General features: G+C 39.6%; 2 protein-coding genes and 1 long non-coding RNA gene across 10 annotated transcripts in view; 2 read left to right on the forward strand and 1 right to left on the reverse strand.

Moving 5' to 3' along the window:
• The first annotated feature begins 26,982 nt into the window (after nt 1-26,982).
• Nucleotides 26,983-83,269, forward strand: LOC138723481 (uncharacterized). Its single transcript, XR_011337877.1, has 3 exons — nt 26,983-27,090; nt 82,705-82,793; nt 83,110-83,269. It is a non-coding gene; the product is annotated as an uncharacterized lncRNA (long non-coding RNA).
• ATP6V1G3 (ATPase H+ transporting V1 subunit G3) lies at nt 63,149-74,207 on the reverse strand. The gene is made up of 3 exons (XM_069862555.1): nt 73,883-74,207; nt 66,907-67,007; nt 63,149-63,679 (listed from the first exon to the last, which is right to left on the reverse strand). The coding sequence occupies exons 1-3, from the start codon at nt 73,962-73,964 to the stop codon at nt 63,506-63,508; spliced, it is 357 nt and encodes a 118-aa protein (XP_069718656.1). The 5' UTR covers nt 73,965-74,207; the 3' UTR covers nt 63,149-63,505.
• A 17,244-nt stretch (nt 83,270-100,513) lies between the features above and the next one.
• PTPRC (protein tyrosine phosphatase receptor type C) overlaps nt 100,514-144,179 on the forward strand; it is a 72,137-nt gene continuing 28,471 nt past the window's right edge. Inside the window, exons 1-7 of one of the 8 annotated variants that reach the window (XM_069862506.1) lie at nt 100,514-100,626; nt 100,712-100,829; nt 138,381-138,476; nt 139,270-139,350; nt 139,700-139,726; nt 140,180-140,317; nt 141,071-141,157. In XM_069862506.1, coding sequence (XP_069718607.1) covers nt 100,763-100,829; nt 138,381-138,476; nt 139,270-139,350; nt 139,700-139,726; nt 140,180-140,317; nt 141,071-141,157 — 496 coding nt within the window. In that variant the 5' untranslated portion in view covers nt 100,514-100,626; nt 100,712-100,762. The remainder of the gene's footprint in view (nt 100,627-100,711; nt 100,830-138,380; nt 138,477-139,269; nt 139,351-139,699; nt 139,727-140,179; nt 140,318-141,070; nt 141,158-144,179) is intronic. The other 7 variants (XM_069862507.1, XM_069862508.1, XM_069862509.1 and 4 more) reach the window with 7 other exon arrangements.

Here is a 144,179-nt window from a genome sequence, read left to right on the forward strand (position 1 = left end):
TTGTTTTCCTTCTGTTCAGTCAGAAACTCCTCAGTTACAAATTATCACTGTTGTTTGTTCTCCTGACACTCCTCCCAATGTTCTTTGTATTGCAAAAAAGGTAAGTGAAATATTGAAACAAGCAGAGAACACATGATGTTTTATTTTTCTGAAACTGTTGTTACGAACAAATAAATGTTTCTGTACTTCTGCATCCTGTAAGACATGTACACTTTATCCATTTACTACTTGAGTTTAAAATAAAATTTTTGGCAGTAAAACTTGATTTAGAAGTTCTGTGATCTTTATGGCCTGTGTGGTCTCTGTTACCTTTTAAATCTGCTAGATGTCTCCTGGCGGGGTATAATTCTGCACACCTTGTTAAGGCAGAGAAATAAGGGTCCTAAACATATCTTTGCACTTCTGTCTTCTGGAGCCTACCTTAAGGAAGGTAGCTTAGCACTGGGGATGGAATGTGAAGGAAGCTAACGTGCATTACATTAAATGGTGGTTATGTGAACTGTACTTTTAAACTCTCATGTACCGGGGGAAACTTATCAAATGAGATTTATCAAAACTGAGGTTTGAGGAGGAAAATGACTGGTGGGGGGAAGCAAGGAGACAGTTGTCAGAGCAGTAATAGGTTTTGGTACATTTTCTCATGGGTTAAATCAGAGCTCAAAATTTCAGACTTCTGACCACAAACTTCTTGGAAGTAAATAAAGAATATGATGAGTAAATTCAGTTCCAAATTCGACAGAAATTCAGTCTTGTCAGACAATTCCCATAAACCAAGAATAACTTCTTGATCTTATAAAAAAGCATTTAGCAGTTACTGGTCTGGCAATATGATGGTGGCTGTGCATAATTTTTGTACTGGAGCTTTTACAAGGCATGTGTTTCCCTTGGTGTCACAGCAGCCCGAGCTGTCTGGCAGCTGGAATCCTTTGCCTGCCTCATTCCACATTAGAGCAGCACAGGCAGCAGAGGGAACGTGGTGACAGTGTGTGCCTTGTGCAGATTTCACTTCCAAGCAGGTCCTGGCATGAGGTGGAGCTGCACATGCTGCTCCATTCTTGTGCTTCCCAGCACCAGCCATCTAGGTCAGACCCTCTGGTGCCGGGAAAAAAGAAAGTTAAAGATACTGTATAAACCCACATCTCTTATGTACATCAAGTCCACTGTGGCAGAACTTCTGATTTTCATTAATTTTAATGACTTAATATAATTCAAAAGTTTGAAGAAAAAGAGTTGCAAATGATTCAAAGCTTTTACTCTTGCAAGGTAATTTCATTTTGTAGGATTGAATATGCATTCTTAGCAATGATTTTTGTTACTTACTCAAAAAAAAAAATTATTTGGGTATGATTTCTCCATACTGTGATCTGTTAGGACTAAAATTCTTTCTGCTGTACTATTCCTCACTGGATAGGAGGAATTCAAAGCTTGTTTTCAGAAGCACAGGAAGAGCCAATGCAGTTGCACCAATTGCAACCCCCAAAGGAGGACTTGCGCTTGAGTACAGTGTGAGCAGATGTAATGCTTCCACTTGTAGCTGAGAGGGAATTCTTCCAAGGCAGAAGCTCTGCTATACAGTCACAGACAGCTTTCTGAGGACCATCTGAAAAAGTTTTAACGAGTTTGCAGGGAAGAAAGGGATCTTAAAGCATCATTATTATTATTATTACTATTATTATTATGGAGAATGTTTTTAATGCTGTGGCCTCCATGACAGGTTTTGGAAATATGGGGGTCTACAGCTGGAGTATGAACTAGGCTGAATCTAGAGGAAATAGTTTACCAAATCACAGAATCACTAGGTTGGAAAGGACCCACTGGATCATCAAGTCCAACCATTCCTATCAATCACTAAACCATGCCCCTCTGCACCTCATCCACCTGCCCCTTAAACACCTCCAGGGATGGTGACTCAACCACCTCCCTGGGCAGCCTGTTCCAGTGCCCAATGACCGTTTCTGTGAAGATTTTTTTCTGATGTCCAGCCTGGTGGAGCTTGAGGCCATTCCCCCTTGTTCCCCTGTCACTTGGGAGAACAGGCCAGCTCCCTCCTCTCTACAACCTCCTTCCAGGTAGTTGTAGAGAGCAATGAGGTCTCCCCTCAGCCTTCTCTTCTCTAGACTAAACAACCCCAGGTCTCTCAGCCGCTCCTCATAACACTTGTTCTCCAGCCCCTTCACCAGCTTTGTTGCTCAAAGGAAAGACTGTTTGTCTTTTCCCCATTAGCTGAGAGACCTGTGCTGTGTGTTTGGGGGCTAAGTCATTGCCTGGCTGAAAAATCCTGCCTCATGTGGGAGAGTCTCTAGATAGTTTGCATGGAATATCCAATAATAAAGTAAGTCAGTACTTTGAAGAAATATTTACAGACGTCTTGTTTCTGTAATTTAGTTGTTCCATAACAGAACTTGCATGGATATGAAGATTACTTCTACGACTCTGTCCTTGTATAACAGCAGAAGCAGGACAAGGGTTGCCCTGTATTGTTTTTGTATTTTGCTGTAGTGTGTTTTTGTTGTTGGTTGCTATTTTTTGATGGTTTTTGGTTTGTTTGCTAAAGATGTCTTACCTTTAAAAGTGTAATAATAAAATCCCATGTATATGAACAATAATCTTATATACATTTTAATATATATTAGCAAGGCATACAAAACACCGCATGCTGCTTTATAGGTAATGTTTGTAAACTGATCTGTGCTCATGCTGATGTACTTGCTACTAGCTGCCCTTAACCGTTGGATTGCACTGTTTTGAATGTGAATGTGTTTTCTTTGTTAAAATTTAAGGACTGATCCAATCAAAATAAAATGCAAGCTGTACACCTTTTTTTAAAAAAAAGATTCTGCATACTGCAAAATGAGGCAATTATTTGGTCTTTCCAGAACCCTGTTTCCTGTGTGTGGGTATCAGTGGTAAGTGTGGCCGTTAGCAAGGCTGGTGCTGGTTTGAGCATCATTAAATAGAAGCCTGCTGACACTGGCCATTGATCCAACAGCCAGCACAGGGCCTCTAGGCCACAGTATTTCCTCCCTCATCTCTTACTTCTCTCTGGGGATAACCAATTGGAAGAAATGACCCATTTGCCTGGAGTTTTATGAAGCAGTGGGCAATTCGATATGAATTGTTATCTCCGGCTAGAAGGGCAAAGGATCATGCAGTTGACCCTTATCTGTTGTTGGCGTTCTATTCCTGTAACACTTGCCATCCCTCACAATGTCACAAATCCCAGGAAGACCTTGTGAAACTTCACCAATGCAGTATTTGGGAAGCTGTCATTTCTTAAAGCTGTTACGATACAAAAGGGTGATGATTGTTCCAAGAGATAACACTTAAAAAAAAAAGTTCTACCTATTTAGGTAGAAATGTTGAATTTAGGTAGAAATGAAATGTTTATGATGCTAAGTAATCTGTTTATAAAACTATTTTAATTGAAAATTGCTTTATTTTCTATTCTCTGAGAATGCGTAAGTTGACAATGGTCTGAAATGGGCAGAAATGTATGACGTTCAGGTAATATACGCAAAATTAGGCATGCTACTCGTAGATAGCATATTCTTTTATTTGTTGGTGTTTTCAGTCTTGAATGTGTTCTTTAAGTGGCATTAGTAGTTCTCAAAATTGCCTCAAGCTTTTATATAGACAGCTAAGGTATTCTAATATGGTCTGCTATGAGAACTTTGCATATATTTTGTGATTAATGATTTATGTGTCTTTTCTGTAAGAACTTTAAATTAGACATAGTATGATTTTGTTATTAGAGCAGTACCCAAATGCCATAATCACTATTGGAATCCCATTGTAACTAACTGATGCATCTATTGGAGAATATGCCCTCTGTTGCATACGGTCTGTCATCTCATTAAATAAACTTTTGCAGTAAGTTGCCTCACAGGTTGGTTTGGAATGCTGGCAGTGATTTGCCTGCAGCAAAGTAACTTCCAAATGTATAAATTCTGCCTGCTTCATGGGGCTCCTGTTGGAGTTTAGCCTTTTTAGTGACTCCTGATTTTTAATTTTAGTCTTTGTATAGGACCATCAAGCTACGCAAAAAGAACTGTAGATCATAGTTGTAATTTATTTCACAGTAATTGAGCGTAAAACTCTATGCTTAACATGCAGTCCTAAATCAGAGCTTACTTTTATATCAGGTACTCTGTGATTCTGTCAAAATAAGGTCAGTGTTACATCTTTACATAACTTCCTAATTTTACGTAATGAAAACCTGAAATAGAATTCTTTTTGTTTGACTGCATAAAGAGCCTTAGAATTGAAATAGTGAAGAAATCGATTGTGTTCTTCAGACCTCTCCATAATTACCTTTATATTAATTCTTTAAGGTCCTAACTAAGTTGAAATACAATATTTCATTCCTGACATTTAATCCATGAAACTGTCCTTGGAGATGTATTATTCCCTTAAAATAATTTACGTGTACCCTACAATGAACACGTGCTGCTGGAGGAGTATCAGAATCATTTTTGCTTTGCTACACTACATAAACAGGAAACATATACATGCCTCATTTGAAATTGTCATGTGGCAAATATGTTGTCGTAGTTTTGGGGCTACTTTTTGTTAATGTATTTTTAAAAAAAGATACAGTATCAAACTAACAGATGATGATTACAGGAGCTAGCATTGCATCTTTGACTAGTCTGATTTGTGTAGTGTTTTGTTTAGATTGTAAATGAATAAAAGTGGTACTTTTGAACACAGTCTGTCCAGGTAAAGTGAGGTACAGTAGGCTTGTCCATCTGTACTTTCAGTGTTACCAGTTGCCTACAAGGATATTAACCTCTGAACGAGCCAGTCTGAGGGAGATTGTGGTATGAACTCACCCTCTGGCTGCTCGTGCAGCCATTTCATAGAATCTGGCCATTTCATAGAATCACCAGGTTGGAAGAGACCCACCGGATCACCGAGTCCAACCATTCCTATCAAACACTAAACCATGCCCCTCAGCACCTGTGCCTTAAACACCTACAGGGAAGGTGACTCAACTCAAATTTTTTTCCTAATGTTCAGCCTGAATCTCCCCTGCTGCAGCTTGAAGCCGTTCCCTCTCATCCTGTCTCCTGTCACTTGGGAGAAGAGGCCAGCACTCTCCTCTCCACAACCTCCTTTCAGGTAGTTATAGGGAGCAATGAGGTCTCCCCTCAGCCTCCTCTTCTCCAGGCCAAACAACCCCAGCTCTCTCAGCTGCTCCTCATAAGGCCTGTTCTCCAGCCCCCTCACCAGCTTTGTTGCTCTTCTCTGGACTCGTTCCAGAGCCTCAACATCCTTCTTGTGGTGAGGGGCCCAGAACTGAACACAGTATTCAAGGAGCAGTCTCACCAGTGCCAAGTACAGAGGGAGAATAACTGTTCTACTGTCCTCTAAGGATGTCCATCTTTGGACGCCACAAAGGGACTTTATTTACATGTACTGAGCATTTATTACGTAGATGCTTTTAAACTGGATATCTTTGCTATTAAAAACCCTGATCTCCTGCTTAGTACAGAGAAACATGGCACACTTTTTACCTTAATGACCCTGTGTACAGGTTGACCCTAATTATGAGTCTGTTTCCATTTTATTTTTCCATGCAACTTGCTCTATATGGGTTTCCATCATGTGCCAGAGAGATATTCCCAGGCAGAATAATTCATAGCAAATTGTGTAAGTGAGCAGGAGTCCTAGAGGAGTTCAGCAACTTTGGAGCAGCATGCAAACCTCACAACTTCTGCCCTCCTCTTGTATATTTGTACCTCTGGTTTCTGCTCTTTTTCTGAAGTATAGCGAGTTCCTACAGTGCTTCTGGCCTTTTTTTAGCATTCCCACTTTCTGTGGGATTCTGCATTTCACACCATGCTTAGCTCTCAGTTCTGCTTTTTACCTCTTAGCTCTGCTCCATTCTGTGATTTTCTTTGCTCTGAGAATCTTTCCTTTCAACGTTATGCCCTTTTCACAGCATCTCGCTTGGTAACCTTCTACTTCTCTTATTCTCCTAGTAATTTTGTGCTTGCCTTCTCATGTGCTTCTGCTGCGATTTGAGGATGAGAATGTTTTGTGGTTTTACCTTCTCCCTACCAGGACATTAAAATCCCTTTCCGTTCTGAGAATCTGGTAACATCACGAACTGCTTTGCTACAGCCTCAGTTACGCAGAAGTTGGACTAGGAGACTCTGAGCAGGCTTTGTGTTACTTCTGTGGATCACAAAGGATGCATTGCAAAACATAATTTGCACATGACAGCTATTGAGAAAATTAAGAGGCCACAGTATGCAGGATTTTGAGGGAAAACATTTGTCTGAGAGGAGATCTCACGTAGTGCTCTGTATAGTGCAGGTTTAGATCTTTAACAAATACTCTTCTTAAGAGTAGTTGTGCAGCATCACAAGCAACAAAACAATTACACAAAGTATAGCAGCTTTTGAAATGATTGCCGTAATTTGGCAAATACTGGTAAACTTGCTGTTTTCTCTGTCTGTATTGTGTCCATTAATATTCACTGCAGAGCAAAGGAAATAGTGATTTTTTTCCTTTTTTTTCTTTTTAAAAAAGCCAATTTTGTTGATAGATGTGGACTGTATAAAAATGAAGGAATTTCCTGTGACTGCATAACAAATAGACTTCTTTTTGATTCAGCACTAAACTTAAAGGACAAGTGATTTTTTTTTTAAAAAAAATCTTTTCAAGGGCAGTTGCTTCTGTTGTCGCCAGCAAAAAATAACTACATGTTTGATTATGTTCCATAACATTGTTTTTATTTAAAACTTTCAGTTGCTTTACCTTTTCTGTGATCACAAGATATGCTGCCCTTAAAGAAAAGTATGGAGAACAGCAGTGTTTTGCAGAATCATACTTGTTCTGAGATGGATGTTGTCTTCCACATAGCTCTTGATGCAGAAATACTGAAATGCCTTGAAATCCTTGAATCTAACTATGAGATTGATACCTACATTACTCATACTCACTTACTTTTGTAGTTCAATATTCTTGGTCTATTTGCTAATACAAAACAGCTTTCTATTTTTGGCTAAAATGTGTATTTTTTTTTCTTTTCCCAGTTTCTAGCAAATTGCTTCTTTTGATTTCTCAGGCTTGATGGGCCACTGGCATTGGCAGGTGGTGGAATGACACAATGCAATATGATATGCCAAAGTAGCTGGGCATCACTTGTCATCTTGTAGACAAGTGAGGCAGAGGAAATAGGAGAATACATGAGTCTCTCAAATATGCAGGCGCAAAAAATGACATTTTCCATAGGATAGAAATCTTTTCCTGTAACTGCCTCTTTCCATCTCATCCCCAGAGTGGTTCAGTTTCTCATGCTATTTTGTCTACACCATATTTAAAGGATTGTAAGCGAGTATGTGAAACGTTTTACCTGTAATAAATACCTCCATGTATAATTTCATGTCTTTTAAGATTCTTGCTTGCTTTCTGTAGGGCAAATATGAAGCCATTAAAGGTAGTAAAAATACAAATAATGATCTTTAGTGTTATGGCCTGTGCTAAATGCAAAGTATATAAGCATATATCTTGCTATAAAGTGTTGCTCAGTTCACTGTGACTTCCTAGTGATAGCTTGGGTTTTTTTTACCACAGAGGATTATTCTCTTTGTTTCAGGCAGCGGCATACCTCAATTTGTCAAATTGTGTGAGAGCACAAATGCTTTTTCATGGATTTAAGGGGGAAGCTATCTATGAACACATTTCTCAATTTTTGATCATGTTGACAAATAATTAGCAAATTTGCCCTTCAGATTATCTGTTTTTGCTGACATTTGGAATCTACCAAAGCTTTACTAAATCCTTTATGATATACAAAGAACGAGATAGTTGGAAGAACAGATTTCATTGCTTTTTTGCCTACCCCTGAAGGTGTGTGGTGGTGCTCTTCCTGTGTATGTATGCAACAAGGATGAGTAAAGAAGCAAACACAAGGTTAGTAAATCCTATGAAGTAATAGCATAGCTAATCCAGCTCATTCTGAAAACTTTCTGCAGATCCAAAGGACCTCTTCCCCATCTTGTGAGCTGCTCAGCTGTATAGCTCTTCTTTTGGATGCTCCAAAGACCTACAGCAGAGGATCCCTCCCTAGTTGTGAAGGGAGATTGTTAACTTCTCCGAGGTTAAGGAAAATACGGTTATGGTGTTGAAGGAAAGGAGTGTCCCAGTTTGGATGGGGAGTTTCCTTAAAATCCTTTGTGCTGCAAGCAGATAAACTTCCCAAGGATGATTTTGACAGTGAGCATTACAAAGGTTGCTCTAAAAGGTGGTATATAACTTTTTCTCCTAACTGCCTCACTTTCAGATTAAACACTCTAAGTTTGGTGTTTGAGTTTGATCAGGATCAATGTCTTCCAGATTGTCTCTGCATTGCTCAAGCTGCAATCTGGCTCTTTTATTTTGCATCTTTCCTTGTCTAATGCAGGAGTTTAATACTTTTAAAGATCTGTCTGCAGGTTTGTCTGCTTCTGTAGTTAATTTATAACAAATTTTAAGCCAAACTTAATTTAAAAGGACAAAAAAGATGCTTTCCGTTATTTTTACTATAGTGCATTATCTTGTGTTTGACCATAGTGAAAAATCATCAGCTATTTGTTTCCTTTTGGTAAATGAATTTTGCAGTTCTTCCTAGTTTTCTTCAGGCTTGAAAGTTCTTAATAAATCTGTAGTGTTGGCAAGTACTTCAGCCTATTTTAATTACAGCAATACTTGCACAAAAGCTTAGTATTCATTCCAGGTTTGCTGTTTGTTACATGCTATCTGATCATAGACTGAGGCAAGAATATTGTATTTTTGGTCACAGCAGGTTTGGATTGCATTTTTCTTATGATCCTATAGTTGCTTTATGCTTTGGAATAGCGCTAATTTAGAGAGAGGTAAATGCAGTGCCCACTGCCATTCCAGCTACTGGGTAGTCAGTAAGGCATCCTTGCCTAATTCCAGTTTTCTTTTCAAAAATAATTCCCAGAAGCAGTGGTTGTTAATTCCATGTACTGTGGACAACCATCATACAGCAATTTATGTATGTATAAGAGTGAGGCAATTTTTAAGAGATTTTTTTTTTGTGGTTTGTTTTTTTTCGCGAAGGTTGGTTACGAACAGTTTCTACAGCACAGGATGGGTGTGTGTTGGGTTGTTGTGGCTGAGTGACTCTTAATGCTGCTTGAATATTGACAAGGTTGGAGTTTCTTTACAGCTCATTTAGTATCAAATTATAAAACTTTGCTGGCTTCTTTCAACCTGAAGTTCAGTTTCCAATATAGCTTTAGCAGTAGTGTTAGGGCAGAAGGAATTGGGACATGATTGTTTCTAACTAGCTTTGTATCCTTGGCTCTCTTTTGCTTGCACTGGAGGGCAGAGCATCCCATACCATCAGCTGCCAGGCTCTCTCCTGCAGTGGCAGACAAGTGTGCAATTTTTAAATGTGTTTTGATAACCACAGAGTTTTCTCTGGTTTCCATGCTGGCCTTATTTTCTTCTTAGCTGCCTAATGTCTCATCTGTATCTAGCCACATTTATCCCTTTCTGATAAGGATATGGTAAGAGGCAACCTTGCTATATGTGCCTGCTGAAAATTAATGCTAAAAATACTCTGAAAAAATTATAAGCAAATGGAGGATTTCTAAAATATTCTTGAAGTAAACTATGAGTCAAGAATTAGAAAACCCTGTGGCCCAGTAAGAAATGTTTTTTGTGGTCTTTGTACTGTTAGAATTTCTTTTGTTAATGAACTCCCAAATACCATAGCATTTTACAAGTTTCAAGAAGATGAAAATGTTACCAGATGTTTAGTTCAAGGAGCAAGTTAACTACAGTTGTCAGACGCAACAGCTTTTGCTGTTGTGCTGTTGAGTTACTCCTCCTTAACTTCCATCCTTCTCTTCCCTTGCCCTCTTGGTTCACTTAGTCATGACTGCTACCAAATTGCCCATCCCTTCTGCAAATAAAACCATATTTCACTCATATGGGTGAAGGGAAAAGTCTGTGTTTGTACAGGGTTTGTAATGAAGTTGAGGGTTGACGGGGTGACTAAAGCCTTTTATTGAAATGATTATCAAACTAAACTGCTGTAGTTAAATATAGTTCACTATCAAATGCATATTCAATAAGTAGAAAAGTCAGTAAGAACTCTCTTCATCATGGCAAAAATCTGTTAAGGGCACATGAAGTCGATTGCTAATATCAGGCAGGCTCACCTCGTGCTGCTACAATGCTGCTATTTTTGCCATAATGTGCTTTTTCCGTGGTACAATTCAGCTATATAAAAGGTTTATGGATTTGAAGCACATCAGAAGTAATTTCCTCCTGTGACTCGCTAATCAGCTCTGATGCTTTCATATATATACAGCAGGAACTTGCAGACAAAGGTAAGATTAGTAGCTAACCAGACAAAGAGAAAATGGAGGAAAATAATAGTAGTAGTGAGTACATGCATCAAGTAAGTGTGGCCCAATATTTTTATGGCCTTTTTGATAGATTGCTTTGGATGCTTCTGGGCAACATTGAATGCAGCATTTTTTTATCTCTATCCCAGAAGGATTATTCCAATGGTTCACCTTAGATTCCGCACAGAATATTACTTTGATACTGTAATAGCTTTGGAAATGCTCTCCTTTGATGTCAAGAGCTGTATGGAACTGTTCTTTTGATTAAGAAACACTTACACACTTGAAAAACCTAATAATAGATTAAAAAAAAGGAAAGAAAAAAACGATCATCAATTGTGCTTTATTAAACTGGATCTGTGGGAGAGATGCAGAACGTGTGAGCATCTGTGTCTTCTGACTTGGTCTGTTATCTTTCTGTTGGAAACCCTCACAGTATGTCTGTCTCTGTCTTGAATAGCTCAGGAGCCTATTTCTTTTTTTCCCCCCCTCTTCATTCTAGGACTTCCTCTTTTCTTGTGCCATTGAATGCTTGCAGACTGAACAACCTGGCTGGCAGTTGGATTATTATATTTCCCACTTCTGTCATCCTTGATTGAATGTTGAAGTTTTATTGCATACAGTCTCAGTTTGAAACCTAGCCTAGTCCATACCAGGAATATTTCTTTTTACTAGCAAAGGGTAGGATTGAACTAGTGGCCAACAATTTAACTTTGTTTTCTCATTTGCAATCAGTGCAATTTTAGGGAACTAAATTGCATACAGTCATGTGAAGATGCTCAGCTGATGTCGGCTGTGTCTGCAGCTCAGGGTAAATGTCTGACACAGTTCAAGGCTTATAGGAAAACCCCTTCTACTTTGCTGCAGTACAGCTGTGTGATGTTGTGTCAATAGAGTAGTGGTTTTTAGGTCAAAGTCATTTTACACAAGAGTTTAGGAGGTACTAAGTTAATTTGGCTGATGAATGTGTGATGAAATTTGCTCTGAAAACATGGATTAAGGCTGTTTTAATGCTTTATGTTAATATATTTACTTGGAGTTTTGTAATGTCTTGGCCTCACATTTAGTCTTGGAATGTATTGCTCTATTTTTGCAAGTTGATATCTTAATTGCTTTGAGATAAACTTTTAAGAAAACTTACTGATCCTGCATTGGTGGTAAAGGAGGGAGACTGCTCCACTCTTAAGCAAGAAAACCTCCTTTTTAATTCTGTGCTCTGCAAGCAGGCTTTTGTTTGTGAGTTGTGTTTACATTAAATCAAGAGTCACTGCCTGAAGATGGTTGAGAAGTAACTGGGTGAACATTTGCATATTAGATGTAGGAACATACTGTATATCGAAGAGTGCACTTTTGATCATTTTAACTAAGGAAAAAAGAGCTGTATGGAAATAAATATATGCTCAAGCATATGAAGTTTTCTCAGCAGAGCAAAATTGAGATGGCAAATGTGGCAGTGGACATGGGACAATATGTTGACGTGAGCTACGGGTTAGGAAAAAACAGGATTTGGGCTTTTGCTGAGTGCAAATTGGAGAGGAAGAATAGAGAGGACTAGTGAAATAATTATATTTTATTTTCTATTTCAAACTTTACGTGCCTGTCAGAGACAGTTTCAGCCACTCAGGCTAAAACTGATGCTTTGCAGGCTGTTAGATCCCTGCTGCTTCTTGTGGAAAGCTTTGGATGAGAGGAGAAAAGTCAGAACATGGGTTTATATCTTCACAAGAGATGATGTGATTATTTGACTGCCTCTTCGTCCTTGTTCATGGGGCAAACCTCTCAGAGAGCCTTCACCATTCCCTTCGAGTCCTTTGTATCTAGCACAGATGCCTTTCCAGACTTTGAGGTGGATGTGCATCATTCACCCCAGTTTTGGAACTGTGAAGTGGACTGAATTCAGCCTTTCCCTGGTGGATAACTGTCGGGGATAATCAGATGCTATGTTCTCAAACACCCAAACTTGCTCTAAGCAGTGTCTGGGGCTTCACTGAACACTACACAGCAAAGCAGGATTACATATCTTGAGAGTCTGCTATCAGGAAATATATTTTGCAATGCTTTCTTTGCAGCATTTGGAGGAGTTTTTGATGAGGCATAGCTCGATAATTATTTTTGCAAAGATTTGCCTTCTGTGAAAAGAACAGCTTTAGATTAGAAACTATGTGGTTTTTCTTCCTGGTATGTAACGCATACTGGATATTTAATTTGGTTTCAATGTATTGGGTGGTTTTTGAGAACAGTATGATACAACATACCAGGGAAGAATTTGAAGAGGGTTTCCTATTCTGTTGGTACTTTACTTTTGCAGGCACTGTTAATTGTTCACATGGCTAAAAGAGCATCCTTTAAGTCTTCAGCTGGAGATTGCTTTTGCTCACAGTTGAGAAGAAGAAACAAAGTGAGAATTGAACAAAATTATTATGAAATAAGTATCAAGAAACTGTAAGATATTAATCCTGGCCTAAAGGAGGTGTAACATAAAGTGGAAGAATGATATGAAGCAGACCAGGAAAGGCATAAGGCTTTTGAAAGATCAAATTAGTTTGAACATAGTCTCAGGCCAAAAAGAATAATTTAGTAGCCTGTATTGATATATATGATAGGTGATCCCAAAATGGTCACCAAGAAATGAACCAGACAAAAGTCTAGATGATAAAGTATGAAAATATATTTGCTTAGGAGACATTTAGCCAATAGTTTGAAGGCTGACAAAATTAGAGGTAGGAACTGATTGGCTGCTTTATCTCTTTGGATTTTATACATACAAAGTATCAGGGATTTAAGATTTGTAGGTCTAAGAGATCACCTGTGTAGCCTCAAAGCACTGTCATGTTTGTTTAGCCTTGCCTGAAGATACTACTTTTTGCAGAAGTCATAATTTTGTAAAGAGTAGAGTGGGTGTTTACATACTCATATGCTGTCAAATGGAGATGGAAGTGGGATTGGCTCTGCTTTGGCTGCTCAGAAGTGGAGAAACATCATGTGAAGTGCTCCTGTCTCCAGGTTTATTGCAGTTTTATGTGCAAGACAATATGTGGCATTTTGCTGTTTGTGGTGTGTCTCCCTGCTGCCCCTGCTTCTAAACCTGGATGTGAACTCGCAGCATTTAAGAAATGCTTGATATTAAGAATGTGGTGGAAGACTTGTCAGCAGCTTTTATTTCAAATATAGATGTATGCTTCATCCTTCCTCCTTTGGCTGGTCCTGAGGCTTATCTGTCAAAACCTACTGTCACATCAACATTAATTAATATTCCATTTAGAATACTAATTTGGTACGTGTTTAAGTGGTACTTTTTAATCGCTAAATATTTTCTTCTTGCCAAAAGTGTATGTATCAGGCATCAGCCCTAAGCTTCCAGTAAGACAGAGATGAGTGAAGCCGAACTAGATCTGTGTCTGATGGGATGCGAATTAACCGGGACAAGGGCCCTGCCAGGAACCAAGTGTTTTGGGGGGAACAATGGAATTATCCTGATTTGGGTGCCAAAATTAGCAAATGAAGTTTGGTATGTTTTGGCTGTGTAGCCTTCCCAGAAAACAAGGTACGATACCCTCTTAAGGACATCAGTGGTGAGTAACAACCTCAAGTCCCCACTCCTGCTTACTGCAAGGTATTAGCTGTGGTGTCTTATCTAACTTTCTTTTCTATTTTCTCTGTGCATTCAGGATAACTCTTTTGTTCCATTTTCAGCCCACACGCTGACACAGCTCTCTCCCTCTCTCTCTTTCCCCTTACGCTGTTGTTTAAGCATGCTGTAAACTTATTCATTCCCTAAAGGCAAGAACAGCTATCTGAGCAACACTTTGTCAGCATAATACATTTACAGAATGCATATTTATGAACCTTTGAGCCTTTATTGTTCCAGAGGGCAAATAAAAAACATGAAAAGTAGCAATATAGTGTTTCAAAGGTCCCTCAAGGAAAACAAAAGTAGTTGGAAATAAATTTAGGGGAAAAAAAAGTTCTTCTCCAGAAGAGAACCTTGAATTAGCACATAGAAAATATGGGCTGGTTAAGACTATTCTTTTCGTCCACTTATCACAGACTCTCCTAATCCAAGTTTTAAGAAATTTTAAACTTGAAAAACAGTTTTAAGCTTTGCAAAATAGAATACGTAGCATAGATCAGACATACATAATAGCAAACTAGAGATATTTAATGCAGCATGTTTTTCTAGATCATAGTAAAGTAAATAGAGCTCTTAAATGGAAATGATCAGCTTCCTTGAAAACTGCCAGATCAGTGTAGTGTGAGGCACAGAATTCCTACAGATAAAAGGTAGCTGGAAGATGCTGAAAAATCAGTAAAATGCCCTGATTGTTATTTTAATTGACTCTAGATTCTTATTAACTTTATAGTGTATATGTTAACTTTTAAAATAAATGGGTTGCTACTCATTATTGCTGATAATAAACTAAAGCTAGTTATCCAGTGTTTGTGTTCTTAGATGTGTCCATTAGCTCAGTTACAATTAAAAAGTTATACCAGTTGTCCTAGATTATGCAGCCTAGAACTTAAAACTTGTAGTGTAATCTCCCTGCATTAACAGTCTCATATTTTAAAATGAGAGGTGTGAGTGTGGCTGCCTGTAGCTTTCATCCAAAGCAAAGACTGGAGCGTGTGCCCAACAACAGAGCTCACGGAAGTTCAGCTTAACCAGAGTCTGAGGTACTAAAAGAAGGTAAATGGCTTCAGCAAGCAGGAGAAAAGAGATTATAGTTCCAAATAGTCAAAAAATAAAATAAATTGGATTTTTATCTCATCAACAGTTATGGAACTAGAGGGATTTGTATGTTTTCCTTCTGGGATAAGAGTTGGTAATTGTGCTTTCTGCTGAAAGACAAGCACAATGGGACACTCGAGTGGGCTAGATCTCTATTACTTTTTGTTGGCCCAAATTAGGGAAGGACACCCATAGAACTCTCCATGGAATGAGGCAGAACCCTACTGACAGCAAAACCCAGCCCTTGGGGTGAGCCAGAAATCATAGCACCTCTGCCTTATGGTACCAGATGATTTGTGTGGAGGGACCTGGCAAGGGGAGAGGGAAGGTTTGTTTCCTGAATCTGTACAGTTTCACTAGGGGAAACTTTCTATCAAAAGGAGTGGTGATGAGTGGCCATAATGGCTCTCCCCAGTGCTCACAGGCACACTCTAGAAGGTTGGGTGGCTCTCATAAGTGAGGGGTCCTGCTATGTTTGCATGATGTGCTTTTTCTTTGAGCAGGAACTCTGATCTAGGCAGTTTCTGTTGAGTTTTTTTGGTTTTTTTCCAGAGGTAATGTCTCCTTTACAATGGCACACCAGAAAAAAAAGGGGAGGTGGTTCCCATGTGAAAATTCATTATTGCATAGAGGAGGCAACTTTAACTTTTATGTATGCATTTAGTTATTTTTCCATAGTCAAAATGCAATGGAATTCAGAAATCTCTCCAGTGCCTCCGAAGCTGTATTTTAAGCCATTATTTACAAATTACAGATTTTAATCCCTTCTTTCCTCAGAATGACTCTGTTCTGCTTTGTGTAATTCCTGGACACTGGGACACTCCAGAGCGAGTTTGCCCCTGAATATAATTTTCCAGTGAATTGGGGTAGCTGTTTGTAAAACATAACATGAGAATAGCTTGATATGTTAAGATCACTCAGGAGTAACTGCATGGGCAAATCCTCACCTACCACAGTGCAATGACTTTAGAAAGAAAAAAAATTGAATTGCTATTTAATTGATTTATCACATCTCAGGTGTCACTGACAATTTTTCTTTGCAGTAAGACATTGGAAATATCAAATGGTTATTTAAAAGATATGGAAGAAACCATAATTAACTTCTTCCGAGTTCTACAAACATGTTTGCCTCTGTCGCATTGCTTATGACATGGGGAGGATTCATGCTGCCCGGTTTCTCCTAGCCCTATACTCCTCTGTAAAGGACAATATCCTTTAAGGATGTGTAACCTCATTTATGAATGTGCTCTTAGCTGATGCTTGATATCCAAAGCGTAACTTCTCTTTTTGTCTTTTAACAAGCTAAGAAAAGCAGAGTGTGATGTTGTCTGCCCCAACACATGCCTGCCCCTCAGCAAACTGGGCTCATGCATCTGCCTTTGCAAAAGTCCTTGTGCAGGCCTGCCCTCTAAATATTTTAGTGGAAATAATTACATGTACATAATTTTCTGCAGAGTACAAATTAAAGTTTTGGAAAACAGTATGGATTGTGAGCCAAGGGAGGCAGAAGGAAGTGCAAGCAGAAGGAGCTGTCTGTGCAGATCATCATTATGTAGAGACTAGAATTAAGCGCCTCTAGCCCTGTGGTATTTGTCAGGCCCCCCTCCCATGGTGTGGAGGCCTGGATACCGTGTTCAGAATGGGCTTAGCAGCACCTACTGTCCCCAAAATCCATGCAGAGCAGCTCCATCAGAGAAGGTAGTAATGGGGAACAGAAGGAAAGCCTTCAGCAGACATGTATTGAAACAAGGTGTTATCAACTATCAGTGTTCCAAACATGGCTTAGCCTCAGTAGGGTTATGTGGCACAGAGAGGAAACTCAAGTGAGGTGAATACCCAGTTCCTGTTGTCACTCAGATTCCCATAGACCCCTTAAAAAAACCCAAACAAAAAGCCCCAGACCCATAGCCATCATGCTTTAGTTAACGGCAGGTCTGGGAACTTTCTACTCTGTCTCGCTGTTGTTCATCCCCAACATGACTGTATCTGATTTAGCAAAAGAGGAGGCTCCTAGAAAACAAATGCTGTGAGTTTACAAACCTTCCTACTATATTGAAAAAGCATCTGAAGTCATCAAGATTATTAAATAAAAAATAAGAGAGAAAACTTAGTTTTCTGTTTTCTAAGAGCTTTCAAAGCTCGCTTCACCAATGTGAAATCAAGCATAGATTATTTACATTCTCGACTTATTGTGTGAAAAAGACTGATATACAAAAAGATCCGCAAGCTGAAAACCCATACGTGACTATGCTGTCATCTTTAAATTCTTTATATATAACACAAGTGGCAGGATGCAAATATGAGGTATTCTAGATCAAAGCAGTAAAAAAATGAAGATATTATTATCCACAAAATATACAGTGAGTGATATTTACGATAAATATTTCAAATTCAGTGAAAGGAAATATCTATAGGAATCTGTCTGTTTCAGTAGGACTTGTGCAGTGTGTTTTCAGAGTTCCTGATTACACAAAGTTTTGTTATAATTAGAGGTCTCTGACACTGAAAAAATGGAAATAAAACATGTTACATTATTTCTAGGTACTAAAGAAAGAGAGAGATTGTCATCATCTTCATCGTTATGATTTCCTTTTCATAAAAGAATAGCAAAAGTATGCAAAAAGAGCCACATTGTCACTGCAAATCAGATTTGTACTAGTTTATTTTATTATAAAGAAATTTGCTGTCCTAGGATGTTTTCTTATGTACTGTTTGTAAAAGTTTGGGGTTGGGGGCAGGGTTAATATTTGTCTACCTTTCCAGGTCAGATTTTTCTTAAATAATTAAAGAAAATGAGATCTTGAATATTGTACTGGAAAGTGAGGGTTGAGTCCAAGCAGCAGAGGCCAAAAAGCAGAAATTGAGTTGGGATAAGTCAAGGCCTTCTAATTTTCCTAGTATTTCTTTTGTGGGCTGCTACATTATGACTATATTTAAAATCTTGTATTGTTAATATTGTACCACACTTGATAATTTAACTGATATCTTAAAGAAAAGCTTCTTAAACTTCTCTGATGTGATTGCTTGTAAAATTCTGGTTACCCTGAATGAGTGCCGAAGTCTGCCCCTAGTCCTGGTGTCGGGATCTTGAGTATGGCCCATGAGATCAGCGCTTTGCTCTCAGCCTGTCCTGAGCTGTGGTTCACGATGCTCTCCCATTTCCTAGTTCTGACTGTATGATTAAGCTGAAAACTGAACCTTTTCAAATGGTTGTTTCCTACATCCAGTCCCTGCCAAAAAGGCATATTCCCTTTTAAAAAGATAGTTTCTCTCTCTTCATGATTTGACTGTCTATCAGTGGCTCTGCTGTAAAAACAACTAAGTGAGAGATAGATGTGAGAGACCAAGTCCTAGTGCTGCCTACGTGTGCGTAAGTAACAAGTTAAAATATTATTTGTGAATGACACGTTCCTATCCGAGAGAGAGTTGTGTTTCGGAGACATAATATCTCCAGTTGCTGCTCTTCAGGCTGGGTCCTGCTTCGCTGCCCCCTTATTTAGAGCCATTTGGAAGAACGAAGATCTGGACTAGTATTAGCAAGGATTTGCTGGAGACTGTATGCCAAATTAAAGGGGAGAAATAAGAAGAAAATTAGTTTAGAGAGAACATGTTTATTTGAAAGAGACTGTAGTTTTTGTCTTTGCTGAGGACATGGTAATATGAATAGTAAGAGTCTAAGCTTTGAATAGGTTATGTGCCTGAGATATTAGAGTCTCTAAGTGCGTCCAGCCTTAAAAAATAATTTTCGTAGTGGAGCTGATACCAAGATAAATGACAGCTTTAAGTGCTTGTCAGCTCTGTGGGCTCTGTTCTCTGGAGTGCAGCTGGAACTGCCGCACTAGGAGGTTGATTATTGTCAATAGTCTCTGCTGTGCATCTTGGTTTTTTTGGTGATTGTTGCTTTTCTTCCCCCTGGTTAGGTCAGTGCCTGCCTTTTCATCCCCTTCCTTCTCTGTTCCTCATTTGTGCGCTGTAGGGATACATATTGAATGAACTGAGGAAAAACAAGGAAGAAAATCAGTAATCCTGACTAATATCCCCAGAGTATCACCAACAGGTTAGCCAACTTCCGTGTTAGGGGATCTTAGGGAGTTATTGTGAACTGGTTGCTTTTACATATCCTTTATTTTTTTTAAGTTGGATTAGATGTAAATTTGGAGATTAACATTCACTGGTTTTGTTTTGGGGAGGGTTCACCAATCTAGCTTCTTAGGAACAGAATGTGTTTGGTTAGAGGGTAGAAAGTCTTTTGTTGCAAGATTTCCATGAGCAGGTCAGTAATACTACCCATAGGCTAAACCAAAAGCATCATGCTACTTGGTTAATAATTAAATGAACTCCTCGTTTCAGTCACAGTATCTAACAGAAGCTAAATCCTGCGAGCCCACCAACTGTGTGCTTTCTCGTAGAAAGTTACTGCTATGATGTTGTACTGAATTTCTCCCAGTCATCCCAGTCTTATTAATGCCTTAGTGTGGCATAAAGCTTCATTCATTATTCATAATAATCCAGTCAGAGGGCACTCTGAGACCTGATAAATTCTCACCTAAATGACAACAGCTGACAGGGCCTAGGGTTTTATAGCCTTTCTCTTGCCATAGCAAGGTGCTGTGGGCAAAGGTCCAGAATGATCCTCTACTAATGACCAGTGTGATATACGAGCAGCTGCTGATTTTCTGACAAGAAGTCTACTCTGCTGAGCATCCAGCCCGCCAGCCGTGAGTAGTGGATGAATATCTGACAGGCAATATACTTCAAGAACAGGTCACAAAAAAAAAAAATCTGTCTCAGGTGGGAGGGAATAAAGGGTTAATCCTGTGCTGGAGCACTGCAACATCAACAACATAAGCATGCTGGGGGCAAAAAAAAAAAAAATAAATTCAGAGGTCTGTAAATTCTGGCCATGCTGATGTGCAAATAAGAATATGATTCCTACTTCTGAAAACTCTTCCTTTCTGGCACCCAGAGGGTAGAATAATCATAACTTTAGAAGCCTGTAAATTGCTTTGTAAAAATCAATAATCATCTGCTGAAGGATATTAATTGTGCTTTTTCACAAAGGAAAAAAGCTGCATAATTTTTTATTGGTTTTTAATGAGCTCTCTGATGCCACAGGAGGTAAGTGAAAAGCCTCTTTCTTTTGTTCAGGCACAGACTTAGCCTTTCAAAGGTATGTACCCATTTGAGTTTTAACTTCTCCCTTGTGTTGTGGGTTCAAATTAAAAGCAGGTGGAGTCCTCTTATTTAGCCCTTCTGTTTTACTTTCAACAGCGATTGATTCTCTACTCTATCATCTTACCTTTCCAAAGTTATGTTGATAAATGTGTTTTCCTGTTTCATTTCCATGCAAATTTAGGGGTTAATTCTGGAAGTTTGACTTTGAGATATAGCATAAAAATTATGCTCCAGGAGCTTTGAAACGATTCTGGACTAACAGGGTAGTCTGATATTTGTTGTTTCTTGAAACAAGTGTAGAGAGTACTCATTTTTCAGGGTATCCCATCCTTGGTTTGGGAGAATGAGCCTTTGAGGCTCTTCAGACGTGCCGGTATCGTGTTTTCCACATCCACAGCATGTTGGGTCTCTAGGCCAGGAGGACAAGCGGTTTGTTCTGCATACAGGCTTTGCTCACTACGAACTTTTGTCTGCTCCATTTAGCACCACTCAAGTGGCAACAACAGGTTTCCCTGGCCTGAAATCATAGACAGATGGAGATGAAAAGGTGGTCCTTGCATGACTAAAGTCAAAGGTTGGAAATTACATTTGTTCGACGCTGTGTTTTGACCCTATTCTTTGGAGTTTTTGTGTCACAGTAACAGAGAGATCTATGAGATCAATGAGAATGTTTTTCCCTCTTTCCTCCCACTGATGCCTTCTTGTTAAAGAAATTGATTCTGCCTGGTTCCCAAATTGAACCAGTAGATAGGGTACCACAAGGCAAAAGTGGAGATGGGTCACGTCCTCCACTGATTCTCATGCTTATGCTATGTATAATGCATTGTGGCTGTAGGAATAATTCAAGACTCAATCATTGGTGCTAATTCCATCATTCTAGTGCTGCAGCTCTGGGACTTGCTTTTGGGGCCTGACTTTCAAGGCCGAGGGCTGCAGAAATCCAATATCTACTGGAATTATGGGAAGACTTGATTTTCCTGACTGAGTAATTCTGACAGCCTTATTTGGATTTGTTTTGAGAACCAGTATTTCTGTTGAAAGTGACACAGACTATTTACAAATGAGGTGTGCCTGATCTATATGAAACCTAAACATATTCCAGACAAGTTTAGGCTTTGTTATGTGCAAGATGAGGCTGAAAGCATTCCTGGAATCTCCCATGGTTGCCAGAGCAACCTGCAACTGTAACCAAAACATTCGTCGCTCTTGCTGGGTTCCTCTGTTGGCCTCCTAGACTCTTCTTCCTTCTTTCCCATATTTTCCTGTAGAAATAAACAAAATATGACATTTGCTTAGAGTGACCCACACCACTCAGAATACTGACTTATTGAACACAGCCTGATGTGCAATCTGTCAGGCCAAGCTGCTCGATTTTGTAGTCATCTTCTATTGTCTCCACTGATGTCTTGGTTCCTCCTTCTTGTTGCTGCTCCCCTGGATGAACGCAGTTGGCCGATGAGTTCTTTGCTTTGAGCATTAGGAAGGTGATAAGAAAATGTTCTAATGGGTGTGGTAGATGAAGGAGGACTTTTTATTTTCATGGTTGAAGTAGACTAGAAAGATATATCATTAATACTCATGGACATGGTGAATCGCTTGTTTGATTTTTGTTGACTCTGCAGGTTAGGTTGCCTCTCTCACTTAAGTGTTCATCATTCAATACCTCCTAAGTTTCCAACAACACCACCTTTTGTCTGATTTACTATTACGATTTTTCAAATGTTTTTCTACTGGAGTGTGAAAATGGTGGTTTTCTTTGTGTTTTTGGTTTCAGGTTTTTATTGTTTAGTTTGGTGTTCTGCTTTTTGTAGAATGTTCCATTCCATCTGCTTGAAGGACCTGGAAGTCACTTTTGTTTGGTTAACTCAAAATTTCTCTCTTCTGTGAAAGCAAGAGTAGACAAAATATGGACCTGTTCTACAAAATACTCTAAAAACAAAACTAAAAAGTGTGGCAAAAATAACTTTAATAGAAGGTAAAGCTGGGTTTGTAAATCCATTAATTGTAGCCTGTCCCTGTGAAAATCAAGCTATGTATTTAAATGTGAGCGTTGTGTTCTATTGTTAAAAACTTTGTCCAAAGATCTTATGTTTTCATGTAAAGTAATTTAATAAAAATGAATGAAGGAAAGCAGAAAGGAATCTACACCCATCAAAGGTGTACTCGGAGGGAGAAGACAGTTCCATCTTTAGTGCTTCCTTCAGAGTGAAGATTTTAGTCCTGTCCTGCAGACATCTTGTATACCATGGTGCAGGAAATAACTGACTTTAATTCTCTTGTTTTTTAATTCCTGATTTATGGTAGGAGTCACTGCAGAGATTTAATGGCAAATATTTAACAAGACGACCTCCTCCTTTCTTTCTACTATCTCATGTTTTGTAAACTGATTAATTTAGCAAGGAAAATGTTTCCCTTTGGTTAAGGCCCTCAGTTCCTCACAAATGGGAGTTCTGTTCCTCAGCTGATTACCTGGCAGGGCTCTCCCAGTTGGCAGTGGAAGACAAACCATGTATTTGACAGGAAGTCTGTTTCACAACTAGTGCTCTTACAATTAAAGGGATAAAAAGGGCTACTTTAACATGCTGTAGACAATACTTTTAGCTTTGGTCAGTTGTCGAGCTCCTGCAAGACTACTCTGCCAACTAACACAGTTCTGTAACGCACCTGTGGAATTAACTCAGTGGTTCCCACCTTTACAAGCTGTCAGTAAACCCAAGTAAATACAATGCAGCACCTGATAGTGTTGCATCACTACTAATCTTCATATAAATTGAAACATTTGAGTGAGGCTGCCATGCTATGAGAGAAATCAAGTGTTTCTGGGATGTCCCTGGGAATCCTTTTCCCTGTACAGACTCCCCATGTGGATTTTTGTGTTGGAGGGGTGCAGTTAGGAGCTTCTAATGTGTGTTCCCAAACACACACTGCTGGGAAAGACATTGTTTTCATAGCTCCAGCTTTCTCATCCTGGTAGTTAAGAGCTGTAGCTAGTTAAGAGAACAGAGAAACTCTTGGCACTCATAGACTGCCTGTTGCCATTTAAAAAAGCACCTATGTTGGTGTGCATTTTTTTGTTGTTTTCTGAGAAGCCATTGCACAACCTTTATGCACAAACTCTGCTGAGCTGAGCATTTTAAGGACATGACAAACATGATGTTGTTTCCAGCTCGTTGTGGTGTACAAGCACTAGCCTGTACCCTCAGCCCATGTGGATCCATGTGTGCTGGTGGACAGAGAGCTTACCAGGCTAAGCTGAAGCTGCAACACCCATAAAAGAATTGATCACACATGGATGAAAGCATTGCTCACATATGGATGACACATACTTGGCAAATACCATATTCTTCTCTACCATATGGAAGAAAATATGGAACAAATACTCAGTTCAGTAGAATTGCTCTAGATTGAAACCTAGTCAGTCTGAATGGGTTCGTCCCTGGCTCTTGGTCATTAGCAGAGATGGAGTTGCTTAAAGTTAGGCTCTATGGTATCACAGAGTGCAACAAAGTATATTTTGCCTATTGGATATACCAGTGTCTCCCCTGGGTGCTTTTGGGGGGGGAGTTGCTTGTCTTGTTTTCTGTAGCATGGTACTGCACAGTACTGTGATTGCCAAGCTGTATTTTTTGTGCTGTGGGTGAATGGGGACTTTTCATTTTGAATTCAAGGTTCTGGGAGATAAAAAGGAGAGTGTTTTTTGACAGTTCTGTGGTTTGTCTCTAGGCACATTGGGTGCTGATTTTTATTCCAGTACATCAAGGCAACTGTCTGAACTACAATCCAAATATAAATTCCTTCAACAACAAACCACTAATATCACATGTAGTTCCAGTTGTTCACACTTTCTTGTGCTCTGTCTTTCCATGAAATCTCACTTCCCCAACCCACTGCCTTGGGCTAATAGTTTGTAACAAAGCTCAATCTCTAAAATGTCCTATATAAATGGAGAAGGGAAGATCATAAAAGAGAAAGATGAAAACATTTACCACTCCAGCTCCCACACTCTGAGTCTCTCTTGAGTTTCCTGATTCATCAGCTAGTTATGAGGGCATGCAGTCACCCATGCTGCCTGGCTGCTATTGCTCTCTCCGATGCTACTGGGTACCATTCATCACAGCCTGCTAGCTGAAGGATACAATGTCAATGCTGGCAATTGATCCAAGAAAACCTGCACATGTTATTGTACCTCACTAAGGGCCCTCTTCCTTGTCTGCTTTTTCCTGTAACTGAAAAATTAACCCATGAGGTTTTTTTCTGTTGAGGTTGGGACAGTGAAAATAATATCTATAGGAGAAGGAAACATTCTGTGTTCATTCCATCCCTATGTCCTAGTCTTTATTTGAGGTTGTAAATTAGGGCAAATAAAGAATATTTGCTCTCTTCTAGCGTATCTGATTCAGAAGAAAGGAGATCTGTGGGGATTATCAGCTTGTAACAGTTTGTATTCATATGATGAATCTGAATTACCCAGAAGACAAAAGAAACATTGGAGATACAGCATTCATCTTTTGTATCACCATGTGCATGTGTTACACCTTGGGGCAAATCCCAGGCAAGGGCTAGTTGGGGAGAGGGGAGGAAATCTTGCTTTTTCTAGATCAGCAATCCTAGATGTAATTATTGTTCGCAGTAACATGCTGTGCAGTAAGCCCACTCATTCAGACCCATAAGGTTATTCATGATGTAAAGTTCTATTAAACAGAGACTCGCACTTTGACCAGAGCTGTATTTGGAAATCCGTGAGAGAGAAAGGAAGGCTCCATTGGTAATTTGGACTCCCTTAGAGAGAGGATAGGAAATACGGAAGCAGACGGTCTATAAGGCACCAGTTTAAGTCCACTCCAAGTCAACCATATCAATGCACGTTTTGATGTCCATTGACTGAGGTATATGCTTACTTCCAAGTCATTTGCTGAATCAGGACTATAGGCAGTGTCCAGCCACTGATCCCATAAGGTACAATGTAAAAGCAGGAAGTTAGGCAATTTTGAGGGGTTTTCTTTATAGGAAACTTTATTTTTATAGGCCTTTTCATTTAAAAATCTCAGCAAGCTAAGCTACAGTGATTAATTAAATTTTATAGCTACCCCATGCACTAAGTAAACACCGCATTATTATTTTTTGCTTTAATAAGGAGCAAATACAGGATGCAGAAAGGAAAGGATTTTGAAGTGTGCCCAATCAGCTAGGGTGGCTCCTTCCCTCATTTGTAATCGCCCCTCTGACGCCTGCTAGGATCAGTACTGCTTTTTTTGATAACTAGGGTCAGATGGACAGTTTCATCTTCAATGTGCTGTACATCAGAGATAAATTCCAGGAAGACAATTGAAAACATGTATAAATCCAACCTAAAAAGTACCTTTGTAAATTTAAGGAGATTCTTAGTTTGACTTTTCTGCTCTGGTCTCCCTAAAATGAGATTTTGGAGTGCATGACTATTTGGCCCCAAGGATACGGACCTGTGTAGCAGATGCTGGGGAAGCCTTTGTGCCTTGCTGGACCTAGACTGTACCTAACTATAATCTTCCCTTGCTACTTGTTAAAAAGAACTGGGATATCCTTTCTTGCCTGCCTGAGTTCAGGGTATGAAAGGTGCATGAGACAGCTCCCACATAAAGCATGTCAGAAGGAGGGTAGACATGGGGCTTCTTTTTCTCAGCAGATTCTATGCATACAAGTCCTTGAATAGGGTATGTTCCTCCCATCTTGGAGAGAATACAGGAGAATTAAAAAAAATACAAAAGGACAATAGTGAACATTTCAGAAATAGAACTTTTGTAATAAGACAAGTGTACAAGGTAGGAAACCTGTTCTAGCTGTGGGAACAGTTCCTGTACTTTGTGCTTTTTTGTGTGATTCATCAGGAAAACAGCAGATACTCTAAATGAGCACCATGATTCTGGAATGGGTGGATATCTAGTGATGGGTATCAAAAATTTGCTTGGAGTTGGGGAGGGGCTGGACACAATGGTGGAAGAAAGCATCACTAAAGTCTATTGAAAGAAAGGGCACAAAGGATGCTTAAAGAAAAAGAGAGGTTGGCCCTTCATCTGACCAGATACGATTGTTCTTTGCATACATAGACAATATTCTGTACCTTGTAATGAACTCTGTAAAGACCTTGCTTCTTTGAAGAAAGAACTGTATTTTTAGTTTAATCATTGCAAGGAACAACTTGATCTGAACTTACATGACAGAGAGGGGCCAGTGTAGTGGAGCTTCTTTACTTTTTTATTTACTAGCTGCCATTCCCTCCTGCTGACTCTTTATGAGATGATGAAAACAGAAGAAAAGCAAGGATCTGCCCCAACATGTGCTCTTAACTCAGCTGCAGTGACCTTTTGATTGACTTTAGTCTTTGAGGAAGCAGGCGCCTAACTGGACATGATCAACCCTCATTTAGTCACTTTCTCCCTAGGTCTGTGCAGCAAATTGTCACCCCTAATGCTGTTTGTGGGACATTGGTGTTTTGCAGATGGCGTTTTCCTCTGTCAGCCAGAGGGAAACCTCTCCTGACTGAGCCAGCAGAGCTGTGTGAAGTGTGTCATAGCTGGACTGGAAGCTGTTCTTGGCATTATTTACATTTAGCTCATTGAAACAGCATACCTGTCATTGGGGGAGGTTTCTGTGAAACTCTTTATCATGTCTGTTCATAACCAGGCCAGCCTGGCCTCTCCAGATTGGCTCCTTTCTTCCACTGTGCCTACAGGGTTTTACCCCATTTGTTGGACTTCGATGTACTTCCAGAAAGCCCTATGTGCCATGCCAGAGAGGGACATGGAAAGATGCAAATGAATTTTACAGAGTATAAGAAAGGTAGGTCCTTTATCACTGTTGAATTCAGCTTTGTCAGTGCGTGGAAAGTTGGTTTTATTCAAAGTCTTGGCAACTCTTACGGTTGCATGTTAATTGAAGTAATGGAAATGTATAGGGTATGGCGGTGGTTCAACTGGAACTTGAAGCTGCAGTCGTCTTTTAGTCAGACTGGAGACAGAGGGGAGGGGGACACCTGCAGCTGGTTGTGAGACAGAGGCTTGCGGGCGTGACTGTGGGGTAGAGAGGCAACAAGGAGTAAAGATCTGGAGTCAGATCCTAGTTTCCATGGGGTGCAGGTGTGTGCAGGCTCCTGGTTCTGCTTGTTTTTTTCCAGCAGAAGTGAGGGGTTGGTGTGATCATGGGCACAGGGATGAGCATCCCCCAGCTGGCAAAGGACCAAATGATACTGCAAGTGGGAGCAGTTGGTAAAATCAAATTGGAGTTACAGTTCTCATTTGTCAGAGCCCTGTAATTGAACAGCTGGAATTTAGAATGACTGTAGAAATGCAGACTAAAATGTGAGAGAGGGTTGGAAATGCAAAGTCCAGCTGTTAGGTTTGACTATCAAGACTGCTTTCTGTGAGGGGAGGGAATTTTTCAAATTCACTGAGGTCATCCTGGCCATGATTTAGTATCTCGAATTTACCTAACTGAGATATTATTTTCCATTTTAGTTGATTATGCTCTTATTCATCCAGTGTCTTAATATAGGTTTTGAGGCTTAATTTTACTAATATGTGTCCCCAAGGTAACTGATGCTTAGAACCAAATAGAATGAGAGAGTCCTTTGCATTTTCAATAGGAAATGTGAGAGTCTTAATTACTTAAACCTAGAAAATGTCACAGAAATGCATATTAAAAATTGTGTATGAAATGAAAGATGATTCTCAAAGTACTGGTAGAATCTCTCTCCTGTTTGTCTTCAGTTCACGTGCTGCTTTGGGAATGTGACTGCCCATAAGTTTCACTGCTTGCGGGCACTGCAGGACTGAACCTGGAGGGATGCGTTCACTATCATGAGACCGTGGGACCTATGTGATTTTTGGATCCAGGTTTTCTGGGCAGCTTTTGGAATGCCACACCAAATTGCTTTACTTGTTTTGAATTGGCTTTGGTGGCTCGGAGCCTGGTATGTGGTGCCACCTGCCTGGCTTATTGAATGTGTGAAGGTGCATTAGCCTCTCTGGGAAAAATGGACATATGGAAAATGATAGTTGGTGTATCCCAAGAAAGAAAAGTCACGGGAAACCACCTAATTACTAAGGCTTAATAGCCAGTGAATCGGCAGTAAGGAGCTTGGTCCTGAGGTCCCGTGGCATAAATGTGTGATTACGTTAACGCCCCACTGCTACTGGGATACTTTTGTGTTTACCCAGCTTTCTCTGTTATTGCTAGAGGCCTTCAAATCCCAGATAGTCAAAATCTCTATTCAGTGCTGCCTGCTGAGCGTTTAACAAGGGTCCTTGTAACGGGACCCAGTACAAGTACAAACATGAATGAAGAGTGCAGGGGCCACCATAGCACCACAGGCTGCAAGGTAGCCAAATGGAGGCAGCCGCAGAAAAGCAGGAAAAAGTAGACAATGACCCTCGGCGCCTCAAGGCATTGCTTCAAAAGGTGTCAACACCAATTAAATTGTAAAGGCTCTGTCAGCTTCTGAAAAGTTATCTAGGCAGGGACAGAAAGTACAGAATCAAAGGGGCTGCAGTGCGGTTTTGTGTGTCTCGCAGCAGAGCGGGTGTACACATGCTCCTGACAGTGTGGGATCCGGCTGGGGGCCTCCTGAAGGCACAGAGCCTTGCTTGGAGTGGAAAAGAGGCAAGGCAGCTAGTGTGGGGTCTCCTGCGCCACCGGTTTTTATCAACAGCAGGGGGAGTGTTTATTAACACAGAGCCGGGGTTGGTTAAAGAAGAAGCTGAACGTTCCTCCCCCATCTCAGTCAGGGGTTAATAGATTTGAGAACTGGATACAATGTTTTCCCCAATACATTTACTTTCTGTGTGCTCTCAGCATTTTTAATTTCCTTGTAATAAATAGCAACTCTCAAATTTACTTAATTCATTGCTGTATAAAATTGCTCATTAGAAAAGGAAGTGGTGTTTTGGTTGCTAATTTCCTTTGTGGGATGTGTAACAATGACATTCTTGTGCTATCTTTTCCCTTTACTCCAGGGGCTGTGACAGAATCTCATCCCATTTTTTTGAGGAGATTAGAATGGTTGGAGGTTCAGGGGTACACATAGGCAGTTCTCTGTGCCTTATGGATGAGGCTGTTGTGATGCACGCAAATGAGTATCATGGTCTTTCTGATGCGAAGGTCAAGCTGTGGAGTCTGAACACAGAATAAAAGGCATTGAATGCTAAGTATGGTGCTCATATGTGGTGGGGGGGAGAAGCCTGTGTCTTGTGTAGTGCCTAAATTTCTGTGCAAAAAGGTAAACTGCTTCATATAAAATAGATCAAATGTTTCATACTAGAAGAAAGCTTCTAAATATAATATTTATTCTCCTCTGTTGCTCATTAAAAAGCTGCAAAAGGGAGTTTTTTCTTTTTTATTTAAAAAAAAAAGCTAATTAAAACAAGGAATTGAAATTGTTTCTTGTAGTCTTACAGTTTGCTCACAAAACATTATTATGGCAATTCAGATGACCGAGTGATGTTCATATGAAATCATCTTTTTGATTTGCTGTGCGTGCCTACAGAGGTCATTCATGGTTTTTGTACAATGAGACATAAATACCGTATTTTGCCAAATCTCCTTTGGTATTATAACAAATTACTTAATCAAAAATCAGCTTGGGTTGGGGAATCTGATTTAGAAGATTTGGGAAAGCTGTTTAAATTAAAAGATACAAAACTAATGATGTATTACTGCATTTTTAAAAGCCTTTTCCAGAAAAGTAGGCAATATAGTGGATGAATAGAACAATGGAAATTAATGGAATATGTTCAGTTATCTACAGATAAATTTTTCTCTGACTAAAATTTTGGTCAGTGTTTATTTTTCATTATCTGTTTATTAACATATATCTTTGAAATACATAATTTCTAAAACTCTGGATACCATTAGAAATCAAAAGATCACTTTGACAAAATTGAAAAACATATCAGAAATATTCTGAGTCTTTTTTCTTGAGAAGCAACTCAATCTAGCAAATGTAACATTCTGAAGCACTAGAGTAAAAGTACTTTAGTGGAGGGAAAAAAACCCCAAAAACTGGGCTGTGTGTGGTGGTAGAGCAAGGATGCTGAGCATCCTTTTCTGGCCTTGCCAAAGCCACATGCTTCCTGACATCTGAGAGGACAGTGTGTGTATCCTGTATCATCCATGAGGATGATTTCATGAATGTTTTTGGGCTGTCAGCTGTGCCCTGCAGCTGTCCTAGCTGTGCCAGTGGTGAGCAGCAGCCAGATGGCCCAGACGAGCAGACAGGTGGGCTTTGGCAGAAATACCCAGCTGATCTCTAGAAAATATCACTGAGCAGACCTGAGCGAGGGGAAGAGCCTATGTCTTTACTTGGTCTTAGGGAAGAGCAGGTATTTCCAGGCTATGCAGAGGAGTCAGGGCAAGATTTTGGGACTAGCACCACCGTGCACCTGAGGTAGTGCCCGATCCTGGAAGCAAAAGATATTGTCTAATACAATCCAGGTCAGTTGGAAGGCACACACAGTGAGCAAGAGTGTGAGTACACATATGTACAGCAAGGAGGTTGGGAGGAAAATAGAAGCATACTCAGAGAGCTGCTGATTAGTATTTCTCCACAGATGATGGTGAAAGACTGGACTGTGGCTGTGCTTTGTGTTGGGAGTGGAAAGGAGCAAATGTGCCAGAGCTGCCACATCTGCACTCATCAGAGGTGCTGCTGGTGAGATGCTCCCCACAGGTGTAACTCAATCAAAAGTGATAGAGAAGGGGGATAATCACGTGAGCTGCAGCTCACTACCAATTTCATCCTATGCATTTGTCAACTGTTGCTAGGTAGCTGCCTGGTGGGAGTGGAGAAGTGGGAATTTTTTTTCCCACCCTTAAAACAGCTTATTGCAAATTGCTGTCCTTCTGTGCAAATGGGGAGAATACCTCCTAGTGCTGCTCTGCTGCCAGCTGAAAGAAAGTGTGGCTATGAGCAAGGCTGTGCTCCTGTCGGCCTCTGTGCGTGGGAGACAGCACAGGTGCTGCAGCTCCTGTTCAAACAGCCCATAAACAACTCGTGGCAGGCTTCTCCAATTTACAGGGGAAAGGTGTGCAGAGAGCCACCTGATTATGGCAGAAGAGAAAAAATCAGCCAGGTTTTATTGTGGTTTGGGGCAGAGTTTCTCAATCTATTGCTGATTTGTTTTTTACCAATTCATTTTACATGTAGAACAAAAGAGCTCAGAAAAAAAAAAGATATAATTTCTATGTTATGTTTTACTCTACAAAGCAAAAGAATTGAAGAATTGTGAGTATAATTTCTGTGGGTAAATAATAACACAATCAGCAGTGCAATTCTTGCCCTTCTGTGTTCATCAAAACAAATTATGCTAATAGATCATGATTCTACTGCAAAGAAAAAATATTTTTTCTTCTTTAAAAGAATATTACAGTGCAGGTATTCCTCAAGACTGAGCAAAATTCACAGAGCTCTTTCTGTCCAGAGAGAGGAGAAACGTGACCATGTGTTTTCCTGCGACCTGCGAGTGGGTAGGGGCTCTTGGGTGTCTGAATGTTGCTTTGACTCTGCCCTGTCTTTGTGCGGGCGTACAACACAGAGGAGATTTTACATGGCTGAATGTATTGTAAACTCTGTCACTTCAGGGTATCACCCACTTAAACAACATCCTCATCATTTTTCTTAGGAAATGATCTGAGACAAAATATTGAATTATTTAGAGTACCACTGGGAGAGGGAATTGATTCCTTGCTGTATCAGAGAGAAATAGCTGCTCTTTTGAGGCTTGATCCAAAGCCTGGAGAAGTCAATGAGAATCTTTCCATTGATTTTAATAGGCTTTAGATCACACTCTTATTCACTCATCAACTATTTCTCTTTAGTTGGAACAAAACAATGCATCCTTTCATTGTATAATACTCAGTTTGCTGTACCTAAGAGAAATACATTCTGTCCCTTTCTACTGAATATAAAATCATTTATGGCCCACTGAAAAAAGTGGCAAACACCTTTTTAACATCACTGAAATTTAGATTTAGCCCCTATGCATTTGAAATTCTCATAGCATGTGTATAGCTACCTGCATACATACATTTTAAACTCAATTTATGAATTCAGGATACTATCTCCTTTCTTTGCAAGTAATCTTTGGAATAAAAAGATGCATCCTACTTCTTATCTTTCTCAGCTTTCAGATGTGCTCTTTGCTGCCAAATATAGTACACTTTCATTAATTACCAATTCCTATTCTGTTCCTGGAAAAGTCAAAGTGCAACATCTGTGTTGGATGTATATCGCATTTTGACACTGTGTCTGCAATGATAAGGCAAACTAGGCAGGGATTCTGCAACTGCTAGCAGCTTTTCCAACAATTTCTTTTAAAAAGAGATGTAAAAGTTATTTTCTTGAATGTCTGACTTATGTCTTCTCTTTCCTTGTGCCATGCACGTTTAAAGAAAATGTAGCCATATGTAAACAACATTACTCCTACGTGTACATTCACGGAGAAGCCTGAGAGCAGATCATTAATCCAGTCACAGCTTGCCAGCTTTATAAAATAACTCAAAAATGGACATAACACAAAATATAACAGGAAAACTAATAACAGCAAGTATTGCACTCAACTTTTGACCTCTTAGGTTGCATTTGTGTTAGGAGCAAGGCAAAGTCTTTCTTCAGCACCAAGAGCATAGATGTTTCTGAGCTCAGGCTGTAGGATACAACCAATGGCTCTTCAGAGTCCATGGAAATACAGTTTAGTGTAGTTTAGATTAAGAGAAGATTGCACTCCTGATACATGGCTCAGCATGGAGTGTGTAGGGATTACATATAGGTACCAGTTTTTAACGTTAATATGTTGTGGAGCAGCATCTGCCCATGATCTCCTAGGTGCCGTAGTCAGCTGCAAAGGCCAGCAGGCTGGCTGGAGACTGTGTTGTGCTGGAACTGCAGAGCGATCTGGCTTGCACATCTCCCTGGGGAATCCTTAACCCCAGAGAAGGAGTGACAACTCTGGCCAGTGTGGGCTTTGTAGCAAGACACATGTATTATAGAATTATATTTGTTGTATAATTTGGTGGTAAATTACAAACTTACCATGTAGCTTCCTGTCAGAGAGGGTTTTTTGTCATGCCCTGTTTGTCAGTAAGGCAATTTTTTCACTTTAATAATTTAATATTTTCAGTACATTTTGCTACTTATCCTGAAGGAAGTATTTTCAGCTAAATAATTATTCAGTCATCCAGAGGGACTTCTAAACAGCAAATTTATAGTAGTCTCAGTAATGTGATTCAGAAAATTGGTTGTTTCAAATTGTAAACATTTCAAAATGTTAGTAAATGATGAAAGCAAGATGAGATTATCACAGCAGGGACAGGGACAGCATGCTAAAGCGCCACCTGTGAAGACTCCTGCTTTTGTGAGCTATCTCCACAATCAAAGGCTGATAAAGAGTTATGGAACACTTAAAGAAAAAAAAATGAAATATTGTTTATATTGCCCTATGATGCCTATCTACAAGCAGACTAATGGAAAGACTGGACTGGATTGAGGTTATTTTTGTTTTTAAGATGACTGAGACAAGAGTTGAAAGAAGAGAAGCGGAGTGTGGTTTCAGAAAAACACCACTCTGTTTTCATAGCCAGTGTGTTTCTGTCTGGGAAAAGAAGAAATTATAGCTTATATAAAATTCTGAAATATTATAAATATCTATTAGTACCAAAATATGCACCAGAATCAATTACAGAATTGGTAACAGAAGCATATTTAAATCTTGATGTAACTTCTGCCAAAGGGAATCTGATTGCTTGCATTGATTTTGGGAAGGATGAGAGTGATCAAGATTTTGTCAAAGGTTTTGCAAAAGGAACCAAGAGATTCTGACTAGCAACCCTTCAGCTCCACAGTCACAGGGCAAGGTATGAAGACCATCATACCAGGAAACCCTGCTGAGAAATTCCAAGAGCCATTTTCTGGGGAATTTATCAGCTTCTTTTGCCAGTGAATTTAATCCCTCAGATTAGAGGTAGCAGAGAACTTGTTTCATATTTCAAATGGGATTTGGTGCTGCAAAGACTAGATTATAGCCTACTAGTAGGATATAAACATGTTGCTATCTTACCTGTCTACCAATATGAGCTGAAAGTGTTCTTGAGGCAAATGAATCATCTTTGGATAGAAGAATTAATCTTTGAAAGCCTAAAATAGCCAGGATGTGATTATTTAAGTGAATGAAGCAAGCAGGATATAAACTGTTAAATACCACGATAATGCTATGGAAGGTTTAATTCTCTATGTTATTAACTAAAATAACTCTGAACTAAACACCTCACTTTTTTTTTTTTTTAATTCTTTCATGTTTGGGAAGATTATTTCTAATCAAAGCTTTGCACACTTTGTGATAACTCTTCAAAATTTTGAAATTACTGACATGAATCCTTGTGGGTTTTGTAGCTGCTTAAATCTGCTTTCTGTTTAAGTAGGTAACAGTTTAGTGGATTTTAAAAGGCAGAGTTTCTTTCCATGAGCAAGGACAAGAACAGTTATTCCACACACTGGTGGGTTTATTTTCCTGCCCCATTCCTATGTAAGAAGTCTCTTTCCCCTTGCTTTCTCCCCTTGCATTTCAGTAGAGATTAAAGAAAGCAGAAAAGCTTTAAAATCAGGCTGAAGAACGTGATATCAAAAGCAGGCTGCCTTTATTCTGAGATTTATTTTCCACCAATCAATTGTCTTTTAGTAAGAATTTTCTGTCGATGCTGCTGACTAAAATTTACAGTATTTTTACATAGATGCATAAGTAGGCTGAGTTCAGAACAAAATAGTTCTAATTATCTTGATTTATTATTTCTTTGAAATATTAGGGTAAGAAGAAGACTACAAGACCTAAAAACCTGGAGATGTGCATGTATGTGTGTATAACTTGTAGGGAGTCAAACTGAATTTACTGGGAATCATCAGGTTGCGTGAGACTGAGTAAGTTTGGTGCTAGCAGCTCTGCTGAGATTTCCTCTTTGGATAAAAACTTGCAGGGCTGGGTTGTTAAGTGTCTTGATGGCACAAGGTCAGTTCCCTGATTTCTCTGCTTGTAAATTGTCTCCTTCCAAAACAAAAAGTTCAGAGCATTTGGGGGGGTTAAAAATCCATTAGTGATATTTCTGTAAATATGGGGAAAAAAGGTACTATAAGACTCAGAGATGCGTTTTGTCTTAAGTATTTTTCTTTGTCTGTATTATGAACTTTAGTAAAACTGTGATTAGCCCTGGCTAGTTGCCTGTTGTGACAACTATAGATAGATACCTTATTATCCATTAAAATATTTAATAAACGAGCTGAAAATTATATATTTATGTTATTAGTGACTATTATATATTTATAATTGGTAAGATAGAAAGCTATGAGTTGGGGTTTTTTTGCCCCTCCCCTTTTTTTTTTACTTGTATTTCTAGGAAAGTGTTCCTCCCTGTATTTACCAAAATTAATTTATTTGGTTACCATTCTGATTTTAAAAGGAAATAGTGGTACTCAATCCAATAGGAATTTTGATAGGGATGCCATTACCTTTAGTTCCTTCCTTCCCACAGAGAGTAAAATTTTACTAGCATGAATACTCTCTCAAAGTTGTAAATATTGTTTTGCATATAGAAAAGAAATGACACAGGGAAGATTTTAAAAAAAAATCCTCCTTGAATAGATATTTGATGCTTCATAATTAACAGCCATGATTTTACCTGTGAACAATGGTTAGAGTTCTGAATTGTGATTATTGTCATTCGAATATTTTTTGCTCAGTCGTTTCCCTTTATTGCTTTATATGCAGTCATTGCCATTGGAATCTAAAACCAGATAACGAGTGTGCTCAGTTGAGATTACAGTCTTGGAAAATATTTCATAATTACAAATAGGCAATATACAAATTCCCCCCATCTCTGGCAAGCTCAGCTTATAATTTTTCATCGTTATTTATTGATAAATAATATTCAGATTAGATTGGGTCAACACTGCTGATCTGGATCCACTGCAGTTTTCATAAATATGACTATGAAATTTTTGCTGCTGGAGTCCATTTCTAGAAACACAACTAGATCGTTAGCTGGCTTGAAATGGCATAGTTACATTGAAAAAAATTTTGCTAATTGATTATCTGGCTGATTCAATTTCCAATTTTGGCTCTCACTTGGACCAGATGTGATATTATCTCTCAAAATATAATGCATGGTTAAAGTTTACTGAAATGATATCCCTATGAAATGCCTATTTGTGCAAGAGATTTAGTATTTAACCCTCTATCTTATTAAAATCTAAAATAAATTGGGGCAATCCCATCCCACATTCAGGAAAGTGTCCTATTTTTGGTCTCCATGCCAACTCTCTGGAGAATTGTCTACTATTTTATACCATCATTACAAGTGCATTCTCTTGTTATGGATAATAAACCTGCTTTCTTTTCTATCGCCCTAGTCTACTTATTTAAAAATTGTTTCATTTTTACAACACTAATGTTATTCTCACCAGCTTGGCAACCCTGGGATAATAGCATAAATCAGCGAATCACTATTTTTGTTTAAGGCATTTCTAATTTTTAATTAAAAAGAAAAGTCAGACTCTTGCTGATCACCTACAGGATTGTGGCTCTCCATGGTTACCTGTCACTCAAAGAGATCTAGCTCCAAGGAATGCTAATTAGCACTGTTAAAGCACTGGTAATTGAACTGTGGAGACAGCCTGCAGAAGGAGGCTGTTTGCATCCAGCACTGCTTTGCCATTTAAATGGACTAGCACCATCATGAAGGTGCAATGGATAAAGGCAGAAAAATCACCCGGGCTGTAATTTTTAATTTTTACTGCATGATTGTTTACCAAAGTGTTCGCTGGAAATAAGTGCCTGTACCAAAAAAGTGTCATGCATTGCAACTTCACAGAATCACAGAATCACTAGATTGGAAAAGACCTACAGGATCATCAGGTCCAGCCATTCCTATCAAACCCTAAATCATGTCCCTCAGCACCTCATCCACCCATGCCTTAAACACCTCCAGGGAAGGGGACACAACCACCTCCCTGGGCAGCCTCTGCCAGTGCCCAATGACCCTTTCCATGAATTTTTTTTTTCTGATGTCAAGCCTGAACCTCCCCTGGTGGGGCTTGAGGCCATTGCCTTTCGTCCTGTCACTTGGGAGAAGAGGCCAGCTCCCTCCTCTCTACAGCCTCCTTTCAGGTAGTTGTAGAGAGCAATGAGGTCTCCCCTCAGCCTCCTCTTCTCCAGGCTAAACAACCCCAGCTCTCTCAGCTGTTCCTCATAAGGCCTGTTCTCCAGCCCCTTCACCAGCTTTGTTGCTCTTCTCTGGACTCGCTCCAGAGCCTCAACATCCTTCTTGTGGTGAGGGGCCCAGAAATGAGCACAGGATTCGAGGAGCGGTCTCACCAGTGGTGAGTACAGGGGCAGAATAACCTCCCTGGACCTGCTGGTCATGCCATTTCTGATACAAGCCAAGATGCCATTGGCCTTCTTGGCCACCTGGGCACACTGCTGGCTCGTGTTCATTTGGTTGTCAACCAACACACCCAGGTCCCTCTCCTCCAGGCAGCTTTCTAGACAGACTTCTCCTAGTCTGTAGCTGCACAGGGTTGTTGTGCCCCAAGTGCAGGACCCGGTATTTGGCCTTGTTGAACCTCATACCACTGGTCTCAGCCCAGTGGTCTAGCCTGTTCAGATCCCTTTGCAGAGCCTCCCTATCCTCCAGCAGATCCACGCTTCCACCCAGTTTGGTGTCATCTGCCGACTTGCTAAGGGTGCACTCGATGCCTTCATCCAGGTCATTGATAAAGACATTGAACAGGGCTGGACCCAGCACTGAGCCCTGGGGAACCCCACTTGTCACTGGCCTCCAGCTGGATTTCACACCATTTCCCACCACTCTCTGGGCCCGGCCATCCACCCAGTTTTCCACCCAGGAGAGTGTGCGCCTGTCCAGGCCAGAGGCTGACAGTTTCCGAAGCAGAATGCTGTGAGAAACTGTGTCAAAGACTTTACTGAAGTCCAGGAAGATACATCCACAGCCTTTCCTTCATCCAGTAGGTGGGTCACTTTGTCATAGAAGGAGATCAGGTTAGTTTGGCAAGACCTGCCTTTCATGAACCTGTATTGGCTGGGCCTGATCACCTGGTTCTTTTGCATGTTCCATGTTCCCTGACTTTCCCTGGCACTGAGGTCAGATTGACAGGCCTGTAGTTTCCTGAGTTCTCCCTCTGACTCTTCTTGTAGATGGGCACAACATCAGCCAGCTTCCAGTGAAGTGATTTTTTTCTCTGCACAGTCTCACTTCCTGCCTGTAGTCCACCCAAGACACCTGTCCCTTCTTCCAAAGTTCATAGATATTCCTCTTCATTTTGATGTCCCTCAAGATCTCCCTGCTCAACCAAGCTGTTTTTTTCCCCTGACAGCTCCTTTTCCGGAACATGGGGATGGCTTTCTCCTGAGCTGCTAGGATTTCCTTTTTGAAGAGCGCCCAGCCCTCGTGGGCTCCCTTGCCCTTAAGTACTGTCTCCCATGAGACTTTGCCAACCAGCCTTCTAAACAGTCCAAAGTCTGCCCTCTGGAAGTTTAAAGTGACTGTTCTGCTAATCCCCCTCCTCACCTCACCTAGAACTGAAAAACCTATCGCTTTGTCCCAGACGTCCTCCAACTGTCACATGCCCCACAAGGCCTTCTCTGTTGACAAACAGCAGGTCCAGGAGGGCACCTTCCCTTGTTGGCTCACTCAGTTGTGTGAGGAAGTTGTCTTCCACGTGCTCCAGGAACCTCCTAGACTTCTTCCTTTCTGCTGTACTGTACTTTCAGCAGGCATCCAGAAGACTGAAGTCTCCCACAAGGACAAGAGATAGTGATCTTGAGACTACTCCCAGTTGTTTATAGAAGAGCTCATCAGCTGCTTCTTCTTGGCTGGGTGGTCTATAACAGACTCCCATCACAATATCTGCCTTCTTGTGGGCTCCTCTGATTTTAACCCACAGGCACTTGATCCTGTCATCAACTTCACTGACAACCTACACCTAAAAAGTGCACAATGCCCTTCATCTCTTACTTTTCTTGTTGCCTGGAACACTCTTAGCAATGCAGTTTAAGATGCTGCCCTGGATGACCTACACCACTCCCTGTTCAGTGCTGGGGTACCAAGCATGAAATTAAAACTTGAAGGAAGCACCACATTTAAAACAAGCTGAAAGAAAGCCATAAAGAAAACTAGTGTTCTCACTGTGGTTCATTACTGTCTTCCAGATATTTATCTGATCCTGATGCTGTGAAATCCATGTGGCCTGCAATAAACCACCTTGCAATTTAGTATTTTACAGGTTTTCTGAGGTGAGGTAGAAAGTCTCTTGGCACAGTAGAAGTGAAATCCAAGACTTCTATCGTAAGGGCTGCCTTCTTATCTGGTGCCTTCAGATGGGCTTGAGTTTTTCTGAAGGTAAATATTCAGCATTTCCTGAAGAGCTAGTACTTTTCTTAAAAGTACCCCCAAAATGTGATAGCCATATCAGGCTGAACTAACATGTCTTTGTTATCTCTTTGACTGTGCAATCTCTTTTCCTAGTGTAGCTTAATTTCTCAAATTATTCCCCATGCCTTCAAAGGGTGGCATATTTGTTCAGTTTAGCTAATATGTGCAATCTTATTCCCAGCTATAGAGCTGAAGAGTTACCTTGGTCCTTAGATCATGATGTGATGCATACACGAGTCATACTTATATATACTCTGAAAATAATGAATGCTGATTTTAAAATATGTTCATCAGCCAACAGATGAAAAATGGATTTCTTTGCATTTGTCACATAAATATGTGCACATTTTAGTACCTGCAAGATCGTGAATTGATTATTGATTATATAAATGAAATATTTGCAGCACATGACACCCGTATTTTATTAAGCTGTCAATATCTGAGAGATGCTAACTTAAGCATTTTGGGATACTGTTGACTTTCTTGTTAAAACATGAAGATATTAAAATGCAGAAAGTGTCAAAGTGTTATCTTTATTGGTGACTTAAACTTGAAATCTCTTTTCTTATGTTTAAGGCTCCCACCTATTCTCAATGGATAAAACTCTAAATCTCAATGAGCCCAGGACTTCATGCGGACATTTCAGTGTGTAAGGCTAAGTTTTTCTTGAGTTACATGCAAGTGCTATCTTTATGTATATTCACTTTACTGTTTATTTAGCCAACATTGTTCTGATGTGAGATATTCCTGGGTTTTTTCATTCTCACTCTTTGTGAAGAACAGTATGGATAGAATTTTTCCATGTTATGAGAAAAAAAAAGGGTCAATAGTTTCATGTTCCTGAAAGATTATGATGACAGTTGAAATTTAACACTTTCCAGATCATATAATATCTGAAGAATGGTAAAGCTGACCTGAAGGATTGTGTGCTAGCATGTTTCCACCTTGCTTCATTCTTTCTAATGGGACACACTGACACGTTCATCACATTTCATTTCTCATGTGTGTTTTGCAGGGTGTATCATCTGTCTGAGCCTCCTGACCATGGCCAGTGCTGGAGAAGGACCCACGTGGCTTTCCACATGATTCACACTTTGTTATTCAAAAATACTAGGGGAAAATTTTATATCCCAAGGTGCTCACAGGAGTACAATGGCACATCACTGGCTTTTAATCTGAATTATCTCAGACTACTGTCTTGGGAGCTCTGGCTTTTTTCACTTATTTGCAGGTTGGGTTTGGAGGGGCACTGTCTTTCTCTCATTTATGTCAAGCTGTTTACCTTTCATGTTCCTGGTGACTTTTTGTCTCTGAAATGCTTCCTGCATGCCAGGAAACACAGGCAGCTGCAATGTGTAGTCAGTGTAGGGCATCATGCAGGGTCCAGACCCAAAGTGGAGGGCAAAGGGCAGTCATACTCTTGACAGAGCATTTGCAGCATGGTGGAGTGCCAGGGTGGTAGAGACATGGCTTTGGTGGTGTTTTGAGGTGCTGAGGGGCATGGGTTAGTGATTGATAGGGATGGTAGGACTCAATGATCCAGTGGGTCTTTTCCAACCTAGCGATTCGGTGATTCTGTGTCAGGCTGACCTGTCCCCACTGTGGAGCTCCCTGCACAGCATGCCTCACAGGTGCCACGAAGATGCAAGGGTGTCTGTTTTTTACCTTCTTGCTGGGGCTGGGCATCTGCTGGATTCTTCAGCAGCTGTGCCCACATCCCTATGTGCTAGCAGGCACCTGAAAATAAGAAGGAAGATTGTCCCTAGCTCCCACCTGTCAGTTAAGCAAGCAAAGAAAATCAACCTCAGCAAAGGAGTCTCTGACTTAGCTACCCCAAAGGAAGCCTGGAGTCATTTTGACAGTCCAGGCAGCATCCAGCCCTTGAATACATGACATTATTGATCCCCTACATTTGAAAGCCTGCTAGTTAAGGCCTGCACAGTATGCTGAAGAAGTGAAGGGCAGCACACACACCGGAGTGGTTTATTCTCCTCATAGCTGATTATATTTTTGCTTTTCTGCCCCAATCACAGTGGCCCATCCCAGACCATCCGACTGCTGTACTGCACCAGCTTAGTGCTAATGGAGCCTGAACGAGGGCAGAAGGACAAACACCTCTGACCGATGCCTATGGAGACCACATGAAGACTTTACTGGGAACATGGAGCTGTGGCAGAGGCTGATAAATGAGTGGGAGACACAGCACTGGGGTCTCCAGAGGTGTATGTGTTCCCATGACCCAGTGCCTGGCTGGGAGGTGCTGCTGTTTCTGCAGCAACCCATCATGCTCTGCAGCAGTGGCACATCACAGCTCTTTGGTCACACTTGAGTCTTTTAAATACACAAGGGTGGTTTTTGACCTATCAACAAATAGACTTTAAGGTCATTTAAACCAGGTAGTGGATCTACTGTGTATCCCATTTGTCTCCTGGGTGAGATATAGTGTTGTAGGATCTAGTTTTGAACACCTGAGATGGCAGTCACCATAGTACATCCCTGCAGCACTGCAGGTAAAACACCACACCAAAACAAAGAACTTCTTCCTCTGTGGCTTCAGAGGAAGTTTATTCAAATGTGTCTTTGCTCTTCCTCACCTGTCTCTGGAGAATTACAGCAGTTAGATTCACACAGAAGCGCTCAGTTTTGAGCTTGGCTGGTTGCTTCTGAATATGCAAACCTATTTCAAATGTCGGGACTGAATATGTTGAACAGAGGAGTCATATTTGTGTGGGGACTGTGGTAATATGGAACACTGGAGCCATAGTTATTTTGGTTTATTTTCGTTAATGTTAAGAACAAAAAGTATCAGAGTTGGTGAAATTAAACACTAGCTGTATTAAACTGTCATCTCTCCTCTGTTGACGTGCCAGAAAAAATACTGGTGCTACCAATAAACACAAAAGCAAGAAGAACAAGTGACTTACCTGGTGTCACTCATAGCATGTGAAAACCAGAGATGAGATACTAGTTCTCTTGCAACTATGCCCCCTTCATTAGCCCAAACTACCTGACACATGGGCTGTTAAAAGAGATACAGGTAATCAGTAGAAGAAAAAATCTGAAGATGTATTATCTGTGCGCGCCTAGTGCTTTCCAGGGCAGAAAAGCCTTTCACTTCTTAGAAGCTGTCTGCAAAGGAATATTTCCTTTATGATACATCAGTATAATAATTATATTGCATTCAAACCAATTTAATCTGAACTGCAAATAAGTACTTTAGTACTAAGGAGCATCATTAATGTGACCATAGAGATTTAGTGCACAGTTACAGCAGTATAATTGCTTCCGTCTGTCCTATCTAGGCAAACCCTTGGATAAGCAGAGCAGTATAGATTTCCCATAAATAGGTATGTTTCAGAACACCGACTTGCCCTCAGTGCCAATGACACTGAGATTTGGATTTTTGGAGCAGAGGTAGATGCAGAGATGCTCAAAGAAGCATGTGGCTAAATTTCATACTCAGTGTGTTGTGTATGATCAGGAACATTCTTTCATGAATCAAGCCAAGAAAACGTGTAAAATATGCTCTACAAGAAGAGTCAGTACAAAGGCACAGCTGGTTTTGGATCAGCAGTGGGTTTTCAGAACTTTCTATACCAGTCTATCCTCTTGAGACTAAAGGTTACAGTGTGTCCATTTTAATTTGGAAACACAGAGTACCCTGGAGCCTTCGCTCTGTAAATGAGCATTGCACCTTCTCTTCAGTGCGGTTGAGTTGTGCTGTCACCTGATAATGTTTGTTTTAGTTCTATGGCAAAAGAGCTATAAAAGCCTTCCACTTTTGCAAATGAGCACTAAGTAACCATACAAATAAAAAATAACTTAATTAAAACACTAAGAAACCTTTCTCTGTTAATTGTAAACAAATCTAGGTTTGCCTATTTATATTCTGAATATATTTATATTCCTTTAGTGTTGGAAACAACTTAGGATGAACTGGATTTCAGTGTCTGTCCAGCCTATGCTGAGCTGCTGCACGCAGCAATACCCCACAGGTACATCCTGAATGTCTGTATCACATCTGGCTGATGCCTGCCAGGCTCCAGTGGTGCATCTCTCTGTGTTTGGAGGTTTATTTCCAGCCTGATGGAATTCTTTACTTTGTTCTAATTGAGTCTGCTCCAGCAGTGAGAAGAAAAGTGCAATCTTTAGGACTGTCATGTCCCTTAAACTACTGCTTTTAGAGGTCTCCATGCAATGGTGTTGGGTAAATGTTCCCTGGTGGATAATCTCACTGGATACTGTTGGGCAGCTTGAGTGCTAGGGGGTGCGTGCTGCAGCAAGGTTTCTGCTCACTTTGTGCACGGCCCACTGTAGCACGTAATGCTGTGTGGGCTCCCCATGACATGCTGGGAGAGGGATGCCAGCCCCAGCCCCTGGTTTTCTGTCCCCCAGGAGCTCCCCTACAGCCTTATTCCCTACCAAAGTCAGCAGGTAGAAACATGTGACTTCAGCGGGTGCTGGACCATGCACAGCTTCTCTGAACTGGGATATTTTAATTACAGTCTTCGTTTTATTAGAACAGTCTCCCCCCATCACCTCTTCTACTGAAAATTTTACCCATTTGATTTGAATATCACATTTCCTCTTCTGATTGTCAAACTGTTCCAAAAATAGACTTGGAAACCAATCTGCAGTTTTGTCCCTGGGGCACTCACACTGGTAGTGGGACAAGGGGCTTTGTGTCAAAGAAAGATGTCTACTTCCAGCACCAGGTTCAAATAAAAAATGACAATAATATGCTTTTAAGAATGTATTTCACAGTTTATCCTTAGCGTGAATTGCTTCTTACCCGGTGAACTTTTTGGACCATAGGGCTGAGAATTTTCCTTTGAGTCCATTTTGGGTTACCAACAATACAGGTCTCCCTACAGAGATGGCAAAGCTTCTGCTCTGAACTCCAGAGAATGTGAAAATGGAGCTCTAATGAGGGTCTGTCCTGTGACAGCTTTCCCACCAAAACAACAAACAGGCCCTACTCTGAGCACTAGAAACCCTCAGGGGATGGTAATGTGGCATGTACTCACTTCCTGATTAACTCTACCTGCTGAAAAAAGCGTTTTTTGTTCTCAAGTTCTTATGAATTGCTCCAGTCTGAAGGCTTACATTACAGAGCAGTTCATGAGTATGGCATTTCCTGGAACATATTTAAAGAAATATGGTGCAAGTGCATATATTGGCATACAATTTTTAACCTTCCTGTAAATGAATTATTACCAAACCCAGAAATCAACTCTCACCAACCAGAAACCTCCCAAGCATTAAGGGTCTGTGAGATATTTAAAAGTAGGTGTGGACTATGAAATAAAGTGCATTTTGTTAGTATAATAGTTGCAGATCACTCCTGAAATCTGAGTTCAAATTGCTGTTACACAGCTACACATTTTCTTGGTTAATGCTGACATTAGCTCAACGTTACATTTGAGGAATGATTCTCTGCAACAAGATGAAGAATGTAGACACATCATCCACAGCTCCACGGCTTGAAAGTGTCCACGCCTCTCAGGCTGAATTCACCAGGCTGTGGTACTGACATGTGGTAGAGCTCCACAGCCCAGGTACACTTTGTAATTTATTTTGTTGCACTAGTAGATGGATGTAAACCCTGCAGAGGCTGGGGGGATTCATATCCATCATCTTCTGCAGCTGGTGGGATGCATTCAGGCCTCGATCTGCTGCCAGGTGACTTCTTTCCTCTCACACCTTGTGGAGTCCTGCAAGGGGAGGTCCAGAAAATTACCGGTGGCTGCAGCGGCGACGGGAAAGTGAGGTGTGAGAAGGGCCCTGGAAGGACCGTGCTTTTCAGAGCAGGGACTGCAAGATGGAGAACTTGAAGGGATACTTTTTCAGACCTTAGCTACAACTCAAAATAGATAAGAAAGCTCTTGAGAGGTCTCGAGAGGAAAATGCTGTTCACAAAGAAATATCCTTGGTAATTTCAAAGTGATTGAATAGAAGACTGGTGTGGGTTTGATGTAAAGACCATGTTGTTCACAACCAGATAGGAGATAAATTGCAATACCTATCTGATTAATTTGGCCTTGTTTTCTTCATATGAAATATTAATAAAAATTCACACATATCATGTTTACATTTGTCAAATAAAATTCTCCCTGAATTACTTATCTCCGCTTGTAAGGGCTGAACAGCAAGCAGTGCTTACAGTGAAAATACTGTTTCAGGCTTGAGATCTGATAATATAGAAGCTGTCTAAACAACAACCAGCTGCAGGTACACAGAAAGCTGGAAATATCAGCAGTTAGGAGAACTACAGATTGGTGCTAAAGGCACATTATTCTGTGATAAGGAACATGGGACAGCAGGGTATAGCAGAAGGGTGGTGCCAGCCTTTTGGCTGCCCTGTAGGAGCAGCAGCCATGCAGAGGCAGCAAGGCAGCAGGCATGCACTCAGGATAGCTTAAAGCTTTATTTTGATTGCCAGCTTAAACCTACCTTTTCTGGATAAACAGAATTCCTGATGATATCTTACTAATACACCGTAGCATAAATAATGTTAATTTTCCTAAGCCATGCTGAATGGAGTATTATTCTTCTTTTAAGAAGCTATTTTTAAAAAGATTTTATCCAACTGGAAGCTGGGAGAAAATTGCATAGAAAACCCTGCTTGGTGAAGAGAAAAGTGTATGGGGAAACTATCTCAAATTGATAACAAGTGTGAACGAATTACGTAAATCTGCTAGTATTTCTGCTGGCCACTTTCTCCTTGCTATTGAATTGTGTAATGCGAACTCCTCCTACCCCCTCTATTTTTTTTCCTGGTATTTGAACAGAACAGCAATGATGGGTTGCTGTATTTCAGATTGACTACCAAGCAGGTGGTGGCTCTTGTGTTGTAACTTGTTCTTCTGTTATAAGCCAGCGCAGGAGACTGCTTTAGTAGAGACATTGCAAATGGCCTATCAACATTTTGGCACCAATTAAGGATCATTTCTAGCACTGGTGGGGGTTAGAGGCCTCAGGTTTTAATTAAGACCCCACAGTCCTTGATATCACACAAACATAAGCTAGTGTTTTGCTGTTGCATGGGCACAGCCCTGTATCCATGGAGAGCATCAGTGGTATGGAGGAAACTCCTTGTGAGACCAGAGGTTTGGCAAAGGGACGCTAGCAACAGGACTACACTAATTGTTTGCAACCTTTCCTACCCTAATGTTTTTAGTCTAAATAAATAACAAGGAGAAATTGAGAATAGAGCTCTTTGGAAAATGGGGCACAGAGAGACTGCCCATTAATGTAGTTAGTTACTATTATTGTCACTCCCATTTTACAGGCAGGAGAAAAAAAAATAAGTAAAATTTCAAGATTAAAATTACAATGTCGCTGACAATGCTGAGAGCTGACTACAAGATTTCTGAGATTTCTGAGCTTTGTTCCAACCCAAGAGATGGTCTGAAGAGGTAGGGTGGTGGTGGATTCACACCAGCAGGAAGAAGCATACAGAGGTATAAAGTGAGCTGCATTCAGTATTCCCATGTATTACTGCATCAAAAGTAACAAGGGAAGTCCTAAATCTGTAGCCAGCCTGAAACATTACTCCCCAGCAGTATTTCTTACTCAGTATAATGAAGGAGGAAGTTGCTATAATTGGATTTTCAGCTTATTTACTGAGACTTTGAAATGTTGCTGATCACTTTTGCGCAAGCATTTAAACTGTTCCCAGCACGAACAGAATATCAAGGTTTACATTTTCAATCTGACTCACACCAGGGGTTTGGGCCAAGGTGCCTCCGTGTCAGCCTGGGAGGATATGGTAGCTAGCACACTGCTAAAGACTGATCTGATCAGTCAGTTTTCTCTGTTCAAACTCTTTCCTTGTCTGTGGAACACTTAATTTTTCTGGCACTAGGGCTGAAGCCAAGGTTGTGCCTTTCAGGTGAAAACTGTAAATCTCTCATTACCATATTCCCAGCCAAAAATGTTTTACTGGTCCATGTAAGCTGGAAGAGCATCCAGAGGAAAAGATGCTTAGGTGCCAAGCACCCTGTTGCAGTGATTTGGGCACACTGTGGAAAGGGCAGGCATGGGTTCAAGGTCCCACCCATCCCTCAGAAGAATGGTGTAATTACCGAGTTAGCAATGTGTAAGTGACCTACTTCGATTTATAGCAAGCAATTATTTTCCTTTCTTATTACAACCATTTGGAAGAGAATTATGTTATTGCAGCAGGAGGGAAGGCAGGAGTTACTTTTGTGTGCGGAAAGAGTAAAAAGCAAGCTGGACTCCAAGCAATTCTACTGCTGTTTGCCAGTCCAGATTTCAGACTGGAAAACAGGCTGAAAAGTGGGTGTGAATCCAGAAAAAAAGTTGCATGGCCTGTGAATCTTAGAAGAGCGGCAACTGATTTTCCAGGTTTTCCCTGGTACAGGCAGTGAGACCTCCACAGGGACTTGCTCCAGGTCCTCCCCTATGCCTCTAGCAGGTGTCGCAGGGAAGCCTGGAATATCCTGAGCCTAGGGGATGATTTAATTCCTTGATTCTGCACTGTCATTTAATCTCCATTGTTCTGCCTTTTCTCTGTGAATGTGGTTTCTGACAGTATGTTTGCTGCCTTCTCTGTCAAGCTGACTTGTGCCTTGCTCTAGGGACAAGTGACATAAAGCCCTTCTTGCTCAACAAGCGAGGCCCCTTGTGCTGCCATTACAGAGCTCTGACTGAATGCAAAGCCCAAGCTGGTATTGCTCATACTTAATCAATTATGTCACTGCCTATAGTATTGGTAATTCCTGAGTTGTGTCTGCTAGGCAGGCTGGGAAAATAATAAGGAATGGTCAGGAAAAATATCGCTTCGCCACAACCAAACATGTAGAGCCCAAGATGGCAAAAATTTACATCTCCTCGGGCCTGAAACTAGATGACTCCATGCAATGCAAGGTAGGCTTATCTTTTTGCTCTTGTGCTGCTTTCCTCTCTGAATTTTAAACATCAGAGTTTTCACTTTTGTGCCATGGTTGTAACTGTTGGTTGAACTCGCTCTTCTGTTGGCAAAATTTCTCTGCCCTGAATGGTAGAGCTATTGCATCTCAGACCAATGCTTCTGTTACTGCAGATTTTAATTACTACTCATTGAGAACATGATAGATGGAGCTTGAAGTCCATAGCATTAAAGCTATCCATGGACAACCTAACTGTGCCTATTACTGTGCTTAGATGATGTCAGCAGCATACTATTTACTTAACCTATAAATGCCACTGATGTGATTTGTGCTGCTGAAGAAGATTTGGGGAGAAATTCTAACACACAGCAAAAGAAAGAAACCTTTTAAGGAACAGATGGACAGGCAGGATTTTCACACTCACTATTTAGATGTAAGAGCATGGAGAGCCCATATTTAAGGCAGCAGATTTTTGTGGGGGGTGAGCACATCTTGCACACCACTTGGCGTGTGTGCAGGAACACACCTTCTCTCTGTACTTCGCACTCACCAGTGAAGCCCTGCTGGAGTCCAGTGGGTGTGAAGAGGTGCTGGGTGGGTGCCAGCTCTGTGCCTGTCAGAATGGTTATCCTGTGTGCAGGTTAGGATGAGGGCGGCTGGGCCAGGAGAAAAGTAAACACCCAGATACACTGAACTGCTCCTTTGAACAGAGCTTGCCTCCTGGCAAGTGTGCATGGTAGGCAGCAAGGCGCTGCTGCGGAGTTGCTGGCTCCCGCTGTGTTCCATCAGAGATGTAGGGCACTGGTGAGGGAGAGGGTGAGCCTGCCTGTACCAGCCTTTGGATCTCAAGTATAAATTTTGCTATTTGGGTGGAAGAAAAAATGTCTCATAAACTCTTCTCCATCTGTCTGCTCTCAGCCTTAAAGTTGCCAGCAGCCTGTGGTTAGCTTGGATGGACTCATGGATTCCCTCACATGCATTTGTACACATGCTGCAGTATTAGAGCTGAAGGGGGTTTTGCCGTGGAGCAGGAACTCAAAGCGACGCTTTCCCAAGGCCAATTCAACCTCCAGGGCTGGATCTGCAACCCTGCCTGCCAGCTTCTCCTCTGAGCTCCCCGCTGGCCTGATCCTGGGTTCTCCTTCCAGCCGGGGAGACCTTCTGCTCGGGAGAGCTATTGTCCAGAGCAAGAGGAGGACAGAGGAAAGGGGTTTTGTTTCTGGGTGGGTTTTTTTTAACTCTCATAGGAGGTCATGAGACAACGTAGGTCAGTGACAGGGCAAGGCCGGAGACCCTTTAGGTACAGCTGCTATTTGTGCACTGGTGCGTAACACAGCGTCCTCCGCTGCTGGTTTTATTTTTGGAGGGACGGAATGGGGAGAAGGTTACGCCCTCTGAATTTAATTCCTGATTTATTTGTGTCAAGTTGGGTGTATGATTTTTTCCTCCTTCTATCCTTCTTTTTTGGGGAGGGCGGGTAGGGGGGTGGGTGGAGAAATTGTACATCTTGCTGGTCTCCATGCCGTTTGATGAATTTATGGTGCCATCTACTGATTTAGATCTGGAATGAGCACTGAGTTCTAGTCGGGGTTAGCATTCTGTACTAGCTATTTTAAAATAAAATTTAATCGTGTAATTAAACAACCATTTTAAACGTGGAAAGCACTGAATACTTGGGGATCCCCCTCCTCAAAGATCTCAATACCTCCTAAATCCCTAAATCACCTTGACTACTCTGAGATATGTGGTGCACTCTACAGAAAGCTCAATAGCAGTGGCTTTGAAACCTCACTCCGAATGTACAGCAGAGCTGCAAGGATTTCTCCTTCCCTCTGTGCTCAGAGCATTTGTACCCCTCTGCCACATCTCCTCCACAGAAAATGAGAAACAGTTTATGAAAACCCTTTGAGCTTTTTGGAAAACTGGAAGATATTTTTCTCTTCTTAAAAAAAAAAAGAGTAATAACCAAAAAAAAGCCAACAACAGATTAAAATGTTCTGTTTTGAGTTTTTGTGAAGCAGGCAAATTCTTGCCCTGTTGATCTAGAATCAGTTGTTACACAATATGATCTCATGGCCAAATCTGCAATTAAAACAAATAAACAAACAAACCAGTGAGCAAGGGAAAATTGATCTCAGCTCTTTTTATGAATGATTCTTCTGGATTCTGGATTTCAAAAAGTCACAGAGGTTTTGATTAGAAAATAAAAAAATGATTTGGCAAATAATTCCCTGGTTCTGCTGGCGGTATGTGGACTGAGATGAGCTTTGTTCCCGCAGATCTCTCCAGCTTCAACTAATATCTCACGTTATTATTGTCTTTTCCATGCTGAATTCTCCTCTCCCATTATACCTATATCTCCCAAAGCACCCTATTCTTCAGGAGTCTGTTTCCCATCCTCAGGCAGATGTACAGCATCACCAACATAGGAACCTGGCAATCAACCTGAAAAAACAGAATATGGGGCTAGAGGTAGAGATTAAGGACATCTTCATCCCCAGGTGGCTCTTGCTTTTTAAAGCACACTCTCTGAGAAGTGAGCAACAGAAAATGTGTGGGAAAAACACAAGCAAGCAGAAACATCTTTAAAAAAACATATGAGTACTTCACACTGAATGCAAAACTGCTGAGAGGCTTAATCTGTGCTTCTGAAATATCTAGTTCTTTATCCTTTGGAAGAAAATGCAAAATGTATCCTAAAGGACAACCAGTTTCCACACACACCGTTAAAGCACAGCCCATTTTCTGTCTGAATGCCTCTAATAGCTTGCCATTGTTCCTAAGGTTAATAGATAAAATAGGTAAGAGATTATAGTGTTCCATGTAGTGGCACTTTAGGGAATACTGTGAATATTGAGGGAATTGGTATGTCTGTAGCGGCAGGGAATCACCTAAACGATTCAAGATAAGACTAGAAATGCTGAGCTACAGATCTCAAGAATACTTGGTAAAAGTAAGAACTAGAGGCCACTGGATCATTTTGTCTTGAAATACTGAGTCAAAGAAATAAGAGAGCAGAACTAGAGTACCCATTATTTCCAATACCTAATTACTGTATAGATATCACTATTTTAATAAGATTAGCCAGCAGTAATGGCAAAGCAGTATACCGTTTCCTTCTTTGTGTTTCTGATAGTTTGCCTACCAGCAGTGCAGTGGCATGTGTAGAGAGAGGGATGCTATAGTTGCTATATAGACACTACATAGGACAGCCAGTATATATTCATATACATACATATAATATATGTATGAATATATAATGTATGAATATATATTATTCATATATACATTCATATAAATATATGAATATATATTACTCGCATAAATATTCATATAAATACATGAATATATACATTCATATAAATATATGAAGAAGGTTTGGAATTTAGAAGGTCATTATTTTTAACCCAGGTCAGAACCATTATATTTAGGTCTTTCAGTAAAAACAATGTGAATGGGAGTTTTTTTGCTTTATAATGTGCCTTTTTGATGCCAGCTCAGGGATGAGCACTATATTCTTACTTTCTACCAAAATGTAAGATGGAGGGGTCAAAATTACCTGCTGCTGCTTATTTTAAAAGGCTAATGCCCCAGTTCAGCCTGCCCTCCTTTGCAACCTAAGCTGATGTTAGCAAACATTTTGTCAAATTGTAAGCGATTTAGTACAGCTGTGTTGATGTAAGCAGACTGTAAACAATTGTTGCACGATATTTCAGGAAAGTCAGATTCACATGTGCCATAGGGGAAAATGCTCTGAATATGTTCATTGGCACCTGAACACATGTGGTAAAGTTGCAAACCAGCTCAAGGCAGGGATTACTGTTCCTCAGTTTGCGTAAGGCCTGGCAAACCCCCCTACAAACTCTGTTGTTTAATAGTAATAGTTTGCGTTTAGCAATTCCTGACCACCACAGTCATGGAGCAGGACTACAGTGAGGGTGAGACTCGGAGCTAAGGTTGTTTACCATCTGTTTGGTTTTTTTTTTTTTTTTTCCATTTGAGTTTGTAGCAAAACATGTCAGCAGATGAATAGGGATATGAGAGAATAAAGAAATTATTGAGAGGTTATTAGGTAATATGATAGTCAGTAGCCTCACAATACAATTTAGTTTATAGTTCCCATTCACTTGGGGCAGGATGTGTGCCAAAATAAAGCTTCTTGTGAGGAATCTGGAGAAGGAAAATGAAGTGTGTCTATGAGAAATTCCTGTTAGAGAAGGGAAAGGTCCAGGAAAAATCATGAAGATACTGATTTGAAAAAGTAATTTGAGGAAGCCGGATCTGTAAAGTAAGAAGAGATTAAGGAAGTTATAGTGGGAATAAATTAGGATACACAGAAGTAAAGAAAAACTCTTTGCATTTGATGTGAGAAAAAGTGTTGGTCTGATGAAAGTAAGAGGCCACGAAAGTTTTGGGAGTTTTATGCTTTTGGTTTTCTTCATTCTTCACAATGACCTTAGTGGCTGTGAGAAAGAAATTAACCCCTAAAGCAATTAATTTGGCATCTGTACTTAGTGAGATTGATAGGTTTAATTTCAGTAGGGATCCTGTGAAAGGAAGATGAATCTAGAATTATGGAGAGTTGACTACAAGTCCTTCAGTCATGGCAACACCTCTGTGTGATATTTGGAAAGCAGACCTTCTCTGCCTCACAGAACAAATTCATAAAACATATGGGACACCCCGATAGTGGTGAAAGTCCCTGCAGTATAGAGGACGTGGATATTGCAACTCTAGCCATTTCTTTAGGGGATTAGCCTGAGGTTTTAAGTTGAGAACTGGACCTCTTACAAACCCGCACTGTCAGAATGTGCTTCTTTTTGTTTATAGGTCTCTGTTATGATTGCTCATTCAGTTCCCAGCTTTTTCACAGACATGCTGAAGTCTGAACTCCAGTAGCAGCCTATAAGGTCAGCAAATGCTTGTGCGTGTACTACTAATGCTTTTCCTATGCAAACATTTGTAACTGCTGCAGTGCCAGTTTATTGGTTGACTTCTGAACTTGGTTCCTGTCAGTACTCTGCGAGACTACAGCCTCACAAGAGTAGCTGAGTGGAAGCAAGGTAGTGAAACACAAACTCAGACACGCTTTGCACCTTCAAACTGATCTTCACCTCTCACAGACCTGAAGTTTACAAGGCAAAAGAATAGTTACAAGAGTTGGAACAAGTCGCAGGGGGGTGAGAAAACAGAGAGGCTCATTAAACTTTATACCTGCATCTCACCTATAAAGAGCAAAGTGCAGTTTTTGTTAATGCTTTAAATTTTAATTACATGCTGCCTTAACTAGTACGTATCTAATCTTATCTTTTTCTGCCTGATATCAGAGCATGAATCTCAAGTTTAATTTGAAAGCTGCAGAAGATTTTGAGGAGTGCTGGAGTATGTGTTTTTGTGCAGGTTACAAATTTGCTTGCCATTTCAAGGAGAGGAAAGATATTTTCATTCTGAAGCACATTAGGGACTTGATTTTACTAACCACAAAGCAATTAATAATGTATTAGTATATATGACTGCATTCAGTGTTTGCTGACAAGTCCACATGCTTCTGTACAGAACATATTTTCTTCTGAACATGACATCTTTCTTAACCACCATAGAATATAAATATTGGTCTTAGTGCTTGAACGACTCACATTGTAAATGTGTGAATCACATTTTTAAAGCACTAAGCTATATTATAGAACTACTGAATTTCTGTACAGATCAAAGCCGACAAATTTTCCTGCTGCCTTGAACATGGCCATATCCATATCCATATCCATATCCATATCCATATCCATATCCATTTGTTCTGTCCAAGCAGACAGTGTTTAATGGGGTATAGCTACACCCTCTCTTTTAAAAGTTATTGTCATTGAAATTAATACAGCATCACAATTTAACTGAAAAACTTTTCATGGAAAGTTTCCTCTGAAAATGTCAAGTTTACTCAGTCATGCTGCTGCTTTGAAATTGTCTTTAATTCCCTGGTGTTCTCTGCAGCCCATCTCATTGACAGCACGCTAATTTGGGAATCAAAGTAACTGCACCCTGAACTAGCACAAACAGTGACCATGCATGGTGTCCTTATTCTTGTGCCTTGTTAGTCTAGCAGCTGTCTCCATCACAAAATGTTCTTGTTATTGAATTCGGTGTCAGACAGGAGCAGTAGTGTAAGAGGAGCAGCAAAACTGCTGGGACATTACGGAACAGCACAGAGCAGTAAGTGCCAGAGGTATATGCTGATAATACGCTCAGAGATCTTCACAAAATTGAGCTGATTGCTGCTTTGTTGGTATCATCCAACTTACAGTGATTACCAGCAGCTGACAGTTAAGACTAAGATGTTTTTCTCACAATAGTTGTACATCACTAGAAGTTTGGAAGGAATGTTTCCTGGAAACCTGTAGTTGCTTTGGATAGTGTTCTCCTAGGTCAGGTCTAAAAACCTTTATGGTGAATATAGGCTATTTCTAACAATGATTAAGTAGCAACTGATGAATCATTTGGGCTTGAATTTGACACAAACAGGTAGGAAAATAGCTTTTTACATTTTTTTTCCAGGCTAGATAACTAATTATGGTCAAACTACAAATTGAATTTATAATGAAAATTATGTTACCTTTTTTCATATAAAAGGTATACATTTGTGCACATACACACATGTATCTGTGAATAAAAATTGTTAGTCAGAATTAGAGTACTTACAGAGATGTGTGAAGATTCTGCAGATGCTTTATCTTTGAGTAAATTATTGTTTTAATGGTACTTTTGTGGGTGACTCCAAAGGGTATCTAAGAAATTATATAGAAGAAAAACTGTTTTTAAAAAAAGAAAAAAAAAAGGTGCTGAATGTTAATTTATCCACTCCAGAGCTGAATGGAAAAGCCATTAGAGAAAATACACTGAACAGGTTTGGCAGCCTGTGCCATGAGAAACATTTCCCATAGCACATGCAGACAGAGCAGTTAAGTGTTAATAGGAAACAATGCTGTTTTTTTTCTTTGAAACTAAAATTAGAATATATGTTGTTAAGAAGTGTTAATCTGATATAAGACACAATTATTTCATTTATTAAAAGTTCTTCATGACTGCTAACAGCTGGGAAACTGTGAGTAAGAGGTAAAATACATCCTCCTGATGCATGGGGAGCCAGGGTTATTAAAGCAGGTTATGAAGTAGCTCCTGAGGTTATTAGAAAGTCATGGTGTATGTTTCTGGGATGATAGAAGAGTGGTGCTGGTGCGAGGTGGAGGGCAGCTGCTGGGTGCGTAGAAGGCGTGTAGATCAAAATTCATGGTAGGAGCAATTTCCAGAACCCGTGGTGCCCTGGCAGATTATACTTGCTGGTAGGTCTCACTTCTGCTTTCTGAGCTACCATGACACTTCACCTTTGGTTAATTTTAAGCACAAGTATGAAATATCCCACAACCAGTAATAGAACTGCTCATGTATTTGCACTGTTTCCCATGAGTAGGTCTGAATGGAAAGAGGACTGCCACAAAATTCTAGATTTATTTTCAAAGGTGACGCAGAAATAGTTAAATTACATTTATGTTGTATATCTGTTTTCATGTATCCATTTTCTACAATAAATCAGTGCTACAGGACTGTAAAATAAATACATGAAATATATAGAGGAGGTTAGATAAATCAATTTATATTGACATCGCTAATCACCTTTATATTGTCATTTATGATATTTGTTTGTTACAAGTGAATTGAATTATAAATGCTGTGTTTCTTAAAGCAAAGTCTATTTAATAGCAAGTATTGAGGTAATTTTAACCAAATAAGCAGTTTTTGGAGCACAGCTCTTCTCCACATTTCTATATTTCAAAAAGTGTTATGGAAATTTGGTAGCATATTGGACCCTGATGTACCTGTAAATAAATCAGATATCTGGAGCAAGAGGGACTTTCAGAAAACATGGGTCATGTAATTCAGTTGTGGCATATCTTTCATAAAAGCCGTGAGGAATCTCAGAAAGTTAATAAGCTTGCAAGTCATAAGATTTTCCGCATGCAGTCATGTCCTGTAAGTGCAATAGAGTGTATTAATAGTACTCCGATGTAACATTTTCCAAGTGTTTTGTAGCAATACTGGCTGGGTCATGTACTTCTAAGAAGTGTTAACATTCCTCAGGGAAGGCTCAGGGTTTGAAGTGCCTTATACTACCGTAAAATGTGGAATAATCAAATCTGTGAAGGACAGGCCACTGTGAACTTGGCAGGAATATGACACTTGTGTAACAGGCATTTCCTCTATTTTCATGATGAACTTGAGAACATAATGTTGAATTGTATGCACTGTATACATGAAGCAGAACATAACTTTACATAACATTCAAGTTTCTGACTGAAGAAACACATGAATGTGGTGGGTTCCTGGAATGGAAAAGAACTGGAATTGCTGCTGCCACCCCAAAATCTTTGTCCAGTGTCCTTTCCTCCACTTATGTTTATTTTCAGTAAAGCTTGGCTCCTCATTCAATCAGGGTATGTTCTTTGTCCCATGGGCATGGAGGACGCGATGATGAAATGCCACACAGATCTGATTCTCATGGGTTAGTCTTTTGGTGAGGACATCATAGATTACAAACCTGACAAGAGTCTGGGGCTGATGAATTGTGTGTAGGTAACATTTGATTTATCTATGTGCTATTATTTGAGAAAAAACCCAAATCCTCAGTTGAAAGATGCAGCACACTCGTACAATTTTAGTTAAGAGAAATTCCAGTCAAAGGTCTTCTCATTAGGTGGACCACAGGGGCAAGGGTCATTCTTTCTAGGAACTGCTACTATTTCACAATAGCTTTATCTTCAATTGATGATTGCTCTGCCTGTCAATAAAGCTAATAGCCAATGTCACTGCAAATATTGGAAGGTATTGCTTAGTAGCCTAAAACCTATTTATATCTCATCCTCAGATTCAGTCTTAAGTGTCATCTTGCTCAGATATGTACCCAAAGTTCAACACAGCCCCTTGCTATAGGGATACTCAGTACATCCTTACATGTAGACACCTTACCTGCATTGTCCACAGTTAAGGATGCTTCTGCGTGAGGCTGCTTGTAAAAACATGTATCTGCTGGTTCACATCTTCAGTGATCGTATGTCACAGCAGCATGTTGTTGCTTCTCTTCCTGTAGTTCCTGAGCTCTGCAATAGCAGATCATCTCATCCCATCTTACAGAAAGACACTGCTCACAGGCCTTGAACTACAAAACCTTTTAAGCCATGGACCAAAATATTTTGTTCCGTAGAGACCTTCACATGCACACTTATATCCTATATGTGATCATTTACAAGAATAACTTGTTTTAGAGATTATATAAACTTTCAAGTGTATTTTAATATGGAAAAATAATTGATGCAACTATATATGAGGAATGAAATCTGATTTCAGTTAATATCATAATCCATGTAACAGACTAACATCTGGTTCTGATTTACCAAATTATGGCTTCCAAACTCTTTAGAAATTAGCGGAAAAGTCAGTAGAAAGCCTCTGCATAGAGTATAGTATTAATTCTTCATGTCTGTTTCATTTTACTTTATTTAGACTTCAAAGATATTCTGTCTTACCTGCATGAGTTCAGATATCTTCCCTCACCACCCATGAATGGTAATCACATTGCTTCATCCTCACATATATTTTAACTCAAAGGAGAACTCTGGGGTGAGAAAACCAGAGGAATTTAGCCCAAACCATGTCATGAGTTGTATTAAACAGTTCATGTGCTTTCCACTTGAGGTACTTTAATCAGCAGACTCTAGAATTTTGTTGTATAATACATCTCTTCTTTTTCAGGCAGCAAAAGCCTTGTTACCCCTCTCTTGTAAGTCAGAGCAGAATTTGGCCAAGCTAGGAAAGTACCCAAGTTTGTTATTTCACTCCTAATAGCTCACACTCTGGGTGTTGTGCAGTTGCTTTTGATAGGATCAGACACAGACCTTGACTAATATCCATTAATTTTATTGATTACCAATTTATTGATAATTAGAAGGTACTAGCTGAAATATTGAAAGAGCTAATCACTGTTGCTATGCACAGTTGTCACTGGAGGTTGGAGGGGGAGGAAAATAGTTATTCCTTACAGAGTTTGGCTTCAAATGATGTGAAGAAAATCCCTCTGTCTGAAATGGTGTCAAGGCCAGGTAAGGGAAGAGCATATCAGAAGAGGTGTAAACCTCCACAGGAGGTCTTCAGGCTAAGACACAGATTTCAGAAGTATTTGTGAAAAAAAGACTTACAAAGGTATGTGCACTGTCTATATGTGGCTTTCTATTTCTTAGATTTGCTTATGTTGTTATTTTTGAGATGCTGCCATTTTACTTGGCATTTGCATTGGTACATTTTAGGTAAGAGTAAGTCAAGGCACTGTGGGGGCTGGGGGCTCCCTAGGGTTGGGATTGCTCCTCAGGGGCTGGCAGGGCAGAACCTGGCAGCTAGGGCCCATCCCATCCCATCCCGGGAGTGGGATGGGTAAGGGGCAGCACTGGGCACTCCCTGGGGACCGGGATGGGCTGGGGACAGGCTGGGAACATGAGTCATGGTGAGAAAAAGGTCATGGGGGGAAAAGGACTATGTAGTCAGGGCCTTTAAAGACGTCATTGAACTGAGTGGTTAGTCCCTGAGGGCTTGTTTTGCCCAAGGGTGATCTAACCAGACAGTTGTAATCATGCATAGTAGGTAACTGCTAATACAGAGTAAGCATTTTTACTTTTTATGCATTTGAGAATGTTTTGAAATTAAACCTCATTGCTTCTATTATTTCTTTTTTCTTTTATGTGGAATGATTATTGTCGATATGATTATTTGTTGTTATCCCGAATATATGAATGTCACACTTAAGATATTTTGTGCACTTGCACATTCAGTAGGCATTTTCTTGGCATCTCAATGTTGCATTGATGCAGCTGGTACTTTACATTCTTCATTTAAAAAACCTTCAATATCTTGCCAAATTACATGAAGTATAATTTGGCCTTTACCTCTGTATAGCTAAAAGTGGTGGTATAACCATCCTGTCCTTGTCCAGTGGTAGGAATGAATGTAGGAGAGTGCAAATGGTCATGTATGCAATGGCAATATGCAAGTTAAAGAAAGTGTTTCTGTCCTGATAAACGAAAACGCTGACCTTGTATCAACAGACAAGGAGAAGGCTGAGGTACTCAACAACTTTTTTGCCTCAGTCTCCACTGGCGACTGCTCTCATCCACTCCTGGCTCAATGGACAATGAAATGGGGACTAGGGGGTAAAGCTCCTCCTACTGTAGAAGGAGGATCAGGTTCCTGACTACCTGAGGAACCTGAATATATATATATATCTATGGGACCTAATGAGATGCATCCCAGAGTCCTAAGGGAATTGGCTGATGTGGTTTCCAAGACACTTTCCATGATATTTGAAAAGTTAAGGCAGTCAGAGGAAGTCCCTGATGAATGGGAAAAAGGTAACATTATGCCCACTTTTAAAAAGGGTGGAAAGGATGATCCTGGGAATTACTGACCTGTCAGCCTCACTTCTGTGCCTGGGAAGATCATGGAACAGATCCTCCTAGAAGCTACACTGGAGGACAGGGAGATGGTTTGAGATAGCCAGCATGGCTTCACCAAGGGCAAATCCTGCCTGGCTAACTTAGTGGCTTTCTATGATGGCACAACTACAGCAGTGGACATGGAAAAAGCAATGGACGTAATGTATCTGGACTTCTGCAAGGTCTTACACTTGGGTTGGGCAATCCCTGATTTCTGTGCAGGATGGGGGATGATGTGATTGTCAGCAGCCCAGCAGAGAAGGACTTGGAGATGCTGGTTGATGAGAAGCTCGACATGAACTGGCAATGAGCGCTCGCAGCTCAAGAGGCCAACCGTATCCTGGGTTGCATCAGAAGTGGCTTTGCCAGCAGGTCAAGGTCTTCCCCCATACTCCTCTTTTCTGAGACTTCATCTGGAGTACTGTGTCCTGTTCTGGAATCCCCAACATAAGAAGGATATGGAACTGTTGGAATGGGTCTAGAGGAGGGCTGAAAATATGATGAGAGGGCTGAAGCACCTCCCACACAAGGATAGAGTGATAGTTATTTAGCCTAAAGAAGAGAAGGCTCTAGGGAGACCTTATAGCTACCTTCCAGTGCCTGAAAGGGCTGTGCAAGAAAGCTGAGGAGGCACATTTTACGAGGGTATGTACTGATAGGATGAAGGGGAAAGGTTTTAAATTGGAAAGGAAAAGATTTAGCTTAGATATTAGGAAGAAATTCTTCACAATGAGGGTGGTGAAGCACTGGACCAGGTTGCCCAGGGTAGTTGTGGATGCCCAGTGCCTGGAAGTCTTCATGACCGAGTTGCATGGGGCCTGAGCAGCCTGGTCTGGTAGAAATTGCCTCTGCCTGTGGCAGGGTGGTTGGAATGGGATAATTGTTAAGGTCCTTTTTCTATCCCAAACCATTCTATGAAATGCACAGTGTGCTCAAACCTCTCTGGTTTATATCTCTCAAGATCAAAGAGCTAAAAACAAATCCATTCCTTTTTCATGAGCAGTAGCTCCTCATTCTGGCCATAGTTCAAGAAAACAAACATGTTCAGAAAGTTTGAGTACTTGAAACCCAATCTGTATCTGAGGTATGCAGGTGATAACAAGGGTACAGGCAGGTAATTGTTATGGTTGCAGTGCAGTGTCATTGCCTGAGAGATGACACAGCAGCACCATCCCCTCTAGACAGCGCTGGTCCATGCTGCCTGTGACTTCCACATCACCATGTGTTTTTTTTTTTTTGTTTCTTTGTCAAGGAGTGTGTGTTCATGGGCTAATGTATTTTAAAAAAAGATTTAAATAAGAGATGTGTTTGTGGCTGTTAGGACCAGAAGGGTAGCGAGCAGCCATGAAAGGAAGCAAGAAGCTTTGCAAGAAAAGTGGTTGGTAACACAAGATAAATGTTAGCAACAAAGAGGGAAAGGGGGAATGCCATGAAAAGAAGTCAGGCAGTGCAGGAGAGGCAAGGCTTTATTTCACATAATCTGTGTGGCTGGCCTCCTGAGAAGCTGCTGCTTTACTCTGCTGCCCACTGTGCTGTGGCAATTCTGCTCTCACTGTGCAGTGGTGCGTATTATTCCATACAGCTGGCAACCCCACTGCTTTAGTTCTGCAGCTGAACCTGCAATGTTTCTGTATGTTTAGAAGTGATAACCACTGGAGAGGGTGCTGAGGTAGCCCAGAGTGAAAAAGGAGCAGTCCTGAGCAATGCAGCGAGTTCTTGTGACAGATTGGTATCTACCTTGGTGACTGTTTAAGTTCACAGAAAATATGTGCAATTGTAGCCATGAATCAAACTGGAGGCATGTTTGCTTGGGCAGTGAGGCAATCTTGACTGCCCCATGCCCTGCAGGAGGGTGCCTGCATTGGCTTGTGCACATAGACTGGGACTGGAGTTCCTTCATCCCCTCAGTAAATCAAAGCCTATCACAACTTGATTCAAAGCACTTCTAAATAAATGAGCCTTTCAGCTGATGTCAATAGGATTTCTAGTTTCTTTCCCGTTCCTTGGCATCCTTGCGTCCCCAGAGAATATAATCAAGCACAGGAGACTGGAACAATCAGGGCTTGGAGATTATGTAGCATCCAGGCACAGCCTTGAGGAGTCATGTTTGCTGACATTAAGTTGACTACAGCTTTACGGTCATTTTACACATGACAGCATGTCAACTGTGTAAACCTCACTGGAACAGGAGATTGCCTATGACTAGCTGCTGTGAAATTGAAATGATTTGTCTGTGTCTACGTGGTCTGAAAATCTTGGTTATTGTTTGCTAGTCACTGCAGTTTCTCAAGCTTCTTTTCTAATTCAGTGTGAATTTGTAGTGGAGACAAGGCATTAAGGGGGTTCATGAGCCAGGAGTGTGCCAGACTCTTACTTCATGATTGCCTCCTATAATATGTGATGGTCCTGTCCTTGAAAGCACCAGGTCATATTGTATTTTCTTAACTTCAGTAGAGTTTATTCCAAGGGAAATCTGTGCCATTGCAGAGGGAAGTTTTACTCAAGGTTGTTTGAGGTAACAGAACTGAGCTCTGATGTGATTTTTATGAGCAACCTCTGGATTATGGTACCATTTAGCATAGCTGGTATATAGTTTTAGCCCATGAATTCCTGTGATTTCCATGTAACTGCATACATAACAATGGATGTACTAGTCTGCACCTTGAACCAAATCAATTTCATGAATAATGATTGCTTCTGTTCTCATTTTTCAGGCTTATCAAAGCTATATGATATTTGTGGCATAGTTAAACAGGACAATATTTGAGTACACCTTTTGAACATAATTCTGTACAAGTCATCTATATTTTCCTCTAAATTAACGTAAAAATTGAAAATGTTTTGACCCATTCTTTTTGACCAACAGGTACAGAGTTCCTGTGTGTTCCATAACCTGACCATTCTACATGTCACAAGCAAACCAGAAATTATTTATTTTGAGTTTTCCTGATATTCTATTTCACATGACTTGAAGTACAATAAAGGCTGGGGTAAACAGACTTTATGCAACACCACATCCTACTGTAGAACATTTTAGAGGAGAAAAGGAATAAAGACCCCCACTGAAAAGTTACTAATGTCAAATAATCATTTATTCTACTGTTGTTGACTTGCCCCTGTCTAAATGACAGGAGCTTAGCTACCAACAGGAAACAGCATTCCAGCAAATGCCCACGAAACCCTGTATAATTCTTTGCACATCAAACGCCTATGTGGAATGGTGTGCTTTTGTCTTTAGCATTCTTTTTATTCTCACACAAACAGAAAAAAAAATGAGGAAATATTTATGCTTATGAAGAAAGAAGGCTACTTTTTACAAAACACATTTTCCCAGCACATCAATGGATCTTAAAATGCATGTCTGAAGTTTGGATGAACTTCAGGGTTGATGTCACATATCGTGTTCAAAAGCTTTTTCATCATGCTCTCCATGTTCTTGTGGTAGCTGCTAGTGAGGTTTCGCACAGTTTCTGTTGTTTGCTCTTCTATTTTAGCAGAAAGGTTACCTTGGGAGCCCATTACCTGAAAAGCAGAAGTCCTCTGAGCAAAATCAAGGCTTATATATGACTATGTTTATTGTACTTTTCTTCACCATCTAGCATAAACATAAAGCAAATATGTCACAGTGCTTCCTAACAGTAAGAGTATGATCGAGGTTGAACTCTATGCATGAAACTTGATTAAAGGGAACTCTTTCATATGCTCATTGGCAATGGGAATCTTCCCAAGTAATGAAAGTTTCCTAGCTCACTGTGGGAACAACATTGTATATGTTTTGCCTTTTATATCGCTCATTTTAATTTGTTTTCTATTTTAATGACTAGTCAACTAAGTTCTATCACGAGTGTGCTTCGTTTGGCCTCACCAAGAATGAATGTGAGCATGGCTAAGAAGCAAAACATGGGGAAGCCTTCTTGACAATGCATAATTACCATTTCAGAGTACTTGAAATATCTTCAGCAGTTAGCGATGTATAACCTTCAACAGCCCTCAGACAAGGTCTTTCAATGTTACATTTTCTTATCTGGCGTAATACCAGACAGCTTCTGGCACAGTTAATATCAGGACATTCGTTTAGAATTTAATTGACTCTAGATTCGCTGAACTTTTTAGCAAGGTTATGTTATAAACAGATGCACAAGTTCCAAATCCATGACTTTGCTCCCTCCTCCCCCATTGCCCCAACATCCCTGAAATTCTTCCCTTATGGAAAAGTCCTTCAGACACCAGCAGAGAAACTGGTTTCCAGTAAAGAATTCCACAGGGGAGAGCAGAAGACATTTCTGCATGTTGACAGAGTAAGATAGGAATAAGTAACATATTCTTCTTGTTCCTGCCATGGTTCTCTGGGGTGGACTAGTACCTGAAGCTAACCAGTGATGTTAGTGGGATACCCAGAGGATGACCAGAAACAAGAAAGTAGTTATTACTTTTATTTTTCGTGTGATTTCAGCCTAACCTTGTCCCTAAAAGAAGGAAAAACAGCTGAGCTAAGATCTTTTGCACAAATCACCTTTGCAATTCTGTTTATCAGTACTTGGCAATGTAGTAAGAAATCTGTGCATAATCCAGATGTAAAAAACATTCCAATTTGGAAGAAATACAAAATGTAACATAATCGTAAATATTGGGAAAAATTATAGTTTCCTATAGTAACTATTTTTTTGCTAGCATTTTATTTTAGCTTGTAGATAAGTTGGAAGGGTCTCATGGGAGAGATTGTACAGCTTAGACCAGATTTATGAAGCCGATTTTTTCTACTGCAGAAAATAGCTTTCTAGAGATCCCAGATGGTTGCATTTTACCCAGCTACTAAATACTTTTGAAAAAACCTCAAGGAAAGTATAATTCCAAGAAGAGCCTCTGTGGACTGAGAACCTGCTCTGTCAGTTCATGCTAATACTGTAATTGGAGAGAGCAGATTCTCACTCTTCTACATGTATTTATTTTTTCCTTTTTCTGCTTCCAAATTTGAAGACCTTTTTCTTGTCAGAATAAGACAATGCTTGGCTTAGTCTATGATTTCTGCTGACATTTAGGAGTCTGTCACTTACTGTGCCCATACTGTTTTTATGATAGTGTTATTTCAAAGCCATTGAAATGTTACATTGGTTTAGAAGCCACCAAATTCAGGACTAGGCTGCATGTCTCCACAGTTTGGTGATCTCAGATCTTGAGTACACACACCACAGACAACAGCAAAATTCGTTTGAGATCTGGGCTTGAATATTGTATATTTTGAAAAAAAGTCATTAGAGTGATAATATATCACTCTAACCTCAAATTAATCATTATTTGGTGTTGTTACTTTTGTTCTGGACTAATATGGGACATCTCATATTATGAGAAAATTTACCCCAGTCTGGATACAGAAACACAAAGTAAGAGGAGGAATAGCATTAAATGAGATTGTGACAAAAAATTAAAGCTAATTGTGTTTGAATACCTGAGCCAGTAAACTGAACTGGGTATCAGATTTTGCTCTGCATTGGCTTAGCTGGAGCTGCTGACTGCCTTTCAGGCACAGGTTAATAATGATGACATTTGTCTGGGTAGATAAACGTTCGACATAATGGGGTCAGGGAACGTGAAGGAGGACAGCAATGATCTTGTACAACATGCTGTCATTTGAGGAGCAATATGTGCTCTGTCCTGGTTGTGTAAAACCTTCAGCTGGCAAAGAGTGGCCTTTCCCTACAGCTTTAATTTTGTTTGTGATGAAAAAATTGAGTTCACCCCAAAGAAGACATTTTCTCTTCTGCTATTTCAGACCTAAAACAAGAAGTCTGGCTTGACTGAAAAGGTGAACAAATTTTAGAGGTGTTTTTACTTTATTTTATTGTCAGTAAATATCTGAAATTATACATATGAGACAATTCTACCTGGTCTGGCTGTGTGGCAGTGTGTCTGGGGGCTGGCAGTGTATGTTACAGACTATGTGCGTATCTGTTCCCACGGCTTGTGGTCTTTGCTGGAAAATGTCTTACGTGAAGTGTCACCGAAATGACAGGTTTGTAAAGCAGTTTTTATTTGACCTCTTTGGCTTTTTTTGAGGCTGCTTTTGCACATGCAGTTTCCTTGCCTTTGCACAAAATTAGCGGCAGAAAAACAAAAAGAACAAAAATGTAAGAGGAAGGTCACCAAGTAAAAAGAGAATGGTTTGTGAACATTCATGAAAATACCTGAGAAAACTGCAAAATGGCATAAATGTGTAAAAAGTACTGTCATTCAGATATGAGAATACCAGCTAGACCACTTTTACTATGAACCATAGTGAGAAACACCAAAATTTTGGCAATTTCTGTTCACCAAAGATGCAACCTTGTATGTGGTAAAAAAAAGTTAGCTAGAAGGGATCAGAAATAGAGAGAAATATTTTAAATCTTTGCTTTTACTGAAACCTCCACCTCACTGAAACCTTCACTTTTAAGATAGGAATGAGGACTGTTTGGAGCTAAAGAAAGAGGACCTAGAGGTCTTATCCTGAGACAAATCTTCGAAGGACGAGCATGAACCAAACAGAGAATCTGGACAATTTTAGTGCTTAAAGTCCGCAATATCTTCTCCAGATGTATTCAAAGCCTCTGAAGAAGTCAAAATGAAGCATAGACACATCAGAAGTGGTATCTCTGTTCTTAATTAAGGTTATATGGTTTGCAGAAGTCTCCATACAACACTGTTTGAAGCAATTTGTTTTACCATTGAGCACATTGACACTGCGGAAGAACATGTGCAGTTTTTTTACTTACATTTGTTTGTTTGTTTCTAAATTCCTTCTCCCTCTGTAACCGGTAATGGTCTATCTCAGCCATGGCTTCTTCTTTAGCCTGCTTCAGCCTCTTTCCCTTTCCTAGTGGAGGAAGAAAAAGAGATTTACTTCACACTTGCCACTGTATCCCAAATGATGAATCTCCCTAAACCAGAGGTATTTTACATGGCGTAGTGAAATGGACAAAGCTTCAAGCAAAGTCAGCAGCAGACTGCAAAGAGACCATTCTATTTGCACAAGCGTGGTCGGAAGAGTGAAAGTGATTTAGGTAGGGTACTCTAATTGAAAGCCAGTCACACAGTTACCAATTGCCTGAGACCAACTCCCTCTACAAAAGCATACATCAAATGAAAATCTTGTTGGTTTGTTAACAGCAGAAGTCTTTTTGCAACTACACATTTTCTCATCACATGAATACTTTTATTCTATTTTTTTTTTTTAATCACAGCTTGGTGTTTCAATAAATATCTGTCATTCCTTCATCTGCAATAGTAACAGCCAGATAACAGATTTTAGTTGTCACTGATGGGAAAAGACATTATTCTGTAAGATTTGCTGTGTTGATTGGTTGCCAGCATCCCTTCATCCCACACCAACTGGATTGTGCTTAGAGCTGGCAGATTTCCAAAATACAGCAAGATACATCTTAACCACTACCAAACTGAGTTGCGACCTTCAGGCTTTGTCCTCTTCTCCTCCTACCTTCTCCCCTAATATATGTTAAAAGCAGAGATGAGTGTTTAAGAAAAAGAAAGAGGTAAATGGTATTCTCTACCAATGTGTAGAAAATGCAAAAGTAAGTAAAAAGTCCTCTTTTTATTTTTCTTTTTCAACAGGAATATGATCTGTAAGGTGGCATTTTAGGCTGTAGTAGAAACTAGAGCCTTCCTCCTGAACAGTTTTTTTCACTTATGTACTTTTGCTCATTGTGAATAGTTACTTTTTCTTAGGTAAAACATTGCAGATTTGTCAAATCATGCCCACACAAGTCATTGCAGGACTGGGCATAAGGTAGTTCCTGGGTCTAGCAGGGGTACTGTGTAAAGGGTAGGAATTAAAGGATAAACAGGAACATAATGCTTAAGTTTTTACATGAAACAAGTTGGTATAGCACAGCTCTCCACAGGTCTCTGCTATACTATTTTTGTGAGGAAAACAACAGATTTCTAACTGATGGGGTGGTAAACCTGTTGTATTGAAAGCTGAAACATCAGTTTTGAGATACCTGGGTTGATGCTCATTTTTGGGTTTTCTTTCTGCTGTACAGCTAGGATTTTATGTGTGGGAGGGGATAGGCTTCCTCCCTTTTGTTAATGGGAGAAACACCTTTGATGGCTGAAAAAGCTTAGTTGCTTAGACTAGGGTATCACAAGAATGAGAGAGGCAACTGGAAGACCTCTTGATCTGATGTGTAAAACATATATTTATTTATTTACTTATTGTAAACCCCTACTTAACACCACTGATTAATATGAAAATTCTTGTACGTTTAGAGTTTTTTTTATTTTTTATGTGTTTCAATTCAAGCAAGACAGTTGAAAACAGTACCTTTAATGAAATCCTAAGGAGCATTCTCCAGCTAGGCTCGAAAGATCAGCAGTAGTATTTCTGGTTTATTTTCTCCAGGCTGCTACATGGGATTTGTTACACCTGTGCTGGGCTTCTGAAACCTGGCCAGGTGTGGCATATAGTGATTTGCTTCCACTGAGTGTGGCATGATGAGAAAGCTGAAGCTTGGGAGGAAAGAACTTGGTTTCAATGCATCTGAGGTTCAACAACAGCCTGGATAAAATGCCCAATCCAGCAGTAATTATTTGCAGAATCGACAGCTTCTTCTGAAGTCATTGTCTGCAGATTGGTGAGTAGAAGCAGTGAGATGCCTGTAATGTGTTTTTCCTTTAAAAGTCTTGATTCCTGGACTATTTGATTTTGTGAGTGTGCTTATTGTGCACCTTGCGTGCATGGTTGTATAAAGGCTTTTTACAGGAAGAAGCAACTTGTTGAGGGACTAGATAGCTTTACTGACATTCAGTTCATCAATGTAGTGCTTGCTTGTGTTAGTTAATTATATTTCTCAGAGTCCTTCTGCCACTGAGGCACCGTGCTTATTAATAAAGGGGCAGAAAGGCAGTTTAAAACCTAGTGTGTACTTTCCCATAGTTTGTTTGATAAGGGCTGATCCCCTTAGCTTCTGCCACTCACTGTATGAAGTCTTGGGACTAGCATGCATGAACTGGCAGATTTATGTAAGAGCTTGGCATCAACTGGGACAACAAAATTCAGAACCACGTTTAGGTCTATATTTTGTAGATTCCCTTCTTATCCTTTGCAAATTTGGAGCTGATCAGGCTTTAATGAAGTTTTCCTCTAGGAGCAGAGCTGGGGGTTGATTCGCTGGAAGTAGGGTGGGAGTGACCGCACTGAAGCTCTGCCAATATCACCAGCCGAGGAACTGGATCTCTATAGCAAATTATTTCAAAATCAGTGGGATTTTAATTTCAAATTCCATCTGGGGGGCCATCTGTAGTAAATATGTTGCATATTTGGCCACCAGATAGATAAAGAAATCCATTTAAAAAGCACAAAATGGAAAAAGATTAACTGTGAAACTACAGTTCATTTGCCTCTGACAATGTAGCTAGTGAACCAAGAAGTATATATATACATACATGTCAGCTCTTGACAGTGCACTGGAGTAAGCACAATACATAGAGTGTCACTGTAAGGTTGCAGCCGTTTCATTTTTCCATTTTGCCTTTAGGATTGACACAGCAGGAACCTGCTGCTTCCTATTTAATTAAGTGGAAAAGCTGTGAGTAAATTACTGCTAGTTCAACAACGTTGTGGACAGAATCAGTAACTGCCAACATATGTGATAGTGCATATGCTGCACCTGATTAAGTTAAGCAGAAACTCGAGCTTAACCTGCTGTTTCACTAGAGGCAAACCAAAATTAATTAATCAGTCTGTTATTAACCACTTGTCTGCTACTTTAGTTGGGCATTACAGGATTGCCTTTTCAAAGTCTTCCTGATCTTCTGGATGGAATTCTCTGCAGAGCACAGCTGAAGTGGAATCAAATCTTACACACTGAAGGATGGCAGAGCATTGAAATCCAGCAAAAAAAAACATGCAAAAAGAGGGAAAGAAATACAAGATGGGCAAACCCACCTAACTCTATACAATTTCCTCTAGGATGTGAAGGGTGAGGTACAGAAAGCTCCAAGTTTGATGAGACTTTTGCCCCTAAGGACGTGCTATGGGGGCCAGGTTTGCTGCTACCCTTTTGTCTCTCCTTCCCATCCTTGAAGCCCAGCTGCTTTGCTATACCTGGTTTCCTCATTTGCTGTTGCCCGTGATTATGGTAGCTGACAGCCTATAAATTTCCAGTCACCATGTTAAATTGGCCAAATCCTAACTACATTACTGTATCAGATTTTCTTACCTAACAAGGCATTATTAGCGTGGAGAAACGCTACTAGGTATTTCTGTGATGTTAATGAAATAACTAGCTTTGGTAAGGTTTTTGTGGTTGTTGGGATTTTTTAGATCTTGCGAGTAAAAGACAGTTGAAAGTAAAAATGTTGCATTCTTATTTGCTCAAAGACTGTTATCTTACTTTCCAAAAATTACCATGCCAAGACTGGCTTTCTGTTTTCAAATGTATGAACTAGTCTTCTAGATGAATTTTTGCAAAGAAATAATGTCATATAAAGAAGTTGCCAAATATGAATCCCATTTTCTTTAAATAGGACCATTTCTGTTGTCTTCAAGAGTGTTAAAGTGTCTGCAAAATGGAATTAAGGGAGGCTCGTTTTTGAGAAGAGTGTTTTACACTTTTAATAAAATACAATAGAAATAACTGATCAGTATGTATAGCTTTTTCAGTAGGTAAAATCTGTCCTGGATATTATCCAAGACAGCACCATGGATATTATTCTGTTTACAATATCTTACAATATCTTAGTTTCATTAACATTTGTTTCTGATCTGATTTCCTGAAATCTTTCATCTGAGTTTTAATTTTATTAGGCACTTGAAATTTAAGCCCTAAAAACCTAGTTTTGCCAAATGCAATGTTCATGACACATTCGTCTCCCTTATTTTACCCAAAAGGATTTTCAGGAATCGATGTCTTGGCTCTGACAATCCTTAGCTATTTCTGGGATCCGAATTATGCTTAAAGCAAAAATGATAGATAAAGCAGTGCTGTGTTTAAAAGGCTGAAGGATTGCAGAGTGTTTTGGTTTGTGTTTAATTAGATTAGGAGTTTCAGCCTTGAATGTGTGCATTTACTAACAAATTATTAATAATTTGTCAGATATGACTGTCATCAGCCAGTACAGTAAAGATATTGCAAGGAAGGACAAAGGTTATTGAACAAGAAGTATGGAAAAGCATGTACAGAGAAGTTTTAGCACTGTATTTTTGCTTTGCTTCACATCTATAAATATGATTTTATTTCTTTGCTAACTTTTTGGCTATCCAAAGTGGATTTTGCATTACAAATAGCTACATATATGTCAGCAAAACCTAGGCCCATTATCTGTTTATATACAATATTATGTATGTTTATGCTACATTTTGATCTGATTATTTGAGTATCAACCGTAAATACTGAAGGGTTTGCGTAAGAATAGTTTTACTAAACACATTTCCTTGAAAATGACTGGTTGTGTCCCACAAACAATCTGCCTTTCATTCTTCTCACTTTGCAATGTAAATAGAATAGTTGGATTTGTTTGTACAGTGGTGTTGTGCAATGGCTGTTTGTGGTGACAAAGGGGGTCATATGTACAGTTCAGCAGGGACAGGACTGTGTTAATACTTTACGGATGGGCTCATTGCTTTCCCTTGCAGCCTGGATCCGCAGAGTGTCAGACCTTGAGCAGAAGCTGCTGATCCGAACTGGTACCAGGTGGATCTGTGCTGGTGTTTCCTGCAGTGAGCACAATGCCCTTGCTTTGTTTCTCCTAACTGTGTGTGCCCAGGTTAATTTATTACACTGGCTGTACTGGTTGCATTTCATGACTTTCCTTTTGTCTTAGTTTATGTGCCCAGAGACAAATGATGCAATCTTTTACGCTGATCTAGCTGCAGAATCACTCTGGGCAAGAGACTGTTTGAGTTATTCTGACTTGGCATAACCAGATTTGGCACAAAAAGAAACCCTTTTGTCCTTGTCCAGCAGTTTTAAAATTATGCTGGTGTAGTTAGGTACCTGAGATGTTGTAACGGCATTGCTATGAAAGTTATTGAAATTAAGGACAACATGGAAATTCTTAAATTTTTATTTTGCAGCTTCACTACAAACCATTTTAACACTGAAAATAATTTTCTAGGTATAATTATTTTGTTACATTAGCTGTAATGCTTTAAAGTTTGTCTTTAAGAGTAATAGAGAAGAAAAGGCATATCAATAAAATTTTTTTTACTCTAAATAACTTTACTGGTAACATAATTCTTAATGGCTGTTTTTCTGTAGCTGCTGAATACCTCCTGCCTCAACACTAATACACTGGTAGGTGTAGGTGGTGGTTTAAGCCAAGTTTTTTGACTCAGAAGTGTCTAGAAGATACTGTAAGAAGCCCTGTACTTATCACAAGCACACTGTGAGGGGCTGAGGTGATGACAAGGTTTTTCTGCAGGGGAGAGTAAATGCACTTGTAACCTTGTCCAGATTCCGCAAGACACTCGTCTTCAGTCACTACGTTCTTGTTATAGTGATGGTTTTCATTTTTTGAGTATCTTAATTTATGAAACTAATGTTTAATCGGCTATTTTAGAAAAAGCCAATCTGACTTTTCTGGCCTTACAAGCAAAAGCAAACTGAACAAAATGAAAAACTCCCACAAAACCAAATATAAAGGCGAATGAACATTGAGCCATCGTAGCTAGAGGCCTGATTCTGCAGCCTGGGTTCAAACCAAACCCCCCTACCTCCACTGGGGGCTGTGCCTTTCCAGTCCGCGTGCTTTCTTACTTCTTGCTCCAGGGAACAGTAAGTTTCCTCTACCCTACTGAGAAGGGAAGAACAATCCCACTGAGAGCACCTTGTTGAATCACTTAATTATTCCTTGCTTTCAGGCTGGGAGCAGCATTCCCAAACATCATCTTTTGTGCATTTGAATCACTGGGACATGAATGCAGAAAATAAAGGAAATGGGTAATAAAGACTGCCAGGAGAATTATTTTTTAATTGAAATTATTCTAGAAGAAATATTTTTATTTTCATTGTTATTACTTTGTGGCTTATATTTGACCAGAATAAAAATATATTAATTTATTATTGTATATCTACACATGCTTTGCTCTGGGCATTTAGGCATTCAGCAAACAAGATGTTTATTTTAACTTGAACATTTAATCACTTGCTGTGTTAATAATACTTACAAGAATGACCTATCATGGTAGTAACAGTTGTTGTGATATTACTGTTATCTTCCTTACTGTCGTTGTGCTTAAGTCTCCCTTTGTTTTCACATAGTTATTTTGAAGAAGCTAAGATTAGAAGTCAAGCTGCTAGATTTCATCAGTAAAGAGGAACACTGAAAAATTTATACAAGACCTATAAAAAGAAATAGAGAGTTTGGAGACTGGTCCTCCAGAGGTTTGTAGGCTTCTAGTTTAAATACCTAAGGAAGGCTGTAATGACATTATTGGCATTGAGATAAAGCAAGAATACATCTAGCTGACAGGATGAATATAACAAAGAAAACCTTATTTAATGTAATAGGGCACATATGTGCACGCAGAATTATATGCAGACTCTGAATGTTCAGGTTTGGTTAAATGTCTGGCCAGTCAAGGCACAGCACTAATGTAAGTGAGAATAAAGACTAGGAGCAGCACAGCTGTGATGCACACAGTTGAAACAATGTTGTTTCTCTGTAAGCCACTGTAATTCTGAAAAGCTTACAGTAGAAAGCTACACTAAAACCAGGCCAGCTACTCACTTTTTTTGGCTTCTTCCAGTTTGTCCTTGGCACGTTTTTCTGCCTGCAGAAGCTGCTGGATTCCCTGAGACTGGCTGGTCATGCTGATTGCTTGAGGTCGGTGCACGTCTGTGGAGACTGGAGCTGAGAGGGAGTTTTATACAGCCGCCAGGCTCTTCCTTATACTTTTTGTTCTGTCTGCTACTACAACAGCTTTCCAGATTGCACCAAACCAGCTGGCTGTGCCCGGATTGCTGCTGGGCAAAAAAGCCTGCTAGTGTAATCAGAAAAACACAGCAGTGAGGTTGAAAGGAATGTTTTCCCCTCCTCAGGGTCACCGAAGAGCTGAAGTGTCTGATTAACACATTGGGAAAAGGAGAGACGAGCACTCCAAGTGGCTTGTAGCTTAATGGGGATTTTTTTTTTCTTTAATGTTCTGTTGGTGAAGCAGAAAATAGTTAATCTTGTCAGAGGAACTGAGGAAAAAAACCTTCTTGGATATTTTTAATTTTATTTTTTTAACAAAATTTATTATCAATGTGAACAATCAGACTCAGTCACCAAAAAATTTGGTTCAATATGTGAACTGGTTGTAGGCTTCTGTTTGGTGTTTCTCAGTGTTACTCACTTTTTTTTTTTTAAAAAAAAAAAATCTTAATTGCAAATGAATTCATTAGAGACTATGGTTTAAAAAACCCACATGGCAGTTTAGGTGTGCTCTCAGTTTTAATATGCCATGAGGGAGGTGGATGGGAAGATGTGGTATTAGCTCTAAAATATAGTCTGTAGGAAGCTGTGAGTAGTGGTCTAGGTCTTAGTTTCATATTCTACTAACACACAGACACAACAGCTAAAGGAGCCTGTGAGCGTGGCTGTAGATGCACATCTGGTTCCCTAAAGTAAGTGTCTTGTGAGCTACTGCATGAATAAGCAGCATGTTCATATTTTGAATCCTTATTAAAAACACAACAAATCCTGCTGTCAAAGGGACTCTGGCCATTGCACAGGAGGGGGTCATGTCAAGATGCATAATTAAAATAGGTTTTATTTTTAAATACTTCATACTATGAGCAAAGCATATTCATTGCAAGTGTTTCTGACACAGTTGTGTCAGGATGAGAGATCACCTTCTGAGGTGTGTTTTTCTGGCTGCAATTGTGTATATAGATAAATATATAAATATATGATTTCTGCATATATACTATAAAATATGTATATAAAATTACCTTGTGCTCTCTGCTAATACCCCTTGCTGTAGGGCCTTTTCTTTTACGGGGCTTCCTAGGGCAGCTGTGCCACGCCACTTGCTTACTGCAAGGCTCTTACCTGATCCTAATGAGGTAACGGGTACTGTTGCTGTGAAGTTGGTTTCTTTTCTTTTTCCCCCAAATAGCTGCAGGCTTGAGGGAAAATGGAGAAAGAAGCCTCTTGCTCTGTTGCTGTGCTCTGAATGACAGTAGCATTTACACTTTGAAAGGGAAGTTTTTTTGTTTTCTGATTTGTGGTCTCACGAAGTCAAATTCCACCCAGGCTTCCTCTTGGGAAAATGCCTACTTCTCACAACATGTTAGTCACCAAGCTTCTCCCTTAGTCCAGAAACTGCGAGATCGCTCCTCATTTCCAGCACTGAAATCAGAGATCTGCTCTAGCTGCAAGAGAGCAGATGTGGTACTATTTTTAGAAAATTTTAATGCATAGCCTTGAAGTTTATTCTAGTCAAACATATAAAAGGAAGCAACGATCAATTGTACAGAAAATGTGGAAACTGTAGGGTTAGGAAGCCTGTTGTGCCATTGGGGCTCAGCTCTGACTGGCAAAGAAAAGCAGAAGTGAAAAATGAAAGTAAAAAATGAAGAGATTTGGTTTACTTGGGGCAGGAAACGTGGTCTCAGAACTTTAAAGCAGTAGCTACTTAAAAATTAAATAGGAAGCGGAAATGTCAGGCTTGTCTCAGACATCAAAAGTATATTTCAGGCAAAGGGTCTCGTCAAGCAAATCTCATAGCTACAAGATATGTTACAAAACTGCTAGGAAACTAAACTCTTCTCGAGTTTCTGAACTTGGCTGAAAGCATCAGGGGTCAGACTCTTTGATTTTTTTCAGAGCAGTTCTCAGTGCTGTAATTATGTTATGTGGGCCTCAGTAACGATCTGAATTTTGATATTTACAATCTGCTAATTTTAATTAAATTTCACAGAAAATAGTTCTATGTGTTTTTTTTTTTTTTGGGGGGGGAAGCCACTCTTGAACAGATTACAAACCTCTTCCATTATTTAAAAAGTCACATACTTCTTTAACTGATCATTGGAGTTGCAAATGTCACAGTTTACATATTTCAGTGTTCTTCTGACTAAAAAAAAAAATCTCAGTTTATAATTTTCCAGCATCAGGCAGGTACTGGTACGCCTCTGCAGGGGAGTAGGTGGTAATTTATTTTGGCTGGTGTTTATACACATCCTGTTGGACTCCACATGAAGTACTGCCACTTAGAACTAATTTCAAAGCTTGTCTGTTGATGATGGTGATGATCTCAGACTATGTTGACATGGCACCTCTGTTTATCCCACTTCATGGATAATTCTTTAAAATGAAGTAGGTTAAGCCACCAACTGGTCAAACAGGCTTCTACTTCATCTCACAAGCTTATAAGAAATTTCTGTGTGTTGTAGTCACTAGCTTTCTTTCCACGTCAGCTCCAGACTCATTTAATTAAGGAAGAGAAGCTGACGTGGTGGTTGGTGATGGGAAGGAGGAGAGATGTTACCAGAGGGAGAGTGAGCAGAGAGAAGTGAGTGTTGTGTTTCAGTTATTTTTTTTTTTTTTATGACTCCTCCCCTTTTTTTCTCAATATCTTATCCAGCTGTCTTGGTACTCAGAATTTCCTGAGCCTTTTCTAGTTATCCATGCTGAGAGAAAGAGAAAAATGGGCTCAATTCTGGCATTCTTGGTCCCACAAAGCAAAGCTGTGGAGCAAGGAAATGAAGTCTTACAAGGGATGGGAGAGTCTCCTGAACTTCCCCTGCTTATCCACAGCATAATTGGCAGAAACACTCTAAATCAGACACATCTAGCTCAGACAGAGGCTGTGCAGCTCCTGCCTTCTCTCTGCAGCAGGAAGGTCAGGGCCAGTGGGTAAGTTCAGCCCAGGTAGTCCAGATTATTTTATTTGGAAAAACATCTTCTTGCTTTTACTCACATTGGGCTTTACCGGCACAAATGTAACAATTTCTCTGTCTGTCTACCGCTGAGCAATAAAGGCATTGCTGTGGCATCCTTTTATTGTGGTTTAAGTGTGCACAGGCTCTGCTCTGTGTAGGAGGGCAGCAGGCAGATTTTCCACCAAACTGTGTTTAAGTTGAAGGTCTCCCATCCATTGCCTCTCTAGCTGTATTTCCCAAAGCACAAACATTTTTTAATCACTTTATTATTAAAAAATATTCTTTCCAAATGAGCTCCTACAACTACTGGGTAGTACATTTTATTCAGGTTACAGTTTCAAAGCAGCAGCACTGACTTGATAAAGCGTTAAAATCAGCAGCACATCAGGCAGGGCAGCTGGTGCAGATGCTTTTTGTGTGTCAGTGTGTCCTGTGTTTTGTTGCTCTAGAAATGTCTAAGTAAGGAAAAACAGGGTGCACACCTGCACAGCTTCCTACATGACAGTGGGGACTGTTTTTCTGGTGAAAATAGAGCACCTTTAAAATGGAGTGAAGTCTATCATGCTGAGAAAGAGTAGTGGGCTCGTGTCAGCATTAATATCAAAAGGTCTTTGGGCATAAATGAAGATGTATGCAGTGAAAATCATCACATTTCTTGAAATCATGGCCTCGTCTCCCTGAATTCAACAATGTTTGCGTATGCTAAAAGAAAACCAGTTATAATCTTTTTACTGAAGTTGTAACTCAGTCTGCAAACTAGGGTTCTCACTACAGCATTTCCTGATGGTGACATTCTCGCTCTGTTGACATCAGTGCAGTTGGCCTCAGCAGCCTGAATTTTACCCAGAAGCCTGAAAAATATGGGAACAAATAGGTAAGCAAAGATAAATAGATATGAAAACATTGCCAGAGGCGGGTTACTGCCATACTGTCTGAGTGAGCTTGTTGACTGCTGGCCAAGTCTGTTGACACAACTCCAACTTCTGCTGGCATAGCAGTCTGCCTACTCTGTATTGAACACCTATCAGTAAACCAAATCATATTTTTTTTCCGAAATTTGGCTTGTGTCTCAATATAAGTTTTTATGTTTCCAATTATAGTTGATTTAGCATTCAGACAGCTACTGTGATCTGTATATTTAATTATTCTTTTTTCTAAATATCCCTTCAACTCCCAGGAGAAAAATTAACAAAAACAAATGTATCCCCTTTTTTCACTACCAATATGATAGATCAGGTAGAGTAAATAATAAAAAAGAAGTGGAAAAAAGTCTCTAGAACTTCAAAGTTTATTTAGAACTTGACTGTCAGTATGGTTATGATTATTTTCTATTCTTTGATGTGTGGTGTGTTCACCCCAGCCAGCCAGTAAAGCCCCCAGCCAGTGAGTAAATTGTCACCCAGCAGATTGCTCACTCATTCACAGAGTCATAGGGGAGAGCATCAGAAGAGCAAAAGCAAGAAAACTTGGGGGTCAAGGTAAAAACAACTTAAAAAATTGAGGAAGGAGTGGGGGGAGATGAAGTGCTGCAAAAGCAGTCAAGCAGTTACTAATTTGGAAATACCAAATCCCTAGTTTTATTGCTAAGCCTGGCATTCTGTGGCATACAATTTCCCTTTGGTCTGTCCACACTGTTGTCCTGGCTGTGTCCCCTCCCAGCCTCTTGCCCACCCCATTGTGCACCCTGGAGGGGCAGAGTGAGGAAAAAAAGAAAGCTTTGATACCCTGCATCTGCTCTTCAGCAACGCTGAAAATGTCAGTGTGCTATCACACAATTTTAGTCACAAGCCCACAATGTACTTGCTGTGACGAAACAATTAACCCCATCCCAGCCAGACCCAGCACACCATGTTTTGTTTAAAATAATGTTTCATCTTTTAAAATTATTTTTATTTTTTTCCCCTCATTGCAGTGATTTTCAAGCTTCTTTCCCACTCTTCAGCACAAAGAACTCATCTCTTCCCTTATTACATCCTCAGAATAATCTTTAATGTTGCTGCCTTCCCCCAAAGAAGTTTGCAGCCTCACCAAGTGTACGTGTGCAGGCAGGCGGGGAGGGGAAGGGAAGTGGCGAATCTGTGAGTATATTTTGAACTATGTAGGCTAACCAACAACTCACATCCATGTCACAGCTCAGCATTCACTTGAAGAAAACCAAGTGTAGTACATCAGAAAACTTCAGTGCTGTTTCAAATTACCAAGATTAAAAAAAGATATCATGAAGAAAATAGTTCAACTTTGCAGCCTAGAGAGGCTGAACCTGTAGTCCTCTGTACTGTGCTTATGTGCTGCTGCTTCGTGTCAGTTCAAGGTCATTTAACCAATTTACTGACCTGTGACAAAATCTTAATTTTCTACTCGGGCATTTCATTGTGTCTCTTTCCAGCTTTCAAAGTGAATGAAAGAGTAAGAAGAGTTTTCATTCTTCTAGTGAAAATACCATTTTTTTTTCTTCATAAAGCAAATGATTATTTGGAATGGTAAGGGAGCAAACCCGAGATGTAAAAATGACAAATACTGGCAATCTTTATTTAAGATCATAGTAGATCCTACCTTAGCTAAGCTAGTCCCTGTAAAATATTCTTGTTACAATTATGAAGGTGATGGGGATGTTTTTCTTTTTATTTTATGACCTGCTTTTGAACTAGTGTTCCTAAAACTAGGAACGAGTACATGCACTTGTACACGTATGTGCACACAAGCACGTGTTTGTGCATTAAGACTTAAAATCTCTATTTCTTCACTTTCCAGTGCCTTCTAGGATTTTTGTTTTAAGAAAAAAAATCATACTTACCCTCACTTCATAAAAGAAATCAGAAAATTAACTAATTTTAGCCTATTCACCACTTTATGTAACATCTCTGGTATTTCTGTTCTCTGTTTCTCTTGCTCCTCATGTGGCTGCAAGAGTAGCAAGTCTTGCATGTCAGGCAGTTCGTTGTCTTAGAGGGGGAAGGACTCGTCCTCTGAAGCCTCTTCCAGGCAGTAAACACAATTTTTTTTCTCTACCTTTTTTTTGCCAATCTGTCAGTAACTCATAGGATTTTGAGTTTTGCTTTGCAGAAAGCAATTCTGCTGATAAGGATCTCTGTATGCTTTATGTAAAACATTTGTTCCTCTTATAGATGTGGGAAAAAGGTTGAAATTCAACATTAGTGATTGTCGAAACACTTCACTTCTAAGTAATTTCAGAGCTTAGCTAAATAAGCACAGCTATAGCACATTGAATGTGTCCTGGCTTATAATGTCAGATCTCTTTAAAAGCTGGTTGATTTATGCTGCTGCATGCGAAGTGTAATAAAATGCCAGCATGTCTGTGTGCAGCACACTTCATGTTTTCCTACTGTGAGGAGTTTTCCTATTTTATCTGACAAGGAAACATATCTGAGGTCTTCTTCATAGCTTTTTCTTATATTTGCAGGGGTGCCACTGCAAGGATCTCATCAAATTGTTTTCTCCAAGCCAGCTTTGATGAATATTTTGTGGAAGGACATAATGTGTCCAACAACCAATCAGTGTTTCTAACCCAGGACTATCATTTTTAAAGCATTACTTCATGCCTATAGTACTCTCTAAGATGCAGTTACTAAGGCAGAACTTGTGAAGGAAAATGTGGGAACTGCAGTCGGAGGCTTTGAGCTAGCTAATGCCTGCAGCTGACAGAAAAGCAGCACTGCACGAGGGTGTGAGGCTTTCCACATTGCAGGAAGCTGTTGCCACCAGATCCAAAGGCCACCACATAGATTATCTCCTCTTGGTTACACATGGGAGACAACCAGTTCCACATTAAAGCCTGGGCGTCAGCAAAGCTCCCCTTCTCCTTGTGCCTCCCACAGGGCTGTTGCTGGACACCCAGACAGTCATGCAGTGAGCTGCCATCCTGCTAACCCATGAGGGAGCAAGACATGGGATAACGGGTCTGGCTTGAGTTAGTGAGTTCGATAGGAAGATGAAATTGGTGGGAGCTAGCTGCAGAGAAGCTGGGGCCCTCATAGCAACTTCTCAGAGGAAGAGCGATACTTGTATCTAAGCTTCGTTTTTGGCACCGTGTTTTTTGAGATTGCTCTTTGCGTGGGATGGAAAATAACAGCAGTGGTGATCCAGACATAGGTCAAAGACTATGTGTATTTTTGTCCTGAAAGTACAACAGGCTGAAAAGATGCATTTCTGACAGGAACTATGCTTTTAATGGTGGGTCTTGGAGCAGAGGCCACCACAAAAGGGCTCATAGTGTGTCTCACTCACAGCTCCTGTGTGGAGATGTTTTGAAGTCAACACAAGTGCAAGGTGAATGACATTAAAGAAAAATAATTTAAATATAAAATGGAATATTGTTAACTTATATGGTTAACATTAATATGATTTTTTTCTCTAGTTAATATATATTTCAGACAGAAGCTGCTAGAAATGAAAATACAGACAAAGTATTATCAATTATTTCATTATTATTGAAGAAATTATTATAGGACTGAATAGCTGTCTAATTTAGCTGTAAGAAGATGAATTAGGCAGCTGCTGGAGAAAGAATTGGGATTAGACTCCTATGAATGCAGGAAATAATTCTCTATTTCTGTCTGAGGATATTGTGAATATTTGCATTGCACTTTTTTTGATGCTATGGGTAACAGAAGAAGCGGCGTGGATTACATGTCTTATAGAGCATGGTACAGGCTATAATAGAAGTGTCTCAAAAGAAAAAAAGTCATTGCTTTGAGAAACCTCAAAAGATACATTAAAAAAAGAAGCCTCATGCTTATGGTAAGGTAACCCTTGATAAAGGGCTACACAGCATTGGCTCTCAAAACCCTCTTGAAATTAAATTAAATCCATTGAAGTTCTTAGTAAAGACCTAACAAGTAATAGCTTTTATTCTGTCAGTGTGCCCTATCGGGTCTTTTCCTTCCAAGCTACCTGAGATCCTTTTCTTAATAGCAGAAGTGATTGTAGAAATGTCTCCTAGAATTCAGAATATTACATTAGTTCAGCTGTCCATTCCACTATTCCAACTTTTTTTAGGTAGGGGTGAATGCTTTATGCCAGACTACTGAGAATATCAGAAATTATTCTTTTTCTACCTCTTTTTGGCCACTTGTTTCCTCCTTGCCTCCAGAAAAAAACCCCAACTCTGGCTTGATGAAATAACCTGTGATAGTATGGAGAGGAGTGCCTATATTTTGTAGGTGCCAGTGGCTTCCTCTAAGCGCTGGCAGTTCAGCCTCATGTCTAGTCTGACATTCAGGCAGGCTTCTGCATCAACCTGCATGCGCAGCACTGCCAACTCGCTTGCTCGCTCCTATGGCTCTGTTTTTATGACTCTCATCTAGGAAGAAGAGGGATAGAAGTGGTGATAGATACGTTTTCCCCTTGTGAGCTCCAGTATGGTGAAGGGGGAAGCACTCACTCGTGTACATCAAATAACTGCACTGTGTTACAGTGTCAAGCTTTTTGGATGTTGTGCAAACTGACTAATAGCAACAGGTATTTTTCATAATGTGCACACTATGTCCTAAATACTGCAGGAAAAAACCCAGGAATATATGTTATGACACTGGGGACTGCTTTGAAGCATTACAGGTAGAATACTGTATTTTCCCTGTAATTTCCCAGTATAAATTACCTCCTCTCATTGTAATGTCTTTGATATCAGTGTTTTCTCCTGACCCTCTCACATTTCTGTTTTTGCAGTTCTGCAGAATGTGGAATGCTTGTTATCACAGCAGTCATGATACCGAAGAAATAACAAGGCTCTACAGCATAGAAAGTTGTGTCAATAGGTATGTGAATTAAAGGGTGGGAGGTAAACTAGTGGTAAGAATTTCAGAAGCCTGACACTTTACAGTAACTTTGACTTCCTCTCTCTATTTTTGCTGTTTTGAAGTTTGCAGATTAAAAATACAAAGGGATGACTTGGTTATGGGAACTTTCTCCCTCCCCAGACAGCATCTGATAAGCTTGTTGCCAATAAACTAAATGTCTGTGTGAAATTGTATTTGTGCCTATCACTAGATTTATGTTGTGTTATTATTGGGCTCACAAATCTTAATAACATCTTAGTACATTCCCTTGTCAAAGAATCTATGTTTATTTTAGAAAACTGACCTGAAAAATAATTTTGCAGGAGGAAATTTGAGAGTTCTCTACAGGAACATAACTTGGGCATATTGAGTCCTGCTGATATTTGAGAATAAAGACGCTTTAATTCCTCATCTTCTAGCAGTCTGCATGAGCTCCCTAGGAGCAGATTAGTGGTGAGGCATCCTCAGCTTCCAGAGGCTAGAACTACGGGTACTATGAAACGACAGGACCTCTACTACACAGCCTACAGACAGCCCATCTGTGTCCTGGTCTAGAGAGGATGTGGGGATGACCCAGTCCTTTCCTATACTGCATGATGTCTTTCAAGGTTGCCTAACAGCTGTAGGCAGCAGTGGGCAACAAGCAGTGCATCCATGTTACTTTAATGGGTGAAGTTTCATTTCTAGCATTCATTCAAGGGATGTGAAGGGGGAAAACTGCTGCCTAGATCTAGGCTCTAAATACTTCCTAGAGCTAGAGTTCTCTAGCTTGCACTAATACCCAAATGGGAAAATGGTGTGGCCCCAGAGGCTGTATTTCCTGCTATGAATCACCAAGAGCTCAGTTAAATGTTTTCAGGCCTATGGTTTTCAGTAATGTTACTAAATCACAGCTCCTGCACAAAAGAGTGGCAGGCTTTAAAGCCTAGGAAATGGCTGGAAGGTTTCATTGCATTTACTGCATTGATTACACAGACTCCTAATGCTCACAGTTTTAGTAGCTGGTGAGTAGCAGGAGGCTCTGCCTTTGGAGGAAATCCTCACTTTAAAAAAAAAAAGTTTCAAAGCACAAAAATTTCAGATTCTCATAAGAATGGAATTATGGGGGAGAAAGGGGGAGGAGAAGACAGTGTCACTCCAAAATAGCATAAATGACTGTCCATAGACTGTTCCTTCCAGAGGGATATTTTGTTCTTGTTGTTTGTTTTGCAGTGAAATACCACAAAAATGGATTTTCCAACAGTTTCAGTATGAAGCACACATAGGTCTCTATCAGTGATTGGTACTGACATTAAAGATCGCTTTACTTATCTTTAATCTCCCTAAAATTTGATTATTGTATTGGGCTGTTATCTTAAATCATATACCAGGTTTAAGAGATTAGTTTTGAAAGATTTTTTTTTCCCTACTGCATAGTTTTCAATACCTTGAAGTTCCTCTGCTGTCCTTGTGTTATCATCTATGGTATCAGATTTGTAAAATAATGGTATCAGAAATATATACTTATATTTTTGGAAACAAAAAAGTTACTGGAAATCTTTTGATCTCCAAAACATCATATCGAACAGAGGAAATATCTGAATCTATCTATGCAAAACCAAAAAGAGATATTGACATTTAAGACAAGAAAATTAAAAGCGTAGTATTAATTATGGAGGACTGTCTCAAAATAAAAAAGGTGCACCAAATGCACATCATGCACAATTCTGCAAAATGCTTTCCGTTATAGCTCTATATGCAATTCTAGACATTCTAGATATTAAAAGAAAGCCTGATGATTTATTGATTCATAACAATCAGAATTCCCTATCCAACTGTCCACAAGAAGAAATTTAACTTTAGAGTCCTAGTCCATTTCAGAGATAATTGTTCTCTGCATAATTAACAAGGTAGGAGACATTGATATATGTAATAATCCCTTCTATGTAGATATTTGCAAATACAGAACCTTGATATTTTTTCATAGTGTTTCTATGCTGGGCATGATGGGTAGGAAAATGGATTCTTGTATTTTTGTTCTTCAAATATACAACAGGACTTTAGAAAGTATGACATATTCAGTTACTTTAATTGATTTAGTGGGAACTAGCTGATGGTTTGTAGTATTTTTAAATTGTTTAAGAAAGTTTTAGAAATTAATTACATTTTTAATTAATTAAAATTTCATAGTTACTGAAGGAGGGGAATGGGAATGAGTGCAGATGTTTGGTAGACTTATCTTACTTTTTAGGTGTTCTTGCCACATTGGAAAGCATTGCTAGATTAAAATATAAAACATCTTATTGTGTGTACGCTGAACAATGTAACTGTGTTTACTGTAGTGGGGAGAGATTCCTGTGATTAAATCTAGAGAGCTGCTGTACAAAAACAGCAGACACTTGTTCTACCATGTTATGCAGTGTGGAATTTCTTCAGTCCTTACTGGTAGTTGCGGCTCAGGGAAAAATCTTCTGTGGAAGCGTGTTGGCTTCTGTGTGTGCACATGCATGACATGTTGATGAAAAACTACCCATTCTGCTCTGCGCTGATAAAATGAAGTCTCTCCCTTTCTCCTGGAAGCACCTTAAGACTAATTCCAGAGATAATGAGGAACATAAATGTGAGATGCAGAAGGCAGAAGCATTAAGGTGTAAACCAGAAGGGTGGGGGGGGAAGTGTTTTTAAAGGAAAAACCAAAAATAAATGCAATGATGACTTTGAACTGCCTAACTAGACACGATTGCTTATATTTCATTTTTTCTACACTCTTCTTCCTGAAATATAGTTTTAATATGTTGACCAAGATGATTTGAAACATGCATCACTAAAAGATGATAGAATACTATCTCAGATAACTATTAGCTAATACCAAACAGTATGTAGGTTTCAATGTGTTATGAATAAAAATAAGAAGTTGTAGGCTTTTTAATCTGGATAGCTGTATTTGGAATCAAGTTTGTGTGTATACATGTGCAAATATGTGTCTGCACAGACTCATATATAATTATATTATATTATTATATTATATAATTATCAACAATAGCATGAAAATTTCAAAGCTGCTCAAATACACTGTAACAGATCTCTAGTGCTTATTGGGTGCATTTTAAATGCAGTTTTTCTTTCCATATGGACTGCATTTTCAAGCTCCTTTTCTTTCTGCCCTTCACCTCACTAGAGTATTCATTTTCTTAGTGCAAAATACCAGCAGGAGGTCTGTAAAATGACCTTTTTTTTTTTTCTTAGTAAGGACTACAGGATTTGGCCTATAGTTTTACTGTAGATGAAAGAAATAATGGATTTCTTTGAAAACACAAGGAATATCAGGACCATTTTGTTCAATGCTACACCACTGTTTCCAGTAATTGCCTTGTACAGTTTGCAAGTCTTTCCACTTTATGTAAATACATTAACTTCTGAAAAAATCCCTTATAGCTGTGAGGTGGGGCCTTTTGAAGGAGACGTTCTTTTGAAGGTTCATAGGTCTTTTAAACACACATCTTTTCTTCAAAGTAAATCTTGTAGACTCCCTGTCACAAATCTTTCTTGTTAGGAATTCTGCTTGAAGAACTGTTTGAATTTCAATATTTGGTATTTCAAACAAATACATCTAATGCGTCAATACATTTTTCTTATGGTCAGTCAGTGGCCCTAAATAAGAAAGAGAATCTCTGGTAATTTGAAATGTATTCCTACCAACACTTTGAAGACAAAAAAAAAAGTAAATATCTGAGTTTTTTATAGTTATGCCTGGAAATTAAGAAAGGGAAAGTAACTGTGAAGTAAATGTTCAAATTTTCAAGCTGCTGTGAAAACCAAGGAAGACTCTGGTCCCACAACTCCCCCCCAAATTCCAGAAACTAACTCCTTACTCCTTTCCCAAACACTTGGTGAAACTTTTTATAAATATGAACCTGAAATGGTGTTACAGCATGACTTGGGCTAGCAAAGCTCTCAGGACATCACTGAATTATAACACCCCTTGGGACTTCCCAAACGCCTGTAAAACCAAGTGTGAAGTATGACAACCTGACATGTAGGTGGAGTTGGATATGGTTAAGCCTATTGTATGGCTGCTTGTGCTTTCTCTGCTGAGATTATTACCAGCATCTTGCTTACATCTGCAGTGCTCTGAGTGATCGCTACTTCTTATTTCATGATCTACTTTTCTCCTCTGCTTTTCTCCTTCCCACACACATTTGCATTGTTTGTCCAGAACATGTGCTGCATGGAGCTGGATTATTCAAGGTTTGCATTTCCCTGAAGAGTAGTATGGTTAGGGGATATCTGGCAAAAAAAAGAAAGATGCTGTACTTGTCCACAGCTTAGGAGAAGGACAATATAGATGTCTGTATTAGTAATATACTATGTCTTCCAAAGATGAAAATGTTCAAAGTATTCTAAAGAGTGTTGCAGGAATGGCCATAAAGCAACAGCCATGGCTTTCTAAACACAGAAAATCCAACCTCACAATTGAGTAGCTAGGTAAGGGAAGAAGGAGATAATTAGCAATTTTGTACACAATTGGAAGATTTAAATTTGTGGTTAAAATACAAGCTAAAACACAATGAGACATAATGCACATCCCATTGCATGTATTGCTGAGAAGGGGTATCAGGGAGGGCTATCTAATGGAGCATTTTGTTCCATACAATGTGTTCAAGTCCTGTCTTGTCAAATGGAAGCCCTCAACAAGCTGAAAGGATGGCCAGAGGCCAGGCAGAGGGAGAGATGTGCTTTCAGCACATGGACTGGACAGAATTTCAAATTTCTGCACACTTCTGCAACCCCTCCAGTGCCCCAGAGCAGGATTCGTTGGTCCTGCAGGAGCCGGGAGTCAGTGTCAAGTATGCTTTAGTTCAGTGCAAACTTCAAATCACCCAATGTATCATGACAAAAGCTAAGAAACCAGCTTATCAATTTAGAACAACCTGAAGCAACTGACTGAAAAAGTTTTGCTGAATCTTTAAAGCAGTCCTTAGGTGAGAATTTGGGTAGTGGTTATCTGTGACTGTACTTTTCTCCTTCCAACAGGAAAGTGCTGGCTTCTGTGGCACCTCAAATACAAAGCCAGACTGGTGACAAGGAGCTCAGTACCTGTGATGTACAAAATGACATCTGAGATATTAATTAGATCATCCCCAAAGGACCTGCCTTTTCATCCAAACTGTTGAAAGTTAAGAAACCGTGTGCTGACAGAAGAGATTTCAGTATCTTAAGCTGAGTCTGGGGACTGAGGGGATGGATATCAACACTGCTGTTTTCAGCTTCCAGAGTAATTCTTAACTTCAGGGACTTGCAGTGGACTGCATCAAAATGTCTGAGCTCATCTCCAGAAGGTCTGTCTTCCAAGAGATCTACCAAGGACAACAAGAGTGACATCGTGGCTTCATTGATATAGCTTTGATTTTGCTTAGCTGGAAAAGAAGGTTCTATTCAAGACCTTGGTTATGAATTTTGCCACTCTGCCCCACTGCAGGGCAGGAACCAGAAAGTGAAACCAGCTTGGAAAGCTGAGAGCAGCATCGCTTTGCAGGCCAGGCTAAGGCAAAACCAAAAAGCAGCAGTTGGGAGTTTTCATTGTTTTTCAGTTGTTTCAATTTCAGTTGTAGCTTTTTTTGCACTAATGGTCTTATCTGACAGTTTTGAAAAGACTGTTGCTGATCTTTCATGGCGTACTTGACACTAAATGTATTAAAGGATTCTGAAGTTGTGGTAAAACAAAACTTGCTTCCAGTAAGTGAACTATCGATGAAAATATAAAAAGTAATATCAGCAGTAAAGTAGCTAAAGTGGGTATTGGATTCAAGACAGATAATCTGACAGGACTTTAAGGTTTTGTTTTTCCTTTTGAGATTTTACTTGATCAATAAGCAATTTTAAGAGGTTTTTGAAGATTGTAGATAATTTATGGAATGAGTTTTACACAATTTAACTATTATAGATAATGTAAAGCAAAATATTTTTTTCTTAATTAATTTGAACGTTAATGGAAGCATAAAACACTTCAGGTAAATAAGTAAAGATGCATGACCTTCAAAGAATTCATGTGGTTGGATGATTGTACGGGGAAAATATGCATTTTCAACCTGCTCGACTTTACAACACTGAGTTAGGACATATATGAAAAGAAGACTTTCTCAAAACCAGCTTTTCTACTTCCCATTACCTCTTGGAGCAGAGCACAGGCTGCTCTGGAAACTGCAGAGAAAAGTTCTTCCCACCTCATTTTGGCACTTCTCTTTTCTCAGCCTGCTTGTCTTCCTCATTTAAAAAAAAGCGAATAAGACTGAACTCCCCACCTTGCCCCAGACTTCCCAAGTTCAAGGATTTGATTGAGGCAGGACTGGTATTTGGCACTCTCACTGTCCGAATATTGTGGTAGTATGTGATATATGTTATTTCCAGCTAGAAGGAAGTGTAAGTCTGACCTTAAACTTTTAAGGTCTAAGAAGGTGAGCTATCTGTGAACAGCAGTGTGAGAGTTTAGATGTTGGTAGATATTTTTTTCAGGCTAATCTGAGAAACTTTGAGAAAGGAAGGTTCCAAGAGCAAGGAATATCACAAAGGATTTTCTGGGTCAAAGACAGTGGAAGGTATGCTGGTCTTATTTACTTCACTATCATCATCTGTCTTTAAATAATGTTCCTGGTTAAAGTAGAAGGAGGAAAGGAAAATGAACAAATTCTTTGCTTTTCTTAGGAAATCTCCGATGTGAATCTGTATTTTTCCATAGTAGATGATCTTTTCCACCTAAAATGGCAGTGTGCTGGATGAAGGGGTAAAATCTGCCAGAAAATTTACCCCTCCGGAATGCGTCTCCCTTGATCAGTATGGGGCAACTTGCTGAACATTGGCAAACTTGAAAATAAAGCTGGGATGTCAAACTGAAATAAGGTTGATATCTTTCTCAGTATACCTTTGTCTGAAGGAAAACCTTTTTTTTTTTTTTCTCTCAAGTTTACTGGCTGGATAGAATGACTTTACTCTAGAAACTGGCAAGGTTTAGCTGACAAGTTTTTCTTGGTTCACAGAAGCCAGTTTTAAATAATACCTCCTTATTTTACCCAGAATTACATAAACCTCCTGATGGATCTTCTTAGGAGAAGAAGACAACAGACAGAGCCTCTTGACGAATAATTGTTACATGGAGTTTCATCTTCTGTGATATTTCTTAGCTTATTACCGATAGGAAATAACACTTGCTACAGGGCAAAAAGAGGATGTGCAAATATTTTATGCTGATCTTGAGATGGGGAAAGTGCATTAACTCAGTTAGTATGTCACCCTGAGCTAGATATCGGAAAAATTCTTGCTATAACAGATTTTATATTGCTATGTATTTATATTACCACTTTTAAAAACAAACTGAAGAAACAGTAGTGATTCTAGGCTTTTTGTTGTTGTTGTTATGGAGACTAGATTTTTGGCACACAGCACAAATCATAAAATTAGCTGTTGTGAAATTGTGGTATTTCTTTTTGAGACAATTGAAAGGCTATTTTTACCTGAAATATAGGAATCTGATACTGTTTTACTCCTGTTGTGATTCAGTTTACATACTCTGAGAATTCCAGGTGTTTTGGGAATATCATAGCATAGACTGTTTCAGCATGATAGATCACATAGTTTCCCTCCTTTTCCTCCGCCAGCCTCACCTGGCTGTTTTTGGCTATTCCATTGCATTGTATCTTTGTGTGTTTATTACAAAATATCCTACAGTGAAACAGAATAAGCTATAAAACAAAAGTCACGGAAAAAATATTTTCCTTTCAGACTGTTTAATTTCTCTGTCTTTTCTCTTCACTGTCTTTAAATCAATCAAGTATTTACTTGGCTTTGTGTCACAATTTGCATCTTGCACAAGAGCCTACTGTTTACCTGTCTTACTTTAAAAGTGTGCATTTCCAATGTTTCTGTACCTCTGTTAGCTGACTCTAATTATGCCCATTAACAAGAAGTGAAAGAGAAGCTTTTGAACTTGCATAAATGACTTCATATAGCATTCGTTAGAATAATTTCAATGAAATGGAAATGCTTAATTGAGTTTTTCTCACTTCTGCTCAGATTTACCTTGAGGAATTTTCACTCAGACCAGACACCAATCTACCCAACTATGTCAATTTTCACTGAACTTTGTGAATAATATAGAAGTTTGGAAAAGGCCAAATGAATATGTGATCTAAAAATAGCCAGTGATCAGCCAGGCTCTCTTAAATTTGGTAGGTCCTAACTACAGATCTCATTTTTCCTGAATAACTTAGTATTGTCTTCAGTTTCTCTCTTCCATTGTCATTTTTAATCTGCAGCAAGTGTTTTCTGTGTCCCAGGACAAATTACATTCTTGATTAAAAGAAAGGATAAAATCACTATGGAGGTAGCAGAGAAAATGAGAAGGTTGGTAGTTTGTTAAGTTTGGATTTAGTGTAACTATTATTGGGAACAAGTAATCAATTTGAAATAGTTTGAGCAAGAAGTATTGTTAACACGCAGCAAGTAACCTTCTTTGCATGCTGCTGTAATGCATCTCAAGTATTTTTCACTTCTGTCCTCCACCCTTCCCCCATTTCTTACCTGCATTGTGGGTTTTTTTTCAATACTGACGCCTTTTATGTCAGACAAGGAAAAGGAGTGGTAATGTCAGATCTTTCAGCACTTCTAGATATTTCTAGATTTTCAGAAGACTGAATAGGAAGTGTTTCTGGGGCAATACTTAAAAAATATATTTCAAAAGTGTATGTTCCAGGATGTAGCTTTATGGGATTTTCAATGTTGCAGAAGCCTTTTTGTGCTACAGAAACTTCTTAGAAAATTTTGTCTCCACTTATAGTGAACAATTTGTCAATGTCTCCTTCCGGTTTTTGTAATTCTTTTTCTTTAAAGAAGCTTTGAATTTACTGCATGTGCCAATGACTTTGTTGTTTTTATAGTGTGAGAATAAACAAAGATAACCACCATATCTTTAGACAGACTTTTTCTGAGTTATCAGCATTATAAACTTGCCACATTTGAAGATGGCTTACTCTGTGAAACTTGCGTGTGTGAAACTTATAAATTGAGGAGCTTAAAGGCAAGAAAACTGATGGAGGTAGATGTGATGTGCAAGCTAAGTCTGTGGAATCATTTTAGTTCCCTAACTGTTTCTAGTTCAAAGATGGGTATTATGAGTTAACATTATAGAGGTTTTCTGGACTTCTTTGGCTTTATAGTAGTAGTTTCTTGACAAGCCACTGAGGAAGAAGTAATGCCTGCCACATGCTTATCTTTGGAGACATCTATCTAACCTATTTGGACAGCCCCAGAGAGAAAATTCATGTCAAAATGTGGGGAAGGGTAAGAGATGGGCTATCAGAAGATGATCGACAGCATCACTGTAAGCAGACCAGCCTTCTAGGTAAATACATATGGTTTATGCTTGTACATACTTTGCTTGGAGACGTATTTTGCTTCTGTACCATAATGACTACAATCATCTATGGGAACAGATTTCCATCCAAAAAGAATCATATTCTGGATGTTAGGAAAGCATTTAGTATCAAGATATCCAGTATCTTCCTGAAAAAATGAACACAAATTCTCTTGGATATAAGCAGTGTCGTCTGGCAGCAAGATACTGGGAAGGCTTGCAGACCACAGCTAATAGTGTAAGGCAATGAATATGGCATCCTAGGTGGAAAGCAGAACACAGTGCTAGAAGCAAACAACATGTAAGTTAATATCTCAGAAGATACCTACTTGGGAAAACCTGAAAATGGATAGAGTACTCAGAGGAAGCAAACTTGTTTACTCATTTACAGCATAGACTAACCAGCAGTTAACTCACAAGTACCATACTGTAGAAAGACAGCCCAAAATCACAGGTTTAGCCCACCCTGGCACCGGTCCTGGCTTGATTCAGTTTAAGTTGTACTTTAAAGAAAAACAACCCACCAACTCACCTTGTTTGGTTATTTCAAACACTAGCTTCACAGTAAACAGAGATGTCCAAGTATGCTACAGAGCACACAGGAAACAATGTCAAAGAGATAAGGTAGTGTCCAATGAATTACAATGACATAAGCGAGTGCTATTTTGAAACCAGGATGGAAATACTTCGGGAAAGATTTTTTTCTGTAGGCATTTTCTCCTTTTTTTGCATAGGCATTTTTTGTGTTGACTTGTGTTACTATTGCTTGACTCATGTTCTGTCAGGACTTCTGCAAATATGGCATAATTATGACTGTGTAGTGCACGTGAGACAGCATTTACTGCAGATTGTCATATAGTTGTGTACAACTTGGGACAACGAACTAGCAGTCACAGATTAGCTAATATGAAGCAATCAGCAAGCAAGCAACTAGTTCTGCCAAAGGCAGTGTGGATTTGGTGAAGCTAATAGGGGGAATCCTGCACAGAGGGAGCTTGTTTAGCACATCCAGCTGTGGTAGTCCTCTTGAGTTGCACTGTGATTGTGCAGAGCACAGATCTTGTCCTGGTATTCAGCTCATTGCTTTTAAAGCTGTGGTTATCCATTTGCTGAGACAAAGTCATGTAAGTGTCTATAAGAATCTAGGGGTTAGTACTAAGGGAAATAAAACTGAAAAAAAAAAAGGAAAATTGGACTAAGAGAAGGAAAAATCTGCTACCGTTGTGGGTTTTTTTCCGAATGAGAGTCCAACAAGGAGTGGTGCATGGGTAGAAAAAATTCAAATAAATGTTGTCACTGCTTTTCCTTTTCTCTTTCAAACTGGATGATAAAAGGATGATGGGTGGATGTGAAGAAAAGACACTGTGGGTAAAAATGTTATTTGATGTTCTGTAATGAGAAATGAATTAATTCCTTGCACAGTGTTTGAATGCCGTATACGAAGGTAAATTCCGAGTTCTTCTCAGTTCCCAGCACTCCTTCAAAATGAGGAGGAGCGGACTTTCATCCGAAATGTTACTTATACTTATGGGTGTGCTGCCATTGTCCAAGGGTAGCAAATTCTAAGGGGGCATGTTAAACAGAGCCGTTCAAGAACAGTCATTTTACAATAACTGTTTCTAGTGTTATCCTGAAATGATTTTATGTGTAAGCAGGAAGTAAATGCTTGGCACTTCTGAGAACTTATCGTAGAATTATTGCTCATTTTGGGCCATATTGTGTATAGTGCCTCAGGGGTACCAAAATACGATCTGTGTCCTAAACAGGTACAACATAGATCACGCAGGCAATATATGAAGTGAAGATGTCAAACCACCATTGCCTGAGGGTTGATTGCAGCGTAGCAGTGTGCCTGCACAAACAGCTGTATTGTTTACTCCTGATCTTAAAACAGTTTGATCCAATATGACATATTAAGTAAAAATGCTTTCTTTGTTCAAGAAATAGTTCTTGGCAATTGCAAACAAGCCTGAAAACAGATATGCAAAATAAATTCCTTAGCAAATATTCAACATAAATTCGAGAGCATTATAACATATTCTTTAGCATAAACAATGTTTTCACAGTAAAGCTGTCAAATTAATTTTACAGGATGAAATTCATTGTGGAGATACCTCCCTTGATTTAAACAGAATTGCCCTTGGGATGAATTTATCCTGTATCCATTAGTGTTTGCTAAGGTGTGTGCCTTCAGTTTCATGGAACTGTTTAATTCTGATGTGCAGTCATGGTGAACATCAATGTAACTGAGCTAAGTCATAAGAGCTGACTTCCATGCAAGGAAAATTATGCAAAACAAAGAAAGTGTGCATAACTTTAAAACCAAGCGATGTATGGAATATATAAAGAATTTCATTTTATTGAACTACATGCTCTGTACTTTATTTTTTCAAGGCCTCTTGGTAAAATGAAAACCAAGATGTCTTGGAAAAAACTAATTTATACAACATTTTGTAAAAACATGAACACAAAACAGCATCAGGTTTAGATGTATCAGTGGAGAGCACTATTTCCTGAATTACAAACAAAACAAACACCCCCCCACACCCCCAAAACACAAACCAATTAAAATTCTTTGTGATGAATGACAAAGTGACATCATGTTGTTTTGAGAGCTGGAAGAGAAAGATGAATGCCCCATTGTCATTTTGGCTGAACTCTTCTGGAAATGAGCACGTGATGAAACCAAGCAGCATGAAATCATACGAAGAGAGAACAAAAATGATGCAGTCTCACTGGCATATTTTAGTCACAGTTCCTATGACATGGAACACAACAAGCACCAGGAATGGTAGCTTTTGGGTGGCATGGACTCTATAGGTGGTCACGTGCAGGTTAAACATCACTATTGTTTGATACATTCCTTTGGAGGCAACCCATGACAGTACAACCTGAGACACAAATTATGTCTGCATGCTCATACCCTGGTTACTACTACTCCCGCTTTCCCTTCATCTTTCCAGTCTGTTTCTTCCCAGCCCTGTGGTACCAGGCAGAAATAGGGAATGTCTTTGGGAACTCTCTGTGAGGTGCAAGAGAGGAGTATCAAAGTCACTTGCATGGATGAAGAATTCACACTGTCCCTTCCTCTAGGGTGAATAGTAGTCGTTTTAATGGCTGTACTCTACTTTCCTGCATGCTTCATTGGAAAAGGAACCTTCTCCTCCCAGAAGAATAGTAAGGGATTGCTTTAGCTGCTTTGTCATATGATGGAGTTATTCAAGGGTGGAGGTGCCAACGTATTCACTCTCTTGTGTGCACACATGCATCACTGTTTCTTGAAGAGGGGGAATAAGGCAGAAATTTGTACTAGAAAGAGCAAGATGCCACGTACCCTGAGCTGCCTCTTAGTAAAGCTATTGTAGAGTTGAGAGCTATGGAGAAGTGTTTATCTGGCCTAGATGGGCACCTTTTTACTCTACAGTTGTTGCTTGTCCTTCCTGTTTCTTAGATATATTCGAAATTGCTGTAGCTTCTTTTGGCAGGTTTCCCACTTGAGTACAATTGCTTTCATGGGTGAATTTTTTCCCCGTAAGCTCCTGCAAGAGCAGTCACAACCCAGGCTGTCCATTCAGTTTTGTTTGAAAGCCAGTGAAATACCCTGGCACAGGAAATCTGCTTAACCACAGAATCAAGCACGTTCAGATGAATTTTCTCTTCTTCTGCCTTGCTTTTGCCTACACAGTGTGATAAGACCTGGCCAAGAAGGACCACTGCTAAGTAATGATGCCTTCAAAAGCAAAAAATGTGAAATGTTTTGTGTAGTAGTGTTTGAGGATCACACCATGCCCAGTACACTCTGTAATGTGATGCCTTTGTGCAGCACAACTTACAAAACAGAGCTGCAGAAACGCCTTCTGGTAGAAAGGAAGTCGACAGCGACTGTGGAGGCTGTTAGAGATCTTGGTCTCTCTCAGCAGGCTCTAAGACAGTTTGGGATCTGGGCAGAGCTTTTGCACTATTAGGATCAGTCACTGAGCAAGTAAAGCATTTTTGCCTGATGTGTTATGAGAGATTGTGCAGGAGGATCACAACTTCTTGCTCTGATGCTGTAGTATCATCACAGGGAGAGAATCGGACTTCCCACCTGGCTTAACCAGGGGGACAATTGACTAGGTCTAGGGCTAAGATTCAGCCTTGGGAACAGGAACAGCTGCCCTGCCCTCTGCGCCCCCCCCACCCCCCATTTAGGGAAACAGTTTAGAGCTGGCACTGAAAAGTCCATCTGTGCTGAGATTCGTCTTTCCATGTAACACAAGTCACTCTGCCAAGGGCAGTGGATATGTGGTTAGGAGGGAACTGCCCCCCCTGCCAGGGAGTCACGCTCATATCATATGCTGTGAGCATTTATTAGACCTCGTCAAGGACTACAGAAGTGGGAGAGAAGTAGCATTGGGAATGAGGGTTGGTGATATCTTTATCAACATCTTATTCGACAGTTATTATTCTCATGTGGGACACTTAGGCCACATGTGAATCAATGCAAACCAAAAACAGGGGGAATTTTCTCTGCCTCTTTCCATAGAGTAATTTGAATTTCCTCCCTGCTTACATCATCTATTTCAGAAAACTATTGCAAGGATAGAGTATCTGAATATACAGTATCTAACAGTATGTTTCTTTGAGGCTTAATTGCACTCTCACAGTAGAGCCAAACTTTTTTGACTATTGTCAGTCAAACTCAATTGTGGTGTGTTTTAGGTGTTGAAGCTGAATGTAGAATGCACATATTCCTGTAAACTATTAGCTAGTTCTGAAGTGCAGCTTGTTTTGTTTCTGTTATTTCTGGTGAGTTTGTTTAATTTGTTGTTTGCCTTTCCAATTTTTATTTTTTTGAGCTTTAGACTATATTTGGGATGGTTAATTTGTCTGCAAAAAATGGTATCTTCAGCACAGAAATATTTTCAAATGGAATAATCGATGTCATATAACAAACACATGTCATAAAACACTTTAATTAGTACAGAATGCATCTAATTATGATTATTATTTCATTATTATGTATGTGGAATACTTAATAACAGTATTTCCAACTCATCTGGAGCAAGAACATATTGCTTTAATACTTTCATGTTTGAGGTCTCTTTTCTGTATCTTTCAAGGGCTGTATTATTTAAATTTTTGTCATGAAGCAGGAGACATGTATTTGTGATCTTTTCCAAAGTCTTCAGATTTATATCAGATTTTATTGAAAGGAAATCTGATTGTTATTGTCACATCATATTTTTAGAATTTTATTTCAGTTGTAATATAATTGCCTTTTGAGTTGGAGTTTAACTGCACAGAATATGGAGACATTCAGGGTAATTTAACAAATGTCTGTATTGCGAGATAGGTGAATCAGACAAGGGAAGACTTGCTTCTTACAGTTTTGTTGTTGTCGTTACTTTTTTTGGGAATTTCAGCTCCTTTCAGAATGTACAAAAGAGAAAGACTTCCAAAAAAATGGGTAGCTGAAGCACCTACATATTTTTTAATGTAATTTAATGTAATTAATCTGCAAGTAGAGTAAAATAATGACTTTTCACTCTCCCAGAAGTATTTTTTTGTGTTTATTGTTAGGAAGAAGACTGCAGTTTATGTTTGGGAAGACTTCATGTGTTCTAATAGCCTTAAAGACATTTGTGATTAATTCTGGCTGAACCATGAGTAGGAAATACTATATGGGATGCCAGTACAGTAGTGTAGCCATAATATATCAGTTTATAGAAAGAGGCAGACTGAACCAATGTGATATGGAGTTTGATATAAGACAATGGGTGTAAAATCCCAGTGTAGCATCTTTATAGCTTTCGGCACAGGTCTGAACCACACTAGAACTGAAATTTCCATACTTTGCAGACTGTTCTTTGGCATGCTCACAGTGCAGTGATCGTTGCTAGCAAAACTGAGCAATCTCTTTGACACATGAGTAAAGGAGAAGAGTTTATATCCTGGCTATCAGCCAGCCCTACACTGTAGGAATATCCCCTTCAAACCATCTTCTTCCCTTCCTTTGTTCTGGAGTAATTGCTTTCATGGAACAGGTTTTCCACACAGCGTGTCTATAACAACCATTCCCTGATCTTACCTGTGGCTGTGAGTAACTAAACTGCCCTGTTTTGTTAATCAGTAGAGCTGAGATTGCTCTGTCAGTTCTGAAGTCCTCCAATATACACAGCTTTATATGCTGTGACATTCAAGTTTTCTGACTAATGAAAATATTAGCAGAGTATGCGGTTTCCCTTTGGCAGATTCTATGTTTTTTGCTTAAATCTGAACTTTCTTTTGTGTAACTTCTAGCCTTGTGTGTAGTTGATAATTACCTACTTTCAAAGGCTTATTTTGAGGGGAGAAATCTTGATGGAGTTTGTTTCTTGTCACGCACTTCCTCCTTCCTTCTTGGGCCAAATCTGTAGCTGTGTTGAGGACATAGTGAATAAAATGCACATGTTTTCTTACAGTAAAAATATTGGCTTCTTAATTAGTGTCTCTGAAAAGCCAGTGTTTCAGTACCATGACATCTTTTATTTCTTCCTCAGTTGTCTGTATAGACAAAAGTCAAATAGACATCCTGATGAGATTTGTATTTCAAATACATTGCAAGCAGACAGAATATTAAAACATCAGAGACTAATATGAAAGCAAAGGTACTACGTAATTTCTGTGAAGGTGTTGTCTCTCAGTTACAGGGCAATGGTTCATTGCCAGAAAACAGGCACTGAAATAACTTGCTGACTGAAGGATCTGCTCTTGAAAAGAGATATTTTTCTTCTTATCATTTCACTGAGACTTCTAATATATGGTTTGAGTCTCTGAATCCTCCATGAGTTTCATTTGTAAATTGGGCAGTAATTTTAACAGTTGATGGTTTATGATTTCTCAAATGTTAAATGAGTGTGACAAAATTGTACTCAAATGGTATGACAGCTAGAATGTGTGATGTTATCACTAAACAATATGTAATATATATAATATGTTGCAGCACTTAAGTGTTATATAAATATCACACAACCAGAAAAGGTCCACTGTACAGGAATTTGTCTTCAGGGAACAGCTTGAAAAATTGAGCAGTTGTGTAAAGCTGCTGAGGAAGGTCAGGGAGAAATAGATCCTGCTTCTTCTTGAAAGCCTTTATGTGAAATTCTCCACGGGATTTCATGCACTATATTCATCAGATGGCAAACTTCAGCCCTTCTGTTAGACTGGTTTTGTCTAGGATAACAGGGTCTAAGATGTCAGTTATGCAGACAATGTATGATTACAGCCCAATTTGCAACAACTCCAGGATTATTTACAGTTATTGTCTATCAAAGTTGGAGTCTCTGGGGTGTGAGAACTCACTATGTCAGTTTTCTGCACACATTTATAATTTAATTTTTATTGCAACCAGTTTGTATAGAGACATATTACTTAATGGAAGCCAAGATTTTAGCTTGTGTTATAAGACCTGACTGAGAATTGTACTTGTGGAGCTGGATTTAATCTCATGAGGAGTTTGATTCACTCATCACCTGTGAATTATTATGTGAATTAGTGCAGCTTTTTCTTGTATGATGTTTAGGAAGTCTCTGAGAAACTTATGATAAGAATAAGCACAAATATATTCTCTTCCCTTCTTTATCTGTCTTATGACAGGATTCTGCTGGTTCTTTCAAAATCTTTGAAACCTACAGTAAGAGAAGTATACCCAACACTTATTCCCTTTGTAATCTACTGTATAGTAGGCATTTGTTATCAAGTTGTTGAACACTATTTCAGTGCATGCAGTGAGGGAAAACATCGTTGGTGTGCCTTGCTTCAAGTCCAGGAAAGGGACCGCAGTTCTCTGGCACTATCACAGTAAATAATTCCATTGAGCTATCTAATTAGGCACTGAACATTACAGAAAACAGAAGTAGACTGCCTCTGTCTGTTTGTTATGCATTACTGTCATACCTAGAATTACATCCTTGTGAAAAGATTCAGAAATATATCCCATCTTTAAAAAGGGTTTTCATTTAACCAGCAGCCATGTCACTTGAGGATGCATCTTTTTATGAAGAGTGTTGTTGCCAGTATAAGGGTTTTGTTGACTGATGGTTTGGGTTTCTTTTTCTCTCAATGGAAATCTCGAGAAAGATCCATAACATAGAAGGGACTTAGTGAATGTATGCGATAGAAAAGTGAATATCAAGAGAAAGAATGACTGTTAAATTCATCCTTTGAAAAGTTAAGTCTCCTCAGTAGAAAGAAATGGCAGAAAATAATCTATTTTATTTGAATTAAGGAAGCTAAGCATTACTACAGCAACTTAAGAAAAACCCTTTTGACTTCCTGGAAACTGAAAGAGGTTTTTTTGAAGAAGTAATAGTCTCTGACATCACTGAACTGCATAGTGAGTTTGCAAGTGGTTAGTTTGGGGTAACAGAGGAAGCAACTCCTTTACAGATAAGCAAGCAGTGCAATGTACGCACCCAGTTATTCTCCTTTTTAGTTCAAGTTTTGTTGAGAAATTCTTTTGCAGACAGATAACACTTATTTTGCTTTCCAGAGAGAGACACATGCTGTTTCATAAGGATACGTCTGATTTCCAGAAATAACCATGTTTTTGTGGCTTAAACTCTTAGCATTTGGTGTTGCATTTCTGAGACAGGATGCTTTTGCCGGAGGTAGGTCGCAACTGATTATTTCTTTCTCTCATTTTGACCCCTTAATGTCCTCTGGAGAAGTAAAACAAATTAAATGTTTTGTGAAGTGGGGAAATCATATCTTTGTTCAGAAACTAGAATACAGTTGTATGCAATGGTGTCAGAACCTAGATCAGGAAGATTGACGCTTAATGTACAAGGCTAAAATGTCTTTCTCATGGTCATACATGAGAAAAATAGGAACCATTAAAAAAAAATGACTTGTTATTGTATTTGAAAAAGAATACATTTGAATCTCTTATGTGAAGCTGTTCAATATAGTCTTTATGTCTGGTTTCAATTAATGATGTAGTACTTTGTTTTCTGTATTTAAGCTCTTCAAGAAAAAAAATCTTCCCATCCATTTTAGACACTCCCTGGTCTTAGAATCTGCTTACAATTCTGAAGATTTTGAGTTTATACTGCTGTAGGGTTAGTAAACTTAGTCAGTTAATCCTCACTGTTGGAAAATTACTTATTGTAAATTAATGTTATAAGATATAATGTATTAATTTAATGTATTAAAAATGCTGCTGAAATAGCCTTCAAAATTTCAGTCTTGTCAAATTACCCTACTGCAGGTGAATGTCATGCTTGACTTTTTTGTACTTTTGTAAGTGGAAGATAAAACCCAAGAGGCTGATCTTGCAAAACATACTAGATATCACAAATAACGCTAGCCATGGGAAAAGCATTTAATTTTGAGATAATTCTTCATAAAAGACAAAAATGGATCTATATTTAACAAAATATATTTTTGAAAAGAACATGCAAACATGCAACATTCAATGTATATGTACCTCACGTTAGTTTAGCTAGTTAACATAATTTGGGATAGTTGATGTCAGACACAAAAACTTTTCTCTAAAGTAATGTTTACCCTAAAAATTGAAACATATGTTCTGAAATGGCAGAAATTATAGGCAGAGCTGAAACCACTTTTCACATGCATTGAATTTATACATGCTTCTTTCATCATATCACTATAATAACTCCAGGTTTATACTGTTGTAAGCAAGTAAATGATCTGCCTTTACTTGATAACCAGCTAAGAAGACCATTTAAGCCTGAGCATTACTTCTCTTGTCCTTCAAAGTCTCTGAAGAGAGGCACCATTGAATAAATCCAGTGGGTAGCTATTGGATAGTATAAGAAAACAAGTGAGTGTTGTACTGTAGAGGAAAGGAACAATATCTCCTGCTTTTCCTGTCTTTTTCTTTTTTTTTTTAATCTGCTGTCCTACTTTCCATTTTATAAGCCCTTCTGAGGCTTCCCACCGTTCCCTTTTCGCCAGAAAGGGCACATTGCTGTCTGGTCTCTCAGCCACCTTGACAGTCAGTCAATGTGTTAGCTAACAGAGGGGGCTGGAAGACAGAAAGAGGGGTAGCAGTATTTTATTTCAAGTAATAGTTATTTTCTCTGTTCACACACAGTAGCCCAGCTCGAGCCAGTTCCTCTCAACATACTTCCACTAAACAGAAGAGCTCAAAGAAATTATAAGTTTCAACTTCTCTTCAGTATTAAAGGCAATTAACAGTCTTTTGCTATAGTATCTGTTATTAAACCCCACAGAACTTGTTTTTAGCATGGAGTTTGGCAGAGACTGGTTCTCCTCTCAGGGTGGCAGAAGCGTTATACCTCATCTCTACTACGCAGCTCTCTCTGCCTCAGAGCTATGAGTGACCGGGTAGTATTCCAGGGAGGTGTTTTTTAATGGAGGAGCAACATTTGGAAAAGGTCATGCAGGTTTTGATTTTATGGTAAGAACAATTTGCAGGCACTTTTTAGCTTTGGGTGGGCTTTGGGACTTTGTTTATTATTGCTGTCATTATTATTCTCCAAAATGCTATTGCACCTCGTGATTTTGAAGACCCAGCAGGAGAAATTTTATGGTTGACTGACTACCACCACAAGCACAGATATTCTATAAAACATCTTTATTTTCCTATAATCACCAAGCCACATTTAAGAGCATCAAACTACATTAAAACAACAACAAAAAATGTTAGGAATAGCTAAAGTTTGCACAAAGACTTTTTCACTATGTGAATCCCCCCCACATGTATCTAGCTCGTTATCCTGGTAAGAAGCAGATGAGTAATGGTATTTGTGAATGTTCACAAACATACCAGCATATGGTACTAATAAACACCAAACCTGGAGCTTGATCTATACTTGTAAACATTTGTACTGCTTAAACAACCATTAAATAACCAGTATTTTGTACACTATTGGTTAGTCTTTTATATCTACCTACATGGAATATCTAGATTTACGGTTGCCAGGTGTGGACTTCTTAAAATTTCTAGTGTAAGCTTGATAACATAACACTTTCTAATATCTAAGGTGACTTGAGGATGACAGAGCACTGTAACAGGCTTCCAAGAGAGGTTGTGGAGTCTCCTTTTTGGGAGACATTCAAACCCCACCTAGACACACTCCAATGTAGTCAGCTCTAGGTGACCCTGCTTTAGCAGGGGATTTGGACTGTGTGTTCTCCAGAGGTCCTGAACTATCCTGTGATTCTAACATACCTGATACAATGCATCAATACCTGTTTATGCAGCTCACCCCTCTGCGCCAAAAACAACCCAAACAACCAAAACCCCAACCCAAAGAAAAAACAAGAAGAAAATCCCCATTGCTTCCATTTAGGGGGAAAAAAAAAAAAGACAGACATGCTTGCAGGTTAAGCACTACTTTTTCCATTAGACCATTAATTCAAGTTCTTCCCCCACCCTTCAGAAATATGTTAGTAATCTGACAGCTTTCAAAAGTCTTCACCCAGTTCTGAGCCACTTCCTTTGTTTCAGGAAACCAAATAATTGCTTGGTAGTTTTGGGTGTGACATTTTTAATTTTTGAAGTTAAAAGTATAAAGCTTCGGCAGGCACATGAAATCTGGGGCCATGCAGTCTCTGTGCCCAACAGCTGTGGAGGTTTCCATCTGGAAGTGTTAGATTTACTTCATCCAGTCATCTGCGTCAGTATAGCTCATCCTAGGGCTTTGACTTTCTGTGACAAACTTTTCCACAGACTGGACCTTTCCTTTCAAAAAAGCTTGGCAGAACTAAATTTTAGCAGTGGAACTTAGAAATATTGGTTCATTTTTATGTAGGATGAAGGATAAGGGCAATTACTCTTGCAGGAGGATAAGTATTAAGATAGAAGACGTTTTTCCTGTTATGGATGCCACCCTGCAGGCTCTGTTTAGGACTTTACCATAGGAGAAGAGGAAATGGCCTAAAGTTGTGCCACGGGAGTTTTAGACTAGGGATAAACACTGAAGGGGCTGTGAAACATTAGAACGGTCTGCCCAGGGAAGTGTTTGAGTCACCATCCCTGGAGGTATTTAAAAGACAGGTAGAAGTTGTGTTTAGTAGTGAACTTGGCAGTGTTACATTTATGGTTGGACTTGATGATCTTAAAGGCCTTTTCCAACCTAAAAAATTATATGATTCTATTTATTTATTTTTACTGTGCACTTAAGACTTTCTGAAATGCATACTGTAGAATCCTGCACTCAGAGACCTCTTAATCATTTGAAACAAATTGCCTGCTTTTCACATCTTGCACAATTCCAATATTTATTCAGAAAGAACTGAGATGCAGAGTGCAGGCAGTCCTGTTCACTTGGTCAGACATAAGCCAGTTCTAAACTGAAAGCTGTTCAATTTTATTGCGGTGTGTACCTGAGCAGGACACACGTTAATCAGAGCACAGCAGCATACTAGCACAGCTATATAGATTCTGGACTAGAATTAGCTACTGATTTGGACCAAACATGCAATTTTCTTTACTCATTCACCTAGATCTGTGCAAATATAAGGAGCAGATGGCTGGGTTGCATACATGGTATATTGATTATAGCTGCAGATAGGGCAAGAGACATTGATTCTGTGATAATGAGTCTTTGTTACATAGTATGGAAAGACATTTCCTAGTCATTCTGTATTTGCTCACATCAGTATATTGACATACTGTGAGAATGTTTTGCCAGTATAGACCTAAGGCTACAAAGCTGCCATGCAGAGACTAGTTCTAAGGAAAATCCAGCTCTTGCTGGCTTGGCATGTTGGAACCACTTCCTTTGCTTTTAATTTGGTGAACTTACTTTTACATATTTAAGTTCTGAAGAACAAATCAACAGTGAGTGGGTTACAAACATTGCACATAGAATAAGATAGGGCAGAAGAAGTATGGGGAGAAACAGTAGTATCAGGAATCAAGCTATCTGCAGAACTGTCTACCTCCCTGGGAGCATGTGTGTGCATTAAACAAGTAAGCAATCTCCACACTGAAATTGTGAATGCATTGTACATAGTGCATGAAAATGATCCTGTTTTCTTTCCCTGTGCAGCTACCTTGTGGTATATACTGTACCATGCTGGGAGCAAAGAAAGGAGAACAGCAGGCCATGAAAATGTTCTGTCCTCTGTTTACATTCTTGATCTAATTTTAAGAGTTAATATTCATAAGCGTATATCTAGCCCACCAGGAAGGCAGAGCAAATTAGCCCACAATGAACTCTTTGCTGTCATAGCTTGACTTTTCTTCATACTCATTCAACTACCTCATTTACAGTTAGCTTGAATGTTTCTGCATTACCCTGTGTTTTGCAGCACAGAGTTGCCTGGATATTGCCACTGTCATTCCCCTTTGTTTGAGTTGCTGTGCCTCCTGTGCTTCCAGCCCCAGGGGTGAGGACCACAGAGGAGTGCAATGCAGAGGTTGGCATCCAAGGCAGCAAGAGGCACTGCAGGAAGGTGTTATGTGCTGGGCAAGGCTTGCTAACAAGAGTTCAGCTCTTTGCAGTTGTGACGGAACTCCTTTCAAACCCAGAAAGAACATATTTCATGGAAAGGGTCATTGGGCACTGGAACAGGCTGCCCAGGGAGGTGGTTGAGTCACCATCCCTGGAGGTGTTTGAGGGGCAGGTGGACGAGGCACTGAGGGACATGGTTTAGTATTTGATAGGAATGGTTGGACTTGATGATCCAGTGGGTCTTTTCCAACCCGGTGATTCTGTGATTCTAAGATATGCATTACAGGAATGTAACAGCTTAGGGCAGAACTGGATGTCTGTGCCCTGCTTGGGACTGACATGCTCTCTGAGCTGGCTGCCAGGGCTGTGACTGCCAACCCTGCCTGGGAGACCACAATTGTCCCTGAGCTCCGCTTCCTGCATGGTGCAGAGATTTCACTGTTCACGTTTACTCATCTTTAATCATACATAACTGGAAATCCATCAGTTGCTTCTTTCAGGCAAGAAATTATTTATGAAGCCCAAAAAATCCAATATATCTCAAGGGCGGAGGGGGGAACTATGGACAGGTGAGTTTACTCTGTTCAAAGCTCAGTTTAGGCCCTGAGGTACCTCTGTGCAAAAAAAGGTAAAAAATTTTCAAGTTGCAAAATCCTGACTTACTCCTGTAAATATCAAGATTCAAATTACAGATATAGTTATGAAAGGTGGTTTATTCCCTGCCACTTTACTCTCTCTCAAACTGTTGTACTGTGCGTCCTGATGTATTTCCAGGCTGTCCATATACTTCCAAACAGTTTTTGTTCACTCATGTTTCTGTAACTGTTACAGCATTTTATCCATTTCCAGGCTTCTTTCCCTTTCAAGTAAAGCAGTTTGGGGCCTTCAGTGCCAGGATTTTAGAAACTAGCTGTGAGCACTTTAGTGCCAGCTTGTATTACCCACAGTGTTGTATAGCTAACAAGATCCACTTCTTTTCTTTTCTTTTCTACCACTACTTTGCAGTACTGTTCTTCCAGTTATTCCCTCTGTGTCAGTGCCTCCTCAGCTAGCCTGCTTGCTTAGGTTTCTATTCTCTGGTTTCAAAGACTTCTTTTACAATCTCTCTGTTCTTCATTCACAAACCTACCACTCTGCACAGAGCTCTAGAGGTATCTTTTGTTGTGCATGAATGACTTTTCTGTTGTTGCAAAAATGTGGACTCTATGGAGCAATATTTTTAATTGCCTTTTGAAATATATTCTTTTCCTGACAAAAAGAGAAATAATCAAACTGCCTGTCTAACAGAAAAAATGAAGCCATACAATGAAGTTTTCTCTATGAAATATATGGAAATAACAGTTCATTAAATGAGGCATATATATCCTATATGAGCCAAAAGATTTTACACTCAAGGAAATGTAGTACAATATAGAGACTCAGCTGAGATGGTACACACATCGCTAGCAAAGCCTTTCCAGCTAGTCATATAAATTGCAGAATCTGTAAATGGAGTATTTACGGTAGTATTATATGCCAAACTGTTTCTGGATGCTTGTGAGTTGAGATATATATAGGTGGAAAAAAGGGTAAGATAAATGACAGGGCATAGGCAAGCTTCTAGAATAAGATCTAAGAGATAGAAGTCAGGTGCAGTCTAGGCTGTCTCAGAAATTCATGGTGTGAAGTGTTAAATCATTTTCATTTCTCCAGATCTCAGTTTCATCATCAGTTAAGTTGAAGGTAGTAATGCTTACCTTATTGAAAAATGTAGAGTCATAATTCCTTAAATCTTCTGAAGGATGCTTGTTTCTTGCAACCTGCAAACTATCACGAATTGATCTGAAGAAGCTGGTTAGAATATTTTGATCAGTGTATCTGAACAAAGAAAATGAAAAGTATGGAACAAATGACTTGTGCATTAATTTCTACCTTATTCTGAGTCCTAAAGCACAGGTGTTGTCAATGGGGAGCAGATACTTCTGTGCTGAGTAAGAACAATCTGTACTATGCTTAACTTCAGCAAAGATGCAGCTCTCTAAAACATGGTAACATCAACTGTAGTCTCTGTTTTAAGCAATGTGGGGTGGAATGATTGAATTTGGTCAATGAGTCCTGGTGAGGCACAAGAACAGGATGACTTTTTATTTCCCCTGTCTGTGGATGAGATGAGAAGGTGGGCTAAATGGACCATAGCTGAAAAAGGTTTCATGTCACAAAGTGTCCTGCACACTTAGAGGTAAATACAGTAGTGAAACTATCCAGTAAATTGAGGTGCTTTAGGAGTCTTGGTGTTATCATTTATAAATATAAACAAACCGTACCAGAGAAATGCAGGCAAAGCTGACTGAGAACATATGATTTAAAGTCATGCTTACATTATCGAAGGAAAGATGACCAGTGTTTCTACTGCAGCAGTTTAGTTGATCTTGTTGAGATAAGCCTCATATATTTAAAATGAATGCAGAATCACATACAGATATACCTTAGAGAAACCTTCTGGTTTTAATGAGTTTTGGATAGAGTATCTAGAGGATTTCTTTATTCATATCGCTCTTTCTTGGAAGAATTTAAATGATAATGAAACATGTATTTTTAAAATTGTGTAGTTTTTTTCACTTGGTCCCTGATGTTAGTGAGAGATTGTAGCCATATGTCTCTTGTGAGCAAGATACAAGTTCCCTCACCCCCAAATAATGTGTGTGAATGTGCATGCCTGTGCCATGTACCTGTGTATGTTTCAGTATAACATTTATCATAGAATCATAGAATAACCAGGTTGGAAGAGACCCACCAGATCATCGAGTCCAACCATTCCTATCAAACACTAAACCATGCCCCTTAGCACCTCGTCCACCCGTGCCTTAAACACCTCCAGGGAAGGTGAATCAACCACCTCCCTGGGCTGCCTGTTCCAGTGCCCAATGAGGTCTCCCCTCAGCCTCCTATTCTCAAGGCTAAACAACCCCAGCTCTCTCAGTCGTTCCTCATAAGGCCTGTTCTCCAGCCCCTTCATCAGCTTTGTTTCTCTTCTCTGGACTTGCTCCAGAGCCTCAACATCCTTCTTGTGGTGAGGGGCCCAGAACTGAACACAGGATTCGAGGAGTGGTCTCACCAGTGCCGAGTACAGAGGGAGAATAACCTGCCTGGACCTGCTGGTCACACCATTTCTGATACAAGCCAAGATGCCATTGGTCTTTTTGGCCACCTGGGCACACTGCTGGCTCATATTCAGTTGGCTGTCAACCAACACCCCCAGGTCCCTCTCCTCCAGGCAGCTTTCTAGACAGACTTCCCCTAGTCTGTAGCACTGCACAGGGTTGTTGTGCCCCAAGTGCAGGACCCGGCATTTGGCCTTGTTAAACCTCATGCCATTGGACTCAGCCCAGCGGTCCAGCCTGTTCAGATCCCTTTGCAGAGCCTCCCTACCCTCCAGCAGATCCACACTCCCACCCAGCTTAGTGTTGTCCGCAAACTTGCTAAGGGTGCACTCGATGCCTTCATCCAGGTCATTGATGAAGACATTGAACAGGGCTGGACCCAGCACTGAGCCCTGGGGAACCCCACTTGTCACTGGCCTCCAGCTGGATTTCACACCATTTCCCACCACTCTCTGGGCCCGGCCATCCACCCAGTTTTCCACCCAGGAGAGTGTGCGCCTGTCCAGGCCAGAGGCTGACAGTTTCCCAAGCAGAACGCTGTGAGAAACTGTGTCAAAGGCTTCACTGAAGTCCAGGAAGACACATCCACAGCCTTTCCCTCATCCAGCAGCCGAGTGACTTTGTCATAGAAGGCGATCAGGTTAGTTTGGCAAGACCTGCCTTTTGTGAACCCATGTTGACTGGGCCTGATCACCCAGTTCTCTTGCATGTGCTTCATGATAGCACTCAAGATCTATGATACTTGAGACTGTCCAGCAAGTACACAAAAATACCTGGTGTGATTTGCAGTTCTGTGCTCAACTGTGCTGCCTCAACAGAACTGAAAGACTTTTCTACATTCTGCACACATCTGCAGTCTACTGTGTTATAGTATGAATGTTGTTGAGGTTTGAGGGAAAGATGTGAAAGAGCAGTAAGAAACATGCGTTACTACAACTTTGTAACATTTCTGATTTTGCAGTCCTAGTCTACTATTCAAATGACTTAGAAAGAAATGTTTCTGAGAGCTGCCAAATACACTCGATCTCACTTTCAGAAAAAGTTAGGAATAATAACAGCTTAACGCAGTGTCAGTTTACATACGTAGATATCAGAAGGTTTACTGTGGAAAATTGCTTACTAAAAGGGAGACAGTTAAGGAAATAAATGTGACATCTATAGTTATTTATCTTTGATATTAGTGCATCAAGGTTTTGTAATACTTAGAGGTTTTATAATACTTGGAGATGACACTTTCATAAAATACAATAATGTTTGTCCTCCTGAATTTAGCACTTTATACTTTTCTGAAGATTGGCCAGTTTGGCCATGAGGATTTAGAAGTGATAGAATAGATAAGTTTTAATAGATAGTAAAATAGTATTTATAGATACACACTGCTTATGGAAATTTACTTACACATGTCTTTTGAACCAATACAGGATGTATTAAGTTCACTGGAAATCATAGAAGAGTTCAGGAGAAAAGGTTCCACAAAAATTCCAACATTTGAAGTCAGATTATTCCAAAAGCTAATATTAAAGCAGCTGCTGTTGTCTTCCTGCTGTTGTCTTCCTGGCTTAAGGGCCAGCTAAGACGCAGTATTGCACCTCTGTGAATAGACACACAAGTGTCTGGTGCAGTAGCTTGTTTAAGTTTTTGTGTTAATGTTGGGAAGAGAGCAACTTATAATGTGGAAGTGATTCTATTCCAGGCATGTCAACAAGTGTGTTGTCATTGCAGCAGCATGTCTTAAATGGCAAGGGAAGGATTGCTTGGAAACCACAGATTCTAAAAAACACTCTTCACTGAGCAATGAAGGCATTTTAATAACACTGAACTTGTCAGAGATGTTATTTTTGGCTGCTCTCTCTGCAGTTGGTACTCTGTTTCTCTTCGCAACTGAATTGCTGCTCACCTAAGACTCATCTCAGTGGTGACGTCAGTGGAACATCTGAAAAAGCTTTCAAATGTCTTACAGGATTTATTTAATCTTTATGTGTATTTTTTTTTTACTATATATTGTTGAATTTTCTTTGGCTGTATATTTGAATAGGAAAATAAAGGAAACTTTTTTTTTTGTTTTGTTTAACATACTGGGGTGTCTTCAGATTCAAAGTTCTGCTTTCCTGTTAGCCACCCTGAGAAAGCTGTTTGGAGGAGATGTGCCCAATTTTGAATATAAGCTCAAAAATACTTGAGAACAGTTTTTTCAGAAAACCTTCTTTTGCAGGAGGATGTGAAAAACTGGAGTGTGCAGCTGCAAATTAATCTTTTCTGAAACTTTTTCTGAAGTTGTGCCCACTGAGCAGTTGGTACGCCAGGAAGGAGCTGCTCCTGTATATACATGTATGACACTGTCTGTCCTGTGTGTACAGCACAGCAGGCGTAATGGCCACGTCATTCAAGTATTCTTGTTGGGCCAGGTGCTGTGCAAATGCAGAATGAAATATGATCTTTATCTCAAATGATTTATGATCTGATTCTGGATAGCACAGACAATTTTGGACACTTCTTAAGGAATAGTATAGAGGGAAGAGGAAAGACAGATAAGGGAAAAAGTAATAATAGCATATGTGTCCAGCCAAAGAGCTATCATAATCCCCTGTGCAATTTATTTCCTTTTCTGAGAAAGGGACAGACAACGTTTTATTCAAAGCACCACACAATCGAATAAATTATTCCCATTCACTCTTATGCATGGAAGAGCATATAATCTCACCTCTCTGATTCTCAATTATTGTAGCAAATTATCTGTAGGAGATGAACTAATGTGAACAGCATCTCTATATGAAAGAGAGGGACCATATTCAGTTCAGAAAATTTTTACGTTACATTCAGCATTCTCTTAGATAAGTGCTTATAAATAGTAACAACAACAAAAATTAATTTTGACCTATATTTGATCTAAAATTTTTATTTAGACTGAAAAAAACCAATCGCACTATAACTCTCTTCTCTTAAAAAAAAAAAGGCAAAAGAAATAGAGAACTTAACTTCAGGGTTGCAGAGAATGACATCATGTTTCCTGAATGTCACATGGTGAACTCTGCAGACACAAGCTTTGGAAATTGCCCACAATTAATTCAGGTGTGACCTGGACCCATATTGCACTATGGAATAATATTTGAAATATTTATTGAACTCTATAGAGTTTTTTTTGTGGAATCGATTGTGATTGATTTGTTGTGATTGAGTCCAGGGTCATAAGGACTTTTGGGTTCTAGGTGGGTGCTAGTTTGAGAGAAGAGAGTTTGTTGTGAAATACTAAAGGATTGAAATGGCTGTATCTGCTACTACAGTAGTTGGTCATAAGATAAAGCTGTAAATAGTGTCTTGAATGAAATTGATGCGTTGTGTAATAACTGTTCAATAATATTGTCTTTCTGTAAAACCTGAGCACTCTCTGTTATGTCAGCTTGCCCTTGTGGCAATGAGCAACCACAGACAGCAGGAAAGAGGTATGTAATCCTCCATCCTTTAAAAAAATCACTTAAAATCTTTATGGCTGTCTTTGAAAAGTACTGCAATGACTGATCACAGAGTCATTTAATTTGGAAAAGGCGTTTAAGAGCAATAAGTACACCCTGAACCTAACACTGCCAAGTTCACCACTAAACCGTGTCCCTAAGACCCACATCTACACATCTTTTAAATACCTCCAGGGCTGGTGACTCCATCATTTCCCTGGGCAGCCTGTTCCAGTGCCTGACAACCATTTTTGTGAAATATTTTTTTCCTAATATCTAGCCTTAACCTTCCTTGGCACAACTTGAGCCCATTTTCTCTGATCCTATCACTTGTTGTGTGGTAGAAGAGATGGAGACCCACCTCAATACAACCTCCTTTCAGGTAGTTGTAGAGAGCAATATGGTCTCCCCTCAGCCTCCTCTTCTCCAGGTTAAACAACCTCAATTCCCTCAGACCCTCATCATAAGAGTGATAGAGTGATAAATCTTATTTATAGCTAATGCCAGATCTTTACAGTATTAGTGGATGCAGTTGGTATCTTTTTGGTGAAATTTTCTGTAGTTTTTAGAATTAACATTCAGAAAGATGTTAAGATCAGATATGAAACCAAAGGAGGAGAGATCGTTGTCATGAGATCAAAGAGATCGGATGCTGGAATAGAGATGGCAGTTGGGAACAGATCTGAAAGGTGGGAGAGAAAGACATGAAAAACTGATAGAAAGTCTCTAAGTCATGCTGCAAGGCCTGAAATAGCAGCCAGAGTTTCTGAGTTTCACCACACCCATGCTGTCATCAGATATCTGCAAAATTCATGATGAAAGTCTTCTAGCACTGTCCTGTGTAGAAGATGGAAGTGTCCTAATGGTATCAGTACTCTCATAACCCCAAGGTGCAGATCTGAACAAGGAGACATAGACATCCCAGTCCTGCTGACAAAGCACAGGGAGAGCAACATTGTGCCTTTTCATAGAGTTTCTGATATTTTTTTAGGATGAGGCATGTTTTTAAAAATGAAGAAATCACATGGGCAGAGTGACATAAAGGTAGTGAAGATAATTCCCAGTTTTCAGAAATTGCATTGTTTCTATATCTTATGACAGTTCCTATAGGTCTAGGTCAACTCCCAGCAGAGACGAGTCTAAACCTAACCTAAAGCCTTACCCTAAGCCAAAGCCTAACCCTAAGGCTAATCCTGCCTCTACTGGCTCCTTGTGGAGTGTTGTTCTTTCCTGTTTTTGACTGAACATACCATTATTCTACTGCAGGATTCTCTGTGTAGAGAATGAAAATATTATTTTGTGTCTGATTGTATGTGTGTTGCTCAATGTATAGTTCAGGCCGTATTTATGGAATTACTATTCAAAACTTTCTGCAGCTAGAAATATGAGTCTCTCCTTAGCCTTTTTTGTTGATGGCGCTCATCTTCTGTAACTAAGTGCTACACACGTACAGATTCTCATATTTGTGATGGCAAAATGATCCAAACAGAAAATCAATCTATTGATTCAGAAAGGTCAATCGGAGACAAGCACCATACTCTTTATAGCACCTTACTTCAGATCATTTGCAGTTTTGAAATGTCACCAGTTCTTCAAATCAGACTGATGTAATTCAGATAAGAACCTGGTAAATGCAGACCAATTATTAATGACTGCAGTATGGAAAGCAAGTATAAGTAGATTTTGTAGCATCCTATAAGAATTTTGTGACGAGAGCTGGAATATAAACCTGTTACCTAAACCAGCATTTTAATACTTAGTTGTGAGATGTCTTCTTTTATATGGTCCCTTGCCTGCTAGCTCAGTGGTTCATACACAAAATTAGATCTGCAGTCAAAAGATATCTTTACTGCATGTTCTGGACCATTTCTGTGCTGGATCAAAAGAGCAGCCTGTGATCACAGAATGAAATATATTGGTGAATGGACGTTAAGTATTAGGAAAGGAAAATAACTAAGGCTTTGCACTGGCAATACAGGTGGACACTTGCTAACTCTTTAATAATTACCTTTGCTCCACAGAGAATGTCTTTTGGAACACCTTATGTATGTACGATTTTATTCTAAAACAGTTGTACATTTTGAGTGTTATGTGTATCCGAGACTTCCCTGGTTGTAGTTCTGTGCTCAAGTTCTTTCTTCAACAAAGCAAATCAAGCTTTTTCATAGCTACTCTTCCAACATTCAGAACAGAATTGAAGAACTAATACTAGGATTCTGGGTTTTTTTGTGTGTTGATGTGCTTTTTTTCCTTGTTTGTTTGTTTTGTAGATGTTAAAACACCTAATGACGTCTAGTTAAACATTCACTTTGCTGTAATGTAGTGCCAAACCTGCCACATTCTTGCACCTTTTATCCAAGGACAATACATTGGTAGTTATGTTTCCTATTTATTTCTAAGATTTACTATTTTCTCTGTTGTATTTATGTCCATGACAGTGACTTGTATTGTTAGTGTTATCATCATTTTTGTATTGTTTTCAATTATTAGTGTCAGAATTGATATTGCATTTGTTAATGTTATTTCTTTGACAAAGGGTTTTAAATGCTGTTTCATTAGCCATTCCTGCTTCTTGCAAAAAGGAGTAAAAGATTTTAAAGCAGATCACATGAATTTTGATAACGTTTATAACAATCTTCACTGGCCTGTGTAGTGTCAGGAAAAGTGGAATTCTGAATTTTAGTTTGCATGAGGAATAAATTCCCATTTAATAGTGCATAGAATTGAGATGGAAGTAGAAGGAAGACACTACTGAAAAACCATCCCATTATATGTGTTTTAAGCTCTAGTCTTTCTTTTCATATCTTTAATTAACAGTGACATTTGCAAATTGGATGTTGGAAGGAAATTTAAGTGCAAAACCTTATATGGAAATACTTGATATCTTTTCTTAGATGTAAAAGATTTTTGAGGAGAAAAAAACCCTGAATTACTGACTATTTCAAGTCTTTCTAAGTTAAGAGATCAAGCAAATTTTGTGCTAGTGCTGTAATGCCAAGATAAGAATTAAGTAATAAAAAAAAATATTTTGTCTCTTTGGGTCACGTTAGGATCCCTGCAGCACATTCTGATTTCAGTCTTTCTGATAGCTCCAAGAACTAGAGCAGATCTTAGCTAGGTAGCCATTACCAAAAATTTGCTGCTTGATCCCTAGTCTTCTGTCACAATCTCCAAAGCCAGGTAAGAGTTGGACTGGGGGCCCACAGTAGAAGAAGCTGTGGAACCTAAGATTGTAATTCTGAGCACATTTGTAGTCATGGAAATAATGTCCTTCATTTTCTAAGTGACTATACCTAATACATTTTCAGGGAGAAGCGCTAACACTCATGAACTGATTCATCAAGATAGGTAGCAACTTTTTTTCTCTAGATGAGTATGGAAAATTACCTGACCTTTGATGGAGATTTTGATAAAAGAAGATACATAGGCCTAGGCTGAGTTTCCAGGAAGTGTGGGTAGAATACTATCATTCTTTCACTTATAAAAAAAAGCAATTCTTAAATGTTATTGGAAGGATTTCTTGCTCAGAGAAGTCTCTGAGAATATCTCTCTTCTCTAGAGAATAAGCATATAATGCAGAATGAATGCAGATGGGAAGAAGAAATGTCTAATTAAGAAAAATACATTCTTTTTTTCCAATCAGAAAGGCATCTAATTAATATCTTAATAATGGTTAGATCTGCATTACTGAAATGATTATAGTGTCCCTTCAGAAAATTCTCACCTGGAAAAGCTTTCAGACTTTATTTGTAAGAGTTTTGCCTGAGGAAAAAAAAATCTTTAAAATAAATGTCACTAAAGTTTTACTGACTTTACTTATTTAAATCTGTGCCTTCAAGAAAGCGAAGAGTTATTCAGTAGTTTAAATTTGAACCATCAGTGGGATTCTTTATACTGGAAATAAAATACAACACTCTGGTTTGATCCCTTAGCCACCATATGGACACCATTCAGGATTCCTGAACCATGAATGGGATGACAGTTCTTTATCATGTCTGTAAATAGAAATACAATAACTCTTCCTAAATGCCAAAGAGTTTGGAAGGGATTTCTACATTCAGGAATGTACCTTAACCTTCATTATTTCATGCATATATAGTTAGTTTTGAGTCAGTGACTGTCATTTTAATCTTCTAGGTGAGACAAAGAAATGTCATTTCCTTAAAAAGACCATGGAATATTTTTCATTACAATATTACCTTGCAAAGTACTTGTCATTAGAGGGAAAAGTATGAAATCAGGCCATTTATTTATTTTAGGAAGTGCTGCTAAATATTAGTTATTAAAGGAAATGCAAACCAAAAGAGCCTTGGGACACCTGTTTATCATAGCAAATTGTTACCTTGTAGAGGTTCATAAATGAACTTCAATGCACGTTCATAAACACCTTGTTGTTACATAGACCTCAAAACACTTTAGCAAAGAAATTAATTATTCCCAGGTTAAATGGAGACAGATACAGAGAGTAAATTTCTAAAAGGTCACCCGAGAGGTTGTTGGACAAAAAGAAATATTCTGGAACTTTTGCTGATTAAGGAGCAAAAACAGGAGGGAAAATGAAGACACAAGAAAGAGCATTTTTTAATTCGAATTTTAAGTTGTTTGTGACTTTTATTTCATAAAGGAAGTCACATATTTTATAGCAAACTCAAATAAAAACTCATACTGAACAATGCAAAACAGGAGGGGAGTGTAACATTGACTATTATGTGGAATCATTTAATGAGTCTAGTTAGTCAATCAGAAAAGTGATGGGAGTCCTGTATATCACCTCAGCTAATTGCAGAAATCCTGGGCCAACCTTCTGCATAAAATACTTGTCACCCTACTGAAGGGTGGATGCAAAAACTTAATCTGATGTTCAGCAACAACTAATGGAGGAAGACATGGAGTTATTAATCCTTCTTCCTGGGAATATCTAGATAACTGTCAACTTCAAACGAAGTTTTCTTCCTATTTCTGGGCAGGAGTATCAAACTGAAGCACAAACAGAAGACTTGCTTGGACAGTTTTGTAAGACCAAAGGATAGTACCTTTCAGGTGTTCTGGAGCATGAGCAAGGACAAATCAGGAGCAGGAAAATAATGCACCAGTAAGTGGTCAGTAGATTTGGCAGGGGCCATTACATTTGGCAGCTGCATTTAATTTTATGATCTAGAATTATTGTCGCACTGCAAGAAGCAAATGCAGATGAGAACTAACGTGGTCAGTACTACAATGATAGGCAGATTTCTATACTAGTTACCATCTACTCTCCTTATAAAAAAAATCCAATCCCAAAATCAACAGTTCAGCCATGCTGGTAATACAGACTCCTAATCTATGTCTAAGGTCAGAGTGACACATCTCTCCGAGTCCTCTTTCAGCCTGTGTGCATATAACAGCCTTCTCACTGGAGGTGGAAGGTGTTGTGGAGTGTATGTGGTTGCAGTGTTTGTGCAGTCATAGAGGCAGGTGAGAAGTCTCACTACAGGAAATGTGGTAGTTAGGGAAATGGTCTGTCACGAAATTTGTTGTAATGCTACATTTCAGAACAAAAGTTCTTCAAAGCTTTTAGCTCAGAACCAACACAAACCCAAATCCCTATGACTTCTCAGAGAGGAGTTTTCACTCAAAATGAAGAATGCTGGGAATGACTGACAGTGTGCGGTGTTGAGTATTTGAAGTGTTGGATGTTGGTTTCTTGTTTGCGCATTCCATCCAGAATCTTCACAATGCATTTGCTGGAGAAGAAACCAGTTCGATTGCACAGAGTTCCTAGCTTGGTCTCTCTGCTTGTTATCTTTATGGTACACTTGCTTTTCATATGCCTGCTGTTGTTGTAATACTCAAAATGTTTTCTGAATATCAGTTCTTTGGTGATTCTTTGCTAAAAATAATTTGATTCAATATTACTGAAATATCCAGTGTTTACAATCTTGCTTGTGCTTGTTTTTAGTATTGCTTTTGATGTGTTTATCAACAAAATGATCAAACCGACAAGCACCAGCCCAGCATTTTCATTCTTCATAGACGAAGCTTTGCTATGTGGAAAATAGAGCAAGTCAAAAAGATTCCTTACAGTTTCTCAATTCAGACAGGAGTTGTTGGCATGCTACAGACAATCCCTCGCCCCCAGGTTTAAATATCATAAAGTACAGATTCTCCATATCTGGGGGAGTTCAAAGGAATCTCCAGAAATGTAAGAATTATTCTTCTGCAAAACCCATTCCTGCCACCTTCTTGGATTAGAAAGTCAAAGGCATTTCAAGGACACATCCAGGTCTGTAGTATTAGTTTTGTAGTGTCAGCAGACTAATAATTAATTAGAATGAGTTTTCTGTATTTCAGAATGAATTTTCTGTATTATACAAATATACCTTTAATCCAGGGTAGGAACTCCTATTTTCAAATGGGATTTATGATTTGTCTATCAGGGCAACTTTATTGAAATCAAGCAGTTTTTTTCTGTTCACTGTTTCACAATTCTGTTAAGCAGACGAAAAAGAAATACTTGGCATTTAAAATTTATTTTTAAATTACAGAAACGGAATTGGTAGAAGGATTTTTCAAAAGCTTAATAATGCAAGCTATGACATACAAATTCCTTAAGAAATTATAAGGTAGGGAAGAAACGCGATGTGAAATGTCCAGGTGTAAACATCTTTGACTGGATCTGTTCTGTAGGTAGCAATATGCTCTAGGGATTCCCTACAATCTTTGCTCTCTAATTGCCCTGGGGCACATGATGGCACATGTTGCTGTTTCCTTACGTCCTGCACATTTAGGCTTACTTCATGTGAGAACTAGAGTATTGCAGATGGAGGTGCTTCCCCTTTGGTGTCTGGTATGCTTGATCTGGACCTGTAGCCTTTGAAGAATTTTCAGGTTTGTTGTTGTTTGTTAGATGTCCATTTCTACTGATGCATTAAGCATGAAATCTGAGGCCACTTGGATGCCTCTGACCATACTGTGTCCGAGCCTGCTAGGGGTTGTATAATTTTTCCACTGATCGCATTGCTCTCATTGCAATGAGTCACCACTTTTTTATCTAAATACAGACTTAGTTTCATGTCATGTTGTAACTAATATTTTTTTAAAGATAATATATTCTACTTTGAGAAAAGCACAGGTAACAATATGCAGATGCGATAATTTGTTTTTACATCTGTCAGTTTTAAATTTGATCTAAAAAATCCTTCTCCATGTCATTCCCAGTGCTTTGGAATTGCACATTAATAGAGTTTGTATTCTTTGTGAGAAAAGGGCACACATTCATAGAGTCTCATTGAAAACACTGCTGTTAGTCTGGAAAACAGGCATATAAGGAAACAAATCTAATTCACTCAGTTGTACCAAGCTCCCAGTATACCTAACCAAAGGACAACTTGTACAGTTTGAAGCTTTGGTAGAGATCTACCATGAAGAGCACTTGTCTTATAACTATATATTTGGAGTCTTATAAAAAAATGTGCACACTTGGTATTAGAAAGTGAGAGATGTAAAGATCATAGAATCATAGAATTACCAGGTTGGAAAAAACCGATTGGATCACTGAGTCCAACTGTTTCTATCAATCACTAAACCATGCCCCTCAGCACCTCGTCCACCTGTCCCTTAAACACCTTCAGGGAAGGTGGCTCAGCCACCTCCCTGGACAGCCTCTGCCAGTGCCCAATGACCCTTTCTGTGAAAAATTTCTTTCTGATATCTAGTCTGAACCTCCCCTGGTGCAGCTTGAGGCCATTCCCTCTTGTCCTGTCCCATGTCACTTGGGAGAAGAGGCCAGCTCCCTCCTCTCCACAACTTCCTTTCAGGTAGTTGTAGAGAGCAATGAGGTCTCCCCTCAGCCTCCTCTTCTCCAGGCTAAACAACCCCAGCTCTCTCAGCCGTTCCTCATAAGGCCTGTTCTCCAGCCCCTTCATCAGCTTTGTTTCTCTTCTCTGGACTCACTCCAGAGCCTCAACATCCTTCTTGTGGTGAGGGGCCCAGAACTGAACACAGTATTCAAGGAGCGATCTTACCAGTGCCGAGTACAGAGGGAGAATGACCTCCCTGGACCTGCCGGTCACACCGTTTCTGATACAAGATGTTAAATAACTATAATGTCTTGCAAACAAATGTGTTATCTTCTAGATGTAATTTGAACAGAGTAAAATCTACATCTCCGCTGCAATCCCCAGTGCTGTTTCTACAGAATATGGGCACTAGTGTTCTCCGGGACAAGTGGTGTTTGGAAGTTAAATCTCAGAGAAAGCATTTTCGAATGAACTGCAAGAAAATATAAGAAAAATACACTGAAATCCTAGAACCTGTCAGGAAATTATGTCAACACAATGTACAAGCGTGTGCCTGAGCCTAAATGGAAAGGGAGCTGTAAAGCCAGAGGAAAAAAATAAAAGCTGGGTTATGGGTGCTTGTTAAGGTATTATACTAGAGGTGTTGTTCTGAAGCTGGAAATCCATCTGAAGTGATGTTGCCTAAAGATCATATCAACTGCTGTAGGTAAAGTTCAAAGTAGTTATTAACTAGATGAAGAAGAAATTATTCAGGAAATAACCAAACCATAAGAAATTAACAAATTATTCCAGTACATGAGAAAAGCTGTGAATAATTCTGTGGGTCTGCTAGATTGTTAAAAAGTAATAGGAGAAATCAAACAAGATCAAAGCTGCCTTTTTACAAAGTTTCCGTGCAGTCAGCTCCTGAGAGATTCCTGTTTGCTACTTTAAAGTCTAAAGCAATGTTAGAAACCAGGGCTGGCTAAAATCTGTTGGTGTGGGAAAGGGGACACAGCAGTGTAGCAGCACAGGGCATTTGCTTCTGTGAGCAGTGAGGAAGAGAAGAAATAATGGGACCCATTGCCCTTTTATTTTTTTTTGGATGCTAGTTTTTTCTTTTAGGAAAGAACTCTGCATAACACTTGTGAAAACTGACTTTAGGAATTAGGCTTCAGAGCTGAATGTTGTGGGGTTCACTCAAAATTTCTTGAAGGACTTATGAATATGAACTTAAAACAAAACTATAAAACAACTCCCTAAGCATCAGTTGCTATGGTGGAGGCCATCAGTGTAGTACACTAATCATCTTTTTAAAGGTGGTTCTTTGGGCTTTAAATCAATGAACATTCAGGAATTAAAAAAAAATACTTGATGTAGCAACAGCAGAGCTATAAAAGGAAAAAATATCTTGGATGTATGTACTGGGCACCACAAATCATCCTAATCCAGGACTGTCGCTCGATGTTCTGTGTACAGTGTAACGTTCATGGACATAAACTACGAACAGTCTTATTTCTTAGATAACATTTGTCCCATTCTGTGATGTACAATGAGGCTTGTGTCATTGTAGAGGCTGCTTGTATAGTGCTTTGTAGCTGAAGAAGCATCCTAAAAACGAAAGATGAATCATTAGGGCGACTACACTTTCTGGTAGTTTATTTTTGCAAAATTCTATGTTTTCAAACAATGTAGAATATGTGTTAATATTTTTGTATACTGATAGTATTCACCTTAACTCAGTAAGGAAGTTTACTCATTTGTGGGCTGACAGGCAGCCTTGCCACAGGAACTGGAAGGCTCTTGCTTACAATGCAAGCTGAGAGCTGGTTTGCTAAGTATCAACCAGTGCTCTGCAAAATGGAGATAAAATTATGGCACCCACATCCTGTGACACCATATAGTTCTTGCAGGCTGCCATTTACCAGGAAATTGAAAGAAGTCCATTAGTTCCAAGCACTGTTAAAACTCCGAAATGAAAAAGTTATGCATGATTTCCCTTATACTCTGTACAGTTGAAAGCGTGTCTTGTGAACTACATAATCTGCTGATGCAACTCAGCTTCTTCCTGTTGGTGTCAGAGGAGGAGCGAAAACCAGCTCTGGCTATTTGTCTGGCAAATTAACATGAGTACATTTCCGTAACTGTAGCTAACAGTACATCTTCTTGTACATCTGTAATCATTATTTACTCTCAGTTTCCATGTCTCTTCTTATTTAAAAAGATGTTAAATATGCAGACTTAAATTATTAAAAAAATTCAACTATGTTCTGTTTCTGGGATACCTATACATATTAGATGAGGTTAGACTTAATCTAACTAGATAGAAATGGGTATTTTCTTTTCATACTTGTGTTTGGCAGGAATAATTGTAGGAACTTAAAGCTTTATTTATATGTAGCAATAAACTATTAAATTGAGCTGACCAGCTCTATTTTGGAAATTCCTCTGAAATGAGTAGGTTGTCATCTAAAAAGAAACATGAATTTTCATTAAGCTTGGTATTTTACCTGAAGTCAAACAGTGTTCACCCAGTGAAATCTGGTCAAGACTAGGAAGATAAACATAGTGCTATGGTCACATGTCACAGGCTTGCTGGGTAAGCATATTGAAATTACTGTTTTTGTAGAAGACTGAACCAATCTCTTTGGTCTTGTCACCTCAGAGTCTCAGAATTTCTGATCAAATTGGCAGTGAGATAAGCTACTGAGGCATCCCAAAACAGGCAGTCTGGATGGCAATTCTGAAGAAACTACAAGTCTGTAGTGACACTTTTGTGCAAGGAAGGGTCAGTATTTAGGCTATGGAGAGCAGGCACATCTTCTAGATGGAGATATTTGTGCTGTGAAGGTATTACCAGAATCATGGACAGTTTCCTGAAGCGTGACATAAGCAGATGCATGAGGTTAAGATAACGAACAAAGCCAGGCAGGAAGAGATCAGCCCCTTGAACATGGTAAAATTGTAGTTTAGGGGTAGGCTGCTGAAACTGCTTGAGAAGAAGTTCAGAATCAGGAACTTCTAACCATCTGTGAAGGGAAATGGGGAAGACAAGAAGTAGCCAGTCACATGTAGCTTTTGCAATTTTAGGCTTCCCAGCAGAAAGGAGCATTGCCTGCTGCATGTGCAGAAAGCAGTGGAGCCCTGCAGGACCCGCAGCTAGCCCCAGATCTCTCTCTTAGCCCATTAATGTATCACAACTGTATCATAAGCTTTTTTAAGTGTCAGCATTAATGCATAGCCTGGGAAGGAACACCTTAAGACATTTTTTTGGATAATGTTACTACTAGAGACCAAACACATTTAATAGCAGTTTTGTAACTTTAAAATGTTCAAATAGTTCTTCTACCCCTTCCTAGTGAGGTGGTTGATTGCGGTGGGTTTTATCTATTTTATGTGTTATCTCTATATGTCTGCCCAATGAGCATATGAAGAATAACCAAAACTTCAGGCTGACTGATGGGTAAACATCAACATTGACCTCTCAACTTCATCCCCTAAGCTCAAAAGGCAGAAACGTAACAAGCCAATGGGATCCTTCCCATGGTTAGCCACTCAATTCTAAACTGAAGCTGATTTATACCGAAATAGGAGTTGGGCCATGCAGCTGGTTAACTGTAATGACTCATAGATGAAAAGGGCATGACTACAGGGTACAGCAAAGCAAGATGGAGAGGTCCCTGAACAAGCACTAACAAAACTAGCTATAGAAGCAGGATTTCTACAACTACATTTTGTAGTGTGGTGCCAAAGCTCATTAACATTGATGAGGTGAAAGTTTACTTTCATTAGTAACTGCCAATACCTTAAAAGCGAAAGACAAAACATGCTTTGTGATTAAGACATTTTAGCATTGTGTAACTTTGCACAAGTAAAAGCACCTGTGTTCCTGGCTGGAGAGGAGATACTCTGGCCAGAAGCCCATGTTCCTTTTTTACTGTAGACTCTCATTTCCCAGGGAGAAAACCATGGTCAAATAGATTACAATTGTTCTAAACTGAGAAGTCCCCCATGATACCAGCTGGGATCCCACTCAGCCATCAATCACTCACCTCTGCAGAGCCAGCTCCTCCACTACAGCCCGTTTCCCAGTCACTCAAGATGGGAGGTGGCATAGGGGGTATGTCAGCTCATGTAGGAGACGTTAGGGACCTCACTGCTGTTTTACTGCATTCTTTGGAGATTGCTTTTTTTAAAAGTTCCATTTCCATTCATCAGAGAACCACATTCCTCTGGGGCAGCTATCTGCCACAGGCGTCTGCCAAAATGAATTGACAGAAGAAAAATGCTGTAAAAGACAATTTGCTGTAGTCCTAGAGGACTGGCAACTTATTCCCTAACAGAAACACATGATGTCCTGGGTAAGGAGTTCCATTCCCTGATAAATGTGTTCCTTGTTTTCCTGGGAGTTTACTGATCTTTATAAATATTTTCTTTGTCCCTGTCAACTTAAAGGCTGGTGGTTTCCTGCTTTATCTTTCACTGCACTATTTCAGATTGCTTTACACCATCATTGCTGCATCTGCTGTTGGTCTGCCCTTAATTTCCTTGGGTTGGAGCAGGTTGCCCAGGGTGGTGGTAGATGCCCCATCCATGGAAACATTCAAGGTCAGGTTGGATGGGGCTCTGAGCAGACTGATCTGGTTGAAGATTTCCCTGCTCATGACAGGGGCGTTGAACTAAATGACCTTTAAAGGTCCTTTCCAACCCATATTTTTCTGTGATTATATATTCATAGTTCAGTTTATCCAAGTACTCCTAACAGCATACACGTTGGTGTAGAGCAGCCCATGGAAAACCAAGTGATTCCAAGCTGGAGCTAGCCTATGTGAACCAAGTGGTGGGCAGAGAAAAAGCTCACGTGCCTTCCTGAGCCAGCAGAGCTAAGTGCTGAATTAAGCACTGCCAGTCCGCACTTCCTATTTGTATTTTTTACTGGGGTAATGTTTGGGATCTGCTACATGCTTACGTGCCAGACTCTGCAGCAGTCCTGATTCAGAACATCATCTTAATTCAAATTATGGGCTAATTCCTTCTGAAATTGAGGATGAATTTGCGTGCAGAAGTGCTTTCTTGAGGACCTTGCAGATCTTTTTGTCTTTTCAGGTTTGTTCATATTATCAAATTTGTTTGGCAAATGTATGAAATTCTGTATAGGTGCTGAAAAATACCTCTGTGTGTCTTTAGCTACACAATTTAAAAATTTCTGATATATTACCTTAGTTAAAAATGCAAGAGCAATTAATTTTAACAGGTCACATGGTCATAAATTAATCAGCATTTCAGCCAAATGCTGTTAAAATATAGACCCTGAAAGAATAAAATCTTACCCACATTTGCACATACTGTGTCTTTCTGCTTCAGCTTTTCCATCTGTCCTCACAGAAGACATTGCACATGCTGCTTCCAAACTGCTCTGTCTATGTGTATATGTGTATACAAACTGATACTTGTTTTACACATCAAATTCAGTTTCTGACCTACCACTTCCAAGTGGGAGTTGTTCTTTCGGTTGTGTAATGCCGCTATATGCATCTTTGTTATTATTAAAAACCAGAAATGTTTACAGGTCTGAATTTCCTGCCTTGTGCATTGTTGTGCCTATACAAAGAGTGTAAAATTATTTGGAGCATGAAATTGGATGTTCTCTTAGGAAATGTCCTCAGGCCAAAGCTGGGTCCCTATACATTGAAAGGTCCATAAAATTCTTTTCCTAAATAAATTATTGTCTAGCATCTTTGTCTAGTATCTTCAATTTTACTTTTCATTCCCAGGCTGCTCGCTTAGTATTTTTAAAATACATAATTATAATACCAATGGAAGAAAAGGAAAGTATTTATGAAATGCTAGTGAGAATTTCTTGCCACATACAAAAGGTGGAGGCGTAGATTTTCAAGTTCCTTTTGCCTTGAATTATTTAAAGCAATACCAAAATTAGTCTTGTTCAGTTCCTCAGGAAGTTGAGCTTTAGATTTCTCAGGTTCTTTACTGGAATATGGGGCACTACAATCCCTGTGACCAAAGTGGAGTCCTTCCCTTCTGAGCTTTTATTTTCATCTCCTGGAATGTTCAGCATACATTGCTTTTCAGTATGGTCAGGACAGGATTTCAAATACAATCAGATGAACTACTTTACCCTTTTTTTTGCTTACGATCATCAGATAGATTGTTACTTAAAGTCAGAGCTCCCATCTCCCTTTTGCTATAATGAAAACAACAAACAGAAAAAGAGAAAAAAGGACACATTTAAAATGCAGATAACTGCCCAAAGCTGGGCAGGAAAATTGATGATCTGACTTTCAAAAGAAAAATAAAGAAGGAAATGGGAGTGTGAATCCACTTTCATTCCAATGTTTTACTGAATTTGGGAGGAGTTGTGTGTGCTTAGAACAGTTCTGAAATCTGTTCATCATTGCTTCTGGCATGACGTAAAGTACAGGTTCTTTCTCGATAGCACTAGCTTAGCATTCCTGAAGGGGCATTGCCCAGGTTTTGCAATCCAGATTTTGAGATAGTGAGAGGCTTTTATATGTGTGTGCATGGCATTCTGGGGATCTGGAGTTCTTGGAGTTTCTCTTTTTGCAGCCTACGACTGTTCCTGTTTATGCAATCAGGCAGATGTGACCATACCGTTTTTTTAAAGCACTTTCAGATCCCTTGTCTGCAAACTTCATAATTTTTAATGCATTTCTAATTGCAATATGCCAGTTTAGTAGAATAGTGCCACTATCCCCACTTTTCAGGGGATGCTACAGAGACAGAGAGATGAAGCATACATCTGATCACTCACACAGTAGTGAAATAAGGAATCCCTGGGTAGGATTTGGTCATAGTTCTAACCTTCCTCATGCTGGCTGCGTACAAGATGGTTTTCAGGTTATATATCAAATACAGGAAATAGTTATAATGTAAATTCTGGTAACTTTTGCTTTTCTATTAAAAAAATGAATGATTCTGGATGAGTTTATATGGGAAAACTATATAAATAATTTTTAACAGGCATTTTTTCTAAAAGTTATTTATATGCTTCAGTGAATGATTTACTCATCCATCGATTTTTGCATGACTAATGGTAGTAGAATCTGACCCTTATATGATGTTTCTTATCAACATTTTCTGTGTGTATTTTACTGTGTTTTAAATTATGCCCTAACAAGTATGCAGTTGACTTAGCTGTTGAACAGTAAACAATTTTTTTGTTACAGTTTTTTCTATGAACAACAAAAATATTCAGTACCATATTTGATGAAAGATGCTAAATTCTGATCGTTTCTGACCTGAATATCTGGAGGAAAAGAAAAAGTCAGGATAGTAACCAAGTAAAATCACTCCCTTGAAACAAAGAGAGTTTGCTGGCTGCAGCTGGCAGCCCCGGGAGGGTGCAGAAACTGCCCAGCAGGCAGAGTTGGTATGGGAACAGTTCACCACTGAGCTGGCTGATTATTTTTTCCCTCTGTACTCTCTATCCTTTTAAGAAACAGACGCTAGATGTCTATCAGCCAATGCTGGTTAGAATCTTCTCTCAGTGCTGGAAGAAATCTGGGTCATGGGAGATGACTGAGACTAGCAGGATAGTTTAGAGCATAGCTGCTTGGAGATGTGAGGCTGGGACTTTGGCTCTCGGAGCACAGGCACTGCTGAGGGTCCTGTTAAACTCAGAGCAAGAAGCTGTAGAAATACAAATGACAGATCACTGGAGAATGATATTTTTGTGGAAGATTTGCTATAACTACATCTTTATCCTGATTTGTTCTGTAGTTAAGGGTCTTTCAAGGGCTGGGGCTGTGCAGACAGAGTAACTGAGCACAGTAAAACCCAGAGCTGTGCACTGGAGGTGCAGAACAATGGTACGTGCCTTACTCTGCTGCAGAATAAGGCAGTTAGTTTTCTTTAAGGCTGAACTGCTCAGCCGTCAGAGAATTCAATTAAGCAGTCATTTTATTCCTGGGAGCAGATAAAGTCAGATCTTCTCTCTGACTTTAATGTGCTCATCAGAACCATGGGATCTGTGCTCATCAAAGACAGCAGCTGACTACCCTCCAGCCCCAGACTTCAGCACTGTAACAGGGCAGCAAACATCACCACAGTCCTCACATCACCACTCCTGTGAGCCACTTGGCATCTCCTGCAAGTGTGAGAAATTCTGTAAACAGGTCATAATCTGAAATGTGTGATTTTTGCAGCAATACTGAATTACTGGAAGCTTTAACTTGGTGAGGGAAAGAACTGTCCTGTGGGAACAGTGCAGCTACTGCCTGTACATTTATCTGTGCCACTAAACCACAGGTGGCTTGTTTTGTGGCTGCTTTGGTAAGCTCTGTGGGGCTCTGGGCTGTTTCTGTCCTCAGCCTGTATTGGTCCCAGTATCCAGGTGCTGTTGGAGAGTCAGAGCAGCCTCCAGAAGTACCCCGTTACACCTTTGCAGTAGTATTGAGTGTTGCTGTCTAGTGGGTTGCTGATCTGTGATTCATCACACTCTTCTCTTAGTGGCATGGAGCTTCCTCCCACCACTCAGACCTGCTTGCCTCCCCTCAGCCCTTGGCTAAGATGAAGCCATGGCACCCCTATGGTAACTTTATATGTCCTTTTTCATTAAAAATACTCCTCAATACATTAAAAACCAAGAAGGGTTATGGTCCAACCCTTTGTGATAATAAAAGGATGCACTTGTGAATTCACACTGAGCTAGACTGTTGTTTGGGAATCCTGTAGGTAGAGTGGACTTTTTCTTAGAATTTGTGAATGCCTGTCTCAAGTGTTATGGTTTGTTTGTTTATTTTAATCTTAATATTCCCCTTTGTAACACTGAAAATGTTCTTTTCCTTTTCTCCATCTTGTTTGATTGAAATCTTTCCAGGCATAAATTGTCATATACAGCATCTGTAGAACATAGCACCAAGCAGTTACGTCTCGGATTGAGGAATACTGATATTTCTGCACTTTAAATAAAATAAAATTTAAAGGAAGCAACCTTACCTTGAAAGCGAGACTTAGAATACAACATACATCTAAGGTTATAGGAAGAAAAAGAGAAAAAAGATTAAAGGAAATGTTATAGTGTTTTATCAGAGCCTATGTGTTTTCTTTTGGATTTTTGATTGTGCTTCATTCTTATTCTGTAGGAAAGATAAGTATATACAAATCTAGGTGATGTCAGTTTGAAACATAGATATTCAGAGCACCTAGATTATCAACTAATTCTCTCTGTCACCTACATTTCTCCCTCAGCTCCCCCAGACCAGTTAGATATTTTTGTTTGGGTCTTTTGCATAGCAACAGATCACAGAAAAATATTATTACAAAAAGGAAAAACTCATAGACAGATGTCATTTATTGAAAGAAATGTTAATTTCTTTTTAAAAATCATGGGCTATGTCTTTTTGAAAAGCATTTGTTAGAGTCCTCACTGATATAATGCTCCCAGTAGGTACAGAAGTGTTGATCCACTGACTTCATGCTAATAGATGTGTACCAAATGGAAGATATTTGTGATTTCAACAGGCTTTATACTATCAGTGGCTAAAATGCTGCTATTCATATAGTAGTAGACTGTTTATGGTTTGACATTTGAGCTGAATAAAGATAGTTTAGAGAAATATTTCCAAGTTGTTTCCGTTCTGCAGAGGAAAGGATTCACTTTCTATTGCCGGCAAAAATATGTAAACAGTAATGTGCAGTAAGGAAGAGATCTACAATACCACATAATGCTTTTATATTGAAGGAACTCAGAGGGAGACAGAGAAGCAGCTCAGATACTTAAATAAACCATGGTCCAATGAGATAGACTGTGATGATGGAGTTTGCCCCTATCTCACACTCAGTCAGTGAGTTCTTGGTAGCAGCATCCTTTTTTGATCAAAATTCTTGATAAATGAGCAGTCTTCAGCTGTGCTCAATAGCTCCCCAGGACTGGTAGAGGTGGCAACTGCAAAAACAGGGGAGTAGGAATTAAGAGGAGAATGTAATAGCTGTGAGCTCTTTCCTCCTTCTGCTTGCTAAAAACAGTATACATTCAGCAATTCCAGAACCAGTCTGTTGTTATCATTTAGCAGAGCAATATGGGGCAAATGTTTCTTTCTGCTTATGGTAAACAAGGGAAAGTAAGACTAAGGGAGGTGCAGCAGGGCTAGAAAAGTCATAACTAAAGTTAGGGGCTGGCCCTTGACAGCAGACAAGTTTAGCATGGTATCAACACGAGTCTGGCTTTTGACTTTATACGTGCACCAACACTGAAAAATATACAAAAGGTGAATCAAACATTAACACAGTTTTTCTTTTGCATGTAGCACAAAAATGATGAGCAAGTATCACAGCCAATACTCCATTTCTCTTATACAGGTGTTTCTTAATGACCGTGGACAGTAGTCAGCATTTTGCAGTGGAAGTAACTGTTACATCAGGGTTTCATATTCTTCCCTCTCATAGACAGTTCACAGGCAACAAGTACTCCCTGCAAAACAGCCTGGACAGTATCCCAAAGATTGCCACATTCCACTGTATCATATTAATGAACCTGTACAACTAAAAATAATTACAAATGCAAATTTGGTGAAAAGGAGTTTAATAGGGAAATTTCACGACTGCACTAGAGAAGTTGTGGTTTAGCACTAAGATAGGTCTGATTGCTTGAGCATGTGGGTGCTATGGTAACTCAATTTCACCATTTGGAAGCACTTAAGCTCTAAACCACAGTATGCTGCACCCTCTTCCTTTTGAGTAGGGTTCTGTAGAAGAAAAACTGAAGTAAACAGCATCAGAGAAACCACAGAGCAGCAAAGGCATCATTAGCTGTAGTCGTACAAGTGGGTTAGTGTAGTTAAAGTCCTCCTATGAAGATGGAGGATGTCTTTTAAAGTGCAGTGCAATTGGTGCCTTCCCTCTGCCTGCTAAGCACGCAGTATTCCTGGACATTTGTTTCATTTTTGCAAGAGCTGTGTACACGGCAAAAAATATTTCACTTGCTGCTTTTAATATTTGTTTTGTTAGTTTTTGTTTTTTGTTCTACCTCAAGCTTATGGTTTTGAGAAATTCTAGATCTCATTTGTAACAAATATTGTTTCCATGGAATTACTATTTCTTGAGGGAAATGTCTATTTTTTCTCTGTATTTTGATTTTGGTCTGAACAAATTAAACTCTTAAATTTATTCTCATAATCAGAATTAGACAATGCCTTTGCCAGAAATATTTCATTAGATTTCAGGTTAGTTGAGAAAAAAATATTTCGGTATTTTTCTTGTGCTTTTCTTCTTATCCTTTCCTTAAGACAGAGTCTGTATATTAACATGTTGGTATTACTTTGTTTTAGCTGATGAATATTGACAACCTTTGGTATTTATACTTCCTCTGCATTTCTAAGCCTGTAACATTGTATTTCTCCTTATATCTGCCAGCTACAAATTCTTCTTTATTCCATCTCTTTCTTATGGCTGCTGCCCTTGTACTTGGTTGGTGGTTAATTTGAATTTTTTTACCTTCTCCAATGCTGTAAATGCTGCTTGACACTTACAGTTGACTCTGAAACTGAGAAAGACAGAGACAACTCACTTGGGAGCTAGACAGCAAGGGGAGTGTCATAGACATTGGGAACCAAGAACAAGAATTAATTTCAAAGGTCAATTTTCATTCAAAAAAATACTACATCCCACCATATTTAGACCATCACTTATTTCTGAGATGTGATTTTCACGGAGACTGAACACAATGCAGTTCAGGTCTGAGCACTGAATTCTCAGGTCTGAGCACTGAATTCATTTTTCATTCTCAGGAATGAAAAAGCATTTCGCTCCCCAGATACATACTCTAACTGAAGATTAAAGGTCGTAGGAAAGAATCATACAATCATTAAATCATAGAATCACCAGGTTGGAAAAGACCTCTTGGATCATCGAGTCCAACCATTCCTATCAATCACTAAACCATGTCCTTGAGCACCTCATCTACCCGTCTTTAAAATACCTCCAGGGATGGTGGCTCAGCCACCTCCCTGGACAGCCTCTGCCAGTGCCCAATGACCCTTTCTGTGAAAAATTTCTTTCTGATATCTAGTCTGAACCTCCCCTGGTGCAGCTTGAGGCCATTCCCTCTCGTCCTGTCCCCTGTCACTTGGGAGAAGAGGCCAGCTCCCTCCTCTCTACAACCTCCGGCCAGGTAGCTGTAGAGAGTAATAACGTCTCCCCTCAGCCTCCATTCTCCAGACTAAACAACCCCAGCTCACTCAGCCGCTCCTCGTAACACCTGTTCTCCAGCCCCTTCATCAGCTTTGCTGCTCTTCTCTGGACTTGCTCCAGAGCCTTCTTGCTCTACATCCTTCTTGTGGTGAGGGGCCCAGAACTGAACACAGGATTCAACGAGCGGTCTCACCAGTGCCGAGTACAGAGGGAGAATGACCTCCCTGGGCCTGCTGGTCACGCCGTTTCTGATACAAGCCAAGATGCTATTGGCCTTCTTGGCCACCTGGGCACACTGCTGGCACATGTTCAGTTTCTGTCAACCAACACCCCCAGGTCCCTCTCCTCCAGGCAGCTTTCTAGCCACTCTTCTCCTAGTCTATAGAACTGCATAGGGTTGTTGTGCCCCAAGTGCAGGATGCGGCATTTGGCCTTGTTAAACCTCATGCCATTGGACTCTGCCCAGCAGTCCAGCCTGTTCAGATCCGTTTGCAGAGCCTCCCTACCCTCCAGCAGATCAACACTTCACTCAATGCCTTCATCCAGGTCACTGGTAAAGATGTTCAACAGGACTGGACCCAGCACTGATACCTGGGGGACACCACTTGTCACTGGCCTCCAGCTGGAGTTAACTCCATTTCCCACCACTCTCTGGGCCCGGCCATCCAACCAGTTTTCCACCCAGGAGGGTGTGCTCCTGTCCAGGCCAATGGCAGCCAGTTTCCTAAGCAGAATGACAGAGTCTGGCTCCTAGGCAATGATTGAAGTGCCTGAAGGAGCCTCTATTGGAAGGTAATTGTAGATGAACTTGTATAAAAGAGAATATTTTGAGAAATGAAAATGGAAACATTTTATTATCATTTAGGAGAGTCAAAATTAATGTCACATCATGCTGCCAAAAGGAAATAATTGGCACTCCTCAGTCAAAAATTTTGGAACTAGTGTTAAATTAATATTTACGTTTTCATTTTTTATTTCTATTTTCCGGCGAAGATAAATAATGTAAATATTGCCTGCAGGAATAGAAATTCTAATACTTAGTTTTAATTCTTAGCTACAGTCCATTTATAGCATTCCTATGATTGTTGTAGGGCTATGAAGATTTTTACCTATTAGATTTTGGAATACTTTGAAGTGATTTTGTGGCTACAACTTCAGTGACCAAAACTGTAGGCATTTTTTAGGACCTTCTGAAGTGTCCCAGCTACCTGAGAAGTTTCTACAAGTTGAACTCAAACAAGTAATTTCTGAACAATCAAAGTTTCACAAATTTTTAATATGAATTTTATATGGCATTCTTTTAATCAATTTTTAAAAGCAGCTCTTTGTCAGAAACTGGGAACAGTATGGGATTTTTTTTCTTCCCCAGAGTTAGTGATAAAGAATAACACATAATTCTGCAGTCTGTGATTATGAAAGCAGTTCAGCAAACATGATCCTACTTATAAAATTTGAGGGGTCCTCCGTGGTATAGAATTGGTCAGATGTCTAAGTGTTTGCTAGCCTATTCATAGGTCTGCCCAGATTTATTCATGAAGTAGCAATGGATCCATTTATTTAGTGTCTGCAGCAAAAAGAATCCGAAACATCTCTGGCCCTGATGCTCATTTTACTGTAATGTCTGTTTAGCTGGTTCTGGCAGCACAAGGGAGCCTTAAAGTAGGTGTGAATTACATCCTATCCTACTTGAAGTTTAAAAATGAATCAAAGAAGGGTGGCTGGCAGCATTTTGTAAGGCATCTTGCCTTACTCACCCCTCCCCTCCCACCAGGAACTGTTCTTTTTTTGCAATTTAGTATTGGCTTGCAGTGGAGCTGACTAATGTCTGTGCTGTTTGCTAGAAGACCCCCTCAAAGAGCTTTACTCCATCTGAACAAGTAGACCACATCCTGTTGCTTTCTGTGCAGATGTGAAGAGCCCTGACCCTGCTGAAGCAGTTCTGTTCAGCTGCAAAAAGAGGGAAGGTAGAATATGGACATACGCGAGCTGCTTTGTGTGAAGTGCTGTTCCGTGGGGTTGCTGGGGTCTGTCCAATATACCAGAGGGTAGAGAGATCCTGGGAAAAGGGCAGCAGCTCTGCAGATTCGCTAAGCACTTTTTCCTGGCAAAAAACCACGATTGCCAATGTTTTTTTCAGACACATGTCTGTGAGAAAGGATTACTTCTCCTGTCCCCTCCTCTGGTCTGTCAAATGCATGTGGAGTGCAGCTGGATGTGAAGAGCCAGCTGTTATAGTACCATGCTAGATAAAACACCAGATGCACTATTAGCAGAAAAGGATCTCTTTTTCCATATATCTCTGTGCTGTGTGCATCAAGGAGTGCAATGCTGCAGCAATCCTCTGCTCACAGAGGACAGCCTGGGCTACTGATATGCATAGACCCCTGTCCAGCCCATCAGGAAACACAAAACTAGGTCCATTTTACCTACAGTGCAAATTAAACAGCAGAATGGATTTAAAAGACCTTCAGTTATCAGTTTTGCACACAGAAACATGATAATGTTTTTAGGCTTTTAATGCAGATTCAAAAGATTTGGTCTTATCAGCTGGTGTTTCCTTTAATGATATATGCACACAGGAAACGTATTCTAGCTCTTCCTTCTGCTTGAGAAGGTCAGACTCCGGACTTACTTGTAATACAATGTCTTTTTAATCTATCCTAGGTTTGAATTGTCTTCTTTTTGACTTGCTTGGTCCTGCCAAGTGGAAAGCATTTTCACTTTATTCTATCTTTCCTGAGAGGACAGCAGGGAGCAGTAACTTCTCATATCAGTGCAACCACAGTTCAATGCATTGAGCACAGTCACTACTGCATTGGTGATGTAGCAGCTACTGTACCTCCAAATGTGGCCTGTACAGCCTGCTGTCCTTGGGATTTGAAATGTTTGGCTTTTTTTTTTTTGCCTCTTTTTTTTTCTCTTTTGTGTGTGGCTTGGGTTGTTTCACAGTTTTTCCATTTATTCCTCTTGTTGAACATTGAAAGGTTTCTTCAAAATATAGTAGTCCCGTGTTCACATCCAGGGCCTGAAGTCTTCGAGCTTTCAGGAGAAAGAGTGGTCAGCTCAACCATTTTAGGTGTATTTCATTGACAGCCTGTCATTTCATCTGAGACTTTTCTCTCAAGCAGCAGCTGCACTGTGTCTGCCAAATGTTAGCCAGAGAGGAAAGAGAAAGAAAGTAATCAGTTAAACTCCCATCTGCCTGTGGGATGTGTTGGTTGTGTCTTTTCGCAGGGCACTTTACTAAGGCCAGATCTGCTCAAACATTGCTGATGGGCTGCAAATCTTTTGGATAAGTCATCAGGAACTGACTGGTGGCCAAATCAAGAGAAGGGAAAGGGAAGCTCAGAAAGTTCCTTCCAAAGTAGGAGCTTTTCGTATACTTTAATTCTTCCACTTGGGTTATCTGAGCCTATTCTACGCATATAATCTTAAAAATGTCTTATGGCTGGATGCAGTTTAAGATTTGAGAAAAGGTTTGGAATAGTTCCTATTTAAACCAAAAGCAATTTGCTTAGTTTAGTAATTGTCAGGTTTTCATACTGCACAGCATGATTATTTGGGGTCAAGCAATGTTTATTATTAAAGGTTAAATTGTTTATTATTAAAGGTTAAATTATTTATTATTAAATGTTAAAGATATTCTTAGATTTCAGCCTTAAAGATTCCAGAGTTATGTTTTAGAACATAAATATGAGCATACAGTTTTGAATTTGAGGTTAGCTATGTTAACCCAAGGTTAGCTCAGACATACTTAACCCAAGGTTAGCTCAGACATACTTAGCTGTGGGAAATTTTGTGAAAAAAAAATAATTGTAGCAATATGCTTATTAATATTGGAGTAACAGTCTGGTTTGTTGGGACCTTTTGTTTTCCTTCCGTTTACCTAATATCTCTTGATATGATTATATGGGGGAATGTATCTGCTTTGCTGCTTGAGAGGAATTTTTTAGTGTTCTGGTGCCACCTACTGAATTCTCTTGAACTGTGTCCTATTCCATGGCTATAATAAATCATATACTAGAATAGAATCATAGAAGAGCGGGAAGCCTTTAAAATACTTACAGGGACATAAAACTGACATGAAATTATGTGAAATGCCAGTGCTTATTTTGAAGAAAGAAGTGTGACCTAGTGCTATCATTTTCCAAACTGTTTTAAGAAGTGATCTGCTATAGTTGACATTCGTTTGAGCCGGGCAGTTGGACCAGATGATCTTGAGGTCACTTCCAACCTCGAGTTCTATGATCATGTGTGACTTTTATCATTGGTCAGCCTGTGTGAGTGATAAAACTCAAGGAATGTTTAAGTTAGTAGCATTATTCATACCTTTAAAAGAGAAAAGTTGGGGAAGTTGACTTTCATGGGAATCTTAAAAATGTGAATGGGGCAGTAAGAAATATAACACCGTTACAAGCTTATGAGCTCTTTTTTTGCTCATGTTATCTTACTTAATTTGTAAGAAGGAATTTTGAAACATACATTTTTTTATCTCCACTGTGTTCGCATTAGACATCAGTAAATAGCTGGTAAAGAATTCCTAAATGTTTCAGTATCCCTGAGCAGAGTTTCATCTAGGACTTTTCCTGCAACACATTTTATTTGTTTCTTGGAAACAGTTACTTAAGTGAAAGCTGAACTGCATAAATGCTCACAGAAAGTTAATTTTGGGCTTGAGGTATATTTAATGTACTAAACCAAAGTAAGATTTGGGAAGGAGGGAGATTAATTGATCTTCAGCTGATAAGCCAGTTGAAGAAAGAAAAATAATGTTGTGGAATTTAGAGTGACCAACTGCCAGCTTTCAAACAGTGAATTTCAGAAACATTGAAAGAAACATTTAAGATACCTTGAAATGAATTGCTCATAGCAAATAGGAATGAATGAATATACTTGCTAGCTTTTATACAGTTTGTGGAAGTTTAATGTACACAATTACTTGTGTACATTAAACAATAATACAATTGCTGTGGATAAATATTCCAGTCCTTACTAGATATTTTATATGCTAAAGACACATTGATAGTTCAACAGATCATCTACTTTACTGCTTTACTATTTTTAGCTAAGCTTCATTTGACTTCTGTTGATACTTTTTCTTGAAAATATCAGACTACTGGCTTTTTCCAAATTTTAATTTGTAGGAAGAGATTTTCAAAAATGTACAGTCCACAACAAATTCAACTGCTCTCTAAAGGAGTGCTTAGCTTTTGATTACATTTATTTTAATATTATGGCTTATACACATTTTGTGACAGTTCTGAGCATAAAGAAATAGCTCCATCTCCAGAAGTGGCTTTGTCATCAATGGCAGTGCTTTTTAGTGGCTGTTCTCAGTCTTATGAACTATCCATACTAGGTGCAGAATCCATTATGGCTATCGAGCAGCCAACACATATAAACACATATATTTTTGGGTCAATGAGGAGAGAAGTCTTCAGAGTTCCGGGAGTTCTGTCTTAAGCATGACCCTGGCACATGAACAGGGCAATAGAACATGTATCCTTCGTAACTACTGCAGTTTTTCACATAAACAGGGAGCTTTGTTTTAAAGGCTGAAGGAGTTTATTTTCAGAAGAATATACCTACAATGGTTTTGAAGTGCTGTGTAGAGAAACTGAAGTAACAAAGAAATTATAAATAGTGAAGTACTATCTGAAAAAACAACACCCCCCACCGCAAAACAAATCCGAGAAAGAAACACAATGGGAAAGAACTACTAGAAAAAGGGAGAGAAAGGAAGAGCCAAAAGGGGGGATGAAAGTTTGTGGACAGCCACAGCAAGGAATGTGTAAACAAATGGAAGTTCGTCCCTTTCCAAAATTATACCAGGCTGTGTTAGAGAGAGATGTCTTGAGGGAACAGACGTGTTTTAGTGACAGCTTTCAGGATTCTTACGTCCAAGTGGAAGCCTCTAATCCTTAAAATGAGTAAGAGACAACAGAATTAGAGTTAGTATCTCTTCTTAGCAATACACTGATTCTGCATTCAGTGAAAAGTCATCCTGTACTCGATATTACTTGTACTTGTATGTGTTGCCATATGAAGATGAGAAAAATTTCAAGGGTTTTTGGTTTTTCCTATTGCAAAATGCATTGTTAAAAATGAAAATATCTAAGTATCTGCCAGTCAAATCTATCCTGAGGAATGTTGTTCAGAGAAAGCCATACAAACTACTGGCCTTTTTTCTGCTATGGATGAACTTCCCACCTGCATGCATTGCTCACTTGTTGATGTTTTTTCCCTACTGTGTAGCAGGAGACAAAATTCTGGCAACAGCCAGCTTTCCCCCCTCTGTGTCACCTTCACCTGCACGCTCCACACCACTCTCACCTCCAGGCACTGCTGAAGGTAATGGTGAATTTAGGGCCATGGCATTGCTGCTCTTCTCTTATTTTAGCTTAACTGGCATCTACTTCTATCACATGTTGGTTAACTCTGTCACTTTTGAAGCAATCTGGTGATTTATGTTGCCTGAGCTCAATTATATGTAATTGAGGACATAACTAGTTTTCTTATTTTAATTAAATCAAAGGTAGGGAATTGGAACAACTTTTCAAAGAAAGTGATTAGCAGTCAAGCTATAACATCCAGCTGTTATGAATTTCTAATTTCCTTATAGAACCCTCTTCCCTTTGAGCTTTCAGACAAGAGTTTCATGCTGAGCTGTCACAGTGGCACTCATACTGCAATCCACGCAGAGCACCTCTGGCACCACAGCAGCATATGAGGAGTGGGGGAAGAGGGTCCTTCTTAGGTCAACAATGCACAAAAAAACCACTCCAATCAGTCTGAGGTTTCTTGCAAGCTGCACTTATTTCAGCCTCTTCGGCTGGCATTTTCAAACACCTGAAATCAGTGTCCCCCCACACCTTGCTGAAGGATGATCAGATCTCTTTGCCACAAAGACATCCTAGACAATTTGGTGGGAATTTGGAATTAGTGGTCTTACAGACCCAATCACAAGCCATGCCCTTGCAATAAATCCAAGCAGATTGCTGGAGAGCAATGTGAACATGTTCTTCTAGACAGAGCTGGAGGGAGAAACATAATTGAGAGAGCAGCTGCTAGCCTTTCTGCTTGCAATGAGTTTCTCAATTCCATGCATTGCTCACAGGATGATATTTTTTTCTCCACTGTGCAGCAGGAAATGAAAGTCTGGCAAACGCCAGCTCTCCTTCACCTGCACGCTCCACATCACTCTCACCTCCAGGCACCACTGAAGGTAATGGTGAATTCAGGACTGCGACATTGCTACTGTTGTTTCAGCTAAACTGCCAGCCACCACAGCCTTGCTGATGTTGCCTCCATCCCTCAGGCTGCACAGCATAGACTCCTGGCTCAAGGAAAAGTGTTTTTAATATGGATAATATTAGCCTACATATCATATGCTTGATATTTTGGGGGTTTGATTGTTGCTGCAAGTCACTAAATATTACTTAAGAGTGTATAATTCCCTGGGGAAAGCTGATAGCTGGGAGGAAGGACTATTTCTTTTTATATTTTTTGCATATGATTGAGTTTGATTCCTTGAAAAGTTTAATTTACACTTTCTCTCTCCTTCTCTTTTTAAGATTCCGAGTCATCAGCAACTACACCTGGTAAGAAACTTTTAATTTACATGACAGAACTGCATTAATTTTTTTTTTTTCTGATAGTTTCTTCTTCCCTTTTGCTGTGTGTAGTTTTCTCACAGTGTATAATGACCTTCATTCAGCCTAATGAAATGAAACATGCTGTCTTAAGAGGCAAGAACATGAGACAACTCTCTTTTGAGTCATGAATTTGGGTATATTTTAAACCACAACATTTAGCATGACAGAGGTGTAGCCAGCACTAAAAGGGATTATGCTTACTGGTTGTTCAGCTAGCACCTGTTGGACCCCCCTAACACCTTAAGCATTTGGTGTGCCTTTGCTTACTAACAAATACACAGTGCCTGAGTACGAGAGTGCTCCAGCACAGCAGAGTCCTCTGTCATGTGCAGCTTTGTGTCCCTCCACAACTGCACAACCTCCAAAGCATTAACAAAACTGCTGTACCTCTCACCACAGGTGTCTCTCCTGCAGACAGCACACATCTCTCCACGCATGCAGGCTCTGTCCCTGCCATGGGACTCAGCAACCCACCACGCAACAGCAGTGCTCCCCTCACCACACCCACTCCCATTGCCTTCGAGAATGCTTCATCAGGTTTGCCATCTTCCTTGGGATGCTACTCGCTAGTCACTGAACTGTAGGGGAAAGCTAACTAATTCATCCTCATAGTAGACTTTTCCAGCTTACAGTTCACCAAATAGAAGAGGTATCTGCAATTTGGCATTGTGCCAATACCAGATTTATTTCCAGGGTCTGGTATGTGGTGACCAAGTCTTGTAGTCAGCACAGTGCTATCAAAATGCCACCTGCTGTCAACGAGGCTGTTGCCAAAGCAAAAGCAATAGGAATGGACCTAAAAGAGAATGGAGAAGCCTGTCAGTGGTTTATAAGCAGGGAGGTACAGTAAGTAATACAGTGAGTAAGGTATGTGATTTGGCAAACAAACGCTACTGGACCGCTTGTTTCTGAAACAGTACAAGTACTATTCCTAACAGGGTTGTACTATAAGAACATGACACAATGTTCTTCCCACTTCATGACATTTTAATGTTGTTTCTGTCCTACATTATGCCTCAATAATGACAAAAATAATGTCCTTTACATTGTAAAATTCAACAGAAGGTGGCATATTTCTAAAAGATTGCTTTCTTTTAAAATACTCATTTTCTGTTTTATTGAATGTATTAACAAGTTCTTTTTCTTTCAGTGCTCTTCTCTAAATTACAAATATTCCAGAATTAAAAAAAAATCAGTGAAGGGCTGTAGTATAGGACTTTTCTGATGACATAGCTAGATGAAATAATTAATTTTAGTTTTAATGATAAATTGTTGTTTATCTCCTTACAGATGATTACAATTCAACATCCTTGCACAGCACCATCTCACCAGTCAGCATGCCAGCAAACACTGGAATCATCCCCTCTTATACAATCGGTGACAAACTTGCACACAGTTATCACAATTACGATACAGCAAGCACAGAAAATGTGTTAGAAATAATTAGTTTTGAATTTCTTTTCTGTAACTAAGCATACAAATTAGGCCTACAAGTGCGTTAAACTTAAGGGTGTTTTTAGCATTCTTATTAATATTTAATGACTAATATTAAAGATATTAAATTTGCTACTTGTCAAGCAAGTGGAAAATAGAAATTATTTCCGCACAGTGGTATAGTAGGAGGGTAAATCTCTCAATCATTGTGTCAGTACTCCTCTTGATATTCACCGAAATTTGTCCAAGAGCAAGATCATCTAGTCCAACTCCCCTGCAGGAACTGGGACATATTGAACTAGATCAGGTTATTCAGAGCCCCATCCAGCTTAAGCTCGAATGTTTCCGGGGATGGGGCCTCCACTACCTCCCTGGCAACCTGTTCCAGTGCTTCACTACCCATATTATACCCAGTCCTTACACCCAGTCTAAATCTACCCTCGCCTAGTTTAAAACCACTGCTCCTTTCCCTCTCACAACAGACTTTGCCAAAAATTCTGTCCCCATCTATCCTATAGGCCCACATTAAGTACTGGAAGCTATACATCTACAGATCTATGAGCTTCTAAGTTTTCCAGTGGCTTTTCTTTTGTTTCTCTCAGCAGTACTATTTTCTTTGGATCTAATATTATTACTCACATTATTATTGCAATTGGGCTGTAAGGAATTACTCAAGTCAGTAAAATACAAATGTGTACTTGAGCAAATTACATCCAGGAGCTGGAGTCTTATAATCTTTGTAACTGCCCTTCAAGTAGCTGTAGGCTGCTGTCAGCTCTTTGACTGAGCTTAGCTTTTACTTGTGGGTTTTCTGCCTCTAACCATCTTAGTAAAACTGTGCTGGACCCTCTCAGTTTACACTTTCATTACAGTCAATCTCTTTTGGTAATACTTATACCTTAGTATATTTTAAGTACTGGTTTTCAGGATTAAGTTCTTTGCTCAAGGTTCTGTGCAGGTTTTCTGAATAACAGATCGTAATTGCTTTTGAGTGTTTAATGCTAAAGTAGTTGTAAAACAATCTGTACCTCTGCATAAATCTCTTTCTAAAGGAAAGAATAGCTATGCAAAAGCAGGTAAATTTTGTTAATTTAGTGACATTGGATACTGTTCAGTTAGCTGTGCCACATTGTACGTAAGCTGGGAAAACACAATAGCTTATCATACAGCTATAAGAATGGGGTATTCTGAACTCACAGAATCAGAAAATCATAGAATCTCCAGGTTGGAAAAGACCTCTTGGATAATTGACTCCAAATATTCCTATTTGCCCCTAAAACATGTCCCTGAGCAGCTTGTCTACTCGTCTTCTAAATACCTCCAGGGACAGTGACTCAACCACCTCCCTGGGCAGCCTGTTCCAAAGCCCAATGACCCTTTCTGTGAAAAACTTCTTTCTGATATCTAGTCTGAACCTCCCCTGGTGCAGCTTGAGGCCATTCCCTCTTGTCCTGTAGCCTGTCACTTGGGAGAAGAGACCAGCTCCCCCCTTTACAACCTCCTTTCAGGTAGTTGTAGAGAGCAATGAGGTCTCCCTTCAGCCTCCTCTTCTCAAGGCTAAACAACCCCAGTTCCCTCAGCTGCTCCTCATAAGACTTGTTCTCCAGCCCGTTCTCCAGCCCCTTCATCAGCTTTGTTGCTCTTCTCTAGGCTTGCTCCAGAGTCTCAACATCCTTCTTGTGATGAGGGGCCCAGAACTGAACACAGGATTCAAGGAGCGATCTTACCAGTGCCGAGTACAGAGGGAGAATGACCTCCTTGGGCCTGCTGGCCACACCATTTCTGATACAAGCCAAGATGCCGTTGGCCTTCTTGGCCACCTGGGCACACTGCTGGCTCATGTTCAGTTGCTGTCAACCAACACCACCAGGTCCTTCTCCTCCAGGCAGCTCTCAAGCCATTCTTCCCCTAGTCTGTAGCACTGCATAGGGTTGTTGTGCCCCAAGTGCAGGACCTGGCACTTGGCCTTGTTAAACCTCATGCCATTGGACTCTGCCCAGTGGTCCAGCCTGTTCAGATCCCTTTGAAGAGCCTCCCGACCCTCCAGCAGATCCACGCTTCCACCCAGCTTAGTGTCGTCCGCAAACTAGCTAAGGGTGCACTCAATGCCTTCATCCAGGTTCTTTGATAAAGACATTGAACAGGGCTGGACCCAGCACTGAGCTCTGGTGAACCCCACTTGTCACTGGCCTCCAGCTGGAGTTAACTCCATTCACCACCACTCTCTGGGCCCGGCCATCCAACCAGTTTTCCACCTAGGAGAGTGTGCGCTTGTCCAGGCCAATGGCAGCCAGTTTTCTAAGCAGAATGCTGTGAGAAACTGTGTCATAGGCTTTACTGAAGTCCAAGAAAACTACATCCACAGCCTCTCCCTCAACCAGTAAGCCGGTCACCTTGTCATAGAAGGCAATCGGGTTAGTTTGGCAAGACTTGCCTCTCATGAACCCATGTTGACTGGGCCTGATCATCCGGTTCTCTTGCATGTGCTTCATGATGGCACTCAAGATCACCTGTTCTATGACTTTCCCAGGCACCGAGGTCAGACTGACAGGTCTGTAGTCTCCTGCATCCTCCCTCTGATCCTTCTTGTAAATGGGTGTAACATCAGCCAGCCTTCAGTCAAGTGGAACATCCCCACTCAGTCAGGAATGCTGGAAGATGATGGAAAGCCGTTTGGCAAGCACATCCACCAGCTCCCTCGATACTCTTGGGTGGATCCCATCTGGCCCCATAGACTTATGAGTATCTAATTGGCCAAGCAAGTCTCTAACCCCTTCCTCTTGGATCAAGGGAATCATGGAATCATAGAGTAGTTTAGGTTGGAAGGGACCTTAAAGGTCATCTAGTTCCAACCCCCCTGCCATGGGCAGGGACATCCCACTAGATCAATCTGCCCAAGGTCCCATCCTACCTGGCCTTGAACACCTCCATGGACGGGGCAGCCACAACTTCCCTGGTCACGTGT

Source organism: Phaenicophaeus curvirostris, chromosome 8, assembly GCF_032191515.1.
Source record: "Phaenicophaeus curvirostris isolate KB17595 chromosome 8, BPBGC_Pcur_1.0, whole genome shotgun sequence".
In the NCBI taxonomy this organism is placed as follows: domain Eukaryota; kingdom Metazoa; phylum Chordata; class Aves; order Cuculiformes; family Cuculidae; genus Phaenicophaeus; species Phaenicophaeus curvirostris.

Bases quoted from the DNA above. Each gene is read 5' to 3' on its own strand.
- ATP6V1G3 (XM_069862555.1), bottom strand. From the start codon at position 73,964: ATGACCAGCCAGTCTCAGGGAATCCAGCAGCTTCTGCAGGCAGAAAAA. The intron at 67,008-73,882 runs GTGAGTAGCTGG...TTCCTCCACTAG, and splicing joins ACTGGAAGAAGCCAAAAAAA to GAAAGGGAAAGAGGCTGAAG. The intron at 63,680-66,906 runs GTAAGTAAAAAA...TCTGCTTTTCAG, and splicing joins TTAGAAACAAACAAACAAAT to GTAATGGGCTCCCAAGGTAA.